Genomic DNA, 143,062 nt, shown 5'->3' with positions numbered 1-143,062 from the left:
TTCTCATCTTTAGCCATTTTTTTTCTTTTCTTTGGCAGAGACGGGGACTCTGTTGCCCAGGCTACATTTTTTTTTTTTTGTTTTGTTTTTTTTGAGATGGAGTCTCGCTCTGTTGCTCAGGCTGGAGTGCGGTAGCGTGATCTCAGCTCAATGCAAGCTCCGCCTCCCGGGTTCACGCCATTCTCCTGCCTCAGCCTTCTGAGTAGATGGGACTACAGGCGCCCGCCACCATGCCCGGCTAATTTTTTGTATTTTTAGTAGAGACGGGGTTTCACCGTGTTAGCCAGGATGGTCTCAATCTTCTGGCCTCGTGATCTGCCCTCCCAAAGTGCTGGGATTACAGGCGTGAGCCACCGCGCCTGGCCCAGGCTGCTCTTAAATCCTAGGCTCAAGTGATACTCCTGCCTCAGCCTCCCAAAGTGCTGGGATTACAGGCAAGAGCCACCACACATGGCCTTCAGCCGATTTTGATACCTGCCCAACCACTCTGGACGAATAGAGTCAACAAGGCGATGCCAGGGCTGATTGCTTTAAGCCCGAGCCCCTGACTGGAACAGGAGATACGATGACATCATAGACTGGCTGATGTGCTTACACTAACTTCACGAAAGGAGCAGACTGTGTGAAGGCGGTGGGTTCTGGGTGCGTGCTCTCTGTGTAGAGCTGCATTGCCTGGTACCGTCCTGACCCATGGGGAAGGAGATGACCTTCTCTATTTTCTCCTCCTTTGCCTTTGCTCTTTTTTTTTTCTTTACCTTATAAATGTTTTTATTAAATGTTTATTTTTTGTATTCCTTAAAAACAAAACAAAAATCACAAGTTTAACACTAATCCTTTGAAATACTGCACATCAAAGAAAGCCACCTCACTCATGCAGCAAGTTGCTCTGTGTTCTCTTTACTTCTGTTTGCGAGATGATCCTCAGCAATTTCTGCAGATTCCTCTTCAACAGATTATATGCAAGAGGTAAATGCTGGCCAGCAACTTTATGAAAATAATGTGAGCCACAGCAAAAGAGCTCCATTCCCAACTCAAGCCCCGAGCCGTAATCACGTTCATCATTAGCAAACTGCACAAAAGTCATCATTTCCTGAATGGGAACAAAAGCTTTGAGTCTCTCCTCCTCCCTTGCAGCCTCAACTATTGTCTTGCAAATTCTCTTGACGTCAGCATGTGTTTCAGGGAGCTCTGTGTACCCAACATGATTTTTATCCACTGGAACAGCCAAGCCTGCACCACGAATGACCTTCGTCACAACTTTCTCATCTCTCTGTTTCATCTTTGTGGTTCTCTGTTCCAGTGAGTACCCCACTTCTCTGGCTGCTTCTCTGAGTTTTTCATCTATGTTTTTCGAGAGATTAGTTTTCTTTTCTTTCTTTTTCTTTCTTTTTTTTTTTGAGGCAAAGTTTTGCTGTTGTTACCCAGGCTGGAGTGCAATGGTACGATCTCGGCTCACCGCAACCTCCGCCTCCTGGGTTCAAGCAATTCTCCTGCCTCAGCCTCCTGAGTAGCTGGGATTACAGGCATGTGCCACCATGCCCGACTAATTTTGTATTTTTAGTAGAGATGGGGTTTCTCCATGTTGGTCAGGCTGGTCTCGAACTCCCTACCTCAGGTGATCTGCTTGCCTCAGCCTCCCAAAGTGCTGGGATTACAGGCGTGAGACACCGCGCCCGGCCCAGTGTTCTTTTTATCCATTACTTCTTTAAGTTTTTTCATCAAAAATAATTCGACTGCAGCAAATACATTATCTCCATTTGGAACAATTGTACACTTTTTCTTTGCTTCATTTATACCAACATATGCAGGAAGTTCATCAGTAGAATCCCTGAAATACCCCATGTGGTACTGAGTTTTATTATCTCCAATAGTAATGGTCTGGAACTCAGGAGGATCACAGTAAAACCTCCAATGAAGGTTAACATTCGGGCCTGTTGAATTTTCCTTCGTTTTTTGTTTTCCAGCAAGGACATCAGAAGGACCAACTAACTGAAGCCCGAGGCTTTGCAGAAAGTGACCAGCGGGCTTTTCAGGATCCAGTTCTTCACAGAACTTCCAGAAGCCATCGACATCTTCAGGTGAAGAGAGCTTATAATCATTTTCTACTTCTTTTTGAAGATCACATCGTCTTCACAGAATTTACTTTTCTTCACATCGACTGTTTTTTCACAGGCCCCTCCCCGCCGGACCCGTGCCTCCTGCCACCGCCGACCATTCTGCAGCTGCAGCGCCTTTTTCTGTTTTTGTTTTTGACGGGGTCTGGCTCTGCTGCCCAGGCTGGAGTGCAGTGGCAGAAACGTAACTCACTGCAGCCTCAGACTCTCAGGCTCAAGCCAACCTCCTGACCCAGTGACCCAGCCTTCTGAGTAGCTAAGGCTACAGCCACGCACCACCGTGCCTGGTGAATTTTCTGTTGTTGTTGAGACAGGGTCTTGCCATGCTGCCCAGGCTGGCCTGGAACTCCTGGCCTCAAGTGATCCTCCCACCTCAGCCTCCCAAAGCGCTCAGGTTACAAGTGTGAGCCGCTGTGCCTGGCCTTCTCTTCCTTTTCTCTCCCATTTCACCCTCTTCCTCCCCTACCACTCTGTTCTTCCATCACCTGTTTACTTTTGCCCTCCCCTGTTTTCTCACTCCACCCCACACAAGTTTCACCAGCTAATTTTAAATAGAGATAAACCTTAGCATTGGCTATACAGGTTGGACAGATGGCTATACCTCTTTAAACCTCAAGTTTTTAATCCTTAAGATGGGAGAATTGGCCAGGTGCGGTGGCTCACGCCTGTCATCCCAGCACTTTGGGAGGCTGAGGTGGTGGGCGGATCACCCAATGTCAGGAGTTTGAGACCAGCCTGGCCAACATGGTGAAACTCTGTCTCTACTAAAAATGCAAAAAAATAATTACCCAGATGTGGTGGCATTCAACTGTAATTCCAGCTACTTGGGAGGCTGAGGCAGCAGAATCCTTTGAACCCGAGAGACAGAGCTTGCAGTGAGCCGAGATGGCACCACTGCACTCCACCCTGAGCAACAGAGCGAGACTCCATCTCAAAAAAAAAAAAAAAAAAAAATTTTAAATAAATAAATAAAATGGGAGAATTAATATTAGTCTTGCATGGTAATTAGGGAGGTTAAATATTATATTTTGGATTCTGAAACTGGCCAAGATGAAGTAAGAGACCACTACAGTTCATCCATGCCACCGACTGGGGACAAAATCAACAAATCACTAGCTAAGGACTCTGCAGTGTTAACAGGAGCAGGCAGACTGGAGAGAAGAGCTGAAACTTGAAGGATGACCCATTCAAGGGCAAGTTTCCCAGTTTCTTTTTCTTTCTTGTCTCCAGGTTTTGAACTGAGGTCAGCCCCAGTACAGAACTGTGCAGCATGTACGGGCAGAAAAGGCACCAAGAGAACCATCTGCGAGTGGAAAAAACACAAACCGTGTTTCCTCTGCTCCCACGCCACAGTAAGCAACACAGAAGGCTTCGGTGACCAAGTGTTGGGGGCTTCTCCCCACACGCCAGCAAGCAAGCAACCAGTTCTGCATCAGGTACCAGCTGGGTGTCCTCCATATTCTAATGCTATCTACCTGGGGATAGCGTCGGAGCCCACAGGGTGGGGCTCAGTCCCCAGACTGCCCCCACTTCTGATGCCACTCCCAAGTCAGGGCCTCAGGAACTTCTGACGGACCGGCTTTAAGTTGGGGTTCCCAAGACACCCTCCTTGCGTTCAATTAATTGGCTAGAGCGGCTCACAGAACTCAGGGACACACTTATATTTGCTGGTTTATTATAAAGGGTATTACAAAGGCTATAGATGAAGAGATGCATAGGCAAGGCATGGGGAAAGGGGCACGAAGTTTCTATGCCCTCCCTGGGCACGCCACCCTCCAGGAACCTCCATGTGTTCAGCTATCCTGGAGGTTATACAGAGGCTTCATTACATGGGCATGGCTGGTTAAATCACTGGCCATGGGTGAACAACTTAACCTTCAGCCCCTCTCCCCTCCCTGGAGGCTGGGGGGTGAGGCTGGAAGTCCCAGGCCTCTAGTCCTGCCTGGGTCTTTCTGGTGACCAGCGCCATCCTGGAGCTACCTGGGGGCTGCCCGCCTTCACCCACCTCTTTAGCACATGAAAGCCACCACTGTGGAGATTCCAAGGATTTTAGGAGTTGTGGGCCAGGAAGCCCAGATGAAAACCAAATGTGTATTTTATAATGACACACCATTTCTCTAGCCAGAGGCCTGGGAAAGGCCCCTCTGCAACATGCAGCGTGCGTGGAAGGAAGGCCCTGGGGTTCATTTATTTTCCCTTTTTTTCTCTCCTGCTTCAACTGAGGGCAGCTGAGGTTCAAAGCTGCACTATGGTGCCAGCAGCACGAGCACACAAAACGCTGAGAGGAATCCCACAGAAGCCACTGAGTGTGAGGTCAACCCCAAGAGGAGAGGGCTGAGGAGGGGTCCCTAATTCCGTGGATGAATGAATGCAAATCCCAGGCTTGCCTGCAAGTTGCACAGAACAGACCCAGAGTAGCATACCAAAGTCTTTTTAAAAGTTTTTCACGGCTGGGTACGGTGGCTCACGCCTGTAATCCCAACAGTTTGGGAGGTCAAGGTGGGCAGATCACCTGAGATCAAGAGTACTAGACTAGCTTGGCCAGCATGGTGAAACCCCATCTCTGCTAAAAATACAAAAGTTAGCTGAGCATGGTGGCTTGAGCCTGTAATCTCAGCTACTCTGGAGGCTGAGGCAGGAGAATCGCTTGAACCTGGGAGGTGGAGGTTGCAGTGAACTGAGATCTCACCACTGTACTCCAGCCTGGGCAACAAGAGCAAAACTCTGTCTCAAAAAAAAAAAAGGTTTTCACATTTGGCTGTTCCTGACCAGCCTGGTCAACATGGTGAAACCCTGTCTCTACTAAAAATATGAAAATTAGCTGAGTGTGGTGTTGTGCACCTGTAATCCCAGCTACGTGGGAGGCTGAGACAGGAGAATTGCTTGAAGGCGGAGATTACAGTGAGCTGAGATCACACCATTGCGTTCCAGCCTGGGCGACAGTGAGACTCCATCTCAAAAAAAAAAAAAAAAAAAAAAAAAAAGGTTTTTCACTTTTAAATAACTATGGATTCATCAGAAGTTGTGAAGATAGTGCTGAAAATCCTGTGTACTCTTCACCCAGCTTCCCCCAAGGGGAATATCTTTTTTCTTTCTTTTTTTTTTGCCATTTTTATCCTCCATTGTCAACCCCAATGGGGATATCTTATATAATTATATAAGACATTGTAGTATGATACTAAAACCAGGAAGTTGACGTTGGCACAATGCTATTAACTAGACTATAGACCTTATTCAGAGTTCACTAGTTTTTACAAGCATGTGTGTGTGTGTGTGTGTGTGTTTGTATAGTGCTATGCAATTTTTGTATAGATTTGTGTAACCACCACAATCAAGACCCTGAACCACTCCTGTCACTACAAACTCCCTGTGCTACCACTGTACAGTTTACTCACTTCCATGCCTTTCCCTGTGCTCTGGCAAGTGCTAATCTGTTCTCTATTCCTGTCGCTTTGTCATTTTGAGAAGTTATGTAAATGGAATCATACAGTATGTTACCTTCTAAGATTAGCTTTTCTCGCAAAGCATAAGGTCTGCAAGATCCATCCAAGTTGCTACATGTATCAATAGCTAGTTCGTTTTTATTTCTGAGTAATATTCCATTGCATGGATGTTTCAGAGTTCTTTTAACTTTCCCCCCCATGAGGGATATTTGGATTGTTCCCAGTTTTGGGCTGTGGTAAACACACTGACTATGAAGATTCATGTACATGTTTCTGTTAAACATGAGTTTTCATGTCTCTGAGACAGATGCCCAATAGTGTCATTGTAGAGTCACATGGTAAGTCATGTTTAGCATCGCAAGAAACTGTCACACTTAACTCCAGGGCAGCTGTGCCACCTTACATTCCACCAAGCAAAGTCTTTGAAAATGAAGGTGGCATTGCATCTACCACACATAGAAGATGAGGCAGCATGTATGATCTGAACCTAGTCAGGATCGATTGCTTGCTAAAGCCACCACAGTAAAATGTCACTGTCCGGAGAATTTTAATAAACACCCAGGGTCTCACGTGTGATATTCAATATGTCCAGGATGCAATCCAAAATTAATTGAAGTTCAAATAACCAACAAAATGTGACCAATTCTCAAGAGAAAAGTTAACCAGCAAGAGATGCTGGTCTCCAGATAACCCAGACATTGTAGCGGCTCTTAGAACTGTGCTCCAAGAGGTAAAGGCAAACATTCCTAGAAAAAAAAATGACAGTCAGGTGTGATGGCTCATACCTGTAGTCTCAGCACTTTGGGAGGCTGAGACGGGTGGATCACCTGAGGTCAGGAGTTCGAGACCAGCCTGGCCAACATGGTGAAACCCCATCTCTACTAAAAACACAAAAATTAGCCGGGTGTGGTACCACGCACCTGTAATCCTAGCTACTTGGGAGGCTGAGGCAGGAGAATCACTTGAATCCAGGAGGTGGAGGTTGCAGTGAGCTGAGATCGCACCACTGCACTCCAGCCTGGGCAACAAGAGTAAAACTCTGACTCAAAGAAAAAAAAAAAAAAAAAAAGAACTGTGCCCCAAGAGGTAAAGGCAAATATTCCTAGAAAAAAAACATGAAAAGGTAAATGCTTTCAGCATACAAATAGAAACAACCAATGGAAATTTTAGAGCTGGAAAATACAATATCTGAAATCAAAAGTCCAGTGGATGAGATATGTAACTGAATGGAGATGACAGAGGAAAGAGTCGACTTGAGGGTAGAACAGTAGAAACAATCCAATTTGAATAATAGAAACAAAGAGTGAAAAAAGAAAAAGAGCCTCAGGGGCCATGGGGCAATATGAGAAGGTTGATGATTTGTGTTATTGGAGTCTCAGAAAGAGAGTACAAGGTGACTGGGCAGAAAACAATACATTGAAAAAATAATGGCTGAAAATTTCCCAAGCTTACTAAACATTTATACAGATTCAAGAAGCTCAGCAAATCTCCAAAAGGATAAACTTACAGAAAACCACACTCAAACACATTTTAATCATGCTGATGTAAACGAAAGATGAAGAATAAATCTCAAAAGAAGCCAGAGAAGAGTGACACATGGCATACAGGAGAATAGCAGACTGTGGATTACTCCCCAGAAATCCCAGAGGCCAGAAGACCAGGGAGCAACATCTTTCAAGTGCTGAAGGGAAATAATTGTTAACCCAGTGTCTTAGTCCATTTAGGCTGTTATGACAGAATGTGATGGCTGAGTGACTTGTAAACAGCAGAGAATTTCACAGTTCTGGAGGCTGGGAAGTCCAAAATCACTGCAGGGGCAGATTCGCCATCTAGTGAGGGCCCCTTTTCTGCATCATAGACAGCTACTTCTCACTGTGTCCTCACATAGTGGGAGGGACAAGGGAGCTCTCTGGGGCCTCTTTTATAAGAATGCTAATCCTGGCTGGGCGTGGTGGCTCACGCCTGTAATCCCAGCACTTTGGGAGGCCAAGGCGGGCAGATCATGAGGTCAGGAGATCGAGACCATCCTGGCTAACATGGTGAAACCCCGTCTCTACTAAAAATACAAAAAATTAGCCAGGTGAGGTGGTGGGCATCTGTAGTCCCAGCTACCTGGGAGGCTGAGGCAGGATAATGGTGTGAACCCGGGAGTTGGAGCTTGCAATGAGCTGAGATTGCGCCACTCCACTGCACTCCAGCCTGGATGACAGAGCAAGACTCCGTCTCAAAAAGAAAAACAAAGACTGTTAATCCCAGTCAGGAGGGCTCTGATTTCATGATCCTAGCACCCCCACAAAGGCCCCACATCTCAATACGATCACAATATGGCTGAGGTTTCAACATATGGATTTTAAGGGGATGCAAACATTGACTTTACAGCACCCAGGATCCTATATATCCCATGAACGTTCCTTCAGGAATGTTCCCAGATCAAGGAAAACTAGGAGATTTGTGGCCAGCAGACCTGCTATAAAAGAAATGTTATTGAGGCAGGAGGATCACTGGAGCCCAAGAGTTCAAGACCACCCTGAGCAACGTGGAAAGACCCCATCTCTACAAAAAATAAAAAAATTAATTGGGTGTGGGGGCGTGTGCCTATAGTTCCAGCTTCCTGGGAGGCTGAGGCAGGAGAATGGCTTGAGTCCAGGAGATCGAGGCTACAGTGAGCCATAATTGTACCACTGCATTCCAGCCTGGGTAACAGTGTGAGATCCTGTTTCAATAAATAAATTAATTAAGTAATAAAAATAAAAACCATTAGCTGGCAGGGTGGTGCACCTCTGTAATCCCCGCTGCCCCAGAGGCTGAGGTGAGAGGATCACTTGAGCCCAGGAGTTTGAGGCAGCAGTGATCCACGATCACGCCACTGCACTCCAGCCTGGCCAACGGAGCAAGACCTCATCTCTAAAAGAAAGAAAGAAAGAAAAAGAATGTTAAGGCCGGGCGCGGTGGCTCAAGCCTGTAATCCCAGCACTTTGGGAGGCTGAGACGGGCGGATTACGAGGTCAGGAGATCGAGACCATCCTGGCTAACACACTGAAACCCCGTCTCTACTAAAAAATACAAAAAAATAGCCAGGCGAGGTGGCGGCGCCTGTAGTCCCAGCTACTCGGGAGGCTGAGGCAGGAGAATGGTGCAAACCCGGGAGGCGGAGCTTGCAGTGAGCTGAGATCCGGCCACTGCACTCCAGCCTGGGCGACAGCGCAAGACTCCGTCTCAAAAAAAAAAAAAAAAAGAATGTTAAAGGAAGTTCTTCAGGCTGAAGGGCAAGGATACCACAGGAAAACTTGGGACTTCAGAAACGAAAGAACAGCAGAAATGCTACATGTCCAGGTAAATATACCAGACTATTTTTCTCCTCTTAAATTCTTTAAAGATACGAATGGCTGCTAAAGGAGAAAATGATAACATTGTTTGATGGAGTCTGCCATATATACAGATATAACACATATGACAACTATTAGTTAAAAGGGAAGGGTAAGGGACGCATAGTGACAAGGCATCGAATTCGAAGTCGAGGGAGACTCTACACGCCCTGCAACGTGGCGTGTCTTCGTCCCCTCTGTGTCAAAGCACTGTGTGGTCTGCAGGTCTTTTTGCCGTTAAGTAAGATCAAAGGTTTTAACACTTAATGAAAGTGGACTGAAAGAAAGAACGATGGGCTTCAGCCAGGCCTGCTATCAGCCACCATTGTCAGAAAGGCCTCTGGGTTTTATTCTCAAACTGCTGCCTCTCCAGGGAAAGAGGTCCTAGGGGTTAGTGCTCTGCCTGCCCTTCCCCCTGCTCCCAGTTCTCTCACCCCCACGTGGCTTAGCCTCAGGCCTGGCCCCAGAAAGTGTGGATCTGAGAATGGGGTGACCCGCTGAGGACTGCAACCTCAGCCTCAGCTGCATCGGGCCTGGGGTCATCTGTGGTTTGCCTGCATGGGACCTTTCCACATCCTGCCTTCTTTGGAGAAAGACCCTGGGTTTTTCTTGTGGACCCCTCTCTCCCATTCTTGGCTCATGTGGTTGGGTGAACCTCACCTCCTTAGGCTCCAGGTGAGCAGATGGCCACAGCCTGGCCAAGCAAGTCATCTTAACCCTGCCCACCGGGCAGTGCTGACTTGTCTACAGGTGCAGTAGGCACAGTGCCTAGGGCCCAGAGTGCTTCTAGGGGCTCACAGAAATGTTTTAAGTTCTCTCCAAATTGGAAGGAGAAAAACAACATTTTAAGATGAAAGAAGGGGCCGGGCGCGGTGGCTCAAGCCTGTAATCCCTGCACTTTGGGAGGCCGAGACGGGCGGATCACGAGGTCAGGACATCGAGACCATCCTGGCTAACATGGTGAAACCCCGTCTCTACTAAAAAATACAAAAAATAGCCGGGCGAAGTGGCGGGCGCCTGTAGTCCCTGCGACTCGGGAGGCTGAGGCAGGAGAATGACGTAAACCCGGGAGGCGGAGCTTGCGGTGAGCTGAGATCCGGCCACTGTACTCCAGCCTGGGCGACAGCGCGAGACTCTGTCTCAAAAAAAAAAAAAAAAAAAAAAAAAAAAAGATGAAAGAAGGCTTTCAGCAGCCTTCCTCTCTAGGTTAATCATTTCTAGCTTTCGATTTAAAGTGACAGATGCATGGCGCTTCCTTTCACTTGGACACCTAGAGGCCATTGTAGGGTTATTAATAGGTCTAATTTCAATATTGTTGTGTTTCAGAGAATAGGGAGGCTGGAGGAGAGGGAGAGAAACAGGAAATGGCTGGTTGGTGGAGCAGTCAGAACGCACCCATATGGATTCAGTTCACTGTCTTACATGGGCACGGTTCCTGGTGCCCAAAACAAATGCAATAGTCACTTGAACCATCACTGATCACAGATCACCATAACAGATATAATAATAAGGAAAAAGCATGAAATATTGGGAGGATTAGCAAAACGTGACAGAGACAGGAAGTGAGCACGTGCTGTTGGAAAAATGGCCCTGATGGACTTGTTCAGTGCAAGGTAGCCACGAACCTTCAACTTGGAAAATTGCAGTATCTAGGAAGAGCAATAAAGCAAAGTGCAGCAAGACGAGGTGACCCCCCTATGCTGTGGCTTCTCTCCCCTGGCTGGATACAGACTAATTCCTGTGTTTTTATTTTTAATTCAAGTCTTATTATTATTATTATTATTATTTTTTGAGATGGAGTCCTGCTCTGTCGCCCAGGCTGGAGTGCCGTGGCATGATCTCGGCTCTCTGCAGCCTTGGCCTCCCGGGTTCAAGCAATTCTCCTGCCCGAGCCTCCCGAGTAGCTCAGATTATAGGTACGTGCCACCATGCCTGGCTAATTTTTGTATTTTTAGTAGCAATGGGGTTTCACCATGTTGGTTAAGCTGGTCTCGAACTCCTGACCTCAGGTGACCTGCCCGCCTTGGCCTCCCAAAGTGCTAGGATTACAGGTGTGAGCCAAATCTTAGTTTTTAAAATAAATAACTGTGTCAGTCAGGGTAAGTTTGGTTGTGCTGTGGTAACAATGCCAAGGTCTCTGTGGCTTCAGCCTCACTCATACTGCGTGTCTGTTCCCGGTTGCTGGCAGCTTTGCTCCGTGTAATTTCCCTTGAGGATCCTGGCCGACAGAGCCTCGACTGCCTGAACATTGCTGATCTCTGGGCAGGAGAAAGAACATTTCATCTGTCACGTCTGCTCACACTTCATTGATTTATGCAAGTCACATGGCTGCTTCTGACTTCCAGCGACGCGGAAATGCAATCTGACCACGAGCCTAGGAGGAAAACCAGCAATTTCAGTGAGCAGCATTCATGACTACCAGATAGCACACGCACATGTGGTAGCTTCAGGTGGGATACATCCACGTGGGCCACGTCCATGCGGAAACATTCGCTTGGGATACACCCACACAGGACGCATGCACGTGGATACAGCCACACGGGCACATGCACATGGATGCTGCCACACGAGACATATTCATACGGGAGGCATGCACGTGGATAATTTCACACGGGATACAGTAACACAGATGTATTCACAGGGGATAACATCCACATGGGATATATCCACGTCGTACATCCACATGGGAGACAACCACGCAGGATTTGTCCACAGGGCAGCATCAACATGGGACACATTCACCAGCATGTGTTCACATGGTTCAGAGAGCAAATCAATCATCCTCACTAGACAGGTAAGTAGTTTCATTGGCTTCTGTGTAAACTTCCATTTTTTATATTTTTCATGCAAATACAAATAAATATCATGTATTCTTATTCCCTCCCCTCTGTTCTAACACAAGTGAGAAGAGAGTATACTATGTAGTCTATCCTGCAGTTCGTTTACTTTTTGAACTTAATGTCATAAGTGAACATCCTTTATTTTTAGCACGCAGTGTTTCCTCCATCATCTGCACAGCTGCATGGCCTCCCGTCAGATAGATGGATCATAGTTAATGTCATCAGCACCCTGTAGATGTGCACTCGGAGTGATACCACCCTTTCCTATCATGAACGATGTGGCAATGAGTCAATTACTACATGCGGAATTTTGAGTGCGTGCCACTGTAATATTTTTCTAGGGCTGTCCTAGCAAATACCACAGACTGGGCGGCTTCAACAACAGAAATGTATTTTCTCACAGTTCTGGAGGCCAGAAGCCCAAGGTCAAGGTGTCAGCAGATTTTTCTCATTCTGAGGCCGTTCTCCCTGGCGCCTTCCCAGTGTCCTCACATGGTCTGCCCTCTGTGTGGATCTCTGTCTCCATCTCTTCTTCTCAGAAGGACACCGGTCAGATTGTTCTGGGCCCACAATAATGACCTGGCTTCAATTTAATTTCCTCTTCAAAGGCCCCATTTCCAAATACAGTACCATCCTGAGGTACGGGGGGCTAGGACGCCAACATGAATTTTGAGGAGATACAACTCAGCCCATAGCAATTGCTGTATCAGTAGGCAGCAGGATGGTCTGGTCAAAGATCAATGCAGTGTAAATTTTGATAGACATAACCCAATGGCCCTTCACAAGAACTGTTATGGACTGAATGTTTGTGTCCCTCCCACATTTATATGCTGAAGCTCTAACCCCCAGGGCAATGGTATTTAGAGACGGGGTTAGGAGTTAATTAAGGTTACATGAAGTAATGAGAGTGGAGCCCCAGTTTAATGGGATTAGTGCTCTTATAAAAAGAGACACCAGAGAGCTTGCTCTCTGTGCACCCATAGGAGCACACAGCAATCTGGCAGCTGTCTGCAAGCCTGGAGGGGCCCTCTCCAGCAACCAAATCAGCTGGCATTTTGATCTTAGACTTTCCAGCCTCAAGAACTGTGAGAAAATAATTTTTTTGTTGTTGAAGCCATCCAGTTTATAGTATTTTGTTATGGCAGCCTGAGCCAACTAATATGGGTGCCTATTTATCCACAAACTTGACAACAGAGTGGGTTGACAATATGATAGATCAAAAATATATGTTGGTGTGATTTTAATTAACAATTCTCTTTTTGTGAGTGGGAATGTGCACTCTTTCATATATTTAAGGACTCCCTAATTTTTTTTTGGATGTGTATGTGAATTGTTTGCTCGTTCTTTGCCCATTTTTCTTCTGAGTCTCGCTTGGTCACCCAGGGCGGAGGGCAGTAGCACAATCTCAGCTCACTGCAACCCCCGCCTCTCCTGGGTTCAAGCAATTCCTCTGCCTCAGCTTCCCCAGTAGCTGGGATTACAGGTGCGCGTCACCACGCCCAGCTACTTTTTGTATTTGTAGTAGAGACAGGGTTTCACCACGTTGGCCAGGCTGGTCTCAAACTCCTGACCTCAAGTGATCCATCTGCCTTGGCCTCCCAAAGTGCTGGGATTACAGGCATGAGCCACCGCGCCCTGCCCTAGCATCTTTTTATATACCTGTTTGCCATTTGCATGTCTTCTTCCGAGAAACATCTGTTCAGATCTTTTGCCCATTTAAAAATCAGATTATCAGATTTTTTTTCCTATTTAATTTTTTGAGCTCCTTGTATATTCTGGTTATTAATCCCTGGTCTGATAGTTTGCAAATATTTTCTTCCATTCTATGGGTTGTCTCTTTCCTTTGTTGATTGTTTCCTTTACTGTGCAGAAGCTTTTCAATCTGATGTAATCCCATTTGACCATTCTTGCTTTGGTTGCCTGCCCTTTTGGAGTATTACTCAAGAAATCTTTGCCCAGACCAACTTCCTGGAGTGTTTTCCCAATGTTTTCTTTTAGTAGTTTTATAATTTGAGAGCTTAGATTTAAGTCTTCAATTCATTTTGATTTTTTTTATATGGTAAGAGATGGGGTCTACTTTCATTCTTCTGTATATGGATATCCAGTTTTCCCAGCACCATTCATTGAAGAGACTGTCCTTTCCCCATTGTGTGCTCTTGGCACCTTTGTAGAAAATGAGGTCTCTGTAGATTTACTTCTGGGTTCTCTATTCTGTTCCATTGGTGTATGTGCCTGTTTTAATACCAGTACCATACTGTTTTGGTTACTATAGTTCTGTAGTATAATTTGAAGTCAGGTGATGTGATTCCTCTAGTTTTGTTCTTTTTGCTTAAGATGGCTTTGGCTATTCTGGCTCTTTTGTGATTTCATACACATTTTAGAATTTTTTTTTCTATTTCTCTGAAGAACGTCCTTGGTGTTTTGAAAAGGATTGCACTGAACTTGTAGGTTGCTTTGGGTAGTATGGACATTTTAACAATATTATTTCATCTAATCCATGAACATGGAATATCTTTCCATTTTTTGTGCTCTTTATTTTCTTGCATCAGTGTCTTACAGTTTTCATTGTAGAGATCTTTCACTTCTTTTATGTTTATCTATAGATATTTTACTTTATTTGTAGCTATTATAAATGAGATTACTTTCTTGATTTCTTTTTCAGATTTTTGAGGCTGGCATATAGAAATGCTATTGATTTTTGTATGTTGATTTTACATTCTGAAACTTTACTGAATTTGTTCATTCATTCTAATAGATTTTGGTGAAGTCTTTAGGTTTTTCCAAATATAATATCATATCATCTGCAAACAAGGATAATTTGACTTCTCCCTTTCCAATTTGGATGCCCTCTCTTCCTTTTGTCTGACTACTCTAGCTAGGGCTCCCAGTACTATGTTGAATAACAGTAGTGAAAGTAGGTATCCTTGTCCTATTCCAGATCTTAGAGGAAAGGCTTTTGGTTTTTCCCTGTTCAGTATGATATTAGCTGTGGATCCATCCTATATGGCTTTTATTATGTTGAGGTATATTCATCCTATACCCAGTTTTTTGAGGGTTTTTAATCAAGAAGGGATGTTGAATTTTATCAGATGCTTTTTCAGCATCAATTGAAAGGATCATATGGCTGTTGTCCTTTATTTGGTTAATAGGATGTATCACATAGATTGATTTGCATATGTTGAACCATCCTTGCATCCCTAGGATGAATCCCACAAGATCATTATGAATTTTTTTTTTTTTTTTTTTTTTTTGAGACAAGGTCTCACTCTGTCACCTATGCTTGAGTGCAGCAGCGTGATTATTGCCCAGCTAATTGAAAACATTTTTGTAGAGACAGAGGTTTTGCCATGTTGCCCAGACTGGTCTCAAACTCCTGGGCTCAAGCAATCCGCCTGCCTCAGCCTCCCAAAGTGCTGGGATTACAGGTGTGAGGCACTGTGCCCGGTCCTTAAATAATCTTTTTAATGTGTTGCTGAATTTGGTTTGCTAGTATTTTGTTGAGGATTTTCGCATCAATGTTCATCAGGGATATTGGCCTGTAGTTTTCTTTTTTTGATGTGTCTTTGTCTGGTTTTAGTATCAGGGTAATACTGGCCTCATGGAACTGAGTTTGGAAGTTTTCCCTCCTCCTCTATTTTTTGGAATAGTTTGAGTAGGATTGGTATTAGTTCTTTAAATGTACGGTACCACCTGCCTTTTTTTTTTTTTTTTTTTTTTTTGAGACAGAGTTTCACTCTGTCGCCCAGGCTGGAGTGCAGTGGCGCGATCTTGGCTCACTGCAAGTTCCACCTCCTGGGTTCATGCCATTCTTCTGCCTCAGCCTCCCAAGTAGCTGGGACTACAGGCGCCCGCCACCACATCCAGCTAATTTTTTTTTTTTTCTGTATTTTTAGTACGGACAGGGTTTCACCGTGTTAGCCAGGATGGTCTTGATCTCCTGACTTTGTGATCCGCCTGCCTTGGCCTCCCAAAGTGCTGGGATTACAGGCGTGAGCCACTGCGCCTGGCCAATAACAATATATTATTAATATGATTAGAGAAAAGTATTTAATTTTGGAGGAGGGAAGGAGAGAGGGAGAAGAGGAGGGAAGAAAAAGGGGAGGGAAGGAAGGGCTCCTCTCTGAGGCTAAGCTCAGAGCAAGGTGAGGGGCACTCAGCCTGAGGATTCTCCTCTTCCTGCAGTGGTCACACAGACACCCTGGCCTCTGGTCCCTGAAATCAAAGATACAGCCTGACATGCTGCCACCCTGGGAGCCGATCAGCAGGCATGCAGCCTGGGGTTCCCCTCCCAAGGCCTGGGCTCGGCAGGAGGCTCCTCATGGCGCAGTGGAGCCACGGAGAGTCCCGGGGCGGGTGGCGGGTGTGTGGTGCAGAGCTCTGCACCAGGTGGGTTGTTTCCTGGGAGGCCCTGGGCTGTCCTTGGGCCTTGGCTCCTGCCTGAGCCTGGTTCCCCACCTTCCTCTTGACCTTGTGAGGTGCCCAGTGTCCTTTCAGGAAATTCCCTTTCTGCTGGAGTCATGCAGAGCTCGCTTCTGTGGCAGGCGGCCTTCCCCTAACAGCCCCTGGGAGAGATGAAGAGACAGGTCAGGCGACTCCCGCTGTGCACCGGCCACCCTGCACCTGCAAAAGCCCTACAGTCCTGCTCTCTTCCTTCTTACCTTCCACTCAGGCCAAGGCGCAGCACAGATGTTACTTCCTTGGCAATCCTCCCTGACACCTGCCCAGGCCAAGAGGTGGAAGACATCTGTTTGCTAAAGGCCTTGAGTTAGCGTCCCCAGGTAGAGCCGGGCTGGATAGAGCAGTCACTGGAAGAAGCGACTCTCAGTGGGGGCCTAGAGGAACTCCCAGGAGCCAAGTCCTTGCTTTCTCTGCTTCCCTCTGCTCCTGTCTGGGTTCTCCAGTGGCCCCCCGTTTCTTCCCTCCCTGCCCAGAGAGCTCCCTCACCCCTCCAGCCACGTGAAGGTGCCTTCTATGAACCGGGCTGGGACCCTCACCAGATACTGACTTAGCTGGCGCCTTGACCTCCCCAGCTTCCAGAAGCGTAAGCAATAAAGCTCTGTCGTTTACGGTATTCAGTTATAGCAGCCTGAACAAATGAAGATAACAACAGGGCACAGCCCGGGTGGGACGCGTGAGTGCATGAGAAGCCCCCAGGGATGGTGTCTCGCTGCTGTTAGGAGGCATGGCCAAAGCCAGCAGATGGTGCTTTTCAAGAGAAGCCAGAAATCCAGACTGTGATATCCCAGCTCCCAATTCGAAATGTTTGCTGGCAATTCACTAAATTGAAGCTACCATGTAGGCTAGGTTAAAGGGGCTCCCGGGGTGGAATCTGGGTCCACCACTTTGTGCCTTTGCTTGATCAGTGGCTTTAACACTGTGCTCTGCAAAGCCTGGGCTGCCATTCTCGCAGTGTGAGGGCTGCGGACCACCTGGGTCAGCATTACCAGGGGACACATGTTACCAAAGTGGCTGCTGGGCCCACTGGATCCCTGAGCCTGAGTCCTAGGGGTGGGGCCTGGACCTTGTCTCTGCCAAAGTGCTGCAGTGACAGCTCCTTCGGCTGCTGGATTTGGGAACTCTGGACAGGCTCCACTAAAGGACCCCGGGGCACCTGGACATCCAGAGCTGATCAGCCGCAACCAGTGTCATATCTGGGACTTCGTGATGCCGCGGTTTCTTTAAAGAATAGCCCCATCTGCTACATAAAGTTTGCTATCCAGCTCTGCTAACATGGGGGTCGGGGGCACGGAGCCCACAGCCTCCAAAGCGATCTTGATCTTTGAAAAGGAACCCAGCCAGGTCACTTGTTTGCTGGCAGCCTCCTCCTGAGGCTGCCCCTACCCTCGCAGTCCAATTCCCTGGTCATGCCATGGCCTCAGGTCCTGTCTATGTGGTCTCTCCTCCTCTCTGCGGTCATTCCCCATCATCCCACTTGCCCTTTGCTCAAATGTCACTTTCTTAGTTAGGCTTTCCCTGGCCCCTTATATAACATGGCCCCACCCACTCCACACTCCCTCCCCTCCCTACTTCACTCTCCTATGTAGTCCTTAGCTGCTGTCAGACACCTACATCATATTCTAGGACATTTTGCTCGCTGCTCCATCCCCAGGGAACAGTGCCTAGCTCCAACTAGGCTTGAAGAAGGATTTGCAGAGTGAATGAATGACTCCAGGAGGTTGTTTCTGCCTCAGGGCCTTTGCATGTGTGGTGCCTTTGCACAGAATGTTCTCCCCCCAGCTTAATCCCCAGCTGACTCCTTCTTATCACTGAGGTCCCATCAAGCGTTTCTACTTCAGAGAGGCTGTCCTGGTCTCCCTAATACCTCACCTCCCTGTGCTGATTTATCACTCTGCTTCCCTTTCTTTATTCTTAAATTAAATTAAATTAAATTAAATTATTTATTTAGAGACAGGGTCTCACTCTGCTACCCATGCCAGAGTGCAGGAGTGCAATCATAGCCACTGCAGCCTTGACCTCCTGGGCTCAAGCAATCTTCCCACCTCAGCCTCCGGAAGTGCTGGGATTACAGGTGTGAGCCACCAGGCCCAGCCCCTTGTTCTTTAAATGGAGGTATCATTCACATAACGTAAAATGTATCATCTTAAAGTGTACAATCAGTGGTTTTGACTATGTTCATGAGGTTGTACAACCATCACCACTACTGAATTCCATTACATGTCCCCGCTCCAGAAAGGAGCCTCATACCATTAGCAGTCACTCATCACCACCCCACTACCCCAATCCCTGGCAACCATTGTCTCTGTGGAGTTCCCTGTTCTAGATATTTCCTATAAACGGAATCATACAGTGTGTAACCTTCTGTGTCTGGCTTTTTTCCCTCAGCACAGCGCTTATAGGTTCATCATGTTGGAGCATGCATCAGAACTTCATTCCTTTTAATACTGAGTAATATTCCATCGTATGAGTATGCTACTGAATGTGGAAGAACTCAACTGTGTTCCCTTGGCTGTCACACAAATCAACACAGGAGGGGGTTTTCCCCACAGGTGCCTGGGATTACAGGCACCTTCTGTGACCAAATGTGTGGGGGTTTGCCCCACACCAGCAAGAAGGCAATCAGGTCCAGCTGGTGGCCTTTAATGCAATTCTGACACTATCTACCTGGGGATAGCGTCGGAGCCCACAGGGTGGGGCTCAGTCCCCAAGACTGCCCCCACTTCTGATGCCACTCCCAAGTCTGGGCCTCAGGAACTTCTGACGGACCAGCTTTAAGTTGGGGTTCCCAAGACACCCTCCTTGCATTCAATTAATTGGCTAGAGCGGCTCACAGAACTCAGGGACACACTTATATTTGCTGGTTTATTATAAAGGGTATTGCAAAGGATATAGATGAAGAGATGCATGGGCAAGGCATGGGGAAAGGGGCACGAAGGTTCTATGCCCTCCCTGGGCACGCCGCCCTCCAGGAACCTCCATGTGTTCAGCTATCCTGGAGGTTATACAGAGGCTTCATTACATGGGCATGGCTGGTTAAGTCACTGGCCATGGGTGAACAACTTAACCTTCAGCCCCTCTCCCCTCCCTGGAGGCTGAGGTGTGAGGCTGGAAGTCCCAGGCCTCTAGTCCTGCCTGGGTGTTTCTGGTGACCAGCCCCATCCTGGAGCTACCTGGGCGCTGCCCGCCTTCACCCCCCTCTTTAGTATATGAAAGCCACCACTGTGGAGATTCCAAGGATTCTAGCAGTTTTAGGCCAGGAAGCCCAGATGAAGATCAAATGTATATTTGATGAGATCGCAGCCACATTTTGTTTAGCCATTCATCCATTGAAGTACATTTTGTTTCTTCCCCTCTCCTTGGCTATTGTGAACAGTGTTGCTAATTACATTTGTGTGCAAGTTTTTGTGCAACTGTGTGTTGTCATTTCTTTTAGAATGGAATACCCAGGAGAGTGGAATTGCTGGGTTACATGGTCGTGTTTAATTCTCTCTAGATCTTATCACCTTCTGAAATTATTACTTTTTTTTTTTTTTTTGAGACAGAGTCTTGCTCTGTCGCCAGGCTGGAGTGCAGGGCCCTATCTCAGCTCACTGCAAACTCCGACAGGTTCAAGTGATTCTCCTGCCTCAGCCTCCCAAGTAGCTGGGATTACAGGCACCTGCCACCACACCCAGCTAATTTTTATATTTTTTGTAGAGATGGGATTTCACCACGTTGGCCAGGCTGGCGTTAAACGCCTGACCTCAAGTGATCCTCCTGCCTCAGCTTCCCAAAGTGCTGGAATTACAGGCATGAGGCACCACACCTGGCTCAATTTTTTTTTTTTTTTTTTTTTTTTTGAGGGGGAGTTTCACTCTTGTTGCCCAGACTGGGGGTGCAATGGCACGATCTCGGCTCACTGCAACCTCCGCCTCCTGGGTTCAGGTGATTTTCCTGCCTCAGCCTCCCAAGTAGCTGAGATTACAGGGTGAGCCACCACGTCCACCTATTACTTGTTTATTGACTTCTCTGCTGGGGCTGGGACTAGCATGAAGGGAGTGCGGTACCTGCCTCAGGTGCAGAATTGGAGAAGGGTCCCCAAAATCTCAGTCATCAGCATAAATAATATTTTCATACATTTTTAAAAGTCAAAGACAGGGTCAGTCAGGGGACTGGAGCCTGAGGCCAAAAGAAAAACCCAAACCGGCCGGGCGTGGTGGCTAAAGATACAAAAAAGTAGCCGGGCGCGGTGGCGGCGCCTGTGGTCCCAGCTACCCGGGAGGCTGAGGCAGGAGAATGGCGGGAACCCGGGGGGCGGAGGTCGCGCTGAGCCGAGATCGCGCCACTGCGCTCCAGCCTGGGCCACAGAGCGAGACTCCGTCAAACAACAACAACAACAACAACAACAACAACAAAATCGAATCCCGTCTTTATTTAAAACGTTGTTATTTTGTTCATGGACGTTTTCATTAACTTTACCTTTCAAAAACATGGCATTAAAATATCACTAACCTCGATGGCTGCGTTTTCTGCTCCTCCGGCTTCCGGCGCGGGAGGTGAGAGGCGCGTCCTCAGCCACGAACCCGCAGGGGCCGCCAGGGCGCTCGGTGCAGCTCGTCACCGGCTCCCGGGAAGCTGGTCCGGCGGCGGGAACCCGCGGCGGGAAGGAAGCGTCGTCAGCTCTGATTTCAGGTCAGGCCTCCACGCTGCGAGGCCCTCAAATCACAACGTGAGGAAAACCTCGGGCGGCGGGAGCAGCGGAGGCCAGACCTGGGGAGGGCTCCGGGAGGGGAGGAGGGAACAGATCCCAGGGCGTCTCGGGGGGAAACGGACACAGGTTGGTGGCAGTGGATGGGGCAGGCGTGGGGAGGGCGGCTGCCGCCAGAGGAGGGTGAGGATCCAGCCTGAGGCCCGGCCATCGCGACGCCCAGCGCGGCTTCAGGGACCCGGTGCCGCGGCCTCATGCTGGGCCGAGTGGGCCGTGCCTGAGCGGGGGCGCCCCCTGGCGGTTCGGCGCGGGCCGGCTGGAGCCTCGGCCTCTTTTTTTTTTTTTTTTTTTTTTTTTTTTTTGAGACGGAGTCTCGCTGTGTCTGGAGGGCAGTGGTGAGATCTCGGCTCACCGCAACCTCCGCCTCCCGGGTTCAAGCCATTCTCCTGCCTCAGTCTCCTGAGTAGCTGGGATTACAGGCGCGCACCACCACGCCCGGCTAATTTTTGTATTTTTAGTAGAAACGGGGTTTCACCGTGTTGGCCAGGCTGGTCTCGAACTCCTGACCGCAAACGATACCCCCCACCTCGGCCTCCCAAAGTGCTGGGATTACAAGTGTGAGCCACCGCCCCCGGACCCTTGTGACCTCTCAAGTAAACAACTTCCCAGGGATGCCAAGGCGCGGGAGGGAATCAGGATAAACAAGGCAGTGTTTTAAAAAATTAAATCAGAAGCTACTGCCCACAGGCTGGCTGCCTGTTTTGGCAAATAAAGTTTTACTGGCCAATTGGCCAAAAAGTCGAGAGCAAAGGCCTCAGGTGCAGGCCACGTGTCAGGGAAAAGCATGAGACTTAACTGGGCTATTTTAATGCGGTCTGTTTCACTTGCAAGGTGATGCCTCTGCTGTCGCTCCTCAGAGGGAGGCTTGGGCGTCCGCACAGTCATCCTGGGGTGGCGGTGGCTTTAGCAGGGCTCTCTTTGGCTGGCCCTTCCCCTCATAATTCTGTTAACTGCCTTTGTTGGTCTCACACCAGCTGTTAGGCGCCACCAATTGCTGGATGATTGTTCTCCTGTTATGACGGTGTCCCGGGACCTACATTTCACCACAGTTTGATTCAATTAAATGCAGGCGCCTGTGCAGGGGCAGTTTTCCAGGCCAGTCTTTGAGGTTCATTCTGACCCTAGGAGGGCTCTTTGTAGCTGCTTTTCTCCATGGTTCTATCTGGTAAATTGGCTGGCTTATGGTTCGGCTGGTTGCTCTGTTGAAGCTGCTAGTTATCTATTAATCGCTTACCAACACGTTCTCTATTGGTTTTGTTTTGTTTTTAGACACTCCAGCTCTGTCGCCCAGGCTGGAGGGCAGTGGCACAATCTTAGCTCACTGCAATCTCCGCCTCCTGGGTTCAAACGATTCTCCTGCCTCAGCCTCCCACGTAGCTGGGATTACAGGCATGTGCCACCATACCAGGCTAATTTTTTATAGTTTTGGTAAAGATGGGGTTTCACCATCTTGGCCAGGCTGGCCTCAAACTTCTGAGCTCAGGTGATCCACCCACTTCGGCCTCCTAAAGTGCTAAGATTACAGGCAAGGGCCTCCGCACCTAGCCTCTCTATTGTTTTTTGAGTGCCCTTAGCCTTGAACTTACCTACACTGTGTTCAAATAAAGGCAATTCCTTTGGGGAGAGCTTAGACGCTGTCTGCCCTGTGCCTTGCCTCTCCTCTCCTGGGCAAAATTCCTCAGTCACTGCTTCACTGTGGGTGGTAGGGACAACGGCCTACTTTCTCAGAGTGACACCCTTGCTTGATGAGTGGATTGGGTGGGGACTGTAGCCTCTGATCTTCCTGGCTTGCCTCTCCCAGCGTGGAATTTCCACCCTGAGTGAGCTGGAGCCAGCCTGACTCGGTGTTCTCAGACCGAAGTGCCCAGAGCAGAGTCTCCACTCTGCGATGGAGGGGCTGGCTGGAGGAAGGCCCTGACCTCTCTGCTGTGCTTGCTCAGGATTTAGCTTTGGACACAGAGCTGGGTGGTGTGGGCACAGACGCTGGCAGCCGCCCGTCCCGTGGAGGTCTGGTGGCCTCGCCTGGGAGCTCTGTGTTGTTGGCTGCTCCCACCCGGCACAGAGCGTTTGTCACTCTGAGCTGAGAGTGATGAGTGAGGAAGTGGTAATAGTTCAAATGTCATAGTGCTCACTGTTCTTACCAAGCTTCAGTAGGTTTTTCTTGAATCAGTTTTTCTTCATTCGGTCTACGCTTTTAAGACAATTTCCGGGCCGGGCATGGTGGCTCACGCCTGTAATCCCAGCATGGGAGGCCAAGGCAGGCAGATTATGAGGTCAGGAGTTCAAGATCAGCCTGACCAACATGGTGAAACCCTGTCTCTACTAAAAATACAAAAAAAATATAGCCGGGCGTGGTGGCGCATGCCTGTAATCCCAGCTACTCAGGAGGCTGAGGCAGGAGAATTATTGCTGGAACCCAGGAGGTGGAGGTTGCAGTGGGCCAAGATAGCGCTACTGCACTCCACCCTGGGCAACAGAGCGAGACTCTGTGTCAAAAAAAAAAAAAGACAATTTCCGGAGACTTAAAAAAATCATTTTTACCCCTTGCACTCGTTTTGCTGGGAAGGGGGTCCATAGGGCTCCCTCATCTCCTCTCCTCTGCCTGCCCTTTGAGATTCCTACTCCTGATGCTGGGCAAATACCCTTCATCCCCACTGCCCTGAGGAGCTCCCTGGCTCTCCCTCCCTGGCCTGGGCCCCAGGGCGTTTCCTCCTCTGGGAGCTGTGTGTGTCTGGGATGCTATTATTTTGGAGGAACATCACATTTGAGAGAGACCCACCTTTCCCTGTCTGTGTCCTCCCCTTGCCCGTTTTCCTGCTCAGTTCTCTGGGTGCAGAGCTCTCTTGCTAGGCTACAGGCCCTCTCATATTTGGGAACTCTACCCTACCCCCTACAGTGATTTACTGCACTTTTTGGTTGTAAAGTGTTTTTCTGGGGGGATGGGAGACAGGGTCTCATTCTGTCACTCAGGCTGGAGCGCAGTGGTTCAATTATAGCTCACTGCAGCCTTGAACTCCTGGGCTCAAGCTATCCCCCCACCTCGGCCTCCCAAGTAGCTGGGACTACAGGTGTGTGCCACTATTCCTGGCTAAGTTTTAAATTGTTTGTAGAGACAAGGTCTCACTATGTTGCCCAGGCTGGTCTTGAACGCCTGACATCAAGTTATCCTCCTGCCTCCCTAAGTGCTGGAATTCCAGGCATAAGCCACCATGCCCAGCTTAAAATCAATTAAAAAAAAAATCAAAGTAGTACTTAAAAATAATTTAGTGTAAAAAGGCTTTTTAACAGAAGCTACCATTCCCACTCCCCTTCCTTTCATATTTTCTGTTTGCCAGAGGCACTCTGTGGTAAGGATCAGGACAGTCACGCCTGCCAGCTCTGTCTCCGTTCGGGCTTCTCCTGGAGCCCTGTCCTCCCACTGGCTCTCATCTGCTGGTGCTGAACAGAGGCTGTCTCCCAGGACTTCCTGTTCGCTCCCTGCGTTGGGTCTTGTGACTGCTGACCCACATCATCTTTCTTGGTTTATTTCCTCATTTTGGTGGCATACATCTCGCTGCAGGAACATAATCCTGACACTAGGTGTTGGCAAGGATTTGTGGGACCACTGAACCACGCTGGTGGGCTGGTCTGTCCATTGTGGGGTGAGGGTGCCTTTCCACGTCCGTACATGAAGCATCCTTATTACAGCTGCGGAGTGTTCCATGGGGAGACACACGGGGATGTATTTTCCCAGCTTCCTATTTATGGACATGGGTTGTTTCCAATCTTTTGCTGTCAAACACTGCTGCGATGAACAGCTGTATGCAGACTTCATTTGCAGGTGTGTAAGGGTGAAGGAAGGTCACTTCGTAGAAGGGACATTGCCATGCCACAGCATCCACATGTTTGTAATTTTGTATTTTTTTGTTTTTATTTTTTTATTTTCTGAGATGGAGTTTAGCTCTTGTTGCCCAGGCTGGAGTGCAATGGCACGATCTCGGCTCACTGTAACCTCTGCCCCCAGGGTTCAAGTGATTCTCCTGCCTCAGCCTCCTGAATAGCTGGGATTACAGGCTCCTGCCACCGCGCCTGGCTAATTTTTTGTATTTTTAGTAGAAATGGGGCTTCACTGTGTTGCCCAGGCTGGTCTTGAGCTCCAAACCTCAGGTGATCCACCCACCTCAGCCTCCCAAAGTGCTGGGATTACAGGCGTGAGCCACCGCGCCTGGCCTATAATTTTGATGGCAACCACCAAATCCACCTCCATGGGAGAGCCTCAATTTACACTCCAAACAGCAATCACAAGTGCTTGTTTCCCCTGCTGTGCTTCAGAACATTACTATTTTTCTGTCAAGCTAAGAGGTAAAAATGGCATATCAATGTGGCCTTCTTTCAGAGAATTTGAACGTTTCTATCACCATGAGCATCTTTTTTTGTTTGTTTGTTTTGTTTTTTTTGAGACGGAGTCTCGCTCTGTTGCCCAGGCTGGAGTGCAGTGCTGCGATCTCGGCTCACTCCAAGCCCCGCCTCCCGGGTTCACGCCATTCTCCTGCCTCAGCCTCCCGAGTAGCTGGGACTACAGGCGCCGCCACCACGCCCGGATTTTTTTTGTATTTTTAGTAGAGACGGGGTTTCACCGTGTTAGCCAGGATGGTCTCGATCTCCTGACCTCGTGATCCGCCTGCCTTTGCCTCCCACAGTGCTGGGATTACGGGAGTAAGCCCCCACGCCTGGCCACTGTGAGCATCTTCGTACATCTTTGAGCCATGTACGTTTCCTCTTCTGCGAACCGTTTCTTATCCATTTTTCCATTGGATAGTTGGTCTTTCCATCTGCTTTGGAATCATCTTCAAGTCGACTTTCATCCCCAACATTTCACTGAAATTCCTTTCGAGGTCACTATTGATGTCCACATTGCCCAACCCACGGGCCAGCTCCTGGTTCTTATTGGACTTTTTAAGCAGCATTTGACGCAGCTGGGTGGCTGCTGCTCCTTGCGTCTTTCTGTGACAGCTTCTGTCTCTTCCGTGGTTTCCTTCTTAACTTTCAGAAACTCTTTTCTCAATGCCCTTAATGGATTTCCTTATTTCTTCAACCTCTAAACATTTGAATTTCCAGGGCTCAGTTACCTTCTTTCTGAGTGTTGCCACATAGACCCTTTATCCAGGTCTTCAGTAGCCTCCTGGCAGGTTCCCTGTGAAGGGTCTCGATGTATAAGATCAAACGATCGACTGTAAAGACATGTTCTAGATGCAGAGGTTGTCTACATGAGTGCTATCGGCCCTTGATTTAAACCAAACTGTGCTCTAAATTGCTGTGTTTCATTTATGTTTCTTTTCTTTCTTTCTTTCTTTTGAGACAGGGTCTTATTCTGCTACACAGGCTGGAATGCAGTGATGCAATCATAGCTTACTGCAGCCTCGACCTCCTGGGCTCAAGCAATCCTCTACCTCAGCTTCCTGAGTGGCTGGGAGCACAGGTATGTACCATTACCACCACGCCTGGCTAATTTTTAAATTTTTTGTAGAGATGGGGTCTCACTATGTTGCCCAGGTTGGTCTCAAACATCTGGGCTCAAGTGATTCACCCTCCTCGGCCTCCCAAAGTGCTGGGATTACAGACGTGAGCTACCATGCCTGGCCTTTGTTTATATTTTAATCCAGAAGGGTAAATCATTATTTAAATAGTGGGGTGCAACTGTCCACAAAACCAATAGCAGCGAGTAATTCATTGAGAAGCTTTCTGCCCCCTATGAGGCACTAGTCTTCCTTCCTGTCTTCCTTCTTTTTTTTTTTTTTTAATGGAGTCTTGCTCTGTCTCCAGGCTGGAGTGCAGTGGCACAATCTTGGCTCACTGCAATCTCCACCTCCTGGGTTCCAGTGATTCTCCCACCTCCGCCTTCTGAGAAGCTGTGATTACAGGCATGCGCCACCACACCCAGCTAAGTTTTTGTGTTTTGTAGGAGAGACGGGTTTTCGCCATGTTTTCACTATGTTGGCCAGGCTGGTCTTGAACTTCTGACCTCAAGTGATCCACCCCCAAAGTGCTGCAATTCCAGGTGTGGGCCGCCGTGCCCGGTCGATGCACTAGTCTTATTGTCCCACCAGCCCTTCAGTGTCAGTCCATCCCGCGTAAGGCCAGGAGCGCACATCTATCTCCCACGGAGGCTGCAAGAAAGGGCTCAGGCTCCTGCTGGTTAGGGGCCTTCAGCTGGGCTTTCCAAGGGCTGGGCTGGGCTGAGGAGCAAATCCACATGCTGGCACAGGAGTAGGACTGTGGAGGCCATTTGTGACGTCTCTGTTATGCAAATAATGTGCTGATCTCAGATTTTTTCGCTTAGTTTAGGTTATAAAAGTGGAAGTGTTGGGTCAAAAGCGATCAGAGATCTTTCTAAAACTGACCATGTTACTGCCACCCCCGAAACTCTTCACTGGCTCCCCTAGAGCCTTTGGGGTAAACTTCAAGCTCGTTGGTCCGTCCTGTGGGGATCTTTACTGCTGGCCTCTGCCGCTGTTTCCTGCCGTTGCTCTCTGCCCTGACGCGTGGGATTTCTGTCTCCTCCTTTGCTGAACTGCTCTCAGCTTGCCCACTGGGTAAAGGTCTGCTGGGCTGTAGTGGGGACAGCTTATGCCCTAGATCCCTTCATTCCACTTAACCTTCCCATCTCTCCCGTCCTACCTGGAGGCGCAGGGTGGGATGCTGAAGACGACAGTGTCAGGCACCCCACCCAGCCACAGGCCAGGGCCCCGCTGTGGTTGAGGGGCCTCTCATCATGCCTTTTGACGTTTCCCTACTGGATCCATCTCCTGGCCTAGGGCCCCAGGACCCCAACCTGAGTCCTGGGGAGTGAAAATGGGGCCCTTTTCACTGAAGACTCTGTGCAGCAGGCCATGAGCCACGCAGCCTGGGTGCCTGGGGATGGAGGCTGGCGTGATAGGGAGTGAGGCCTGCTTTTCTGTATGGCTGGGTATGAGGCATGGTTTTACCCAGCAGGGCCCGCGGAGGGCCAGGGCAGGTGCAGGAGGGGAGCTGGGCAGAGGCAGATTTTGTCTTAAGCATGAATGGGACAGTGCAGGGTCCTCCTGAAACATCAGGGGACACCAGGGGACTCAGGGACCTGCAAAAGAGGAGCAGGCAGGAGCAGAGGAAAGACACATGTCACCGTGTGACTGTGGGAAGCCTAGGTGGCAGCAGAAGCCCCTCTGCTCCACACCATGGTTAGAAGCAGAGCTGTGGAGGCAATGGACCCTGCACGACCCCCTCTCCATGCTGTTGTCCATGAGCAGTTGCTTAGCCTTTCTGAGCCTCTGTTCCCGACTTGCCAAGGGGCATGACGACAGCACCTACCTGGCGGGGTTTGTTAGGCTGCAGGTGAAGCACTGGCCTGAGGCTCGATGTCATGGGGAAGCGTTTGAGTTTCCAGGTATGAAGTATGAGCCTTCAGCTGAGACACATCCCAACTGGCGCTCTTGACTGAGATCCCAGCTGCTCACCTCCTTGACCCATGGGTGGGTGAGTCAGTGATCGGGAGCTGGAAACTGGGGAGGGCATTGCTTGGAGGGTGCTGTGGGTGCACGGGGTACTTCCAAGGGCTGAGGGGGTTGCCCCTCCTGGAGAACCACTCAGGAACCCTGCAGGGTTGGGAGACGCAGAGGCCTGAGGTCTGATGCCTGCCTGAGGGATTTGAAGGATGAGGGTCCATGTCAGCATTTGTTTATCTGTCCCTGAGTTGTTAGGGAAGGGGACCATGACAGTTCCTGGGACAGCCCTACTCACACCTTTGCGATTATCTGGGGTTCTGCTCTGGGGGCTGCATGGGTTTTGCAGAGGGCTGGATGTGGCTGAGTTCCCAGGCTAAGGTGCTGGCCACGATGGAGATGCCTGATGTGGTCTCATGTTGGTAACCTCCCCAGTTCCCATGTTGAAACGGAACCCCCAGTGTGAGGGTATTAAGAGGTGGGGTCTTTTGGGGAGTGGTTAAGTCATGGGAGCGCTGGCCTTGTGAATGGGCTTAGTGCCCTCATAAAAGGGGCTGGAGGCAGCTGCACACCCCTTCCATGTGAGGGCACGCAGATGGCACCACCTGTGAGGGGCCAGACACTGAATCTGCTGGTGCCTTGATCTTGGACTTCCCAACCCCCAGAGTTATAAGCAATGCATTCCTGTTGTTTATGAATTACCCAGCCTCTGGTATTCTGTTCCAGCAGCCAGAACCAAGACACCATTTCCCAAGGAACTGCTTGGGGCGGAGGGCAGTCACCAGTGATGCAGTGATGGGGGGCAGGGGTTTCAGAGAACCCACGGGTCCCCCATGTGAGAATGAATCAATTTGGAACCCCAGCCAGGCCCAGGGCCTCTGAGGCAAGCCCCAGTCAGGGAAGAATCTTCCGGTCTGCAGGCTCCACCCCACCCCAGCTCCCTCCCTGGAGAAGCCTAGGTGGTGAAGGAGAGCCCATGGCCAGGCCCCGCCTCGTGCCTGCGTTCGACTCAGTGGTGTTAGGGGTTCACATCACCTAGTGCCATGCTGCGCTCACAGGCATTAGTCCTGGGCACCACCTGCGCTGCTGACACCTGCCCCACAGGCACAGGCCCTGCCCTGTGGAGCCCCTGGGGGCCGTCCCATCTGGCTGGCCATGACACTGGAGCCAGGACTACAGGAGAACAAAGACGCCTCTGCAGGGAAGGGCCATGAGCCAAGGAGCAGACTGTGTGGCTGTGGGCAAGGCCTCCCTGGGCTCCGAGGCTGCACCTGGAGAAGGAACACCGGGTCTGGGCGGGTCCTCTGAGGGAGCTCATGCCCTCTGGCTGCACCAGGCCCTGGCACCCAGCAGCCGCTCAGAGGGGTGCAGAGCCAGGGTGAAGGCCCCTTGGAGGATCCTGAGGCACACATGTCCTCAGCCTGAGCCCCCAGCCCTGCCTTCTCCACGGCGTTGGCTGTGGGCTGCCTCCTTCCCTCCTGCCCCAGAGCCTCCCCTGCTGGGGTGAGCCTCGGGGCACCCACCTTCACCTGGCCATCCTGATAGCCATCCTGCGCTGGGCCACTGGGGGGCTGCTGTCAGGAATGGCTTCTGGGAGATGGGCCCTGCACCTGAGGCTGCAGCTCTGACTGGATCGACAAGGTGGGGAACGGCATGTCAGGCAGTAGGAACAGCATACGGGTGCAGCCAGGAGGCAGGGACGGTCCCCGCTGACCTCTGCAGTGGGCTTTTCTCATGTTGCCCAAGGGGTGCCAGGGACTGCGGGTGTCAGGTAGGGATGAGGGTGAGAAGGTGGCTCTAACCAGCTCCTGGAACCCCCCAAACTCCTGGGGTTTGGCCTCCAGGGCTCTGCCTGGGCCCTGTGAGCCCTGCCCCCACCTCTCCACGACTTGCCCGCCCTGGGGTCTCAGATGGAAGGGGTGGGCTGGGGGGTGCAGGGCAGATTCTGCTCGGCCCTGATGTGCAGGCCCTGGGCCTCTGCCGGGCCCTTCTGGGCCTTGCTGCGGTCCTGGCTCACCAGGCAGAGTCCCTGAGTTGGCTGAGGCACCGGGGCTGCTGGTGGCCCTGTCTCTGCCTGTTCACCATATTGGAACCAAGTCTAGGACAGCCAAGTCTGATCCTGAGTGGGACCCCACTTCTGAGGGGCCTGACATGGCCTAGAGTGGGCCAGGGTGGGTCAGTCAGTGCACCCCAGTGCTCCCTCCCCAACCCATCCGCACCCCCAGCAGGCCCTGACCAGGAAAGGGGGTGCAAATGTACTCCCTGATTTCCTGACTAAATGACCTTGTCACGCATCAGGTGGGGTCTCAGCTGCTCCCCAGCCCACTGCTTGCTGGCTCAGTTTGTGAGGGGCTGGAAACAGACTGGGTGGGGCTGTGGGAGGGGCCTGCTGGTGGGCTGAGGGGGTTTTACTGGCTTCCTCATGCCCTGCTCTGGACAAGGGGCACCAGGCACAGGCAAGGCTCTGGGTATCCCTCCCCAAAGGTTAGCTGAGCATCCACCATGCACCAGGCTCTGTGAGCACGACACGGGTCCCTGGATGGGAAACGGTGTCCCGGTCCCATGCCTAGAACTGTGGCTACAACATTCCCCGGGCTGAGTTGAAAACCCGCCAGGCATCCTGGCCAAAGGTCATCTCAGGCCGGCGGGTCAGAGACGGATAGGCAGGGTGTACGGGTGTGTTTATAGGGACTAGAGTTTACAAGGGGCTGGGTGGCGGGACTGCCGTGTACACACTGTGACTCCGGGTGTCCAGTTTGTCCTGCTGACCCGTTCCACAGCTGTTATCAGAAAGCTATCTCCTGGGGCCAGCAGCGTCCAGGAAGCAGGTACCTAGGGCTGCAGAGACAAGCTCGTCGGCAAGGCAGGGTGAGGGACCATGGGCGGAATGGCAGTGGCCGCCGGTGGGCTCGGGACTGGCACGGGCATCTCACTTCGCACCATGATGCCTGCTGTGGTTCCAGAAGTTCCCAAGCCACCTGGTGACAGGCTGTGGGTGGTGGCCAAAGTGGCACATGTCACCAAGCAAGGTCTCAAGCTTGCAGTGGCCCCACCCTCTGGGGCAGTGTTGTGTCCTTGCCGAAGATGGACAGACTGACCAGGCCCCACAGTCCTGAAGGCAGGATGTCCCCAAGGCATGTGCCACCCACACGTCTGGAGGCCCTGGGTCCTGCCAGGGCTGAAGTCTCACAAAAGGTCTCCTGTGCCTGTATGGCCACTGTGAGGGGCAGCAGGCCACGGGGTCGGCATTTGCAAAGTAGTGAGGCGCTCCCCCGCCTCTGCCCGCTGGGCCATCCGAGGCAGGGCTGTGGACGGCTTCTGCCGGCTCCATCTCTTCCTCCTCCCTCAGCTCAGCGCTTTCATGTCTTCCCCAAAATAGAAGATCTGCAGATTTAAGCATGTCGGGCAGTGGTGAGAGCCTGGAGCTCCCACCCTGGTTAGACGGCTCTCCAGCACAGCCATCTTCTCAGTGCGCTGAGGAGAGCCGGCCTCCTGCCCCAAGGGATGTTCTGCAAATCCCTGTGGCCAGTCCTCGAAGTCCACTGCTATGGATCATTTCCGACCGCCACTCGGACGTGTTAACACGCTGAGCAAGAAGGAGGTGGGGCGTGTGTCCCACTGTCTGGCATAAAAATATAGACTGGGAGTCCCTGTCCCTGGGACATGCATCTTGACTGCCCACAGAGGCAGCCACCAGCTGTGGAGGGGGGGTCACAGGCTCAGCCTCCTCTCCTCATCCTACGACCATGGCTTGATCCCGCCCCGCCCCACTGTGGGCTGCTCAGGCTCCCAGGAGGCTGATGACCTGGGTATCTCTGAAGCCCCTCGGCCCTGTCCTGGTCCCAAGCAGCCCCCAGGCCCCATCTCGGCACGAAGACTCACCTTAGAGATTTCCATCTCTCTTTTTCTGTTTGGTTCTCTGGGCTCTCACTTTCATAAGAAGCCAAATAAAGACCTAGACAGAAAATGAAGTGAAATTTCACAACTATGGTTGATGGTAACCTGTTCTACACCCAGATGATAATAACCTGTTCTACACCCAGATGATAATCACCTGTTCTACACCTGGTGTATTTGTGTGGGTCTCTTTCTGGGTTCTCTATCCTGTCCCATTGTTGCATGTGTCCATCCCTCCCCTAATACTGTGCTGTCTTAATGACCATAGCTCTATGATATTTGCATAAGGGCTTTTGCTTCTGTGTGAAACTCACTTCAAATGACGTATAAATACATGAGTCTTCATTTCTCTAGAATAACTAACTGCCCAAGAATGCAATGGCTGGGTCATATAATAGTGGCATATTTGGAATAAGAAACTCTTTATCTAGCCCTATATTCTGAGGATTATCTCTTGCTTTTCCCTGCTAAAAGTTGTATGGGTTTACATTTTACATTTTAGTCTGTGATCCATGCTGAGCTAATTATGTGTATAAGGTGTGAGGCTTGGGCTGGGGTTCATGTGTTGGTCTGTGGTCTGTGGATGCCTGGATGCTCCAGCACTGTTTGTTGGAGGGCTAGCTTTCCTCCATTGAGTTTTTTTTTTTTTTTTTTTTTGTCAAAAATCACCTGATATACTTGTGTGGATCTCTTTCTGGGTTCTCTGTTCTGTCCCATTGACCATGTATCTATCCCTCCCCTAATACTGTGCTGTCTTAATGACCGTAGCTCTATAATATCAGCCTTAACATCAAGCAGACTCATTCCTCCCATGAATCCTTTTCAAGATTGTTTTAGCAATTCTAGTTCCTTTGCCTTCCCATACAAATTTTAGGAGAATCTCATCTCTATCTTACAAAGAGTCTTGCTGGGATTTGGGTAGGAATTGCATTAAACCTATACTTAAATTCTGGGAGGAGAATTAATACCTTTGCTACGCAGTCTTCCCGTTCGTGAACATTTTATGTCTCCATTTATCTACATCTTCCTTGATTTCTTTCATCAGCATTAATTTTTAGCATCTACGTCCTGTGCATGTTTTGTTAGATTTCCACCTACATTTTCGTGTGTGAGTGATTGTAAATGGTATTATAGTTTTGGTTTCAGTGTGCGCATATTCATTGCTCATACGTAGAAACACGGTTGACTTCTCCATGTGCATCTTGTATTCTGCAACCTTGCTGAATCCCTTATTAGTTCTAGGAGTTTTTATAGATTCCTTGGGATTTTTTTCCCTCATGATCTGCAAATAGGGACAGCGTTAATTTTTCTTTCTGATTTGTGTGTTATTTCCTGTTCTTGCCTTATTGCACTAACTAGATCTTCCATTACTATGATGACTAAGAGTGGGGAAGAGTGAACATCCTTTCCTTGTTACTGGTCTTAGGAGGAAAGCATTAAATCTTCCACTGTTAAAAATAATGTTTGCAGAAGCATTTCTGTAGATGCAACCTGTCATGCTGATAAATTCCCTTCTATTACTAGTTTCTGAGAGTTTTTACTGTAAATGCGTGTAGAAATTTGTCAAATCCTTTTTCTGCATTGATTAATATAATCATGTGTCTTTGCTTCTTTAGCTGTTTAGTATAGTGAATTACACTGATTGAATTTCAAATATTGAACAGCTTCGCATCCTTGGAATGAACTCACTTAGTCATGACGTATAATTATTTTTATATATTGCTGAACTCTATTTGCTTATTTTGTTAAGGATTCTTGTGTCTATATTCCTGAGGGATATTGGCCTATATTTTCTTTTTTTGGTACTGTTTTTGGTTTTAGTATCAGAGTAGTACTGGTGCCATGGTTTGGATGTTTGTGTCCCTGAAAAATTCATGTTGAAACATAATCCCTAATGCAACAGTGTTAACTAACAGACGGGGTCTGTAGGAGGCAATTAGGCCATGAGGTTCCACCCTCACGGATGGGATTAGTGCCCTTATAAAAGGGCTGGGGGGAGCTAGTCTGGCCCCTTTTTGCCCATCTGCCATATGAGGACACTGCATTTGCCTCTTCTGCCATGTGAGGACACAGCAAGAAGGCTCCACTTTGGAAGCAGAGAGCAGCCCTCACCAGACACAGGATCTGCCTTCATCTTGGACTTCTGGCCTCTGAAACTGTAGAAAAAATATATATATGTTTTTAACTCAGTGGTAAGAAAATGTCTGTTTTTTATGAATTACCCAGTCTAAGGTATTTCGTTATGGCAGCCCAAACTGACTGAGATAACTGGCTTCATAAAATGAATCAGGAGGATTGTGCAGAACTAGTGTTAATTCTTTAAGCGTTTGGTAGAAGTCTCCAGTGTAACCATTTGAGCCTGGAGACTTCATTTTTTGGAGTTTTAAAATTATAAATTCAATTTATTTAATAGTTGTAGGGCTATTCAAATTATCTATTTTATGTCAAGTTGTGGTAATTTGTGTTTTTTGAGGAATTAGTCCATTTCATTTAAATTGTCAAATTCATGTGTATGGAGTTGTTTGTCGTGTTCTCTTATCTTTTCAATGTCTGTAGTCGTTAGTGATATCCTGTTTTACTCCTGGTACAGTAGTCCCCTATTATCTGTGGGGGATACATTCTAAGTCCCCTTGTGGCTGCCTGAAACTGTAGATAGTACGGAATCCTATGCATACTTGCCTTGGATCCCTTTTCCATCTTAACTAAGCACCATCAGTTTGAGATGCAATGGCAAAACTAGCAAGAATTTATTTTTCTTTCTTCAAAGTTTCATGGATGAGTTTGTTCTTACTGTAGATCTTAGTAATCTCAGCATACATTTTTTTTCCCTTAATTTGAGAACTTTCACCTCATCATTTAAAGGGGGTACTTTACAGCTTCTGTTTGCCATATCTGAATTGCCTGCATCACTACTCAGGTACTTTGGGGCCATTAAGAAGTAAAATAGGCTGGGTGCGGTGGTTCACGCCTATAATCCCAGCACTTTGGGAGGCTGAGGCAGGCGGATCACTTGAGGTCAGGAGTTCGAGACCAGCCTGGCCAACATGGTGAAACCCTGTCTCTACTAAAAATGCAAAAATTAGCTGGGCATGGTGGCTCATGCCTGTAATCCCAGCTACTTGGGTGGCTGAGGGAGAAGAATCACTTGAACCAGGAGGCAGAGGCTGCAGTGAGCTGAGATTGTGCCACTGCACTCCAGCCTGGGTGACAGAGCAAGACTCTGTCTCCAAAAAAAAAAAGAGAGAGGTAAAATAAGGGTTACCTGAACACAAGCACAGTGACACTGACAGTTGATCTGATGACTGAGATGGCTACTAAGTGACTAACGGGCAGCATAAATACAGCACAAATGTTGGACAAAGGGATGATTCATGTCCCAGGAGGAAAAGGGTGGGATGACGTGTGATTTCATCACACTACTCAGAATGGTGCACAATTCAAAACTTATGAATTGTTTATTTCTGGAATTTTCCATGTAATATGTTCAGACCATGGTTGACTGAGGGTAACTACAAATAAGGGGGCACTACTGTATTAGTAATTTGTGTCTTTTCCTTTTCTTTGTCAAGAGGTTCTTTGCTAGATGGTGTCAATTTTATTGTTCTTTTCAAAGAACCAGCCCTTTGATTAACTTTATTGTTTTTCTGCTTACGGATTCATTGATTTCTGCCCTTACTTCCTTCCTTCTGCTGGCTTTGAGTTTATTTTGCTCCTCTTTTTCTAGAGTCTTGATGTAGGAACTTACATTATTGATTTGAAACTTTCCCTTTTTTCTAATATATGCATTTGGTGCTATAAAATTTCCTCTCAGTCCTGCTTTAGCTGTCCCACAATTTGATTATATTTTCAGTCAGTTCAATTATTTTTTTAATTTCCCATGAGCCTCTTTGACCCATGGATTATTTATAAGTGTGTCATTTAATTTCTAAATGTTTGAAGAGTTTTCTATTGTCTCAAGCTACTGATGTATAATTTAATCCCACTGTGGCTGAAGAACACAGTGTGTTATGATTTCAATTACTTTAAATTTGTTTCAGCTTGTTTTATGGCTCAGGATATGGTATATATTGGTCTATATTCTGGGGGCAATTTTTAAAAATGTGTGTTCTACTGCACTTGTATGGAGTGTTCTGTAAATGTTGATTAGATCCTGTTGTTTGATGATATTGTTGAGTTCTTTGTCTTTGCTGATTTTCTGTCTAGTTGTTCTATCAATTGTTGAGAGAAGGGTGTTGACATCTTCAATTGTAATTGTAGATTACTTATTTCTCCTTTCAGTTTCATCAGCTTTTGCTTAATGAATTTTGCAGCCCTGATGTTTGGTGGATACATAGTTAGGTTTGCTATATCTTGGGGGACTGACCCTATTATTAATATATAATGTCCTTCTTTGTTTCTGGTAATAATTTTCTTTCTTCTAAGGTATAGTTTATCTGAAATTAATATTGCTACTCTTGCTTTCCTCTAATTAATATTAGCATGCTATATCTTTTCTTCTTCTTCTTCTTTTTATTTTTTTGGGATGGAGTCTCGCTCTGTTGCCCAGTCTGGAGTGCGGTGGCATGATCTCGGCTTACTGCAAGCTCCGCCTCCCGGGTTCATGCCATTCTCCTGCCTCAGCCTCCGGAGTAGCTGGGACTACAGGCACCTGCCACCACGCCCGGCCACTTTTTTGTAATTTTAGTAGAGACTGGGTTTCACCGTGTTAGCCAGGATGGTCTCGATCTCCTGACCTCGTGATCCACCCGCCTCGGCCTCCCAAAGTGCTGGGATTACAGGCGTGAGCCACCGCGCCCGGCCCTTTTCTTCTCTTTACTTCTCAAAATGTCTCTATCATTATATTGAAGTGAGTTTCTTGTAGATAGCATATCGTTGGATCATTTTAAAAAATCAACTTTGTCAATTTCTTTTACTTGGTGTATTTAGACCATTTACATTTAATGTAATTATTAATATGTTAGGACTTAAGTCTGCCTTTTTGTCTATTTTTTTGTTTTCTTTTTGTTCTGTGTTTTGTTCTCTGTTTTATTTTTCTTATTTTCCTGTGGTTTACCTGAACAGCTTTTAGAATTCTATTTTGATTTATTTATAGTTAATTCCTGAAGGATGTTTTCACTGTATATAGGATTCTGGCTTGACAGTTCTTTATTTTTGGCAATTGAAAAATGTGCGCCTGTCTTCTGGCCTCTTGGTTTCTGATGAGAAATTTGACATGATTCAAACTGTTTTTCCCCTATGGGTAAAGTGTCATTTCTCTCTCAGTGCTTTTAATATTTAAAAAATAAATATATTTTTTAAATATTAAGGAAAAAAGGAACCTTGCAGACATGATTAAATGAAGGATCTGGAGATGGGGAGAATATCTTGGATTATATGTGAGGGCCCTAAATGCAGTCACAGGTGTCCTTATAAGAGGATGGCAAAAGGAGATTTGACTATGGTGGAGAGAAGATGATGTGTTGATGGAAGCAGAGATTGGAGTGATGCACTTTGAAGATGAAGGAAGGGGCCACAGCCAAGGAATACAGGTGGCCATGAGAAGTTGAAAAAGGCCAGGAAATAGATGCTACTCTCAGGGCATCCAAAAGAAACCAGCCCTGCTGACACCTTGATTTTAGCCCAAAGAAACTAATTTCAGCCCTCTGATCTCCAGAAGTCTATAAGGATAAATTTGTGTTGCTTTGAGTCACCAAGTTTGTGATTTGTGACAGCACCAACAGGAAACTAATACACTAGTGTGGATTGAGTGTAGTTGTATGGGCTTTGCCTGGGCAACTCAAGGCATTCTCACCATGGCCCTGGGGAGCAGGTTCTCGCATCACCCCCCTTTCCAGATGCTGCAGGGGAGCCTTAGAGACGATGAGGCCTGCTCATGGCACAGCTCACTGGGGTGGGAGCAGCTCAGACTGGTTTATTCATCAGCTGCTGAGCTTCTTAGTGGAAGTTGGGGGAGGTGGCTACAGATATGGGTGAAACCCCCTCCAAAAAGTTCTCAGCTTCAAAATATAAACAGTAAAATGGCAAAGTTGAAAGTATTCAAAAGCAAAATCATTAAAAGATCCTTCTCCCCTATTTTTTTTTTTCAGAAAGTGAAAGTGCTCCCTGAGCCTAAGCGAGGGTCCCTCTGCGCCATGTGTGCGGTGATGAGGAGCCAGGTTTTCTGTGTCCGGAGCAGGCCCTCTCAGGGTGATGTGGCTGGCCACGGGGCCATGCCACCGCAGCTCAAGCACACAGGGCTACTTGCTTCTCTACCACTTCTGCTTCCTGAAAGCAGGGCCCTGGGACCTGCCCCCTTAGCACACTTGCAAGCAAACTTACATCTGACAAATGATCACATGGAAATGCTTATTTAGTGGAGAGGACAGAAATGAATGGCACTCTGGAGCAAAGAGGCCTCATCTCGCGCCTGTGTTTATTACACCAGGACACACGTACACGCCTACACAGTCAGTGCCGTGCTTGGCACTCCCCACGTAAGCTCTGGGAGGGTGATTCTTTTTTTTTTTTTTTTTTTTTTGAGATGAAATCTCACTCTGTCACTCAGGCTGGAGTGCAGTAGTGGCACAATCTTGGCTCACTGCAACTTTTGCCTCCTGGGTTCACGTGATTCTCCTGCCTCAGCCTCCTGAGTAGCTGGGACTATGGGCAGGCGCCACCACTCCCGGCTAATTTTTGTATTTTTAGTAGAGAGGGGGTTTCACCATGTTGGTCAGGCTCGTCTTGAACTCCTGACCTTGTGATCCGCCCACCTTGGCCTCCTAAAGTGCTGGGAATATAGGCGTGAACCACCGCGCCCGGCTGAGGGTGATTCTTATCATCACCCCCACTTTACTGAGAAAAGTGATTCAGACTAGTAGATGGTTCTGATTTAGAATTCCAAAGGTGTCCAAACTGTGTCCGGGGAGAAGCCTGGCCCCAGGGGTCCTTGAGGTCCCAGCCTGGACCTCCTCAGGCCCATCCTGTGCTCCTGGAGTGGCAATGGGCCAGCCAGGGGGATGGAGCCCTCCTTGTTCCCTCCTGGAGCCAGCCCAGGTGGGCAGGGTGCCTCCCTAACCTACCCAGAGCAGGGGTCCTGAATGGCAACTGAGAGGCTACCCCAGGGTCCCGTGGCCCAGCAGACAGGAGGGCTGCAGGGCTCACTTACCATCCTCACTGAAGATGGGGGCGGTGGACAGGTAGTGGGTGATGCTGGGGTCTTGCTCGAAGGGACACTCCACTTGTTTCCAGGTGATGAACTCGCCCACCTGCTTGGCCAGCTCCAGGAATTTCTGCCAGAGTCACAGAGACACAGAATGGAGGCGCTCCAGAGCCTGGAGGTCCCCAGGACGGGGAGGGGCTGGTCTCTGCCAGAGTCACAGAGACACAGAATGGAGGCAACTCCAGAGCCTGGAGGTCCCCAGGACGGGGAGGGGCTGGTCCTGGCAGAGACTCGCTCAACCCTCAGTGACTTTAGGAGTCTGAGGAGGAGCAGGGGGCAATAAATGAGGGCGAGGGCAGCCCGGGCCTGCAGCCTGCATGGAGCAAGAGTAGACACAGTTTTATGTCATCATATTTATTTTTGTTGTTATCCTCTATATATGGCAAGTGATACATGTTTGTTGATTTATGGAATTATGCAAATATATTTAAATAAGTATATTTAAGTAAGACTTAAGTAATTCATTTAAGTATGATTTTATTTAAGTAAAACGTAAACACATGTATTTCATTTTTTAAAAAGCTGCCAACTTTAAACAAACAGCAGTGCCCAGTTGTGAATGGCAGGGACCCCCCGATCTGCCCTGGAAGCCAGGCCAGTCCCTCCCGCTTGCTCCCCAAAGCTGGGATCACACAAGCACCTTGTAGTGTCACCTGTCCCTGGCCTCAGCTCTGAGCATCAATTCAGGAAGGGCAAAGGCAGGGGTTCCCACGCCTGGCTCTGGGCCGGTGTCACCTGCCGAGGAGGATCCCAGTTCCCCGGGGCCCCTGCACTGTCTTGCCTAAGCCCAATCTTGTCTTCATCGCCTCCAGCCTGGGCTAACCTAAGCGGCGAGGTGGCCTCGGACCCGCTAACCAGGCCTGTGGGCAGCAGGTGGCATCTGCTGGGGCGTCTGTGAGGAGGGCAGCTCCAGGCCCAAGGGTCTGGCCATGTGCTGTGGTTCCCACCTGCAGGGGACACTCACAGCCCATGGAGGGCCATGCTGCACCTCTACCCCCAGCCCCTCTGTGGGCTACAGTCGAAGCCCCATCTTACACAGGGAGAGACTGAGGCTCAGACAGAGCAGTGACTGGTAACTGGCCCAGGGCTTACGGCTCCTTGGAGTTGGAGGCTGGGTGGGGCCTCACACTCACTGTGTCACCCACTGCTAAGGCCAACACTAGGGTGGGGCTGGCTCTTAGTGGGAGAAGAGCTCCCTCCTTCCTGCAGACTGGGGGTCCCACTGCTGCCTGGCATGCTCTATCTGACTCAGTGTCTGCCTAGCTCCCCAGCTACTCCGAGACATGTGTGCTGGGTGGCCCCTTTTGGAGCTCAGGATACGGAGCCGGTCAGCCTGGCCTTTCTTCTGGGGAGCTCAGGGACTCGGTGCGGTGACCGAGGATGGATGGAGGGATGCCCAGCCTGCTGTGCTTTGGGAGGCCTGCCAGGTGGGCTTTCTCTGCCTGGGAGGTCCAGGGAGGCTTCCTGGAAGAGGAGACACTTGAGCTGACAGCGGTGAGTGTCTGTAGAGGGAGCAGAATTCTTTCTTTTTTGTTCATCTGGCCTTGGCCTGATAGCTTCCTCCTGCTACTCAGGGCTCTGCCTTTGGGCTGGGCCTGACCTCCAGGGCACAGCCCCTGTCACAGCACCTTGCCGGTTGTCACTGTGGGCCCATGGAGCTGCCTTTCTCACCAGCCTGGTGCCCCTGAAGGGCTTAGATGGACTCTGCTTCACCTGTGCTGGCCGTGAGGCCCAGCCTGAAGGGACATGACCCTGAGCCTCAGCATCCCCACCGCAGTGATGTCAGGGTGGGAGGACCCTGATAACCTCGCCGAGGTCGGCTGTCAATGGCTCATTCTGCCCCAGAGTCCCCCATTAGGGCAGGGGCCAGTGGTCCTGCCCTGGGAACTTTTCCTGGCCTGTCTACCTCAGTGGAGGTCCCCACGGAGGTCCTACCTCAAAGTTGACGTGTCCATTGGGAAGGCGGTTGGCACAGCCCTCATTCAGGAAGTAGATGTCTTTGATGAGCAGGCTGAAGAAGGGAATGACAATCTGGAAGAAAGAGGGGGCAGGTCGGCCCCAGCTCTGTACAGCTGGCTCCAGGACAGGGGGCAGCCTTGCCAGCAGATAGCTGCCCCAGGGACCTCACACCCGACCCCAGGGTGCAGAGGGCAGGGGAGACTTCCTGGGCTAGTCGGGGCCTCGGGGTTTCACGGGTTACAAGGTGAATTCCTGTGCACCATGGAGGGTAATAAGGACCACCAAGAAAGGAGCAGGCCCCCATCACCCTGCCGGGCGCCGTGGCGCTGCTGCCCGTCCAGGCCCCCGTCACCCTGCCGGGCGCCGTGGTGCTGCTGCCTGTCCTGGGGCTGGGTAAGAGATGCACAGTCACGATGACCCTTGAATAGTCCTTCCACTGCTTTCTGGGAGGGGCTGGTAGGTCCCCACTACCCCCCATCCCCATCCAAAGGTCCACAGGCTCATGTGCACCAGCAGGGGCAGTCCGGGCTGCACACACTGTTAAAGACGCATGGAACAGATGTGCATCAACTGTTCTGAAATTTGGTGGCCTCCTTTTTTTTTTTTTTGAGATGGAGTCTCGCTCTGTCGCCCAGGCTGGAGTGCAATGGCGCGATCTTGGCTCACTGCAACCTCTGCCTCCCAGGTTCAAGTGATTCTCCTGCTTCAGCCTCCCCGAGTAGCTGGGATTACAGGCACCTGCCACCACGCCTGGCTAATTTTTGTATTTTTAGTAGAGACGGGGTTTCACCATGTTGTCCAGGCTGGTCTCGAACTCCTGACCTTGTGATCTGCCCATCTCGGCCTCCCAAGGGGGCCTCCTTTTTTTTTTTTTAAAAAAATTAACAACTTGTCCCCCTATGTCTTTCTTGATGCACCTACTGTTAGACCAAAAGCTTTCTTGCTCCACTGCCCGCAGGAAAAGAAAGGCTGGTGGACCCAGCCTGCGAAAGGCGGCGGGCTGTGTGCAGGCCCCCACCACTCTTCATTCCTGACCTCACTGCAGTGGGAGACACAGTCATGGGAGTAACCTACAAAATGAGGAGGCCTCATCTGGCAAATCTTTGCTAATCCCGCTGCCGGCTGGGTTTAGCCTCCATCTGCTCCCAAAGAGCCCGCTCCTTATGCCCTTATCAAGCCTGAGTGCCTCACTGCTGAGCTACACACAGGATTACTTTCCATCTTTGCATGGTCCTATGAAGCAGGGCTCTTATGACCCCGGTTTATACATGAGGAAGCTGAGGCCCAGAGAGGTTAAATACCTTGCATAAGCTCACACAGCAGTGAGAAGCGGAAGCAGGGCTGAGTCCCAGGTGCTCTGCCCTAGTGCTCCATCCTGCCTCTTCCTCACCGTGCCGGGATCAGTGGTAGGGGGGATTGTGGGGGTGGTCTGTGTCTGTGCCCTCCCTCGGTGGTGCTGAGTCCCCAGTCCTGGTGTGCTGGGTTCTGGACAGCTGAACTATGTTGGAATAGGGAGACGCGCCAAGACAGGGAGGGGGTTTAAGGAGGATGGGACTCTGCACACACAGAAAGCTCCCCCGGGGCCTGGTCTGGGCTTCCTGGAGGCAGGGGCATTGAGCTGGTCCTCGAGAGGTGGCGTGTTCCGTACACAAGCACCTCTCACCCTTTCTGCCATGGCCATGCCACTCAAGGCCACTCCCCATGTCTGACCTGGTCTCCTTGCCCTCACAGCAGCCAAAGAGGCCTTTGTATCTGCAAATCCACTGCTCTTGCTTCTGACGTGAGAAGTTTAATTAGGGCCCAGGTCGGCTTGGAGGTCACCCAGATAAGTGGGCCCCGTGACACAGACAGGGAGAGGGGCAGACAGGAGCTGCCCACAGACAGGAAGGAAGCATAAAGTGCTATGACCACCGAGATCTCCCAGCCCATCGACTCAGCTGGGGCGCCAGGAAACTGTGAGCGAATCTCTAAGTGTCCCTTCCTCCTCCTCCTTCCTTCCCTCCCTCTGCCCCTCCACCCCCTCCACCCATAGAGCAGCTTTTGTGGGCCTCGCCCATGACCCATCTCTCTCTGGAAGTGAGAGGAGAATGTGGTTAAAGTAAACACACAGCTCTAGGCTGCCTGCCTACAGCACCAATGCATAGCATCCCAGCACCCAGAGCCGGAAGGGGCTCACAGCACAGGCACCCAAATCCCAGTCTCTCTACCTGCCCCACAGCCCCGTGTCCCAGCAGAGAGGAAGGAAGCAGTACGGAGTGCCCAGGCCATGGCTGATGGCTCCCGGCCCAGCTCGGCACCAAGCTCCTGTACACCGATTCTGCATCCAGCCTAGGCCCGTAGCCAGTGTCCTGCGACTGCCACACACACCCGATGCCTGGGAACGGGAGTCAGCCTGGTGGTGTGCGGACCGCGAGACTCACAGCCAGACAGGCTGCAGTGTGATCCTGGCTCTGCCACCTACCTGCAGTGACTGGACTAGTGAGCTCTCCTGCCTGAGACTCAGTCTGCGGATCTGGGAACTGGCAATGCTGATGCCCCCATAGAGTAGTTGTGGGGTGTGCAGGTCAAGTGGCTGGAATGCAGCAGGTGCTCAGTGACACGAGGTTCCTGCCCCTGCTGTCTGGCTTTCCCGGCTCTGGCTCCTGGCGGGCCACCCACCTGCCCTGGGATTTGAGGTCTCACATCCCCGGGTGCTGCTCCCCTCTGCAGAGTCACTGACACACTCACAGCCTGAACAGGAAAGGCCAGCTGGACAGGACAGAGCCATCCGTGTGGCTGGTGTCTGCCCCTTGGGTGGAGGGCCAGGAAGGCCTGGCAGGTGGCACAAGCATGCACACCTCAGCTTGCTTCCCAAACCTGCCCACTGGCATCCCTCCAGTGCAATTCCAGGGGGACCTGAATTTCAAGCACAGCAATGTGTTCTGTTGTCCCTCACGCTGGAGACAGACATCCTCGAACCACAGCAGGGACGTGATTCCACTAATGTTTCCGCATGGCACGGGCCTTCGAAGGGACAACGAGTCTCGGAGTTTCCTCTCCATAGAGATGAACAACTCTAATCATCAGGATGGTAACAGGTTTCAAGCCAGAGGATCACGGCAATCCCAGAACCGGGGCATGATTCTCTGTACCAGAGGCCATGAGTAGAATTTGGAGGAGAAATAAAATTGATCAGGTCAGCAAACGCCCCACAAATGCAGGTATATAAGAATATAGGCTGTGGCTGGGCACAGTGGCTCACACATGTAATCCCAGCACTTTGGGAGGCCGAGGTGGGCAAATCACCTGAGGTCAGGAGTTCAAGACCATCCTGGCCAATATGGTGAAACCCTGCGTCTACTAAAAACACAAAAATTAGCCGGGTGTGGTGGCAGGCGCCTGTAATCCCAGGTACTTGGGAGGCTGAGGCAGGAAAATTGCTTGAACCCAGGAGGTGGAGGTTGCAGTGAGCCAAGATTGCACCACTGCACTCCAGCCTGGGTGACAGAGAGAGACTCCACCTCCAGGGAAAAAAAAAGAATACAAGCTGTAAACAGGCAGTTTGGGTGAGGAAAAAGCTTGGTTCAGTGATTGCCAAAAATGTAAATGTGATCTGAGGCCACATAATTAAAAGTATTATGTTTAGAATCAGGGAGGTGGAAGATCCTGTGTACCTGGAACCTCAATTTTATCTGAAACAGAAGAAATTTTGAAAAATGGAGGCCGGGCGCGGTGGCTCAAGCCTGTAATCCCAGCACTTTGGGAGGCCGAGACGGGCGGATCGCGAGGTCAGGAGATCGAGACCATCCTGGCTAACACGGTGAAACCCCGTCTCTACTGAAAAATACGAAAAACTAGCCGGGCGAGGTGGCGGGCGCCTGTAGTCCCAGTTACTCGGGAGGCTGAGGCAGGAGAATGGCGTGAACCTGGGAGGCGGAGCTTGCAGTGAGCTGAGATCCGGCCACTGCACTCCAGCCTGGGCAACAGAGCGAGACTCCGTCTCAAAAAAAAAAAAAAAAAGGAAAAATGGAGCTGTTTAGGGACGAAAGGGCCCCAGGTGGGAGGAGCTGGAAACTGTAGTGTGGCAGGGCAGGTCTGGGGCTGCTGACTCAGGAGAGGAGAGGAGGGGCCTGGGGCCTCTGAAGAACTGGTGAGCAGAAGACAAAGTGGCCTCACTCGTGTGGCCCCCAAGAAAGGATGACCCCAGGCAGCCCGGCTTCAGGCCCTCACGAAGCACCTCCTATCAGTTAGTTGTCTGAGGCTGGCTTCCCTCAAGTTTTGGGAGGTGGTGAGCTCCCGACACTGGAGGCATGCAAACAAGGAGACCTGGCTGTCTCCTCGTCTATTACTGATGCTGCAGTGGGGCAGGAGCTGCAGCGGGTGAACTCTGAGCCAGCACCCGGGTTCCCCTGCAGCCCCGCTGGGCCGACCTGGCCTTGACCCACCTTCTCTCGGCTGCTGTGGGCCGTCAGGGAGCGGTGGGCTGCCCCTCGCAGGGCTGTCCTGTAGTTGCAGAAATTCCCTGTTGGGTCCATCTGGTGCTGGAAGGAGATAGGGAGGCATGTGGGTAGCTCTGTCCAGGGGATGGCCGGAGGCACCCGGCAGCCCAGCAGCCTCGTTTACCTCGAGGATGAAAAACTTGGCCGTCTTCACTTTGGCCCAGGTCTTCTTTAGCCTGGAGACAGGGCTCATGTTCATGCCAGCTAGGAGAGGGAGGGAGAGCTGGAGACGGCTGCTTCTGGGACAGGGGGGCCTCTGTTTAGCTGCAGCCCCTCGGGCTGCACCCTGACCAGGGCTGGGGCTGCAGGGCTCAGTCTGTCACACGGTGGGTGGGTGAGGGGGTGCTGGTGGACATCATGGTCAGGTGGGCCTGCTCCCACCATGCCGGTCCCATTTTGTACCGAGCACCTGCACTGGGCCCTCGTTCTCTGCGTCTGGGGACATACCACCAAGCCCTCACCAAACATCCCGAGGGGGCTGGGCTTGCCTCAAAAGGCGCGGCACCCCAGGACCCCTGAGGCGGGGACATGGGACTGCCCAGGCCTTCAGACAGCCCAGCCCATGCCCTCCCGCTGCTCAGAGGCGGGCCCCGGCTTGCACTCTGCCTGCCTGGCTGCACCTGCTCCGACCTCTGGGGGGGCCTGTGCACTGGGGACTCCAGGCCCGAGCCGGCCCACTCACAGATGATGGCCATGAGGGAGTTGAAGTTGCCGATGTTGAAGCACTCGCGGGCCACGTCGATGAAGAACTCAATCACCTGGGCCCTCTGCTTCTTCTTGGCTGGCTGTGGACAGGGCAGCAGAGCCTCAACGGTGACATGTCTCCGCCCTGCCTGACCAGGCTCCCGTCACCCGGCCCTCTTCACCTTCTCTAAACCCACTGCACAGCCGGGGCACTTGAGGCCCAGGGGAAACAGGGTCTCAGAGCGCTTTATGGGCCGAGCCAGCAGAGCCCGATGCCATAGAGGGCTAGGTGGGCCCGGTGGGGCACAGGCACTCCCTGTAGCCCCGGAGCTGCTGAGACGCACCTTCACGAGATCTCCACGGCTCCCCTCCAGCGCCCTCCTCCCTCTGGGCCCGGCTCCCACCCAACTCCTTCACTAAATTAGAGAGCCTCACCCACCTTCCCCAGCCCTGGGCTTTCTCCCCTCACTGGGGTACAAGCTGGCCGAGACCTGTCCCTCGAGCAGCCTCTCCGTTCTCTCCATCTAACAACTGCGTGACTGGTAAACCCTTGTTTGTGGTCGGGCGCTTGGGACTTCAGACCCCTCTGATGTGCAGAACCACACCATGTCCTTCCCTGGCCATTCTGGGCCACAGCTGGCTCCCTGGGAGGCTGAGGCCAAGCAAGCTTCCCCCGGGCTCGGCCCTCTCGCCTGCAGCCTGCGGCGCGAGGGTGGGAAGTGGGCTGGGCCAGCGGGGCCTGCGTTGCGTTCTTTCCACACAGGGAGGTGCTGCCTGTCCACCAAAGATGCAGCCAGGGTCTTTACCGCCACCAAGAACTGGGGTGTTGTGCTCTGAGATGTGTCACCAACCCCCTTCCAGGGGCTGTCTTGGCCACAGAGAGCTGCCCACCCAAAGCCGGCCCTGTCCTTTGAAGGGCAGCCCGCCCTGTGATGGGGGCTGAGCCAGGTGGGGGACAGAGGCCAACCCGTGTCTGTCGTCACATCGTCGTACGGGGCTGCCTCCTCTCCACGCTCGTCCGCAGTGTGGACCCCTCATGAACATGCGCCCCATACTCGGTCTCGGCACCTGCCGCGGAGAGCCCGGCCTGCCGCGGCGCTGCCTCCAGCCTGGCCCTGGGATGAGCGGCCCCCTGGGCTTCATCTTAAGGTGAGAGAGTGGGTTCAGAGGAGGGCCCCTCTGCTGCAAGGAGGAGGACGGGTGGGTGTGGCCAGGCGGGACTGCGACTCAGTGACAAGCACGTCTGGCTCCAGGCTGCTGAGTTTTGGTGCTTTCCAGGAGCAGCTGGAACTATGGGCTTTTACATGTGTCTCCCAGTGCTTAGAGGTCAGATCACGTCCACCTCTAGGTCCCGAGCCAAACAAGGCCAGTTGCAGGCCAGGCTGCCCAAGGCAGGCCGGCACAGATGGAGAGAGCAGAGCCGCTGGGGCTGCGAGTGACTGCCTCTCACTCCTTCAGCAAACCCTCTCCAACACCCTCTGTGCCTGGCCGGCAGATCTGTCCTGGGTTCTACTTGGAGGGAAATGTCACTGCAGGAAAGCTGGTGTCACCTGGAGTCCTGGAGGGGTGCCCAGCCTGGCATTGGACTTGGAAATGAACAGGACTCAAGGTGTCCTTCCGGTTCCTTCCCCAGTAGGCTCCTCCCAACTCCAGCCGCCTTGGGCTATGGCAGGTGATGCCCATCCTGGCTGTCTACTCACCATGCAGATCTCGGTTGCCACCAGGTAGCACAGTCTGTTGAACCATTTCACGTAAGCCTCTAGGTTGCTGGTCTTGTCACTAAAGCAGGGCTAGAAAAAACACACAGGACCACATTCTGAGCCTTTTTGTCAATCATCTTTTAGAACATGAAGTCAGTTCATGATCCCTACGACCCGGGAAATGTCAAAACCCCCAAACCATCCAGAACTACCAAAGATTTGGTGTGTACCCTTTTAGTTTTTTTAAAAACACTTTTTTTTTTTGAGACGGAGTCTCGCTCTGTCGCTCAGGCTGGAGTGCAGTGGCCGGATCTCAGCTCACTGCAAGGTCTGCCTCCCGCGTTTACGCCATTCTCCTGCCTCAGCCTCCTGAGTAGCTGGGACTACAGGTGCCCGCCACCTCGCCTGGCTAGATTTTTCTATTTTTTAGTAGACACAGGGTTTCACCGTGTTTGCCAGGATGGTCTTGATCTCCTGACCTCGTGATCCGCCCGTCCCAGCCTCCCAAAGTGCTGGGATTACAGGCTTGAGCCACCGCGCCCAGCCTAAAAATACATTTTAAAATGTAACTTCACACACACAAACACACACACACACACACATACACACACGAACCTCATTATTCCTGGATTCTGTATTTGCAAATTTGCCTCCTCTCTAAAATGTATTTGTAACCCCAAAAACTTGTGTCACTTTTGTGGTCTTCTGTACACATGCGCGGGGTGGCAAAAATATTGAAGTCACGAGTGTCCGTGCGCATCTCCAGCAGAGGCGAGGCAATGCTCTGTCCTCCTGCATCTCGCTCTCAGACTTGGCCTACTGAGTATCGTGTCCTTTACAGTTTTGTACTTTTTGCTGATAATTTCACTGTTGAGAAGGGCCCCGAAGCATGGTGCCGAAGTCTAGTGTTCCCACGCAGGCAAAGGCTGCTCTGTGCCTCACAGAGAAAGTGTGTGTAACAGCAGCGTTCAGCCATGAGAATAGCACTGTTGGCCATGAGATCAATATTAATCAATAATTTATATTAAATAATGTCTTTAAACATAAACACACATAAAGCAAGGTGATATATGGATCTGTTGACAAAAACGCTGTGATGAGAGGCTCACAGGGAACCTAACCTTGCATTTCCCCTGGGAGCAACGGTTCGGTGCTCACTCATTCAGTGCTTTTGACTTTATAGAATGCAGCTGCTGGGAGTAATGAGTGCCAGCTGTGTGTATGCATGCGTCTATCATAACCATATATATTCCCGTACTTTGCTATGCAAACCTTTCCCTGTGCCATAACATACCCTTTGGAAACAAAATTTTTAAATGGATATAGAACTTTCCACTGTATAATATACCAACATTTAAAAGATGAAACTTAACATAAATGTGTTTGTTAAAACTGCCAGGGTAGGCCAAGCACGGTGGCTCACGCCTGTAATCCCAGCACTTTGGGAGGCCAAGGCGAGTGGATCACCTGAGGTTAGGAGTTCAGGACCAGCCTGGTCAACATGATGAAATCCCGTCTCTACTAAATACACAAAAATTAGCTGGGTGTGGTGGCAGGTGCCTGTAATCCCAGCTACTCAGAAGGCTGAGGCAGGAGAATCGCTTGAACCTGGCGGCAGAGGTTGCAGTGAGCCAAGATCATGCCATTGCACTCCAGCCTGGGCGACAAGAGCAAAACTTCATCTCAAAAAAACAAAAACAAAAAACAAAAAACCCCAAAAAACTGCCACGGTTAACTTTTTTTTTTTTTTTCTTTGAGACGGAGTCTTACTCTGTTGCCCAGGCTGGAGTGCAGTGGCGCGATCTCAGCTCACTGCAAGCTCCACCTCCCGGGTTCCCGCCATTCTCCTGCCTCAGCCTCCCAAGTAGCTGGGACTACAGGTGCCCGCCACCTCGCCCGGCTAGTTTTTTGTATTTTTTAGTAGAGATGGGGTTTCACCGTGTTAGCCAGGATGGTCTCGATCTCCTGACCTCGTGATCCACCCGTCTCGGCCTCCCAAAGTGCTGGGATTACAGGCTTGAGCCACCGCGCCGGCAGTAACTTTCAATAAATAGAGGGGAAGATGGAATGGGAGACCTATTCATTCAAAAGAGCAAAGAAAGGAGGAAAAGTAAACAGATAAGGAAGATAACTACATAGTACAACAGAAGATAGCAAGAACAAATTCTTAAGGATTAGTGATTACAACACTAATTAAAACATGCAGCTGCTTGCCACTTTCAAGAGATACAACTCCAAACACAAGCATATAAGTTAAAAAAAGAAGAATATATATCTGATAGATATTACATAGCTATATTAATATTGAACCAAATAGACTTTAAGGCAACAAAAAAGATCCTAAGGCAAAAAACTTTAGGAGAAATGAGAGAGTAACTGTGTGATGATGAAAGGTTCAGCTCATCAGGGATATGTCACAAGTCTAAACTTGATTGCGGCTAGTAACATAGGTTCAATATATGGAGGCAACAATAATCAGAAATGTCAAGTTCTTTATAAGGAGAAGTTGAGTCCTACAGTCACATGGGAGATTTTAACACACATGACAGTAATTAATAGGTTAGGGAGATTGAAAAAGAACAACCAAACGAAACCCAGGATGAATATGAATCTGAACAACACAATTTGAAGTAATAAACAAATAAGGAAACTTGAACTTAATTCCTTGAGAATATGCATTCTTTTCAAATGTAAAGAAACTTAAAAAATTTTTTTAAATAATCTATGGTTCAAAGATGAAATCATAATGGAATTAGAATGATAATGAAAATGTTAAAAAATAAAACTTGGGGGGGCTGTAAATAAAAATTTATGTAAACAGAAATCATCCTGCATGCTTTTATTAGAAAAGAAGGATAAAAACAAGCTGAACATCCAACATAAGCAACTAGAAAAAGAATAACAATATAAATCCAAAGAAAGTAGATGGAAGGAAATAATAAAGAGTAGAGAAGAAAGAAATGAAATAGTAAAAAAAACTACAATCTACAGAATCAACAAAGTAAAAAGATCTTTATTTGAAAACATTAACAAAATTGATGAACCTTTTATAAGACTGATAAAGAAACAAAGAGAGATGTAAATAATCAAAATACTAGAGATGAATCAATGTGGATGTGAAGAAATTAAAAAGATACCTAGAGAATATTACAAATAACTTTTTGTCTATAAATTTTGAAACTTAGGGGAAATGGCCGAATTCCTAGAAAAATATAAATTACAAAACAGACTAAAGAAGAGACGGAAAACCTAAATAGCTCTATAACCATTAAATCAATAACAAGAATAAACAAAGAAACAAACAAGAATAACCTTGAATCAGTACAAGAAAGTCATCCCTCAAAGAAAATACCAGGCCTAGATGGTTCCATTGGCTAATTCTACAAAATGCTCCAAGAACAAGTAATTCCAGTCTTTCAGGAAGAATAGAGAACAGAGTAAGAAAAACAAAGACTACACAAGAACAGTGTCAGAAAGGGAAATAACCGTTCAGTCTCACATTGTAGAAATCCTAAACAAAACATTAGCAAACCAAATCCAGGGATGTGTGAAAAAGATAACGATTTCATTTACCCCAGTTTTGTTTATCTCAGAAATGCAAAGTTGATGCAACATTGATTAAAAAACAGCCTGGCGCAGTGGCTCATGCCTGTAATCCCAGCACTTTGGGAGGCCGAGGAGGGTGGATCACTTAAGGTCAGGAGTTCGAGAACAGCCTGACCAACATGGTGAAATCCTGTCTCTACTAAAAATACAAAAATAGTTGAGCGTGGTGGTGGGTGCCTGTAATCCTAGCTACTTGGGAGGCTGAGGCAGGAGAATCTCTTGAATTCAGAAAGCAGACATTGTAGTGAGCTGAGATTGTGCTATTGCACTCCAGCCTGGGCAACAAATGTGAAACTCCATCTTAAACTACAACAGCAGCAGCAATGAAAAACTAGGCCAGGTGAGGTGGCTCACACCTGTACTCCTAGCACTTTGGGAGGCCAATGCAAGCAGATTTCTTGAGCTCAGGAGTTCTAGACCAGTCCGGGTAAACATGGTGAAACACCGTCTCCACAAAAAATACAAAAATTAGCCAGGTATGGAGGTGTGTGCCTGTAGTCCCAGCTACTTGGGGGGCTGAGGCAGGAGGATCACTTGAGTCCAGGAGGTTGAGGCCGCAGTGAGCTGTGTTCACATCACTGTACTCTAGCCTGGGCAAAAGAGCAAGACTCTATCTCAAAAACAACAACAACAACAACAAAACCCAGAACAGACAGACAAACAAAAGATTTATATTAGTTTTTATTTTAAAAACTAACATAAATAATCAGCTAGCAGTTTAAAGGAGAAGAGAATATGTGAGTAACAGGTCCAGAAAAAAAAAAAAAGAAAGTTAACAACCATTCATGATGAGAATTCTCAGAAAACTAGGAAGGAACAGGATACTTCCTTAAGCTGATAATAGACTTCTAAAGAAATCCTATAGCAAACATCATACTCTACTGGGACACGTTAAAAACACTCCTTTGAAAATCAGGACAAAACAAGGATGCCAGCTATCAATCCTTCTATTTGACATTGTACCAGAGGTGCAAGTTAGCACAATAAGTTAGTCAGGCTGGGTGCGGTGGCTCATGCCTGTAATCCCAGCACTTTGGGAGGCCAAGGCGGGCGAATCACCTGAGGTCAGGAGTTCGAGACCAGCCTGACCAACATGGAGAAACCTCGTCTCTACTAAAAATACAAAATTAGCTGGGCGTGGTGGCGCATGCCTGTAATCCCAGTCACTCGGGAGGCTGAATCAGGAGAATCGCTTGAACCTGGGAGGTGGAGGTTGCAGTGAACCAGGATCGCGCCATTGGCCTCCAGCCTGGGCAACAAGAGTGAAACTCTGTCTCAAGAAAAAGCAAAACAAAACAAAACCAAAAAAAAAAAAAAAAGTTAGATTGGGCAGTGTTACTCTGCAATAACAAACCATTTCAACACTTCAGAGATTTAAAATGATAGATTAAAGTCTATCCATCACTCTTGCCTACCTATTAGTGAAGGGTTCTATTCTACGACTACCACAGAACTAAAAAGAATAAGGATTGGAAAGGAGGAAACAAAACTGTCATTATTCTCAGATGTACTTGTCTACATGAAAAACCCCAAATAATACAAATTATTAGAATTAATAAGAACATACAATGTTGTCAAATTTAAACTTGATATACAAAAGTAAATTATATTCATTAAACCAGCAATAAGCAGACAGGACATATGATAAATATACACTTGAGGTAATGGAAAACTAAGGAGTCCTGTGCTCATTCTTTTTTTTTGAGACGGAGTCTTGCTCTGGCACCCAGGCTGGAGTGCAGTGGCCGAATCTCAGCTCACTGCAAGCTCTGCCTCCCGGGTTCACACCATTCTCCTGCCTCAGCCTCCCAGGTAGCTGGGATTACAGGCGCCGCCACCACGCCCGGCTAATTTTTTGTATTTTTAGTAGAGACGGGGTTTCACCATGTTAGCCAGGATGGTCTCCATCTCCTGACCTCGTGATCCGCCCACCCCGGCCTCCCAAAGTGCTGGGATTACAGGCGTGAGTCACTGTGCCTGGCCTCTGTGCTCATTTATTTAAGAATGTGCATTCTTTTCAAACATTCAGAAATCTGAAAACACATTTTAAAATAATCTATGCACATAGATCATTTTATACATAATAGTAAAAATATGCAAAGGTACCTAAGGAAATAAACCTAACAAAATCTGTACAAGACTCTCGTATGGAGAAAATTACTAGACATTAGAAAGATACTGTAGAGCAGACCTAAGTGAACGGAGGGACATACCATTTTTATGGATTGGCAGACTCAAATGTAATGAAAAACAAATTCCTTCATGAAAATGCAAATTTTTCCCAAATTGATCCATATTTAATATATTCTAACAAAATCTCTATAGGACTTTCCATAGAAATTGACAAATAACTCTAAAACTTGAATAGAAAATGAAAGGGCCAAGAATAGCCAAGCCACACTCCTAAAGAAGAACTGGGGGATTTGCCTCAGCAACCATCAAGACTTATTATGAAACTGTAGTAATTAAAGCAAAGTGTCTTGACACAGAGATATAGACCAATGGAGCAGAACATCCAGGAACAGACCTACACGTATATGGAAAGCTGACATATGAGAGTGACGTGTCAGAGCACGTTGGAGGGTAAAGGAATATGTAATAGTGTTGCAGAAACAATTGGTTATTTGTCTAGAAAAAAAAAAATGAATCTCAACTTAAGCCATATACACAAAATGAATTTCAGATCAAAGTGTGAAGGACAAAACTTCAAAACTTCCACAGGAAACATAGGAGACTATCTTTATGACCTGAGTGGGGTGTAGGGAAGGATTTCTTAACCCCTCACCCCCATCCAAAAAAAAAAAATAAATAAAGGGAAAGTTTAGTAAATTTTACTAGGTGAAGCTTAAGAACACCTGTTCATCAAAAGACATCATAATGAGGATGAAAAGCAAAGCAAACAACTAGAAGAAAATGTGCAGCACAGTTAACTGACATAGGATCATCATCTAGTACACATTTAAAATCAAACAAAAACGACACATTCTTAAAAACCCTTAGAGGATGACAAACCACCAATTGAAAACTGGGCAAAAGTCAGAGATAGGCATTTTATAGAGAAGGAAACAAGAATATCCAAAAGATGCTCCATTTAACAGTTTGACAGAAATTAAAGCCTGACAACTTCAAGTGTTGATGAGGGTGTGCGATAACTTCCCGCTGGGAGTGGCGACGCCCAGCCTCGCCTGGCGTTACCTGGTGAGGCGGCGCACATCCCGACCCTGCGACCCAGTAATTCCTCTTCCCAGGAGTCCCCAGCCTGTTGTCCCTGGATTCCAGGGGGTCCTTGGGACCCTTTCAGGGGGTCCACAGGCAAGGCTATTTTTGTAATAACACGATGTTACTGCCTTTTCCACTGTGTTGAAATTTGCACTGATGGTGCAAAAGCAATGGTGGGGAAAATTGTCCAGTAGAAGAAAAAAGGGAGTGTGACTTAAGAGTGTCCTAAATGAGGTAAAACTTTTAAACTTTTATTCAGTCTAGATTTTTGAGATTTTCCATACTCTATGTGACATAACGGTTTGTGCACACGAAGCCCCTCTGTTGCATACAGAAGGCGTGCTTGTGGTTGAGGGAAAGCACTTCATTCACATGTGAGCTGAACGGGCCACTGTTCTCTTGGAGTACCGTTTCCGCTCTAAAGAACAACTGCTAGACATACTACGGTAATTCAGACTTTTCACAATTATCACAATTATCTGAAAAGGTGGTAAAATACTCCTCCCTTTTCCAGCTACCTTCAGTGTTTGGCTGATATTTCCTTGAAAATGAACACAATGAACCTGTCGTTTAAAGAACAACAACTGAAATTAGGGAAAACATTTTATTTGGATGGTTTCTATAAACAAGGGACTACAATTCTTGTACATTATTTTTCATCTTTGCTGTTTCCTTGAGCAGGCTCATGCGTCATGCAATTATCTAAGGTATTTGTAAGTATTCTTGTTACCAGAGTAGTTGTACTGTATTTTAAAATGTAAGATGATTTTTAAAAGCCTGAGGACTGACCTCAGATGCGATTGTGTGAACTCTGTCTACTCTGGAGGGTGGGAAGGTTGTCAGTGGAAGTTTGAAGACTTTTTTTTTGTGCCATCAGATATAGGTAAAAATAATTCGGCAATTCTGCTGTTTAAACAGGAACTATTGGCCTCCTTGGCCCTAAATAGAAGGGCTGATAAAAGTTTGTGTTTTTTTTTGAGATGGAGTCTCGCTCTGTCACCCAGGCTGGAGGGTAGTGGTGCGAACTCAGCTCACTGTAAGCTCCGCCTCCTGGGTCCACATCATTCTCTTGCCTCAGCCTCCCGAGTAGCTTGGACTACAGGCACCTGCCATCAGGCCCAGCTAATTTTATTTTGTATTTTTTAGTAGAGATGGGGTTTCACCATGTTAGCCATGTTAGCCAGGATGGTCTCGATCTCCTGACCTCATGATCCGCCCACCTCAGCCTCCCAAAGTGCTGGGATTACAGGCATGAGCCACTGCGCCTGGCTGGGCTGATATTTTAAGTTGATTATTTTATTGCAAATTAATCCAACCTAATTCTTTTAAATTTGGTTGTATGTTTTTCTTGTTAAATGATGTTTAAAAAATAAAAAACGACCGGGCGTGGTGGCTCAAGCCACTGCACTCCAGCCTGGGCGACAGAGAGAGACTCCGTCTCAAAAATAAAATAAAATAAAATAAAAAATGGAAGTTCTTGGCTTAGTCATTAAAAGAGAGGAGAACAACTGACAATATTTGTTGCCAATGATAAAATTAAGGCTTTCAAGAGAAAACTGGGAACTTGTAAGACATGTATCTGCCTCTGTGAGCCTGACAGCTTCCCAATACTTACAGACTGAAAAATGAGACCGAGAGTGATAATGATGCGATTTCTAAAATGTTGTACAGTGAAATGTGCCAGCATTGGAAGATCTGCCTAACATGGTGAACCCGTATTTTCCCGCATGACCAATGTATGATGTCACAAAATTGTGCATCAAGATTCAAGACAGACCAATGGCTTTCAACGTCAGAGTACAGAAAGTTTACTGATATCTTTTCAGATTTCACACTGTAGATAATCTTCAAACACTATCACTTGCTGAGTTTTAGTGTGGTATCAAAGAAGCATATTCACAATTATCTGAAAAGGTGGAAAAATACTCCTCCCTTTTCCAGCTACCTATTGGTGTGAGGTTGGATTTTCTTCAACCAAAAAACTATGTCAAGAGACGGAATGCAGAAGCAGAGAAAAGAATCCAGCTGTCTTCTATTAAGTCAGACAGTAAAGAGATTTGTAAAAAATACTATAAAACAATGCCACTCTTCTCAGTAATTTCCTATTGTGGAAAAACAATTATTTTTCACGAAATATGTTATTTATGTTACCATGTAACATAAATTTTGTTTTTAGAGAGATGGGTTCCTGCTCTCTATGTTGCCCAGGCTGGACTTGAACTCTTGGTCTCAAGCAATCCTCCTATCTGGGCCTCCTGAATAGCTGGGACTACAGGCATGGGCCACTACTTGGCTATTATTGTTATTTTATTTATTTATTTATTTATTTATTTATTTTTTGAGATGGAGTCTTGCTCTGTCCCCAGGCTGGAGTGCAGTGGCCGGATCTCAGCTCACTGCAAGCTCCGCCTCCCGGGTTCCCGCCATTCTCCTGCCTCAGCCTCCCGAGTAGCTGGGACTACAGGTGCCCGCCACCACGCCCAGCTAATTTTTTGTATTTTTTTTTTAGTAGAGACGGGGTTTCACTGTTTTAGCCAGGACGGTCTCGATCTCCTGACCTCATGATCCGCCCGCCTTGGCCTCCCAAAGTGCTGGGATTACAGGCGTGAGCCACCGCGCCCGGCAATTATTGTTATTTTTGAATAAATATTTTAAAAAGTTAACCTTAGGGCCAGGTTCAGTGGCTCACACCTGTAACCCCAGCACTTTGGGAAGCCCAGGTGGGTGGGTCACTTGAGGTCAGGAGTTTGAGACCAGCCTGGTCAACATGGCGAAACCCTGTCTCTAATAAAAATACAGAAATTAGCCATGTGTGGTGACACACACCTGTAGTCCCAGCTACTCAGGGGAGCTGAGGTAGGAGAATCGCTTGAAACGGGGAGGTGGAGGTTGCAGTGAGCCGAGATCGCACCACTGCACTCCAGCCTGGGTGACAAGAGTTAATATTAATTGCTAAAATAAATATTGATAAATATAATCTATATAACCAAAAGTTAATTGGGGTCCTTAACAATTTTTAAGAGTATAAAGGGATCCTGAGCCTTTTGAGGACGGACACCCTAGAGAAAGTGTGCACTCGTGTGTACCAGGACCGGGTCTAAGAATGTCCACTGTGGGAATATTTACAACAGCAAGAAGCTGGACACACACATGTTCATCTACAGTAGGCGGGATAAACAAATGTCATGTGTCATCTTGATGTATTTCACAATAAAACAGTAATATTTGGAAATGGCCCCAAACTAAACAATCTTGTAAGAATCTTGGCCATGCACAGCGGCTCATGCCTGTAATCCCAGCACTTTGGGAGGCCGAGGCGGGCGGATCACAAGGTCAGGAGATCGAGACCATCCTGGCTAACACGGTGAAACCCCGTCTCTACTAAAAATACAAAAAATTAGCTGGGCATGGTGGCGGGTGCCTGTAGTCCCCGCTATTGGGGAGGCTGAGGCAGGAGAATGGCGTGAACCCAGGAGGCAGAGGTTGCAGCGAGCCGAGATCGCACCACTGCACTCCAGCCTCGGGGACAGGGCGAGACTCCGTCTCAAAAAAAAAAAAAAAAAAAAAAAAAAAAAATTCTCCATGCCTCCCAGCACCACAACTGTTCAGAATTCCCAGAGCAGTCAGCATTCCTAGAGAGTGCTTACGGACACAGGCAACGTACATGGTTTTGTGTTACCCTCTTTCTTTGTTACCCAAATGGTCACACACTCTTGCCCCCGTTCTTGCCTCTACGCTTTTCTCTCAGTGCCTGGAGGGACAGGTCTTGGAGATTGTTCTGTCCACCTTACGCCCTTTCGTAGCCGCACAGCATTCTAGTTATAGATGTTTCATAATTTGTAATCCAGTCCCCACGGGCGATAAGGCAATCTGCCCCCAGTGTTTGGCCATAACGGACATTGTCTATCCCAAACACCTTCGTCCGTGCATGTCCGTGTACATGGGTGTGTATCTGTGGGATAAATTCGTAGGTATGGAAAGTTGGGGTCAAGAAAGTCCGTTTAAAGCGTTGACGCTAGTGCCAATCTGCCCTCCAAAGCGGCTGCGCCAGCTTCACCCCAGCAGCCATGAGGAGAGTGCCTTCCACAAGGTGTCTAACCTACTAGGCGGCCTTTGCTTATCTGAGAAGTGAAAGTGCAATCTCCTATTTAGTTTGTACTTTTATTAGGTGTGAGGACAGAAGGCACAATGTTTGCAATTCTGACTTGGATTTAGCCCGTTGGAGGCACCGGCACCCCGCTGGTTGGGCTCCCAGAAGGGCGGGATGGAAATCCCGGTGCGTGGGCTGTGTCCGGAGCACCGGGTCCCAGGGGTTCCCTTACCCAGCCCGGGCAGCGCGCAGCAACCCGCGCTTCCTCGCGCGGCCGCTGGAGGGCACCGGCGCCCACCGAAACGCACCGGGCAGGCGCTGGGGTCCCGGAGCGCGCCAGGGGGCTCCACCCTCCTCCCGGCCCCGGGTCCTGGCCCACCCGGGCAGCGCGGCCCACGGCCCGTTCCTCGCCCACTCCTCCGCCCTCGCTGGGGGGGCGACCCCCACGTCCTGTACATTCAGGCCCCAGGCTTTCCGGGGACTCGGCCGTGGTGGTCCGCCCGCGAGCTGGGGGGTCGTGGCGGAGCGGGCAGGGCCCCTCCGAGCCCACCGGTCCCTCTCCGGGCCACTCCAGCACTCGCCCAGAGAGAGCGGCTAGTCACGGTGCGGGTCACTCTGGGGACAGCCCGTCAGCGCCTCCTACCTTTGTGCTGGCCAGAGGGTCCTTGTTCACAAAGGCCTGGACAAACTCCTCCGGCCCGATGTGCCGCAGCCGCTCCTGCAGGGAAGGGGCAGAGTGGGTACAAGAGGGAAGGTATGGGGAGGGGGTGCCCTGCCGTGGTGCCCCAGCCCCTAGTCCTCCACAGTGGGGCTGGAGACCCTGTTTCAGGTTGTCACAGAGCTCGCGCCTTCCCTGCAGGAGGCAGCCCCTCCTTGCCCGGCTCATGGGGGTGGGGAGCAATGCTACGGGGCGTGAGCCGGGAAACTGGGCTCCACACGAGGTAACCGAAGTGCGGCTTCCTCTGCGGGGCGGGGGCGAGTGCTGGTGGCCAGGAGCTTGGCATCTGGGCCAGAATCAAACCCTGGCTCTGTCCCTTCTGCTGTGTGACGCTGGCAAGTCGCTTCACCTTTCTGGGCCTTAGTTTCCTCTGTGTACAGGGCCTGCCTGGCCAGGTGATGGAGACATGAGCGAGCGCATGGGAGTGCGCTGGAAAAGTGCCTGGAGAGCAGGGAGGGCTCCATCAACCCTCAGTCTCAAAGGGAAGCACCCGCCCCAGCCTCCCTCTCCCTGGGATGGGCCCTTGGCCTCTGCATCTACGAGGAGCCCAGTGCGTGCTCCAGGCTAGGCCAGGGCCCTCCTTCACAAGCTTGTGGGGCTGCTCCGGGAAGCCAGGGGGGCCCAGTGTATCTGTGCGGGTCCTGCTGAATCCGGGGTCAGGAAGGTGGCTTGGGCCGGCTCACCAGTTCCACGTGGGTCAGCTGCTGGGCCAGTGTGTAGGGGTCGCTGCAGACACCAAGGAGCTCCCTGTGGATGGAGGCTGGCGGCTTGGTCCTGTAGGAGATGGGCTTGTCGGCACTCACCAGACCTTCCGGCCCCTGGCGCAGAGCCGCCAGCTTCTGGTGAAGAGCCTGTAGGAGCTGATGCATCCTCTTCCGGTATGCCTGGTGGGTGGAAAGAGGGGCGCTCAGGCCTGAACACCCATCTCTGCATCTCTAACACTGGAGCCAGGCAGCCTCCTGGGCTGCAAACAGAGGGTCTTTGCCTCAGGGTCTCTGGAGAAAAGGCCAGGTACCAGCACAGGGGCCAGGACCTGCCCCTACCCTGAAACAGGACCCAATCCTGGCCAGGGTGGGGCCACCTGGCAAGGGATCTGGGGTGAAGGTTGCAGGGCTTCCCATCTGTGGGTGGGAACCAAGAGGAGCACATGTCAGGGAGGGTGACGGGGGCCGGGGGCAGCTGTCTGGGGCAATGGGGCAGAGTTGGGTGGGCACAGCCAGGAAGCCAGAGAAAGGGAGAGAGGAGGGAGATGTGGCATGGGCCCTGCCCTGGGCAGATGACTGGCATTTGGCCTGGCTTTAATGGGGCCTCTGTTATCTCCCAGGTCCAGCTCGGCCTTCCCCGACCAGCTGTGCTGTCCTGGCCTCTGCTCCCAGCAGTATTCGTCCAGGTCACCCTGTGCGACTTCTTTTATAAGACCACTGTCGAGACAGTTCAGTTCATTTCCTCCCACACTAGAATAACAGCTCCACAGGGCTGCAAGGTCTGTGCTGCCGCCTCTGTGATGTGAGAGACCAGCCCTGCTCTGGGTACACAGTGCGTGCAAAGTAGTGCTCACCCCCACCAGCCAGCCCAGACCCATGGGCTCTCGCTTTGGGCCGCATCATGGGCTGGGTACAGGGATGAAAGGCCATGGCCACCCCTCAAGGGGCACCTCCTCTCCCACCATCAAGGAAAACTGAATTATTTTCCCTCAGAAACCCCTATTTCCAAGGAAGTGCCATCAGACTGGCTGGGTTTGTTAAGGGAGATGTCCTCACATCCTCAAGGGTTTTGGTCTAACTCACAGAGTGAGATGAAATCCCCTATAGCCAGGAGCTGGCCCGGGCACTGGCAGAGGCAGTGGTGGGAGCTGGAGCCTGGTCCCCAGCGATGGCGAGCATTAACTGGACAGGCTGCGTGCTCCCAGAGACCTCGGGAAATAACGAGGGGTGGGCAGTTGGTATCAATAACGAGGGGTGATGGGAAATAAGGAGGGGCGGGCGGTCGGCATCAGTGACGAGGGGCGGGCGGTCGGCATCAGTGACAAGGGGCGGGCGGTCGGTATCATCAGGTCACTTCTGAGATTGCAGGGAGTGTTTCTTCACACAATTTTGAGACACACAGAGCCTGCTGTGAGCGGTGGGCAGGCGTGGTGTCTGCATGCTGGCTGTGAGGGTCTGGGGGCTCCAAATGCTCCGGGGAGCCTCAGACAGGGCGCTGGGGTGCTGCTGCTGTCTGAGGACTGCTGGAGCCCTGTGCTCTGGTGGCAGGGTTGGTAGTCGTCTGGCACTCCTATGGCAGTGCTTCTCTGTGGAGTGGCCACAGGCTGCTGTGGCAGAGCCTCAGATGGGAGGAATGGGACAGGAGGTGGCTTAACCCTAAGCCTAACTCTCAGAGCACAGGGGCCAGGTGCAGACGGCGCCCACTAGTTAGCTGGGCAGTGAGTGGGGAAGCTGAGGTCCGACTCTTCTGTTGCCCATGGAAGGAATGACCCCTCTCAGGAAGGCTGTGTCCAAAACTGGTCAGCACACTGCCTCCCAGGGCTTCATCTGAGTGCTGGGAAGATGAGGAGTGGGGCATAGCCACTGCCAGTCCTGGGGGGCACGGTCAGTCCCCCATGGGCCCTGGCCCTTCCACTGACCACCTGTCTCTCTCCCAGGCACAGCCAGAGTCCCACAGGTGGCTACACCTGTTTCATTGCCTCACCTCCTGCTCACTCCTGGATCACTTCACCTGGCGGCCACTCCCATCAGTCGATTCACTGGGCTCTCCTGTCACCAAAGCCAGTGGCCGTTTCTCAGGCTGCATCTTCCTTGGCCACCTCCGCCTCAGCCTCCTGGTTGCTCCTGCCTCGGGCTGTTGGCAGGCTTGCCTGTGTTCACCATCGTGAGATGCTGGGGTTTGGGGTTCTTCCTGCTCGGTCTAGGCCTCTCTTCTCTTACTTAGCTCCTGGCTATTCTGGTTCACAGCCGCAGTCTCCCTCTGGTCTCCAGAGTCATATGGGCGGCCACGGTCCTCTGTTTGCCCAGCACAGCAAATGGAGGTCAGCTCTCGTTGTCCAAAGCTGGTATTCTCGGTGTTGGTGGACAGCGCGTCAGCCACCACACAGGCTTGGTGCCATCCTCGACCCCGCCCTGTCCCTCATTCCCCTCTAGGCCGTCGCCACCCTTCTCTATTTCATTTTCTTCTATTTCTGTGCATCCCACCACTGTCTCCGGAGGCCAGGTCACTGCCATCTCTCTGGCTGCCCTGGCCTCCTTAGTGCACCCACGCGGGTTTCTCTCCACTCTGCAGGCAGAGTGGTCTGTTCAAAATGCAGATCTGATCGCTGCCTCCCTCTTCCTGAAAATGCCTCCATGGCTTGTGCAAAGATAGGAGCCCTGGCGTGACTCTGAGGCCCTGAGGTCAGCTCTGGCCAGGCTTGGTGGCGTCTATGCGTCCTTGCTCCCCCTCTGTGCTCTGGACACAGGTCACTCTTCGACCCCTTTGACTCCTTCCCACCCTCCCCATGTCCCCAGCAGGATCTGGACAGCTTTCTCCCTTCTGGCATGTTCTCCTCATCCACTGGACCGAAGCTCAAGTGCCGCTTCTCCAGACGGGCCGCTGGCATTCAGTGCCGTGCTCTTCTGCCACACCACTTTAGAGCTGTCAGGGAAATGATTCTGTTCACGTGCACCTCCTCTCCCGGGCCCACAGGCTCCACGCAGCCAACCACCGGCTGCCCTGTGTTCACGAAGGGCCGTAGCTGGCTCACAGGAGGTGTCCACAAGTGTCTGCCGAATGCGTGGATAAACAGTGTTTGCACCTGCTGACAGTCAGACACTCTCTCCAGCAGGGTGTCAGGGCGGACTGTAGGCCCCGTGCCAAAATCAAGGCTGCAGGGTGTCTGTGCCTACCGCTTGATAGGGCCACAAGATTGCCTTATTTTTTAAAAACGCAGATACTTTAGCACGATTTGTTACTGTTGAATGAACCAATATTCATTCCAAATAATCATCCTTTCTTGCCTGCTAATTTATTTCAATTTTTCCAGTGACATTAGGTTCTAGCTTCTGTTTGTTCTTTCCTGACTCTTCCACACCCCCTCTGAATGTGGGGATGCTATCTGCCCTGCTCCTTGGCCTCTTCTCATTTTCTGATTTCTACACACTCGTGGATAGGGGCTCGGAGATCCCCCTGGTAGACATGGCAGGGCCAGAGACCTGAACCACTGAGCATGTCAAGGTGTTCCCTCGTCACTATGGTGGGTCCACGTTGATGGAGCACCAGGCTGTGCTGGGGTGGAACAGCACTTTGCCCCTCCTGCCTCGGGCTGAAGCCCTCCCTCCGCACTGATCCCAGCTGGGAGGCTGCGCGGGAGGCTGGGAGCTCTGGAGCCGCACACGTTTCCTTCTATTTCCACAAGCCATCTGCTGCGTGCATACAGCTGGGTGTGAATGTAGAGTCGTCCAAGGGTGGCCTGGGTGGTGGCCACGGCTCTCCAGGTGCCTCCAAGCTCTCTTGGACTGGGCATTTCACAGCTGGAACCCCTGTCCCTGACCAGATGAGCACTGGCCTCTGTTCTCTGAAATTCTTGGCGACTCCCTCCTGAGCCAGCCTAGGGCCCATGTCCTCCTGCCTACTAAATAACAGGCAGAGGTGGCACAAAGCTGACGCTAGAGCTCATGAGGCTCCTGGGGGTCTGCTCCCTCCATGGGTTTGTTCTCTGTGTCAGTTTTCTGCCACCTCTGCCACAGAGGGAGCCTCAGAGGGTGGTGGTCAGTTCAGCAGACAGTCCGTTTGGGTGAGTTAGAAAGCAAGACCAGGCCGGGCACGGGGTCTCATGCCTGTCATCCCAGCACTTTGGGAGGTCGAGGCAGGCAGATCACGAGGTCAGGAGTTTGAGACAAGCCTGACCAACATAGTGAAACCCCGCCTCTACTAAAAATACAAAAATTAGCTGGGCGTGGTGGTGCACGCCTGTAATCCCAGCTACTGAGAAGGCTGAGGCAGGAGAATCGCTTGAACCTGGGAGGTGGAGCTTGCAATGAGCCGAATCACACCACTGCACTCCAGCCTGGGTGACAGAGTGAGACTCCGTCTCAAAAATAAAATAAAATAAAATACAAAGCAAGACCAGCCTAGGAGAGGGGCTGCCTGTTGAGTCGGCCTTCTCTGTGGCTGGCCCAGTGGGTACGGCCAGAGCACTGGGGTCCTCCCTGGCTCCCCGAGCCTCCTTCAACCTCAGCACTGGCCTCCCTGAGCTCTAACTACTGCATCCAACCTACTGGGAGCCCCACAAAGGCTGGGCTGGCCATGACACTCCTCTGGGTCCCCTGCCCAGCACAGGGTGGCCATGGTCATGGAGAATGGCCTCCTCGGTCCCTCTCCAGTGCTGCTCCAGCTGCCGAGAGCCGGTGTGGAACACGGTGACCACATGGGAGTGGGCTGGGGAAAGAGGAAGTTGCCACCTTTCACAGTCACTCTGATGGGGGAAGCCGCAGCAGAGGAGCCAGAGGGAGCCCACTGCTGTCTCCTCTGCAGCCCTGAGCTCTGCTGTTCTCTCACAGCCCTGTGAGGGAGGAATGATCACCCTCCCTTTTACAGAAAGACACTTACAGCCCAGAGAGATTAAGCAACTTGCCCAAAGACACACAGCTCTGAAAAGACCTGTGCTCACCTCATTATCTTGTGCACATCACTTTCTATCATTTTATTCCACCCTGGTGTGAGAAATCTTTCAAAAAGATAATGCTGAAATATTTTGGAAGCAAAGCCTATGTCTATGGTTTGCTTACAGCTAACTTGTGGGAAAGCAAAATGTGTGAGGGGACAGGACAAACCAGTTCGGCAAAACATTACTGTTGGAGTTGGGTGATGAGGACAGAGGAGTGCATGGTAACCATTCTTCACTTTTGTATGTTTGAAATGTTTCACGATGAAAGTTCTGTAAAACTTAAGAAACAACGCTCCTAAGCCTGATTTGGGAACCATCTGTTCTCCTCACAGCCCTCGTTTACTGAGCGCTGACGCAAGCGTGCACCTGACCTCAGGGACTCCTCGCTGCAAAGCTGCGCGGTGGGGACAGGTGTTCTCCTGTTTTACCAATAAGGACACTGGCTCAGAAAGGAAAGCACGAGGTCATGCAGCTGTGGTTTCCGAGTCTGAACCTGGGTGGGCTCAGGCTGGGTCCCAGACCCTGCCTTATCAGTCTGGTCCAGGGCTCTTCCATCCCGAACCATTCTGTGCCAGGAAGGGAACAACCCACAGTCCACAGCAGCACCCGGTGAGGAGAGGCAGTGCCCAGAGAAGGTCCTCTTCGGGGTGCATGCTTTTTTGTGGAAGGGCAACTCGAGGTCACCAGAGACACGGGGAAGCACCCCTGGCCGGGGCCTGGGTTGGGACTGGGGAACTCCTATTCCAGTCCATGCTACGCAGCCTGGTGACAGACCTGTGGGTGGTCCAGGTGGACAGGAGCCACTGGTTTCCTGAGGGGAACTAGGCCAGGGCTTACCCCCAGCCCCACCACCGAGACATGGCTCCAACATCAGGCAGGTCAAATCTGCCTGGTCATATGACAGACCTCACTGCTGACACTTGGGGGTCAAAGGGAACAAAGCAGGAGACTGGGGTCTCACCCCCTGCATATCATCCACCCAGCACCCACCATCCCCACACTCACCTCTTCTCCAGCCACGTGCTACCACCCACCTCCCCTTCTATACAGTGACCCACCCCAGATCCATCAATTCACTCCTCTCCCCTGCCTTCCTTCTAACATCCGCCCACTCACTCATTTACTGCCCACTCACACATCCACTCGCCTACCCATCCATCCACCATTCACTTTCACTCATCCATCCCCATCCACCTGTCCCCTTCTCTTCACCCAGCTGCTATCACCCACCTCTCTTTTATAGTGACCCCCAACCCCCCAACAGAACCATCAATTCACTCATCTACCCTTGCTCCCTCCTTTCTAACATTCACCCCCTCAACCCCCTACCTTCCCCTCCATCTATTCACCCATCCACCCACCCACCCATCCACCTTCCCCTCCATCTATTCACCCACCCACCCACCCATCCACCTTCCCCTCCATCTATTCACCCATCCACCCACCTATCTACCTTCCTCTCCATCTATTCACCCATCCACCTTCCCCTCCACCTATTCACCCATCCACCCATCCATCCACCTTCCTCTCCATCTATTCACCCATCCACCCACCCACCCATCCACCTTCCTCTCCATCTATTCACCCATCCATCTTCCCCTCCATCTATTCACCCATCCACCCACCCATCCACCTTCCTCTCCATCTATTCACCCATCCATCTTCCCCTCCATCTATTCACCCATCCACCCACCCATCCACCTTCCCCTCCATCTATTCACCCATCCACCCACCTATCTACCTTCCCCTCCATCTATTCACCCATCCACCCACCCATCCACCTTCCCCTCCATCTATTCACCCATCCACCCACCTATCTACCTTCCCCTCCATCTATTCACCCATCCACCCACCCATCCACCTTCCCCTCCATCTATTCACCCATCCACCTTCCCCTCCATCTATTCACCCATCCACCTTCCCCTCCATCTATTCACCCATCCACCCACCCACCCATCCACCTTCCCCTCCATCTATTCACCCATCCACCTTCCCCTCCATCTATTCACCCATCCACCTTCCCCTCCATCTATTCACCCATCCACCCACCTATCCACCTTCCCCTCCATCTATTCACCCATCCACCTTCCCCTCCACCTATTCACCCATCCACCCACCCATCCATCCACCTTCCCCTCCATCTATTCACCCATCCACCCACCTATCTACCTTCCTCTCCATCTATTCACCCATCCACCCACCCATCCACCTTCCCCTCCATCTATTCACCCATCCACCCACCCATCCACCTTCCCCTCCACCTATTCACCCATCCACCCACCCATCTACCTTCCCCTCCATCTATTCACCCATCCACCCACCTATCTACCTTCCTCTCCATCTATTCACCCATCCATCGACCCACCCATCCACCTTCCCCTCCACCTATTCACCCATCCACCCACCCATCCACCTTCCCCTCCATCTATTCACCCATCCACCCACCTATCTACCTTCCTCTCCATCTATTCACCCATCCACCTTCCCCTCCATCTATTCACCCATCCACCCACCTATCTACCTTCCCCTCCATCTATTTACCCATCCACCCACCCACCCATCCACCGTTCCCATTCCTACATTTCTCCCTCTCTTCTTTCCATTAATCTTTACACATCCACTTACCCCATGCATTCACCTGCCTATCCAATTACCCAGTCACTAACTCTCTCCCACATTCATCTATAAAAGTAGCCAAATGTCTTCCCAGCCAGTCAGCCAGCACCCCATTCCATTTCCACTGTCCGCATCCTCCACCCATCCAATCATCAACTGTTCCCTGGCCCTGTTTTGTGCTGCATCCTAAGTCAAATGTCACAATCTCCAGATGGATTAGGGGATGCAGAGGAGGAAGGGGAGGGGGTGAGGAGGAGAACAGAGGAGGGGAGAAGTGCCAGGAGGAGGAAGAGGAAACCACTTTCATCTCACTGAGCCTCAGAACTTGCCTGCTCAGTTCTGAGTCACTTGCCTGCTGCGTGAAGTGACCCCAGGCAGTGCCTCCCTCAGAGCCTGAGTTATGTCTGCCGTGGGCGTTTGGCTTCCTGTTGCCCAGACTGTCTTGTCAGTTTTCCCTTGTCTCACACGCAGCTCTTCTGCCATGTCCAGACCCACTCTGCAGCATGTCACCAACTACCAGCTTGCCATGTTCCATTTCCTTCCAGGACAACCAACATGGGCCCCCGCCCACATTTCGCCCTCCCAGGCAATGCTACAGCAGTGCTGCCCACAGTGGCATTTGGGGATGCTGATAAATTTGCCCCTTCTAAACACACCAGGAGATGTCTAGCTCCATAATCCTGGAAGGTGAAGATTTTTGTCCTCCTTTCGCCCATTAGGGAAGTGAGGCTTGGATACCCTTCAGTGTGCGCCTCAGGGGAACACATCTAGGAGAGCAAAGCGGGTGTTGGCCACAGCAGCACCTCATGCCCAGCACACCCAAGGCCTCCCAAGTCACTGGGGTTCCTGAGGGCAAGGGCTGTGTTTACCTGGTGTGGTTTAACTGCAGGGGTGAGGTCTTGTCCCCTCCTCTGCCCCTGCCCTGAAGGTTTGCAGCTTACCCCTGGGGGCAGAGAGGATCCCAGGAGAATCTGCTTGGACGGGTGTGGTTATTTTCCCTGCTACTGTTTTTTTTGTCCATCCTGTAGACACTCTTCCCTGGCCCTGATTTGCAGGTCCCTGCCTAGCAGCACTGACCACCAGCCCAGCCCTTCTTGCAGGGGAAGTGGGGCAGGGGCAAGGGCAGGAGCGGGGAGGTCTCCATGGCCAAGGCCCAGGACAGGGCTCTGCCAGCCCCCCTAGTAGGTCAGAGGCCAACAGCCTGGCCACCTGGCCCGAAGAGCCCATGAATGGGTCTTCCCTCACCCGCCATCTGATGCCATTGGTGAGAGCAGTCAGGGAGAGGTCCCCAGACTCCGCGTTCCCTCCCAGCTCGGCAGTGCCTGATTCCTTGATGGGCCAGAAAGGGGCTGGATTTAGAGGTGTGCAGGGTGGGGAGATGAGGGCCCTGGGGTGCGGGCCCGGAACAGGCGCAGGCCTGGGACGGGAGGAGCCCAGGGTGACGCGACCCCCGCCCGGCTGCCCACCTCGTCACAGGGGGCGATGCGGCCCACCACGTCCTTAAGGTGCCCGATAGTCGACTCCTCCTGGAAGTCCCTCGGGAAGGTCTCGGTCCACTCGGCCAACAGCTGCAGCAGTTTGGGGCCGAACTTCCGGACCCGGGCCTGCAGGTAAGCGAGGAGCACCGTGCTCGTGAGGGGCGCTGGGCGGGCACGTGAGCCTCACTGCGCGTCCTTGCGGGTGTGGCCGCCCGGGCAGGCAGGGCCTCGGGCCCTCTCTGTGCCGGGGCGGGGAGGGGGGTGGTGCGATCCTGCCCTGCGCCCACAGGGAGCGGACCGGGGACGGACACGTTTCTGGGTGGGGCCATCTCTTGCTGCGGCCTTTCTGCAAAGTCCCCATCCCCCGGGGGAGTCTTCGTGCCGCGGGGAGGGGGCAGTTCTCAGGAGCAGCGGACCCGGCCCCAGGGGTGGGTCCAGGTCTGTGCCGACCAATCAGAGCAGCGCATACTCTGTCATGCGCAGTGATTGGGTCACAGACGGCCACGTGACCTAGGAGAGGCCAATGAGGCGGCTCACTGGACCGGTAGAGAAAAGGGATTGAGGCTTCCACGTGACTGGAAAGGGTGGTAGGTGAGCCTGGTGCGGTGGAGGCGGCCGGGCACTGCACCCGCCAGTCTGAGGGAGGCCAGCCCGGGGAAACGGCGGCACAGGGTGGGAGGGAGACAGGCCACGGTGCAATGCTGTAGTTTGAGGCCCGAGCCAGCGGTCCCTGAGATAGGGCAGGTACAGGAGCCAGCTAAGTCCTTTTGGTTCAGGCGGTCGAAGTTGGGTTTCTCTCACTAGCGGTAGAGCCCTAGCGACGTGTGTGTAGTAGAGGCAGCCCGCAGGCTCTGGCCAGGGCTGGGGAGCGGGCGCGGATGTGCTGGCGGAAGGAAGCTCAGCAGAGGCAGCAGGCGACCCCCGCCCCCGGCACAGATGGGTCCTACTGACCGGACGCCGCATACTCAGGTCTGGGCTTAATGTAAGCTCAAGGGCTCCCGTAGGGCACTGGAAAACGACACGGAGGTTAAAGGGCCTGTTCTGCTCCTTCTAGCTCAGGGCCTCAGACAAGGTGGAAGCACCCTGTAGCCACCTTGTCAGGAAAACGGGGACAATCGTTGCCTCCCCACGAGGCTGATGCCTTGAGGGCATGGAGGGGAGTGCTGGTACACTCTGAGACCTCCTGGCCTGCCCTCCGCCTCACCTTGTCCAGCACCGGCTTGTCCAGCTGCTGCTGCTCGATGCACAGGTGGCAGACCCGGGCCAGGAGCTCCCGGGGCTCGATGAAGAGGCGAGAGCTCAGCAGGAAGGTGAAGATGTAGGCTTTCTGGGGGACAAACGAGAAAGAGGGCACAGGCTAAGGAGGGCACCGGGAGGAGCATGCTTCCCAGCTGGCCCTGTACCCTGGCCCAAGGCCACTCCCAACCCTGTTGCCTCCCGTGCCTGGTGGAGGAGGGCCACTCTCCTGCCCGCTGGGTAGGTCACCCACCTCGGGGTAGTAGTCGGCTGTGGGCACCAGGTGCTGGATCAGTGTTTCCAGGGAGGCCGAGGATGGAGCTCCATCCAGGAGGGGCTGCCCGGCCTGTTCGCCATCGGTGGGCTCGGTGGTGGGTGAGCTGAGGCTGCCTGGGGTGACCATGTTGGAGGCACTCAGCGTCTGTGGCATGCCTGCCTGCAATGGCAAGGAGCAGTGGGGACCTGAGTGGGGCACACCTGGGTTGGGGTGCACCTGAGTCGGGGGGTGCACCTGAGTGGGAGATGCTGGTCCTAGGGCTCCTGGCTGGGGAGGCTCCCCCCACAGCCACTGCGTGCCAACTTGAGTCCAGTGGTCACTTCCTGGGAGCGCTGCCAGGGACCCCCTTCCTAACAGCAGAGCCTCCATTCTCTTTCGTCTCACAGCCTCTCAGCTCTCCTGCAGGACCCATCTCTTCTCTACTTTGGGGTTCCCACTCAGGGGCAGGCCTCTTCTAGATTCTGCCCCGCCCCCCCACCCCTCAACGAAGGTTGTTTTTCACAAGCCTGGATAATCAGCCTAATCCCCCTGCTTCTGGCCACGAAGATTGGTTCAGGGATTGGCCCCATCCAAACTAGGGGGGCTCAGCTGCAATCCCAGAACTTTTGTGGCACTTGGAGGCTTTCTTTCCCCTGTCCTTGAGCTGGTGGAATGTATGCCTGACACTATTGGGGCCATTGTGGCACTATTAGGGGCCAGGAAAGTGGGCACATTCCTGAGCACAGTTTCGGGGACCTTGAATCCTGCTGTGCCTGAAGCCGCTCTGTGGACTTCTCCATCACATGTGCCTCTTTAAGTTGGGGTTCTCTCAGGTACAGTCAAAACTGCTGTCCTCCTTAACCTGGCATTCCAGGCTCTTTGTGATTTGGACCAGCTGACCTGTCCATCCTCACTGCCTATCACAGTGATAGGCATTGCTCTTGGCACCAGCCATGTACTCTCCTCCAAGTGCCTTCTCCAGCTATGAACCACTCCACACACCGTTCCCTCCTACAGGAAGGTTCTCCCACCATCTTCACTCTCCCATCCCTCTAGGTGTGGCTGAAATATCTCCTCCTCGGTGGAGGCTTCCCTGCCTCCCACCAAGGCACCTGACCTCTGGTGGCCATCAGCAGATTCTCCTCGTCAGCCTTGTTGGGTTCCTGGGGTGCTGCTGTCAGCACCTGGCACAGAGAAAGGCCAGCTGCAGCCGTTACAGTGTCTTCTCTACCCAAACCTCCAGGAGAGGCCAGAGCACATCCTCTGTGACCCCGCTCTGAGTGACGGGCCTGGCAGCAGCAGGTGTCCATACACACGCGCAGGTAGCCCATGCTTCCTCTCAGAAGCACTTCCACTTATCCCTCTAGGCCAGTCTTCCTTGAAAGCCCAGGAGCCCTCACAGTGATATGTCTTGGCTAAACCTGTCACTGTTTAACCAGCCCTTATGTTCTTTTTTTTTTTTTTTGAGATGGAGTCTCGCTCTGTCACCCAGGCTGGAGTGCAGTGACGCCATCTCCGCTCACTGCAAGCTCCGCCTCCCAGGTTCACGCCATTCTGCCTCAGCCTCCTGAGTAGCTGGGACTACAGGCGCCCGCCACCACGCCTGGCTAATTTTTTTGTATTTTTAGTAGAGACAGGGTTTCACCGTGTTAGCCAGGATGGTCTCGATCTCCTGACCTCGTGATCCGCCTGCCTTGGTTTCCCAAAGTGCGGAGATTACAGGCGTGAGCTACCGTGCCCGGCCGCCCCTACATTCTTGATCGTGGAGTCCTGCCAGCTCACTGCAGGGTCTTCTACTTCTTAGGACTCTGAGACTCCCCTGCTCACGCTGTCCCTGCTGCCCCGATGGCAACCCTGACCCTGGCCTGTTTCTCCTCTCCAGCACTCTGAGTGACCCTGCCCTGGGAGTAGAGACAGAGGGACGTGGGGGGCCAGAGCTGACACTGGGGGTCAGAGGAGCCCCTCAGAGGGCTGTCCCGTGGGCATGTGGGTGTGGGAGGTGCTGGGACTGGGTTACAGCATGGGAAGGGCTCAGGCATTGGTGTGGACAGCAGCCCAGACAATCCTGGCCATGGTGACAGACACAGCTTATTTTCGCCTCCCTGACAATGCTGTAAGTGTTCAATTTTCAGCCAATAAAACTGTAAAATTTCACAAAATCACCTCCTGTCTGTCCCAGGGGGAGGCGGCTGTGCAGGTGGGCATGCAGGAAGCTGCACCTGCTCAGTGGGAGGGGCCTAGCCACAGGATGGGCCAGCTGCAGGGTGCACACCGCTCTGCCTCCTGCCTAGGGCCTGGCAGCTCAGCCCGATTCCACAAGACAGAAAACCTGTGAGCCTGGGAGGTCTGCTGTCTCCTGCTGGACACCTGGCACCTGTTCACCCTGCAGCGTTGGGCCTGCCCCAGATCCCAGCCCAATTTTCTTGACAAGTCAGTGGCAAGGGTGGAGGTGGCTCCGGAAGCCTCTGCAGGATGGTGGGAGGTGCCACGCAGGGGCCTTTCTGAAGGAGGCCAGGAGGCTGCCACTTTAAAGAGACAGCCAGGAGGCTTCCAGGGAACCTGGGGCCTGGCTGGAACCAGGTACTGGGCACATGGGAAGTGGGAGAAGTGTTCAGATCCAGCTCTGCTCTGGAGCCAGGGGTGGTGGTGGTTGCCAAACTATTGTGACCCCCAGGGATGCCCAGAGAGGGTCTGGGCTGCCAGTGGCCCTCTGAGCTCCAATCACCCATCGTGTCACCAGCTGGGTCCAGGTCTGGGAATCAATGAATGGGCTTATCCTTGGGCCGCAGGCTTCAATTTTTTCCTGCTGTTGCCAAGGGTCATCCATTCATGCGTGTATGCATGGAGTGACTCCTGGGGCTCTGTTCCAGGCAATGGGGACAAAGCCTGAGCTCAGGGAGCTGGCAGGGGAGGCAGAGCTATGCAGAGACTGCCCCACTGGAGGTGTGCTATGAGGGAAACGGGGTGACCACTCTCTATGCTCACTGTGGTGGATGTCCTAGGAGACCCCCTAAAAGAAGGTGAGGTATGGGCAGGGGCGGTGGCTCACACCTGTAATCCCAGCACTTTGGGAGGCCGAGGCGGGTGGATCATGAGGTCAGGAGATCGAGACCATCCTGGCTAACACGGTGAAACCCAGTCTCTACTAAAAATACAAAAAATTAGCCAGGCGGGGTGTTGGGCACCTGTAGTCCCAGCTACTCGGGAGGCTGAGGCAGGGGAATGGCGTGAACCCGGGAGGTGGAGCTTGCAGTGAGCAGAGATGGCACCACTGCACTCCAGCCTGGGCGACAGAGTGAGACTCCATCTCAAAAAAAAAAAAAAAAAAAAAAAAAAGGTGAGGTGAGGTCAGGGCTGCTGCCACTACGGGGGGCCCCCACCCCTCCCACCCCTCCCACCTCTCCCACCTCTCCCACCTCTCCCTGCAGGCATGCTGGTGCAGACAGGCCAGGTGCCCACCTGTAGCCTCTGCATGAGGACAGCTGGGGACACAGAGGACGCTGCTGCTCCTCCATCCCCCGGGGACAGCCAGCTCCTCCTCCCTCCAGCAGGCGCTCCAGCCTGCCTGGAACGGGCTGGGCGAGGGCGGCTGCACTGAGGGATGAGGGCAGGAAGGAGTCTGCAGAGAGACACGCCAGACGGACTGATCGGCGTGTGCAGAGACTCGGCGGAGCTGGGGGCAACGTGCTGTGATCGTGGGAGCATATGCTTAGGTGTCAGGAGCCGGGCAGTGGCTCCTGGAAGGGTCGTGGGGAGTGACTGAGTTGGGGTTGGGGAGTGTGCAGAGTGATCAGAGCATCGCGTCCCTTGTGCACAAAAACAGCCACGTAATGAGGGTCCTTCGCTCTACCCACAAGTGACTGCTTTTATGCGTTTGTCTTTCTATAGGTTCTTTATGCAAAGACAAGGAAATGTAAATACATATCGCCCTTTTCTGTCCGTATTACACAAAAAGGTAGCATGCTGTCCACACTCCCCCACGCTGGGCTTTTTCACTCACAATGCATTTTGAGGACCTTTCCGTGGCAGGGCAGGGCTGCCTCATTCATTTTTATTTTTTTATTTTTTATTTTTATTTTTTGAGACGGAGTCTTGCTCTGTAGCCCGGGCTGGAGTGCAGTGGCCGGATCTCAGCTCACTGCAAGCTCCGCCTCCCGGGTTCACGCCATTCTCCTGCCTCAGCCTCCGGAGTAGCTGGGACTACAGGCGCCCGCCACCTCGCCCGGCTAGTTTTTTGTATTTTTAGTAGAGACGGGGTTTCACCGTGTTAGCCAGGATGGTCTCGATCTCCTGACCTCGTGATCCGCCCGTCTCGGCCTCCCTAAGTGCTGGGATTACAGGCTTGAGCCACCGCGCCCGGCCCATTTTTATAAAAATCGCCTCACAATTTTCCACTGTTTGGATGTCCACAAAAAATTTTTAAAAACCAGTGAGGAAGCAGCCCAAGCGTCCATCAGTGATGAATGGGTGGAGAAAATGTGGCCTCTCCATACAGTGGGACAGGAGTCAGCCTTTGAGAGGAAGGAGATCCTGAGTCTGCGGCAACATGGACGAACCTTGAGGACATCATGCTAAGTGAAATAAGCCTGATACAGAAGGACAAACACTGAGTGACTCCACTTGTGGGGGTACCTAGAGTCATCACATTCGCAGAGGCAGACGGTGGAATGGCGAGTGCCGGGGCTGGGCTGTGGGACACGAGAACAGAGTCTCACTTTGGGAAGATGAGAAGATTTCTGGAGAGGGATGGAGGTGATGGTTCCACCACGATATGAAGGTACTTAATGCCACTGAACTGTACACTTAAAAAAGGTTAAAATGGGCCGGGCACAGTGGCTCACGCCTGTCATCCCAGCACTTTGGGAGGCTGAGGCGGGCAGATCACAAGGTCAGGAGATCGAGACCATCCTGGCTAACATGGTGAAACCCCATCTCTACTAAAAATAGAAAAAATTAGCCAGGCGTGGTGGCAGCACCTGTAGTCCCAGCTACTTGGAAGGTTGAGGCAGGAGAATCCCTTGAACCTGGGAGGTGGAGATTGCAGTGGGCTGAGATCGTACCACTGCACTCCAGCCTGGGAGACGGGGTTAAAATGATACATTTTATGCTATGTGTATTTTATTACTTTTTTTTTTTTTTTTTTGAGACAGAGTCTCGCTCTGTCACCCAGGCTGGAGTGCAGTGGCGCGATCTCAGCTCACTGCAATCTCCACCTCCCAGGTTCAAGGGATTCTCCTGCCTCAGCCTCCCAAGTAGCTGGGATTACAGGTGCCCGCCATCTCACCCAGCTAATTTTTGTATTTTTAGTAGAGACGGGGTTTCACCATGTTGACCAGGATGGTCTTGATCTCCTGACCTCGTATCATATTTTTAAAAACGGCAGTGATGATGGGACAATTGTTTATTGTTACGATATCTCTGAAAAGTCTTGAAATCACTGTTAAAAGTCTCCCATCTGTGTTTTGTGCACATGGCCTGAATGATGCACGTGACAAAGGGGCTGGGAGTCTCGGTGGCTGCATAGATGGGCTCTCAGAATGAGGGGCTTAGCACGGACAGGGAACGCTCTGCCCGTGCCCTGTAGAGAAAGCTGTCCATTTCTCCCTGTGTCTGCCTCATCGGGACGTGGGGCTTGGTGTGCGTCAACTAGACATATGCACGGTGTGGCTCCCGTGGGGTTCTGCTTCCTCCCCATGAAATGAATGAGACTGAATTAAATGCCCGGTGCTGGCAGGTGTGCAGGGGCAGCTCCTTACACACCACTGAGGGGAGGGGCGGTCTGTGTTGTCATGGTCTCTTTAATTGTACCAAGATTTGGCTCAGTGTGCCAAGAGCCTTGTGTTCTATAGTGTCCTTTCATCCTAATCAAAGCCTTGGAAATGTATCCTGAGAAAATAAAGGGGACGAGCTGTGGAAAGAAAGGCCCTTACTTCAGCATTAAATCCCAGCAGCGAACACTCGCAAGCAGCGCTGATGGCGAACAAAGGGAGCATGGACGAGGAGGTGATCACAGACCCGCTGGCGGAGTGGCTGTGGCCGCCGCAGTGATGGTTCTGAACACGCAGTCATAACACAGAAAACGGTGTGGCACAAGGAAGGGAAAAGAGCAGGAGAGAAAGGTGTGGATGGTGGAAATGACATTTATATGGATGAAGACTGCAGTGGGGCCCTGAGAAATGAGTCGCCGCAGTGCCTTCCCCGCACCCCGTTGTTTTACAGTCATTCATCCAAATTGAAGTTCACTCATCAGAAGGCGGCTCTGGGAACACCTGAACTGATTCCAGGCCCAGAATGGTGAGGTTGGGGGCACCTGCCCCTGCTGTGGCAAGGGCACTGACAGGACACTGAGAGGAAATGCCTGGCTCTGGCACACAGCCCCAAGTGGCCGAGGCATGAGCTTCTGCCTCGGTTTCCCTCTCCATGGCTCCTGTCACGCTGCCCGGCCCCCAGCCCCTCAGGCATGTCTCCTTGTGTGTGTCTCCAGGCCCTGCACCTGGAGGTCCTGGGGCTCCTGCAGCAGTTCAAGAGACAGCAGGCGAGGACTGTGTGGGGTCAGGTCTGCCGAGAGACAGGCAGCCATGGGACAGGACCCCACGTGTCACCCTGCAGGGGGGCACTCTGATGCCCGCCAATGCCCAGTTGGGCATCCTTCTGTCTGGAGGCCTTGCTGGCAGGCTCAGGGCCCACCCTGCTCTAGGCCGCTGGCACTGGCAAAGTTTCTGGGACAGCATGGCCCCAGCCCAACCCCTCTCTGGGAGACGGGAAATGTGTGCGGGGACAGGGGCACGATGTGGTGCGTTGAGAAGGAAGGCCAGCCCTGGAGATGGATGTGCATTCCCCTGCTATTCCAGTGGGTGCTAGAAGAAGGTAACAGTCACCTGCCCCCAGCCAGGTGAAAATGTGCCCAAGGGCCCTGCTGTTCCTCCTCCGTGTGGGGCTGGCAGAAGGTGGGCCGGCTGTGCCAATGAAAAACCACAAGCTCTGCTGTGCTTCGGGAGCTGACGTGCTCAGACCTTCCCAGTGTAAAAGCCATCCAGGACTCCTGACGTATGTTTCGTATTATGATTGTAAGGGTGGCAATTAATTCTATGTTTTAAAAAAGCCACTGTTGGGGCCACACAGTGAGTTAAAGCACAGTTAGAAATGGCATCTGTAGTGCCAAGGTGGCCAATTTACACACCCTGTCCCTGCTCGGGTCCCCTCATCCCTCAGCGTGGGTGGCTGGCAGTACAAATCTGCAAAACGGAAATCCATCGGACTTGCAGAAGAAAAGCAGGTGGCTGGTCAGAGCGTGTCTTGGGGGCTGGAGAGATGTTCTGCCCGGGCCAGGTGTGGCAGAAGGGACAGAGGTAAAGCAGGCTCCCGAAGGCCCCTGTGAGGACCATGCGCGTGCCTCAGGAGGACACCTGTGAGCCCTGAGAAGCGGGAGCAGCCCAGTGCGCGAAGCACCTCACACAGTGCCTGCTGCTGTGGAGAAAGGACCGCCAAGGCCAGCACTCCCCACCGGGAGCTCGGCACCTGCCAGCGCCGGACCACAACACAGGCAGCAACTTAGCCAAGGCTCTGTGCCAGAAAGACTTGCCAACTGCACTGCCACGGTTCCCCACGGCTTCCGTGCTGGCTGCAGCGGGGGCAACCCTCTACCTGCCCATCCAGCCCTGCAGCTGAAACCATGTCCCAACAGCTGCTGGAAATGACCCCACTGCTTTAGCCTCAAAGGCTGTGGTGGGCCCACGGCCCCAGATCAGAGCCCTTTCTGCCCTTTGCTTTAATATGGTGCAGAATTGTACACATTTACACATTCTCAAGAGTTTGAGACCAGCCTGGGCAACACAGGAGACCCTCATCTCTAGAAAATTTTTTAAAAATTAGGTTGCCGTAATGTTGCACACCTGTAGTCTGAGCTACTTGGGAGGCTGAGATGGGAGGATTGCTTGAGCCCAGGAATTCGAGGCTGCAGTGAGCCGTGATGGCGCCACTGCACCCCAGCCTGGGTGACAGAGCGAGACCCTGTCTCTACCAGAAAAAAAAAAAAAAAAAAGGAAGAAAGTTAAAAAAAATACTTAACATAAATTTACCATGTAAAGTTCAGTGGCATTAAGTACATTCACACTGTTGCCCAAGCATCGCCACCATCCATCCACAGAAGTTTTTCATCATCCCAACTGAAACCCTGTACCCATTAAACACAAACTCCCCAATCTCTCGTCCTCTCCTCCCCCAGCCCCTGGTGACCACAGTTGTACATTCTAGGTATTTTTTACTATTCTGGGTACCTTATATGAGTGGAATCATAAACTATTTGTCCTTCAGTGACTGGCGTATTTCATTCATCTTTGTCAAGATGCACCTCTGTTGTAGCAAGTGTCAGTTTTCTTCCTCTTTCAGGCTGAATACTGTTCCGTTGCATGCATATACCATATTTTGTTCATCTACGCATCTGTCAGTGGGCAGTGGGCTGTTTCCCCCTTTACCATACGGTTTTCCACAGCAGCTGCACCGTTTCATTTATTTATTTATTTTTATTTAATTTTTGTTTCGAGACAGGGTCGCACTCTGTCACCCAGGCTGGAGTGCAGCGGCGCAATCTCGGCTCACTGCAACCTCCGCCTCCCAGTTTCAATCGATTCTCCTGCCTCAGCCTCTCGAGAAGCTGGGATTACAGGCATGTGCCACTGCTGCACCCGGCTAATTTTTGTTTTAGTAGAGACGGGGTTTCACCATGTTGGCCAGGCTGGTCTTAAACTCCTGACCTTAGGTGATCTGCCCGCCTTGGCCTCCCAAAGTGCTGGAATTGCATGTGTGAGCCACTGTGCCCAGCCTGCTGCACCATTTAAAATCACCACCAGCAATGTAAAGGGTTCCAGTTTCTCCACATCCTTGACAACGCTTGTTGTTTTCTGCTGTTTTGATAATGGCCATCCTAATGGGTGGGAAGTGGTATCTCATTGTGGTTTGGATTTGCATTTCTCTAAGTATCAGTGATCTTGAGCATCTTTTCATTTGCCGTTTGTATATATTCTTTAGAAAAATGCCCGTTCAAGACTTTTCCCCACTTTTTTCAAGCGAAGAAAATTTAATTCATAGGATTGGTTCCGTGACAGGATGTCATTACCCCACCTCTGAGATTTAAGGAATGAAAGAGAAACCGAGGCGTTTCAAGACCCAGAAGATCAGAGGAGAAGCTCGGCAGAACTGGAGCTCATGCTTCGAGCATGGCTGCTGCTGGGACCTCTGCAGAGGTGTGAGGCAGCTAGCCCCGAGACTCCTCTTTCACCCATTTTTGAATTGAGTTGTTTGGGATTTGTTTGCTTTTGAGTTTTAGGAGTTTGTTAGATATTATGGATATCAATCCCTCATTAGCTATATGATTTGTAAATATCTTCTCTCCAATTTGGTAGGTTATCTTTTTACTCTGTTGACCCTGTCCTTTGAGGCACAAATGTTTTCCATTTTGATGAAGTCCAATTTGTTTTTGTCTTTTGTTGCCTGTGTCTTTGGTGTCATATCCAAAAAGTCACTGCCCAATTCAATATCATGAAGCTTTCCCCCAATGTTTTCTTGAGATGGAGTCTGGCTCTGTCGCCCAGGCTGGAGTGCAGTGGCACAATCTCGACTCACTGCAACCTCTGTCTCCCAGGTTCAAGTGATTCTCCTGTCTCAGCCTCCCGAATAGCTGGGACTACAGGTGCATGCCACGACACCTGGCGCATTTTGTTATTTTGTATTTTTGTATTTTTAACACAGTTTCACCACATTTCCCAGGCTGGTTTCCAACTCCTGAGTTCAAGTGATCCATCCACCTTGGCCTCCCAAAGTGTTGGGATTACAGGCATAAGCCACTGAGTTTGGCCAGCTATGTGTTTTTCATATGTGACTTTTATTATGTTGAGGTAGTTTCCTTCTATTCCAGTTTTTGGAGTTTTTTTTTTTTTTTTTTTTTTTTTTGTAATCATGAAAGGGCATTGAATTTTGTTTAATGCTTTTTCTTCATCAGTTGAAATGATCATGTGTTTTTTCCTTCATTCTGTTAATCTATTGTATTACATTGATTGATTTTCCTATGTTGAACCATCTTTGCATTCCAGGAATAAACTTCCTTTGGTTGTGGTGTATAATTTTTTTAATATGCTGCCAAACTTGGTTTGCTAATATTTTGTTGAGGAGTTTTGCATCATAAGGGATATTGGTCTGTAGTTTACTTTTCTTGTAGTGCTTCTGTCTGGCTTTGGTATCAAGGTAATGTTGTCCTCATAATATGAGTTAGGAAGTGTTTCTGCCTCTTTAATTTTTAGGAAAAGTTTGAGAAGGATTGGTGATGGTTCTTTTTTAAATGTTAGGTAGAATTCACCAGTGAAACCACCAGGTCCAGGACTATTTTGTTGTTGGAAGGCTTTTAATTACTAATTAAACCGCATTATTAGTTATAGATCTATTTAGGGTTTTTTTTTTTTTTTTCATGATTTCAGTTTCTAGGAATTTCATCTAGAAATTCCAATTTGTTGGCATATAATTTTTCATAGTACTCTTATAATTCCTTTAATTTCTGTAGAATTGGTAATAGTATCCCTACTCTCATTTCTGATTTTAATAACTTGAGTCATGTCTTTTTTTTCAGTCAGTCTAGCTAAAGGTTTGTCAATTTTATTAATCTTTTTGAAGAACCAACTTTAGGCTTTTTAATTTTTTTCTATTCTCTACTTTATTTATCTCTGCTGTAATCTTTATAATTTCCCTCCTTCTGCTAGCTTTGAGTTTAGTTTGTTCCTCTTTTTCTAGCTCTTTACAATGTACAATTAGGTTGTTATTTTGCGACCTTTCTTCTTTTTTAAGGTGTTTACAGCTATACATTTTCCATTAAGGAGTGTTTTTGCTGTATCCCATGTTTTAGTATGTTGTGTTTTCATTTTCATTCATCTCTAAGTATTTTCGAATTTCTGTTGGGACTTGTTCTTCAATGCATAGGTTAAGAATGTGTTGTTTACTTTCCACAAATTTGTGAATTTTCCAGTTCTCCTTCTATTATTGATTTCTAATTTCATCCTCTCATAGTTGGAGAGGATACTTTGTATGATATCTCTCTTTTAAAATTTATTGCATCTTCATCTGTGGCCTAACATATGGTTTATCCTGGAGAATATCACATGTGCACTTTCAAAGATTGTGTATTGTGTTGTTGTTGAGTAGAGTTCTGTATATGTCTGTTAGACCCAGTTGGTTTATTGTGTTAAGTCCTTTATTTCCTTACTTATCTTCTGTCTGGTCATTCTACCCAGTATTGAGAATGAGGTAGCAGCTGCTGAAATAGCTCAGTTGGGAAAGCATTAGACTGGAGAGTGAGGTATTGCAGTCTCTAGCTATTACTATAGAGCTGTCTATTTCTTCTTTCAATTCTGCCCATTTTTGCTTCATATATTTTAATGGTCTGTTATTGGGTCATAAATGTTTATAATTGTTAAATCTTCTTGCTGAATTAAATTTTCATTGATACGTGATACCCTTCCTTGTCTCTGGTAATCCTTTAAAATTTAAAGTAGTTTTTCTGCTAGTAGTATGGCTGTTCCCGCTGTCTTTTGGTTACTGTTTATGTGGAATATCTTTTTCAGTCCCTTCATGTTTAACCTATTTATGACTTTGGATCTAAAACGAATCTCTTGTGGACAATATATAGTTGGCTCTTTTTAAAAAATCCATTCTGCCAATCTTTGTCTTTTGACTAGAGAATGTAATCCATTTCCTTTTTAGATAATAACCGTTAAGACAGGACTTACTCCTGCCATTTTGCTGGTTTTTTTTTTTCTATTGCTTTGTATCTTTTTGTTCCTTATTTCCTGCAGTGCTGTATTCTTTTTTTGTAGTGAAACATTAATTCCTTTCTTGTTTCCTTTTGTGTATATCCTATAGCTACTTTCTTTGTGGCTACCATGGGGATTACATTTAACATCCTAAAGTTATAACACTCTAATTTGAATTTAGACCAGTTTAACTTTAATAGAATTCAAAAACTCTGCTCCTATACAGTTCTGTCCCCATGCTGTTAGTTATTGATGTCACACAATTACATTTTTATTAAGTTCAAAAGCACAGACTAATAATTATTTTCTTAATGTATTAGTCTCTTAAATCATGTTAAAAAAAAGGTAGAGTTACAAATCAGTTATCATAATACCAGCTTTTATAATTGCCCATGGATAAATCTTTACCAGATATTTTTGTTACTACAGCTTTGAATAACTCTTTAGTGTCTTTCATTTCAACCTGAAGCACTTCATTTAGCATTTCTTCTAGGTAGGCCTTGTGGTAGTGACTTTCTTCAATTCTTGTTTATCTAGGAATGTCTTAACTTTCTAATCATTTTTGAAGGACAGTTTTGCCATACATAGGATTCTTGGCTGACAGGATTTTTACTTTCAGCATTTTGAATATATCAACTGACTGTCTTCTGGCCTCTAAGCTTTCTTTTCTTTTTTTTTCTTTTTTTTTTTTTTGAGACAGAGTCTCACTCTGTCACCAGGCTGGAGTGCAGTGGCATCATCTTGGCTCACTGCAACCTCTGCCTCTTGGGTTCAAGTGATTTTCCTGCCTCAGCCTCCCAAGTAGTTGGGACTACAGGCACACCCAGGTAATTTTTGTATTTTTAGTAGAGGCTGGGTTTCACCATGTTGCCCAGGATAGTCTTGATCTCCTGACCTCATGATCTGCCCACCTCAGCCTCCCAAAGTGCTGGGATTACAGGTGTGAGTCCCTGTGCCTGCCAAGGCCTCTAAGGTTTCTGATGGGAAATTCCTTGATAATCTTGTTGAGGATCCCCTTTTCTTTTTCTTTTTCTTTTCTTGAGACAGGGTCTAGCTCTGTCACTAGGCGGGAGTGCAATGGAGTGATCTCGGTTCACTGCAACCTCCAGCTCCCTGGTTCAAGTGATTCTTCTGCCTCAGCCTCCTGAGTAGCTGGGACTACAGGCATGCGACACCATGCCCAGCTAAGTTTTGTATTTTTAGTAGAGATGGGGTTTCACCATGTTGGCCAGTATAGTCTCCATCTCTTGACCTTGTGATCCACCTGCCTCAGCCTCCCAAAGTGCTGGGATTACAGGCGTGAGCCACTGAGCCTGGCTGAGGACCCCTTTTATGTGATGACTCACTTCTTTCTTGCTGTTCTCAAGATTCTCTATTTGTTTTTGTATTTTCCAGTTTGATTATAATGTGTCTCACTGTGGGTCTCTTTGAGTTTATCCTACTTGGTTCACTGAGTTTCCTGGATGTTTATATTTATGTTTTTCATCAAATTTGGGAAGTTTTCGGCCATTAATTATTCAGATAATCTCTCTCTGCCTTTCTCCCCCTTCATTTCCTGGGACTCTCACAACGTATATGTTGGTCTGCTTTATGGTATTGCTTAGGTCCTGTAGGTTCTGTTCACTTTTTTCAATCTTTTTTATTTTCCTGTTCCTCAGACTCAATAATTTCAATGGCCCTATCTTCAAGTTTGCTGATTCTTTCTTTGGCCTGCTCAAATCTGCTTTTGAATACCTCTAGTGAATTTTTCATTTCAGTTATTGTGCTTTATAGCTCCAAAAGTTATTTTTGGTTCCTTTGTATGTTTTTCTGTCTCTTTATTGATAGTTCCATTTTGCTCATACATCTTTTCTCGACTGCTACCTCTTTACTTCTTGGAGCATCTTCAGGACAGTTGTTTCAAAGCCTTTGTCTAAGAAGTCTGTCATGAAGTCTTTCTCAGGGACAGTTTTTGTTTATTTACTTATTTTTCCTTCAAATGAACCATGTTTTCCTCTTTCGTTGTATGCCTTGTGGTATTTCTTTTGTAGAAAACTGGACATTTGACTCTTACAATGTGGCAACTCTTGAAATCAGATTCTCCTCCTTCCCCAGGGTCTGCTGTTTTGGTTTAAAAAAAAAAAAAAAATGTTGGCTGGGCAAGGTGGCTCACGCCTGTAATCCTAGCACTTTGGGAGGCTGAAGTAGGCAGATCACCTGAGGTCAGGAGTTCAAGACCAGCCTGCCCAACATGGTGAAACCCTGTCTCTACTAAAATACAAAAAATTAGCTGGGTGTGGTGACGGCGCCTATAATCCCAGCTACTCAGGAGGCCAAGGCAGTGAGCCGAGATTGTGCCGCTGCACTCCAGCCTGGGCAACGAGAGCAAAACCCCATCTCAAGAAAAATAAAAATAAAAAAAGGTTATAGGTTGCCCTGTACTGGGATCAGCGTAAGGGTATAAGTGTAAAGTCTTCTTGGCTGTTTTCTGAGGCTGCACTTTTCCCAGGGTAATTCCAGTACCCCATACATGTTATTGCTTTTGAATGTTCTAGTCCTTAAATGTCTGGCTCCCAAATGGGGAAAAAGGGAACAATTAAAGGGGAGGTAGTGGGGAATTTAATGGTTCTGGCTCTTTAAATCCCACAGAAGCCTTTTCATCAAGTGGAGATTATAGCAAAGGTGGCCCACCTCTGTGTCTGCACATCCATGATCAGAGGCAGCAGAACACAGATCCCCGATACCGATATTTGGAGTGCAAGGTCTTTATCACCCACCCTGGCTCCCACAGGCGCGTGTCAGCCTCTCCACGAACACATGCACAGCCTCCCATGGGATTTGGGGGTGGGGGATAGGTAGCTGCTACCCTGTTAAGAGCTGGAATTGACCAGAATTAACCAAGATTTACTATCCAAGCCCTCCTCTGCAGCTGCAAGCTTTCGAATAGACTCCAGAATTTCAAAATTGTTCTATCAAACAGATTCTGTCAGTTCATTTGTCATCTACATGGAGAGATGGAATCCTGATGCCTCCTACTCCACCATCTTCCCTGATTTCTCTTCATTACATCTTTAACTGGCTATTGCTAATGTGTTTTGTATATGGCTCTGTATAGCATCTTATTCGTTCTAATAGCCTTGGGGTTTGCAGAAGTCAATCATGTCTACAATTAATGGTAATTTCATATTTTCCCTTCTGGTGGTTAAACTTTTCTCCCTTTTCTTGTCATAATGCATTGGACAGAACTTGCTAGCAGAAACAATACCGGTAAGAATAAGTATCTTATATTGCTCTATCTCTCCATCAGGGTGAGGTGTGCTCTGGAAACAGCTGAAGACCCCTCTAGGATGATGTTCCCAGTCCCCCTCCTCCAAACCCAAAAGTTGGTGTGTTGGGAGGGGCTGGGGCCATGTGGCCCCTGGTCAGCATGTATCCTGGAAGCCCCAGGACGTTTATGTCTTATTCCTTCTTCTGCCATGAGAAAGAATTGACCAGCCCGGGGCCTTCTCAGAGCCCATGATTCAGTTTCTGTTCAGTTTTACTTCCCTCTGTGAAGGGCCCCCAGAAGCTCTGAGAAGAGGCCTGAATTCTAAGTTTTCTTACAGGGCTCAGGACAGGTCTGCCTCCTGGCCAGGTGTCTGGAGCCTGAGCTGACCCCAGGCACTGCTGCAAGGGCAAAATGGGCCTCTTTGTTGGGACAAACCCTGCTGACTTCATCAGGAACAGAGACAGTCCCTGTCCTCTTAAGGGATAGGGAGCTGAACTCAGCACCGTTTCCAAGGCTCCTGGGTGAAGCACCTGCTCCACCTTACCCGGACAGGTTCTGAACTCCAGGGACTTAAGTTCAAAGAAGAAATAGACTCTGTCATTCTTCAGTGTCTTTTGTTCTCATATGTCAGTGTCACTTAAGCCTTAAAATGACCACAGGGGAATGACCACCCACTTTGCAGAGGAATAAACCCGGACTCTCAAGGTAAACTGGGGTGGACAAGGTTACCAGCTGCTGACTGGTGGGCTAGGCTGGACTCTTTCTCTTTTTTTTTTTTTTGGAGATGGAGTCTCACTCTGTCACCCAGGCGGGAGTGCAGTGGCACAATCTCGGCTCACTGCAAGCTACGCCTCCCGGGCTCACGCCATTCTCCTGCCTCAGCCTCCCGAGTAGCTGGGAGTACAGGCGCCCGCCACTACGCCTGCCAATTTTTTTTTTTTTTTTGGATTTTTAGTAGAGACAGGGTTTCACCGTGTTAGCCAAGAGGGTCTCGATCTCCTGACCTTGTGATCTGCCCACCTCGGCCTCCCAAAGTGCTGGGATTACAGGCGTGAGCCAGCGCGCCCAGCCCACCCTGGACTCTTGACTCCAGGTCCAGCTCCTGGCCCTGGCCCTTTGAGGGGGAATTGGTACAGCCTGAGTGGAAGACAGACTTGGCCCGGAGGTTCAGCAGGGAAGCCGGGTACTGGCGCTGGTGCTAGGAGCTGAGGGACAACCTGAGTACTAGAAGCCACGGTGTCCCCCGGCCTCCAGGAGGCAGGGAGCTTCTGGGCAGCCCTGATGGACTCAGCTGAAGGAGAGGCCTCAGACCACAGCCCAGCCCTTCCCCACCTTGCACAGAAACCTCAAGGGAGGAAAGCCCCCGACCCTGAGTATGGGTCTGGACTATGGCAGCGCATGTCTGGCTGCCCCGAGCGGTGGTAGCATCGTGTCTAGACTCCAACAGCCTCTGTGGTCCTCCTTTTCTCTCTCCCTGGAAGAGCCTGGAGCTTGGACACATTTCATTTCCATTTGGGTCCCATGCAGGGCTCCTGCCTGCTCCCTGATGTCTGAAGGGTGCTGTGAGGGAACTGCCGCCTCCCTAGGCCGAGCCCAGCTCTGCTTGCGGTGCTGAGAATGCACCTGGCTTTGCCTTCAGGAGGGCCACGCGCTTGGCTGTGAGGGGAGGATTGGCCTGAGTTATTTTGGGGCTCCATATGGCCTTCACCTCCTGCCGACAGATCCCGCTGTTTCCCTCAGGAAGCTCTTGTTTCTGAAGGCTCGGGGCCCGGCTTGCAGGCAATCTGTTGGATGCAAGGCAACAGCACCAAGACCCACGGCAGATTGGTCACTAAATATAGAGCTCTCCCAAGAGGGCAAGTCAGCCTCTCACCCGCTGCATCTTCCATCCTGTCCCTTACTCTTGGCCCACGGTCTCAATTACGCCCTGAGGACATACTTCTAGAAGGAGAGGCACAGCCCAGTCACTCCCCAAACCACAGGGAAGGGGTTTGTTTCACCTCCCAACCCGCATGCTGCCTTCAGGAAATTCTCCCCACTGGCGCTGGCGGGAGCCTGAGTCAGGGTGGGAACCTGAGTCCTGGCCAAGAGTGCGCTGTCCCTCCTCTCACTGCTGAGCAAGTGACCAGGTCATCTAATTAGAACAAAGCCTGGGCTTTGCTTTGAGACAATTATTATTATTATCATCATTATTATTACAACATGAACATCTGTTCCCAGGACCCAGCTGATAAAAAGAGCACTACCAGTACCTTAAGATTCCTAATGCACCTTCCTCAACCAGTCCCACTCCTCATCTCCCAACCTCCAGACAAGGCCATCCTGACTTTTGTGCTAATTGTTCCCTTGCTTTTCTTTATAGTTCCACCTGTGTATTTATCCCTGAATACCCTGCCTAGTTTGACAGCGGAGGGCAGGTGCATGCTGGCAGTGCAAGGAGAGGGCGGCACTGCCCCTGCTGGACAGAGGCTCCCGGAGGTGAGCGGATCAGTCTCCAGGCTGTGGTCTGATTCCTGCTTCTCTGGGAGCTGACAAGGCCCCTCCAGGGGAAGTCGTGAGCAGGGTTGAAAGGGAGTCTTGGGAAACATGGGGCTCAGCACAGTCGGGTGCCTGGTGGGGACCAGGCGCTGGACCTCTGTGATAAAGAACTGTTATCTAAAATATATAAAGGGCCAGGCATGGTGGCTCACACCTGTAATCCCAGCACTTTGGGAGGCTGAGTAGGCAGACCGTTTGAGTCCAGCAGTTCGAGACCAGCCTAGGCAACATGGTGAGATCCCATCTCTACTAAAAATTACTAAAAAATTAGCTGGGTGTGGTGGCATGCACCTGTCGTCCCAGCTATTTGGGAGGCTGAGGTGGGAGGATCACCTGAACCCAGGAAATTGAGGTTGCAGTAAGCCGAGATCGTACCACTGCACTCCAGCCTGGGCAACCAGAGTGAGACCCTGTCTCACAAAACAGTAAATAAAATAAAATAAAACATACAAAGAACTCTTACAACTTAATAATAATAAAACAACCTGATTAATAAATGAGACAAAAACCTTAACAGACACCTGACCAAAGAAGATATAAGATGGAAAATAAGCATTTACAGAGATGCTTCACACATGTCGTCAGTGAAATGCAAATTAGAACAAGATACCACTACACACCTACTAGAGTGGCCAAAATTCAGGTCACTGTCACCATCAAATGCTGGCGCAGAAGGGGAGCAGCAGGAATTCTCATCATTGCTGGTGAGAGGGCAATACGGCACAGGCGCTTCGCAAGGCAGCTTGGCAGTTTCTTACAAAACTAAACATACTCTTACCATAGAATCTAGCAATCTTATTTCTTGGTATTTACCCAAAAGAGTTGAAAATTTATGTCCACATAAAAACCTACACACATGTGTTTCTAGCAGCATTATCATAATTGCCCAAACTTGGAAGCAACCAAGATGTCCTTCTATAGGTGAGTGGGTAAATAAACTGTGGTACATCCATCCAAGTGCTAAAAAGAAATGAAGTATCAGGGCCAGGTGCGGTGGTCCATGCCTGTAATCCCAGGACTTTGGGAGGCCAAGGTGGGTGGATCACCTGAGGTCAGGAGTTCGAGACCAGCCTGACCAACATGGAGAAACCCCACCTCTACTAAAAAAATATAGAAAATTAGCTGGGCATGGTGGCACATGCTTGTAATCCCAGCTACTCAGGAGGCTGAGGCAGGAGAATTGCTTGAACCCAGGAGACAGAGGTTGTGGTGAGCTGAAATTGCGCCATTGCACTCCAGTCTGGGCAACAAGAGTGAAACTCCATCTCAAAAAAAAAAATAAAATAAAATAAAAGAGAACTGAAGTATCAGGCCATGAAAAGACATGGAGGAAATGTAAATGCATATTACTAAACCAAAGAAGCCAATCCGAAAAGACTATATGATTCCAGCTAGATCACATTCTGGAACATGGAGACAGTAGAAAGACCAATGGTTTCCAGGGTTAGTGGGGAGGAAGGAATAAATAGGTGGAACACACAGGATTTCTAGGGCAGTGAAACTATTCTGCGTGATACTATAATGGTGGATATGTGACATTATTCATTTGTCAAAACCCATAGAATGTACAACACTAAGCATGACCCCCTAAGATGAACTATGCACTCTGGGTAATAATGATGTAGCAATGTAGGTTTATCAGCTGTAACAAATGTACCATTCTGGTGGGTGATGTCGATAATGGGGGAGCCTCTGTATGTGTGGGGGCAAGGGGATGTGGGAAATCTCTACTTTCTGCTCAGTTTTGCTGTGAACCTAAAACTAGTCTATTTTTTAAACAGATGGCTTGGAGGGAATGGGGGTCTTGGTGATCGTCTACTTCCGGCTCACGCTGCAGCAGTGGGGCTCAGTTGCCCTCTGGATGTGGTGCAAAGCTGTTACACTGAGATCACCTTTCACCATGCTCCAAGAGATTCCTTCTCCTTTGTGTGTTGGGCTCCTGTCTCCTGTATTTAAAGTCTTCTTTCTTGCATTGGTCTTTCATTTTAATGGAGCACATCCTCTAGTAGCCTTTTGAGAAGAGGTGCTTAGGAAGTAAAAGTTTAAGATCTCACACGCCTGTAAACGTTCTCATTTTACCATCACACTTGCTAGTATACTTTATAGTTCAGCAGGGCATAGAATTCTACGTCAGTGCTCATTTGTCTTCACACTTTTGAAGGCATTGTTTTCTGGCTTCTCTCTGAACTTTGCAGAATTTTCTTCATTCCAAGGTGACCCATCATGCCGGTTTGCCTGGGACTGTCCTAGTTTTAGTACTAAAAATCCCGTATCCCAAGAAAAATCCCTCAGCCCCAGGTAAACAAAGCCAGTTGGTCACCCTAGTCCCAAGCATTTTGAAATTTCACAAGGACGCACCTTGACACGGGCCTTTCTATGTCCCTCGTGTGGAGCACTTTCCAGTCTCACAGGCTGGAAGTTCATGCCCTTCAGTGCTGGAAAACTTTCTTAAATCATTTCATGGATGGTTTCCTCTCCTTCGTTTTCTTCGTTTTCTCCTTCGTTTTCTCTGTCTAGAATTCTTAGCACTCATTGTTGGACCCCCTGGACTTGTCCTCCAATTTAAAAAATATTTTCTCTCCTACTTTCCATTACAGAATATTTGTGCTCTACTTTCTGAAAGCTTTTCAATTTTATCTTTCAAATTTTCTTCTGTTTATTTCTGCTGACGTATTATTAATTTCTATGAGGTCTTCTTTTTTGTCCTTTGAATGCTACTTTGTGTTCTTTTTTTCAGAGATGTAATATCTTCTCTTACCTCTCTGAGAATATTAGTAACAAGTTTTTAAAAAAATTTTTTTAATTAATTAATTTTTTTGAGACAGAATCTCACTCTTTTGCCCAGGCTGGAGTGCAACGGTGCGATCTCAGCTCACTGCAACCTTTGCCTCCCAGGTTCAAGCGATTCTCCTGCCTCAGCCTCCTGAGTAGCTGGGACTACAGGTGTGCACCACCACGCCCGGCTAAGTTTTTGTATTTGAGTGGAGACAGGGTTTCACTATGTTGCCCAGGGTGGTCTCAAACTCCTGAGCTCGGCAATCCACCTGTCTCAGCCTCCCAAAGTGCTCAGATGACAGGCGTGAGCCACCGCGCCCGGCCGTAGCAAGTTTTATTTGAAGTTTTCTTCTTCCTGCATTGCCTTTGTTTCCTCCAATTTGCCTTTTTCCTCCTTTGCCCTGGTCTCCGTCTGCCATGCCGGAAGCATTCACTCAGATGTCTGGGACTCCTTGGCCACCACATAGACACTGAGAGGGACTGGATGCTTCAGGGGAGACGGCGGGGCTGTGGACAAGCGCGCAGTGGGGAGCTCCAGGTAGGCCATTCGGGGGAACTCTGATCCTGAAGTTGGGAGCACCCCCTTAGTTGATCCACAGGCTGGGGATTTGGCTTTCTGAGGCCTGTTCTATCATGGGTTACTGACCCACTTGCTTTCATGTTGTTTGTTTATTTTGACAGAAGTCCCATTGGTGTACTTCAGTGAGGTTTCAGGAGGGACCAAGTGTTCGGCCAGCCGTCCTGATGCCCTCTTGCCAGCGGGACTGGAGGTTGAGCAGATGAATGGGAGCTGCTGTGGCTGCCCAGCCAACGAGTGGGGGCAGGAAGCCAAGCTTTGACACACTGTTTGGATCCTGAATCTAACTGCACTCACTCAAAGTGAGCCCTGCTTGTAGAATCTTGGTACCACAAATGTGCCCCAGGGGATACTCCTGCCTTCAGGGCTCACGGCTGCTCACTTACAGCCTTGTTTATCCCACGGAAGGTGCACCAGTGGAAAGGTCTCTCTGGACGCCACTTCTTTGCTAACTTGGAGGTGTTTCCTGCAAAGCTGTGTTCCTGGTGACTCAGTAGAGCGCCCCTCCGAAGCCCCTCCTACAAGAAGCCATTTGGCTCTTTCTGGACCTGAGGAGTAGCCGGGGGTCACTGAGGCCTCCAGGGTCTGAGTCAAGGCACCCACTCACCTTCCACGTACAGTTGACCTCTGGGGCCTCCAGACTGGACACCCTCTGCTCTGGGTGCCTGGGCATGTCGCCCTGTGAGCCTGGAGACCTTTCTCCAGGTTGTGCACAAGGGGTGGGCTCCACGCTGCGGAGGGTGTCCCCTCTGCTGGTGACATACACTGACCATCACTCCACCACTTGGGGCATTCCACCTGGCTCCCCGAGGCAAAGGCCCCCAAGCTGCACGCACCATTTCTATCCTAATGGCCAGCATCATTCTATCACACGGTCAGCTTTGCCTCTGGGAAGGAAAACTGGCTCCTAATTTCAGTAGGCCACACACAATGTGCCTGTCATCAGTGTTATGAAAACTTTGAAAGCTAAAAACTACAAAATTAACCTCTAGATGGGCGCACAGTGGAGAAAACTGCAAGCAGAAGAGTGTCCTCCACTAAGGGTCTCCCATCAGCAAGATGCCATGCACAGCTTGAGAATGCCCCTGTACAACCAGGCAGATCCCTGGTATAAATTTATAAATGCATCCTACAAGTGCTTGAAGGCACTTTCCTCCGAATGCTGATTTTTGCACGTGCCTTTAGAGCATCTGTATTTACAGTAGAACACAATGTAGCCGTATTAGGGAAACGTGTCAGCAAGACAGATGACAGAAAGCTGAGGAAGGGGCGCATGCCTGCATTTGGCACAGCCCTGGAAGCTTGTGGGTGCAAAGAGAGGCGGGGAAGGGGCCCATCACTAAACACAGGGGCCCATTTCCCCACTCACACCGGCCAGCCTGTGCTCAGGGCCTGGGGGAGGACGTGGTGGCAGAGAGCAGAGAAAAACGGGACTCTTCTTCTGGACCCTGGAGACTGACATGCCTGGGATAAATGCAAAGTTCCTCCACAGCCCCCAGACTGGAAAAACATTTCCCAGACTTGGAGGAGAGGAAGGAGGTGCAGGGAGGCTCTGGGCACGTGGGTTGCCGTCGGCAGGAGAGGGACTCCCCCCGCCCTGCTTCCGGAGTTTTTTTGGGAGTTGAGTGGGCTCGGAGACAAGGAGACTGAGGTGGTTTCCTCCCTGGAAAGTGGAGGTGGCAAGAACTGGCCCTGGCCCCGCGCAGCCCTGCGGAAGCCCCGGCGACACGAGGAGCCACAGCAGCCAGGTGGGAACTGCCCGGAACGTGGCTCACCTGTGGACCTGATGGGGCCCGGGCCATCGTCCTGGCATCTTGCGGATGTGACCTGAGCTCTGTGGTCCTGGACGCCAGCCCGGGGAGGGCAGATGTCTACACTGACTGGGATCCGGGGCTGTGAGGGCAGCGCTGCAGGACGCCAGGCTGAGCCCAAGACGGGAAGCAGGTGCAGCCCGGCCTCCCCCGCCACGCGGCTCCTGGACACGCCGGGGCTGCACATCCCCCGCAGTCTCTGCTGGGAGTCCCCCACTCCTGCACGTGGCTGACGCCGCCCGTCCCGCTTCAGCTCGCCGGACAGTCTCGGACCAGGTCACACAGGCAGTCTCGGGCCAGGTCACACAGACAGTCTCAGCCCAGGTCACACAGACCTGCCTGCGGGGGGGGCGTCCCTTCACATTACATCGCTGGGGCTACTTTCTCACAGCCCCTGCCACCGACTTCGGTTCTCCTGTCCCTCTCTTCTCTGCCTCCCCACAAGACCAGGAACTTTGGGATAGGGTCTCTCAGATCCACGGCAGTGCCCCCAGGGCCTGGGATGTGCTGGGCACCTGGTGGGTTTCCAAAAGCAAGTCTGAGACAAATTCGTCAGTGAGTGGATGGATGACCATAGATGAGGTCCTGTCTGATCACTGACCTGCAGGGTGGCCTCATGTCCCCCACGGAGCTAGCAAGCCTGGGACAGGAAGGTCCTGGGTTGTCCAGCACTGGCCTGCAGAGGCGTGTGGGCACTGTTCAAAGCCACCAGCTCTCTGGCTTCCTACTCACAGGCCCTGCCTCCCTCTCTGAAAATCAGGACATTGTCTGCTTGTCTCTAGCCACTTTGCAACCCCCATCTTCCTGGGTCATGATGTGGCATTGGCCCCTGAGTTCTCAAAGCAGCAGGATAAAAATCCAGCTGGGCTGAGCAGTGGAGAAACTGAGTCCCAGAGAAGGACATTTGCACCCAGTGCACTGGCACTCCAGGTCCCAGCTCTGACGTCACCCCTAGGACCCACAGCCTGGGTATGTAACTGGAGGGGCCACAGGCCAAGAGCCAGGTGGCCTTTCACAGGCAACCCAGGTGGAAGCCTCAGCTTCTCAGAGCTGAAAATGGAACTGCCCTCTCTGTGTCACCCCAGGCAACTCAAAGCCAGACCACCCTTCCACATTTGATCAACAAGCTCCCCTCACTGCATTAAGGAACTTTTCACAGGTGTGAATTGTCATAAATAGATTTATGTTTATTATTACTCACATTTTGGTGTCTTCAGCTATTCTAGTTCCTCTGCCTTTCTATATACATTTTAGAATTACTTTATATATCTCCACAAAAAAAATCCTGCTGGGATTTTTATGGGAACTGCCTTATGTATGTAGATTAATTTTGGGAGAATATCTTTACTACATTGAGTCTTCCAATCCATGAATACCGTGTGTCTCTATGATTCCTTGGGTCTCCTTTGATTTCTTTCATCAGAATTTCATTTCATAGTTTTCAGCATACAGATCCTGCACACAGATTGCTAGATTCATACCTAAGTATCTTTGGGGGGCTGGGGGTAGCTACAGCAAACAGCATTGTATTATAGATGTTGGCTACCAATTGTTCATAGCTAGCACAGAGAAATACAATTGATTGTTGACTTTGTATCCTGCGGTCTTTAGAAACCTATGCATTAATTCTAGGTTTTCTTCCCCTTTGGATTTTCAATGAAGAAGTTATCATGTTGTCTGTAAACAGACAGTTTTAGTTCTTGCTTTCCAATCTGTACGCTTCCTTTCCTCCCACCATCCCCTCACTTTTTTTTTTTTTTCTTTTTTTAGCCTATTGCGCTGGCTGGGACTTTCAGTAGGATATTGATAGGAGGGGTGAGAGTGGACAATCAACTTGTTCCTGATCTCAGGGAGAAAATATTCAGTCTTTTACGATTAAATACAATATTAGTGGTAGGTTTGTGAAAATGCCCTTCACCAGATTGGGGAAGTTCCCTTCTGTACCTAGTTTGTGGAGTTTTATCACGAATGGATGTTACATTTCCCTGGAAACTTCCTTTCTTACCTATTGTTCAATGCTTTTTCTGCATCAATTGCTGTGATGTTTTTCTTCTTTACACTGTTAGTGTGATAGATCATATTGATTAATTTATAAATAGTAAACCAGTCTTACATCCCCAGGATAAACCCCACTTGATCGTGGCATATCTCTCTATACCTATATCTATCATCTATCACTTATATATACTGCTGAATTTTTTTTTTTTTTTTTGAGATGGAGTCTCGCTCTGTTGCCCAGGCTGGAGTGCAGTGGTGCGATCTCGCCTCACTGCAAGCTCCGCCTCCTGGGTTCCCACCATTCTCCTGCCTCAGCCTCCCGAGTAGCTGGGACTACAGGTGCCTGCCACCACACCCGGCTATTTTTTTTATTTTTATTTTTTATTTTTTAGTAGAGACAGGGTTTCACCGTGTTAGCCAGAATGGTCTCGATCTCCTGACCTTATGATCCGCCTGCCTTGGCCTCTCGAAGTGCTGAGATTATAGGCGTGAGCCACCATGCCCAGCCTATATTGCTGAATTTTATTTGCTATATTTTGCTGAAGATTTTTGTTCATATGGCACATTGGTCTGTTTGTCTTTGTCTGGTTTTGATTTCAAAAAACCAAACCTCTATTTTCTGAAAGTGACAGTATAGAATTGTGTTATTTCTTCATTAAATAATTGGTAGAATTTACCAGTAAACCGTCTCTTCCTGGAGATTTCTTTTTCTAAGATTTGAAATTATAAATTCAAGGCCTTTAATGGTTATAGGACTATTTAGGTTACCTATTTCACCTAAGATGAGTTTTGGAAGTTAGTTGCTTTCGAGGAATTGGTCCCTTTCATCTCCGTTGTCAAATCTGTGTGTGTAGTGTTGCTATAGCATTGCCTCATCACCTGTTTAATGTCTGCAGATCTCTAGTGATATCCCCACTTTCATTCTTGACCTTTGTGTCTTCTTCTTTTCTTTGTCAGTATCACTAGAGATTTGTCAATTGTATCGATCTTTCTAAAGAACCAGCTTTTGGTTTCATTGATATTCTCCATCATTTTCTGTTTTCAACGTCATCGATTTCTACACTTATTTTTTATCACTTCCTTCTTTATGTTTGCTTTGGGTCTACTTTGCTCTTCTTTCTCTAGTTTCTTAATGTGAAATTTCAATGATTGATTTGAGATCTTCCTTTCTAATGTAAGAATACTGCAAGTTTCTTTTTAAAAATAAAGGGTTTTTCTCATTGACAATAGATAATTGTATCTATTTATGGGGTACAATGTGATGTTTTGATATAAATTACTCATTTAAGCATTGTTTTAGGTATATCCAACAGATTTTAATACACTGTATTTTCATTCAGTTAAAAATGTTTTTGAATTTCCCTTGAGACATCCATTCTTACCTAGGAATTATTTAGATATGTGCTTAATTTCGAAGTGTTTGTTCTAAGCTATCTCTGTTGTGGTTCTATCTTTGATTTCTAATCAAATTCCATTTTGGTCAGAGAACATATTTTATATGAGTTCAATCTTTCATAGTTGTTAAGGTGTGTTTTATGTTCCAAGATATGGTTTTGGTGAATATTCCATTTGTACTTGAAAAGAATGTATATTCTGCTGTGGCTGGGTAAAGATTCTACAAACGTCAATTAACTCCAGTTGGTTAATGATATTGTTCAGTTCTTCTACATCCTTGCTGATTTCTGTCTCCTACTAAGAAAGGAGTGTTGAAGTCTCTATATTTGCAGATTTGTCTATTTTGCCTTTCAGTTCTGCCCGTTTTGCTCCACGTATTCTGAAGCTCTGTTGTTAGGTGCACGCACATTTAGGATTGTTTTGTTCTCTTTGTAAATGACCCTTTTATTATTATGTAATGTCCTTCCTTATCTGTGGTAATTCTCTTTGCTTTAAATTGTGCTTTCTCTCTTATTAATATAGCCACTCTGGGTTTCTTTTGATTACTACTTTCCTGGTATATCCTTTTCCCATTCTTTCTTTTTGAACCTATCTATTCCATTATATTTGAAATATATATTTTTGGTAGCATAAAATTGAATCATTTAAAAAAATCCACTCTGGCAATTTCTGTCCTTTCATGGGTAGTCTTAAGACTTTATAATTACCATATTTATTGATATATTTGAATGAAGGCTATTGTTTTATTATATTAAATAAACTTTTTGGCCAGGCGTGGTGGCTCACACCTGTAATCCCAGCACCTTGGGAGGCCGAGGCAGGCAGATCATGAGGTCAGGAGATCGAGACCATCCTGGTTAACATGGTGAAACCCTGTCTCTACTGAAAATACAAAAAATTAGCCGGACGTGGCAGCGTACACTTTTAGTCCCAGCTGCTGGGGAGGCTGAGGCAGGAGAATGGCGTGAACCCGGGAGGTGGAGCTTGCAGTGAGCCGAAATTGCGCCACTGCACTCCAGCCTGGACGACAGAGCGAGACTCCATCTCAAAAAATAAATAAATAAAACTTTTTAGAGCAGGTTTAGGTTCATGGCAATGATTTTCTTTTTTCTTTTTAAATTTTTGTTTTAAATTCTAGGCCGGGGGTAATGGCTCATGCCTATAATCCCAGCACTTGGGGAGGCTGAGGCAGGTGGATCACCTGAGGTCAGGAGTTTGAGACTAGCCTGGCCAACATGGTGAAACCCCATCCCTACTACAAATACAAAAAAGTAGCCAGACATTGTGCCGTGGGCCTGTACTCCCAGCCTCTCAGGAGGCTGAGGCAGGAGAATCGCTTGAACCCGGGAAGTGGAGGCTACAGTGAGACAAGATCACGCCACTGCACTCCAGCCTGGGCGACAGAGCGAGACTGTCTCAAAAAAAAAAAAAAAAAAAATTCTTGTTCCCCTTTATGCCTTCTTTTGAATACATGAACATTTTTAGTATTCCATTTAATTTTTCCTTTTTTTTTTCTGAGACGGAGTCTCACTCTGTCATCCAGGCTGGAGTGCAGTGGTGTGATCTCCTCCGCCTCCCGGATTCACACCATTCTCCTGTCTCAGCCTCCGGAGTAGCTGGGACTACAGGCGCTGCCACCACGCCTGGCTAATTTTTGTATTTTTAGTAGAGACGGGGTTTCACTGTGTTAGCCAGGATGGTCTCCATCTCCTGACCTCATGATCTGCCCGCCTCGGCCTCCCAAAGTGCTGGGATTACAGGCGTGAGCCACTGCGCCTGGCTTAATTTTTCCTTTTTTTTTTTTTGTATAGTTTTTTTCATGGTTTGCAGTAGAGATTACAACATATATATATTTAACTTTTCAAAGTTTATTTAGAATAAATATTCCATCACTTCAAGTGGAATCTAGAAACTTACCACCCTGTAGGTATTAAGTTTTATCCTCCCTTGTTTATACAGTAGGTCTGCATACATTGAAAATGCCATCTGACACTGTTATTTTCATTTCCAACCATCAAACATACTTTAAAAATTCAAGAGGGACAGAGGAGTCTATTATATTGACACAGACAGTTACTGTCTCTGTTGCTCTTCCTTCATTCCCCATGTATGTGTCCTTCTAGTATCACTTCCCTTTGGCCGGAAGAACGTCGGTGAGCAATGCTTGCAGAGCCGCTCTGTTGGCAAGACGCCCTCTTAGCTTCCCTTTACCCGACTGTGTCTTATATCACCTTCATTCCCAAAGAATTCCTTTTTTTTGAGACAGAGTTTCACTGTTGTCACCCAGGCTAGAAGTGCAGTGGCACGATCTCAGCTCACTGCAACCTCTGCCTCCTGGATTAAAGTGATTCTCCTGCCTCAGCCTCCTGAGTAGCTGGGGTTACAGGCACCCACCACCATGCCCAGCTAATTTTTGTATTTTTAGTAGAGACAGGGTTTCACCATTGTTGACCAGGCTGGTCTAGAACTCCTGACCTCAGGTAATCCACCCACCTCGGCCTCCCACAGTGCTGGGATTATAGGTGTGAACCACTGCGCCCGGCCCCGAAGAATATTTTTAATAGATGTAGAATTATGAGTTGATAGTTCTTTTCTTTTAGAACTCTTGTTCCACTTACTTCTGGCCTCTGTGGTTTCTGACAGGCATTTGAACCATTCTTCCCTTATAAGTAAAATATCATTTTTCTCTGGCTGCTTACAATATTTTTTCTTTGACTTAATTTTAGTTTGATTATGGTGTATCTGGGCATGGAGCGTCTTTGTGTTTTCTCATCCTATCTTGCGGGTTCTTGAACTGTAAGTTTATGTCTTTGACTAAATTGGACAGTTTCCAGCTACTATTTTTTCCAGTGCCTTTTTTCTGTCCTGAACTTTTCTCCTGTCCTTCTGAGACGCCAGTGACATAAATGTTAGAGCTTTTGCTGTTGTTTCCCCAGAGGCCTGAGGCTCTTAATTTTTCTTTCAATTGCTCTCTGTTGTCAGATTGGATAATTTCTGTGGAACTATCATCAATATCCCTGATCCTTTCCTCTGTCATCTCCATTCTGCTATTTTTTTTTTTTTTTTGAGATGGAGTCTCGCTCTGTTGCCCAGCAGGCTGGAGTGCAGTGGCGTGATCTTGGCTCACTGCAAGCTCTGCCTCCCTGGTTCATGCCCTTCTCCTGCCTCCGCCTCCCGAGTAGCTGGGACTACAGGCGCCCACCACCACGCCCGGCTCATTTTTTGTATTTTTAGTAGAGACGGGGTTTCACCATGTTAGCCAGGATGGTCTCCATCTCTTGACCTCGTGATCCGCCTGCCTCAGCCTCCCAAAGTGCTGGGATTACAGGCCTGAGCCACTACGCCCGGCCTCCATTGTGCTATGAAGGCCATCCAGTGAGTTTTAAAATTTTCTGGGAGGGTGAGCCAGGAGAATCATTTGAACCCGGGAGGCAGAGGCGTCGTGAGCGCCGAGATTGCGCCACTGCACTCCAGCCTGGGTGACAGAGTGAGACCCTGTCTCAAAATAAACAAATAAATAAATAATAAAATAAATTAATTAAATTAAATAAAATTTTGGTTATTGTAATTTTCAGTTCTAAGATGTCCATTTGCTTCTTTATATCTCTTATTTCTTATCTGTGACTTTCTAGCTTTCCGTGTGTTTCAAGAACATTTGCCCTTACCTGATGCAGCATTTTAATAACAGCTGCTTTCAAGTCTCTGTCTGATAATCTCAATGTCTGCTTCATCTTAGTGTTATCTATCTGCTCATTATCTTTCCTGTGCGGGTTGACATTTTCCGACTTCTTCACAGGTCAAGTAATTTTGACTGGTCTGCACATTTTGAACAGCATGCTATGGAATTCTGGGTCTTGTTTCAATCCTATGGAGAATATTTATACTTTTGTTTTAGCAGATAATTGACCCAGAAGGGCTTGGGACAAAAGTTTAGGCTTCTGTGGGTTGTGGTGCAGTGTAAGTTCTGTTTTCAAAGTCACTGAATTTGTATTTAAATTCATGTGCTACCTAGAGGCCAGTCTGAGACCTGGGCGGTGGTTTATTCTGTACTATAGTTGTCAAAGCTATGATGTGTGTTAGTGCCATGCTCCTGCAGCTTAAGGATAAGCCCAGTAATTAATAAACAACTCTCAAAAACAAAACAACAAAACCAACAAAAGGCCAGATGTAGTGGCTCACGCCTGTAATCCCAGCACTTTGGGAGGCAGAGGCAGGCGGATCACCTCAGGTCGGGAGTTTGAGACCAGTGTGACCAACAGTGAGAGACCCCGTCTCTACTTAAAAAAATACAAAATTAGCCCGGCGTGATGGTGCATGCCTGTAATCACAGCTACTCGGGAGGCTGAGGCAGGAGAATTGCTTGAACCTGGGAGGTGGAGGTTGCCACGAGCCGAGATTGTGCCATTGCACTCCAGCCTGGGCAACAAGAGCCAAACTCCATCTCAAAATAAATAAATAAATACACAAAACAACAACAACAACAAAACTCTGTGGGACTGCTTTCCTGAGCAATCTTTATGGTATTTGCCAGTTTCCTGGGGCTCCCCATTTCGGTCGTCGAGCCAGGAAGCTAGGGCTTTCCCTCCTGGGTTTTGCTGTGTGTGTTCCACGGCCATGCCTGATTCCAGGGCCAAGGGGTGGGGGCCAGAGAGTGAAAGAGAAGCCGGGAGTGCATCTTCTTTGAGGCAACAGCTCCTCCCCTCAGAGAGGAAGGCCTCTTCTCTCTTGGAATTCTGGGCTCCTGTGGGGCCTGTGCAATGCTCCCATGGGATTACTGTGGGCTGGGGTATGAGAGAGCAAAGATTTTTAAAATGGATTTTCTCCATGCTCTGTGAATAATAAGAGACCCTCCTCCCGTTCCTCAAACCAGAAGCAGAGGGTTTCTCCTGGAGTTCACTGTTAGTGCTGATGTCTGTCCAGGTTCCATGCTGCCCTGAGTGCAGGCTTGGCTAGACCAGGGGAAAAATGGCAAACCTACTTCCAGCCGCATAGAACTCCAAATTCCGGTTTTCAAAGCCCTCAAGTAGCTGCTCTATACATTCTGTTGGTTTCAAGCTGCATTCAGTGGGAGAGCGGAGTATGCTCAGACTATCCCAGAACCAGAAAGCTGTTGTTTACGTTACAATTTCATTCATTTTAAAAATAAATAATGTTTGCTTTCATTACATTAATGTTTATGGTCACTTTCTATTTATGGGAAGTGACACTGCTGATTTAGGTGGGAATATAATATTTCATCACCAAATATATCTATTTTAACAAATGAGCTGATTTTATGAAACAAAGAAAGCAAGACTGGAACAGATCTAACTCCCTGCTGCCGGCGCCCCGAACAGGCCATCCACACTCCCACCTCGCCTCGGAGTAAGGGCCTTCATGGCTCCCTCCGCTTGGAACACATTCCCTGGCCCCTCTGAAGGGGGCTCCAGTGTCTGCTCCCGGAAGAAGTGTCAACAATGCAGCGGTTGGGGGCAGGGGCCCATGTATTTTGGAGGAAGTGAGTGAAGTGAAGGAAAGGTCCTCTGAGCAACAGGGTCAGAGGGGAAGGAGTGGAGAGGGCTGGTCAGCTGGGAGAGGGGGCTGGGGGATGTGACAGTGGGGGCGGGCTCCTCACTGAGCCTCAGTTTCCCCTGTACACAACGAGGATCATGAGCATGGAGAGGCTGTGAGCCTGTGTGCCCAGCACGGCATGGCAACTTGGTCTGCACCCTCACTGGCTACATCACACAACCTGCTCTGTCCCTTCTCCTAGCCCCATGTGCACCCCCCAGCACTGCCCCCCGACCCCATGGGGCTCCAAGCCCGCCTCTCTGGCCCAGCCCCAGTTCTCCCCTCACCCTCCCCCTGTGCAGGCTGCCTTCCTGCCCTAGGGCTCCAGCTTGCTGTCCTGCCCCTGGGCGTCCTGCTCCAGGCCTCCACACGGCTTCCACCTGCCCCTGCCTCGGAGACCTTCCGTGACCACTGCTCCACCCGGCACTCGCTGCCCAGCCCCTCTCCACCCTGGACCCCGTTTCACTTTCCTCGTGGCTTTTCTCCAAATCTCCATGTGTCTCCCCAGGGACTGGGAGCTCCTCTGGGGCACCGCCTTGCCTATTCCTGCTCACGTCTGCAACCCAGCACTAGAGCAGGTTTCAGCAAAAGCCTCCTGGCCGAATGGGTGAGTGAGTGAGTGAATGATGGCCCCTGCGATGCGGGAGGGGACCAAGCCAGGCAGCAGGAGAGGGGCCGAGAGCTCAGGAGGCCCTGGCCAGGGCTGAGGCTGACAGCAGTGACCCGGCTGCTCCTGTAGGGCCGCCAGCCAGGAGACAGCTGCAAGGAGGGGAGCGGGCCTGTTCTGTGAGGGAGAAAACAAGCGTCCTATTTACCACGAGAATGAATATCGGGCTCTGTGTGAAAATCCCACTCGCCACTGAGATGTGTGAAGCCAGCAGGGCCGGGGACGCAAGTTGTAGCATCTCATTCAACTCCCCATGCCCCAGCCGAGGGGGACCATCCTTCCAGCCCCTGCACTACGCAGCTGCTGCCTGGTCCTCGCCTGTCCCCACAGAGCCACCGCCCTGGCCAGGCTCACTGCCCTCCTGAGACCTGCCAAACTCACTATCTGGTTTCCTCTTTCATTGAACTTTCCGGAGGTCCCTGTGGCAGTCACGAGCCACACCTGGCCCCCCAGCAGTGCTCCCCCTTTACCCCGGTCCCGCATGGGGCCATCAGACCTTTCCGTCCGGGGCCTGCCTGCCTGGCCACCTGCCTCGGAACCCCGACAGCCAAAAGGGCTTCAGAGGTGCACTGTGGCACACACCCCAGTCCTGCTCCGCTTGTCTTCAGGGCCAAAGTTGGAACGTGGTGGCAGCTGTGGGTCTGCCCGAAGGCAGAGCTCCCTGCTCCTGTCCCCACCTTGCCTGGGGGCCTCTCCCTGCCTGGAGAGTGGCGAGGAGGGGCTGTCAGTGCTGCTGCTCCAAACTGGGGGTCCTGAATCCCAGACAGCCTGCAGACGGCCCAGGTCAGAAGACGCGGCCGGAGTTGTAGGACTCAGGGACCCCAGTGTGAGCCGCAGCCAGGCACCGCCATCCAGCCCTCCTGTGGCCTTCCCCAGCCCAGGAGTGGGACCCCCGCGGGCTTCACATCTTCAGGGAGTTAGGAGCCAGGGGAGCACGGGGAGGAAACCATTCTCAGGAGCTTCGGGTCTGAGGCTTCTGAGTTGAGGAGCCCGGGACTTTCTGCCTGGGAGGACCTGGAAGAAGTGTGGTGTGACCTGCTTTTGGGGAGGGGAGGGCAGGTCCTAAACTGCTGACCCCAGAGGCCTCAGCAACAGCCTCGTGTTCAGACCTGAAGACTGGTGGGAAAGGGACATTAACAAGGACCTCCTCCTACAGCCTGGAGAATCCAACATGCCCACGAGAAGACGGGACCCCCCGCAGTGACAAGCACCCCAGCACCCTCAGGGCCGCCTCCTGGGCCGAGGAACGTGTAAAATAACTGTCACAGGTGTGGACTGTCTGTTCCAGGGGTTCCAGGGCAGGCCTCCACAGCACTCGCACTCAGCCCCTGGGCCCCAGGCCCTGTGCCCACGCAGGTCAGCCTCAGCTGCCAGAGCACCTGCGCCACTGCAACGGGCACCCTGCGGGGATGCCAGAGTCCAGGGCAAAAATAGCCAATTCTGTCACCAAGTGATGGCACGCGTCACCCACACCTCCTGACGAACACCCCTTCGGCACTCTGGAGAACAGCAAACGTGTAGCAAAAATAAGTGCTTTGTCTTCTCCCTGCAGCTTCTGGGAGTCAATTCAGAGTGGTCTCGGGAGGTAAGCCTGCGAGGGCCGGGACCTGCTCGGTGGCCGGGGTGTGGGCTCACTGGGGTCTTCTCTGCTGCCTGGCTGTGGGGCGGGCCCCTCAGCTTTTGGAGCCTCAGCTTCCACATCTATAAAGTGGGCTCGTGAGACCCATGCCTACTGGGTTGCGATGGGGTCAGTGGGTGCACTAAAGGCCCATACACACGAAAGAAATCTGCACTTCTACCCTTAAATTCATAGACATAAAAATAGTGTTTAAAAAGTCTCAATAGCTATACATAGATCTGTGTGTCCTGCCCTGGCCACCCACCCTGTCCGAGTCACCTAACAGTAGGCAGGCCGGGCAGGGCCACCTTCCCTGTGATGACAGCACAGCGGGCAACAGCAGCCACTGGGTGTCCCAAGCCTGCCTGAGCACTCAGGGCCCCGGCATGCCCAGATGCTGGTGGTCCCTCCCACCTGCTCCCCCAGCCCTTAGACGCCACCTCCAGGAAGGCTCCCATGCCTCCTCCTAGGCAGGAAAGGCCGCCCGGCCTGGGATGCCCAGCTCTCTACTGCTGCGTATGTTCCACTGACCTCTCTCCTGCGTGTAACCAGGGCCCAGGGGTCATGAGGCAGGCAAGGAAACGAGGGCTGAGGGGTAGAGGGACAGGGGGCCCAGCAGCCTGACACTGAATTTGTGGCACACGCCACTCCAGATGCTGCCTGCCACTTCTCTCAGACCCTCCCATAAATCCTAGCCCTGGGTGTCTGCCAGGGCCTTCCAGCCCCAGCTGGCAAAGAGCCAGGTCTGCACTGCCCTTTCTCCAGAGAATCTCTGCCTGAGGCTCCACCCCAGAGCTTCAGGCTCCCAGCCCTTCTCCCATGCCCAGCTCCCCAAGAGGGGAGGCCAGGCCACCTCTGCCACCTGCTCCCCACCTCCCTGCGCTCCTCTGTGCTCCTCATCTCTGTGCCCCCGCCTCCTGTACTCCCTGCCACCCTGCACTTCTCACCTGCCTTGTCCTCTGCCTCCCTGTGCTCCTCCCTGTGTTCCCCACCTCCCTGTGCTCCCCACCTCCCCTGTGCTCCCCCCTGTGCTCCCCACCTCCCTGTGCCCCTCCCTGTGCTCCCCACCTCCCTGTGCTCCTCCCTGTGCTCCCCACCTCCCCGTGCTCCCCACCTCCCTGTGCTCCTCCCTGTGATCCCCACCTCTCCGTGCTCCCCACCTCCCTGTGCTCCTCCCTGTGCTCCCCACCTCCCTGTACCCTTCCCTGTGCTCTTCCCTGTGCTCCCCACCTCCCAGTGCCCCTCCCTGTGCTCCCCACCTCCCTGTGCTCCCCACCTCCCTGTGCCCCTCCTTGTGCTCCCCACCTCCCTGTGTTCCCCACCTCCCTGTGCTCCCCACCTCCCCTGTGCTCCTCCCTGTGGTCTCCACCTCCCTGTGCTCCCCACCTCCCTGTGCTCCCCACCTCCTCTGTGCTCCTCCCTGTGGTCCCCACCTCCCTGTGCTCCCCACCTCCCCTGTGCCCCTCCCTGTGCTCCCCACCTCCCTGTGCTCCCCACCTCCCTGTGCTCCCCACCTCCCCGTGCTCCCCACCTCCATGCCTTTGCCCATGCTCCACCCTCTTCTGGGTTGCCCTTTCCTGCCAGTCTGCCAGCCGGGCCCTGAGGGTCAATGCGTCTTCCTCTCCTCTGCCCCGCCCTGACCCTGGCAGTGAGCACAGCCCTCGGGGCCCTCCTGTCCCCTGGCAGGACCTGCAGCACCTGCCTGGCTCTCCTGCCTGCTCTAGTTAAGTCACCTGCAGTTGGCAAGCTGCCTGGCTGTCCTGCGTGGGTTGCATAATGCCCTGTTAGCCTGCGAATTTGCTGGCCTTGTTTACACACTGTAGGCTTTCAGGAGAACCAACGCATCTGCTTTCCTGCAAAAACTCAGAAGAGCCGGCTCCACAGGGCCTGCGTTCCTGCCTGGTACTGTTTGTTGGCCAGAGCCTAGGGCTGCCCCTCGACCTGGGGATGCCACCACCTCACTGTCTCCATCACCTGCTCCCCTGCCCCACTTAAGCCTGCCACCCGGTCTCCAGACCAAAGCCTCTGCGGTTGCCCGGGGCGTAGGGCATGAAGGGGACCCTGAGGCGGGGCAGGCACATCCCACACTGACTACAGCTGTCTAGGTGGAAGCATCTGCGTGGACATCACTCCCTGGGGCCATTTCTTTCTAACTGGAGATGTGTCTGTCAAGGTCTGGAAAATCTTAAATGACAGAGAAATAAGAATTGAAAGAGAAAAGAATTTCATTTCTCCCCTAAATTTCAAATTTGGGGGAATGAGTTAAAACCAGTGCAGTGGGCTGGGCGCGGTGGCTCACGCCTGTAGTCCCAGCACGCTGGGAGGCCAAGGTGGGTGGATCATGAGGTCAGGAGTTTGAGACCAGCCTGGCCAACACGGTGAAACCCCATCTCTACTAAAAATACAAAAATTAGCTGGGCGTGGTGGCGCACATCTGTAATCCCAGCTGCTAGGGAGGCTGAGGCAGGAGAATCACTTGAGCCCAGGAAGGGAGCTTGCAGTGAGCTGAGATCACGTCACTGCACTCCAGCCTGGGCGATAGAGCGAGACTGTCCCAAAACAACAACAACAACAATAACCAAAAACAGACAGATAAACAAATAAAAAACCTGTGCAGTTTGTCATTAATTGTGATCCATGGCATGGAGGCTCAGGGGTGGGGGGCCCAGACATGGGGGTGGTCTCAGAAAGTCGGGGAGGTGTGGTCCTCCTCGCTGCTGCTGTCGGGGCTCCTTCCCCCTGGAGACGGTGGGCACCAGAGAATCACTCAGGCCCAGCATGGAGCCTGGCCGTGGTGGGGGCTTGGTGAATGCTGAGTGACTTCAGGCAGACTGTTTATCTGAAAATAACTCCAAAAAGCAAGGAGCCATCTAAATACTTCTCATTCTTGCTATAAGAGGAGGCTCTCACAGCTAAACTTTAACAAATTCGTCATCGTCTTTTCTGGGAAGAACGAGGGAAGATGAAGTCATCAGTTTATGATAAAACAAAGAAACACACTGTTTTCTCTGGCTTCCTTCAGAAACTTTGAGCAGGCAGAGAAAAAGCTCTTTTCAGAAAAGCTGGGGAGATGCATGCACGTGTGTGCACGCATGTGCGTGTGTCTGTGTGTGTGCACGCGCATGCGTGTGTGTGTGGGGGTGCATCTGAACCCCCAGCCCAGTGGATCCACATGGAATCCTGGGTGCAGTCGCCTCCCCGGGCTGTGGTCCACAGCCAGCACCCGGACAGCACGTGCACAGATCACGCACACACGATCATGACGGGTCCCCGCTTGACTTCGCTGCGCAACAGTTCTCTGATCTGTGCTTCCCAGAAAGGGAAACCGAGGCTCAGAGAGAGGGACCGACCTGTGCTATGTCACTCAGCTAGAACATGAGGTCACAAGACTGCCCCACCCCTCTTGTCGACTTGAACTGATAGTGGGTTTACCATCTTCTGAGAGTGGGCTTAGGGTTGCCAGGCACAGGGACTCTGCTTCAGACCTGAGAGAGTCTCCACACACAGGGACCTTGGCAGCTCAGGTGGAGAAAGGCCCCAGCGGCCAGCACCTGCTGCCCAGGGCAGCACACCAGGAAGCCAGCCGCCATCCGGAAAGACATTCCAGACCAGGAGCAGACGGTGCGAGAACCCAAGTCCTGTGTAAGAGGTCACTTGGCTATGGCAACTTTGCAGAAGCCAGCCTGGCCTAGCCTCTGGGGTTGGAGCCCCCCAGCACTGGGGAAAGGCCTTTCTGCGCAGTGGCAGGCACTGGACACCTGTGCCCACCCTCAGGATGCTCAGAGGCCCCCAGACGCCAGAGGAGCTTCTGGAAAATGCAGATGCCCAGGCCTCGCCCCAGCTCCTGAGCGTCCTGCTGGTCCCCAGACTCATCCTTCAAGCAGAGAAGGAGTCTCAGATTTGGGGCTTCTTGGGCACACCTGCCACGTGCAGCCCTCTGAGTCCTGCTAAGAGCCTGGCCTTGGGCTCAGGACCTTCAGACCATGAACCTCCATTTTGGTGCTTGTTGAAGGAGCCACTCCAGGGCCACACTCAGGACATGTCCCAGGCCTGAGCAGTCCCTGTGCTGTTCACATGCTCATGTCCCCTGTATCAATCCACAGTTTAAAATGACCACTTCTCCCCGCCTAGAGTATCTATCAACTCTAATGCACTAGTGATATGCCTTTAAAAATGTATTAAGGCCGGGCGCGGTGGCTCAAGCCTGTAATCCCAGCACTTTGGGAGGCCGAGACGGGCGGATCACGAGGTCAGGAGATCGAGACCATTCTGGCGAACACGGTGAAACCCCGTCTCTACTAAAAATACAAAAAACTAGCCGGGCGAGGTGGCGGGCGCCTGTAGTCCCAGCTACTCGGGAGGCTGAGGCAGGAGAATGACGGGAACCCGGGAGGCGGAGCTTGCAGTGAGCTGAGATCCGGCCACTGCACTCCAGCCTGGGCGACAGAGCCAGACTCCGTCTCAAAAAAAAAAAAAAAAAAAAAAAAAAAAATGTATTAAAAGGGCTGGGCGTGGTGGCTCGTACCTGTAATCCCAGCACTTTGGGAGGCCGAGGTGGGCAGATCATGAGGTCAGGAGATTGAGACCATCCTGGCTAACACGGTGAAACCCCATCTCTACTAAAAATACAAAAAATCAGCTGGGTATGGTGGCGGGCACCTGTAGTCCCAGGTATTCAGGAGGCTGAGGCAGGAGAATGGTGTGAACCCGGGAAGCGGAGCTTGCAGTGAGCCGAGATCGCGCCACTGTACTCCAGCCTGGGCGACAGAGCCAGACTCCATCTCAAAAAAAAAAAAAAATAAGAAAAATAAAGGTATTAAAAGAAACATGTAATAATGGCCGGAGACAGTGACAACGTTGCACTACTGTGCTCAATCATCAACCCAACCCAAAGAGGCCACATCGCTGGCCACAAGGAGACAAGGACACGTGGCTGTTGGGTAGGGTGGACTTCAGGACCTCCTGGTTTGGGGTCTCTTAGACAAAAGTCCCTTGACCCGGGCCCTGGTGGCCATGCCTCCCAGACAGCAGGTGGGCCCTGGAGGCAGAGGCCCCAGCCCCAGGCCTCCCTGCTCCTGGAGGCTTCTGGCAGGCAGAGCAGCCCCGGGAGGGCACTCGACCCAGCCACGCTGAGTGCCTGTTTTAATCTTGCAAAGACTCAGCCTCACCTGAGTCCAACAATTCAGCCATCAGAATAATGACTTCTGGCCAAGTCTCTGCCGCTCTGGGCTCTGCCTGAGGCAGACCCAGCGCCATCCATCACACCCTCCTTCCCCTGCCAGGACTAAGCGGGGGGAAAGGTGGGGAAAGGCTGCCCGTGTGGGCCCAGCCCTGCCACTCAGGTAACACAGGGCCTCGGCTTTGGCTTTCCAGGGCTAGTACTTTTTTTTTTTTTGAGACATAGTCTCACTCTGTCGCCCAGGCTGGAGTGCAGTGGCGCAATCTTGGCTCTCTGCAAGCTCCGCCTCCCGGGTTCAAGTGATTCTCCTGCCTCAGCCTCCCGAGTAGCTGGGACTACAGGCGCCGCCACCACGTCCGGCTAATTTTTTGTATTTTTAGTAGAGACGGGGTTTCACCGTGTTAGCCAGGATGGTCTCCATCTCCTGACCTCGTGATCCACCCGCCTCGGCCTCCCAAAGTGCTGGGATTACAGGCGTGAGCCACCGCGCCCAGCCCCAGGGCTAATACTTTTTTCCAGAAAAGATTCAGCCACAGCGGAGGCTGTGAAAGCATGACTGCTCTGTGGTGCCAGCTGTCAGGGCTGGGCAGTGGTCAGTCCTGTCCATGTCTTCCCCTGGCTTCTGCACAGCCCAAGACAGGGCCCCTGGGCCTGGCCTCCAACCCCTGCCCCACCTTGGTCAACCTCCCAGAGGAGAGGGCTGCAGACAAGAGGGGTTTCCAAGGGACGGCAACTTTTGCCAGCCATGGAGGAGGACCAGGGTGAGAGGTGAGACTCTCAGAGCTGACGGAGGGGCTGGATGGGGGGCAGTGGGATGGGGGCTGGCTGGGCTACTTCCAGAACTGTCCAGCCCAGTAGAGGATGCATTCGAACCATCCGCACATCCGCCCCTCAGTCCCGCGGCCAGGGGCTGCTTTCCCTTTCCGGCCCCACCTCCCCATCCAGGGAAGGGACTGGCCTGCCTGGCTCACCCAGCAGCTTCCCCAAAGATGCAGGCTGTTCATCGGCTCCATTTTTAACCTTCCTTAGTCCCAGCAGCCCCAGCAAAGGCTCTTAGGTGAGTGCCTGAGCGATCTGCCAGTGGGGCTGCAGCAGTTCACAGGCAGCACAGAGCCCTGGCTTCCCTCCGGACTCCTGCCAAGGCTCAGCCCCCTGCAGCTGTCCAAGGCCATGGCCTCTGTGGCTTCTGCCTGGCCAGCATCTGTTCTTCTCTCTGACAACAGAAGCCATTTGTCCTTCCTCTCTTGCCCGTGGTAGGAGGACATGGCCCTGGTGCCACTTGGGGAAGGAGTGGTGTTGGTCTGTGACAGCTGGGATGGCATGTGATCCAGGCCCTGTCACTCAGTGCCTCTCATCTCCCTGGCCTCTGGGAGAAATCCATGGGCAGCCATGACACCTGGGTGGGCCACCAGACTCAGTTCGTGGGACATTTATTTGAACTGTCTGAGCAGAGCCTGTCTCTCTGCTCAGGGCAAGGTAAGGACAGGAGGTAAGTGTGGAGCTGGGGGGGCCTTTCTTGTGAAAGGAGCCCACATGGAGGAAACAGAGCCAAGAGTCACAGAGACCGAGACCATGTCCCACATCCTGCCATGCCTGAAGCCCACCTTGGGCTTTTTTTTTTTTTTTTTTTTTTGAGACGGAGTCTCGCTCTGTTGCGCAGGCTGGAGTGCAGCGGCATGATCTCGGCTCACTGCAAGCTCTGCCTCCTGGGTTCAAGTGATTCTCCTGCCTTAGCCTCCTGAGTAGCTGGGAGTACAGGTGCCGCCACCACACCTAGCTATTTTTTTTTTTTTTTTTTTTTTTTTGTATTTTTAGTAGAGACGGGGTTTTGCCGTGTTAGCCAGGATGGTCTCGATCTGACCTCGTGATCCACCCCTCTCAGCCTCCCAAAGTGCTGGGATTACACGTGTGAGCCACTGTACCCGGCCAGTATTTTTTTTTTTTTTGGAGACGAGTCTTACTCTGTCACCTAGGCTGGAGTACAGCGGCGTGATCTCAGCTCACTGCAGCCTTCACCTCCTGGATTCAAGCAATTCTCCCGCCTCAGTCTCCCAAGTAGCGGGGACTACAGGCATGTGCCACCACACCCAGCTAATTTTTGTATTTTTAGTGGAGACAGGGTTTCACCATGTTGGCCAGGCTGGTCTCGAACTCCTGACTTCAAGTGATCTGCCCGCTTCAACCTCCCAAAGTGCTGGGATTACAGGCATAAGCCACCATGCTTGGCTATCCCAGGGCTTTTTATTTACAGAAGCAAATGCATTTTCTGAGTCTTTAAGTCTGAGTTGGGTTTCCGCGCTTGCAATAGAAAGAACCTAACACCCCAGGCTCTGAAGTGCAGCATCACCAGCTGGTGCTGGCTTGGTTTTCATCACTGGCTTTCCACGCAGGCTGACCAGAGGGCAGATGTGGGCAGGGTCCTTACTGGCCGCGAGATGCTGGGGCATCACTTTCCTGACAGCTTCATCTGTAAAATGGGCCTAATGCGCCCCAGGCTGGCATGTGGAGGGGACAGCTGGTCTAAAACTCAACAGCAGGAGGGACTGGAGAACGTTCTGACATGGGGCGCAGGTGCCAAGGCCCGGAGGAAGGAGCAAGGCAGGGAGAGCAAGGTCTGGGGGCTGAAGCAGGATGAGGGAGGCCCCGGGCCATGGGCCTGGGGCAGGGAGGAGGTGGGTTTAGGACCGGGTTTAGAGCATCTCTGCCTGCTGAGTGAAGAAGGGGCTGGGGCTAGAGGGAGAGTCATGGGTCTGGATTGAGCTGGAATCAGGGGCTTGCAGTCCAGTGGTTGCGTTCTGCGCGATTGGGAGGGTGGCATGCATGGGCCATGCTGATGTTTGGATGGAGGGGAGGACTGCTGACATAAAGGGAGCACTCAGCCCCTGGGGTTTGTGCGTGACCCACGTGGGTGACTTGCCTGAGATGAGAGAGGCTACAGGGAGAAGGAAGTAGAGGGTGGTGGGAGGTAAGAGCAGTAGGAAGCCCAGGGACAGGAGGGGGCTTAGAAGCCCAGAGGACAGCATTTCAGGAGACAAGGGTCAACGACTGGGCTGGGGTGCACAGGGAGGGGAGGAGCCCAGGGAACCCATGGTGTGCTGAGCCGACAAACCCAGGACAGGGGTGTGAAGGCAGAAGCCAGCCTGCACCAACACCTTTGACCTCAGACCCAGCAATTACCCTAAGTAGCTAACCCAGCAATAAAGCAGTGATCAATACAGCACCTGCCAGGGCGAGGACGCTCCCACACTGCCGAGAGGCTGGGAAGGAGACACGTCCCGCCACAGGGCGCTGCGTAGGCAAACTGTGGTCTCTCCATTTGAGGAATACTGAAAAGGACCCTGAGGAAGAAGCTCTGAGCTGCTGAAGGAGAGAAGCCAAACAATGCACACTATGCTTCGGATGAATGGGTCTTTGCAAAAGAAAAATGTACATCTCCAGGTACACAGAGATAAGTCGTGTACATTAAATGATAGCGGACTGGTGATCTGGAACCGGGGGAGTGAGAGGTGTCAGTTTCCTCCTTTACCCTCTCTACATTTCTGGCTTTGCATCCATCAAGTTTTTATTACTTTTACCAACAGAAAGAAAAGTACAAAGGAAAGGAAAGGCCAGGCGAGTGGGCGGAGAGGAGGTGGAGTGCAGTGATGGAGCTGCTGGCTAGGCGGGGGCACAGGGAGGGGAGGTGGCACGTCCACCAGCAGCTCTGGGGGAAAGCCAGCAGCCAATTACACAAAAAGGCAGTGGGCACAGCTGCCTCTCTCTCCAGCCACTCAGTCTGCAGAGGTAATAACAAGTTGAAGCATTTAGGGCACGCTTGAGTTCGACAAAGAGCAGGTCTGATTGACTCCAAGTCAGCTGCCCACACGCAGGCTGGCGGAAAGGGTGGCCTGGCCGCTGCTTTCAGATTTACAACAGCCACAAAGTCGCCTCTTTCCTAAAGCCAGTGCCACCACTGCTGCTGTTTGGGATGAGCTCCACAACCCAAAGCAGTCAGAAGACAAACTGGCCTGTGCACCATGCTTTAGTTTGCAGTCAGACTGACATGTGCACAGTACTTTACAGTTTGCAGTCTGATGTGTACCTCACCTCACAGTTCGCAGAGTCCTTTCAGAGATGTCATTGCTCCTAAGTCCCAGGTCCCTGCCCAGAGATGCCGGGAGCAAAGCCACTGCCCCGGACTGGACATCGGTGGCAGGACCCCAGGGCCTGGCTCCTGTCCAAGGAACGGCAAACCCATTGCCACAAGCAGGGGCCCCGGTGCCTCCAGCTTCTCTTTTCAGCCATCATTGGTGTGGTTGTGTTGTTTTACCTTTTTTACTGGAGTATAACGGACATCCCGAAAAGCACGCATACTTGAAGCGTGCAGCTAGATGACATCTCCCAAGTGAGCCAGGCCACCAACACCCAGATTCAGAAGCCGAACATTTCCAGACCCTGAAAAGTCCACCTGTGCCCCTCTTCACTCACTAACCCCTTGATTTCAATTGCAAAGAAACACCAAGAGGGATCACCACGCAGGGCACTATCAATCACCGTTCACATGAAACTCGAAATGTGTCATGCCCAGGTGGGTACCTGTCCTAAACGCAGGAGCAAGATGAACCGGAACCCCACGTGGTTGCGGACAACTAGCCTGGGGCTCTGCCCCTCCCACCACGGCGGCCAGGCAGTGCCTCCCCAGGATGTGCCAGTCCTGCTGGGCTGCAATCCCACCCGGATCAGGGACACAGGAAACGGTGGCTACCAGGTACACATAAAGACTTAAAAAATTCTCATAGAAATGCCTCTAAAACATACTTGAGGGTTTAAAGCAAACATAATATTGTAGTGTGGGGTTTATAAACATGTGGAAAAGAGATGTATGACAACAATAGCATTGTTGTGGGTTGGACTGAGTCCCTCCTAAACAGATGACTGAAATCCTCATCTCCAATATCTCCAAAACGAGGCCTTATTTGGAAATAGGGTCACTGAAAACGTAATGAGTTAAGAGGAGGCCACAATGGAGCAGAGTGGAGTGGATCCTAATCCACCATGACTAGCGTTCTTCGAAGACGCGGGCGCACAGAAGAGCACCATGTGACAAGGAGGGCAGAGGCTGGAGTGATGCGACTTCAAGCCAAGGAATGCAAAAGATTTCTTTCTTTTTTTTTTTTTTTCTGAGACGGAGTCTCGCTCTGTCACCCAGGCTGGAGTGCAGTGGAGCGATCTCCACTCACTGCAAGCTCCGCCTCCCGGGTTCCCGCCATTCTCCTGCCTCAGCCTCCCGAGTAGCTGGGACTACAGGCGCCGCCACCGCGCCCGGCTAATTTTTGTATTTTTAGTAGAGACGGGGTTTCACCATGTTAGGATGGTTTTGATCTCCTGATCTTGTGATCCGCCCGCCTCAGCCTCCCAAAGTGCTGGGATGACAGGCTTGAGCCACCGCGCCCGGCAAAGTTTTGCAAGTTTAAGTAAAGCCTGAGGCCGGGCGGCGGTGGCGATTGGTGGCAATTACAGAGTGCCCATTGGTCCATTGTACAGAGTGCTGATTGGTCCATTTTACAGAGTGCCGATTGGTCCATTTTACAGAGTGCCGATTGGTCCATTGTATAGAGTGCTGATTGGTCCATTTTACAGAGTGCCGATTGGTCCATTGTACAGACTGCTGATTGGTCCATTGTACAGAGTGCCGATTGGTCCACTTTACAGAGTGCCAATTGGTCCATTTTACAGAGTGCTGATTGATCCATTTTGAATCAGCACTCTACAATTTTGAATCATCCAATTCAAAATAAGACAGAAAAAAAAGATACAAGGAAGAACGTATGAAACAATTAAAAAATAAAGGCCAGGCACGGTGGCTCACGCCTGTAATCCCAGCACTTTGGGAGGCCGAGGCACCTGAGGTCGGGAGTTCAAGACCAGCCTGACCAACACGGAGAAATTCTCTCTCTACTAAAAATACAAAATTAGCTGGGCATGGTGCTGTGTGCCTGTAATCCAGCTACCAGGAGGCTGAGGCAGGAGAATTGCTTGAACCCAGGAGGCAGAGGTGGTGGTGAGCCAAGATGGCACCATTGCACTCCAGCCTGGGCAAGAAGAGCAAAACTCCATCTCAAAAAATAAATAAATAGATTTCAGAATATATTTCAGATCAAATAAATAAATAAATAGCAGGCCGGGCATGGTGGCTCATGCCTGTAATCCCAGCACTTTGGGAGGCCAAGGCTGGCAGATCTTTTGAGGTCAGGGGTTTGAGACCAGCCTGGTCAACATGGTAAAACCCCATCTTTACTAAAAATACAAAAATTAGCCGGGCATGGTGGCGTATGCCTGTAATCCCAGCTACTTAGGAGGCTGAGGTGCAAGAATCACTTCAACCTGGAAGATGAAGGTTGCAGTGAGCAGAGATTGTACCACTGCACTCCAGCCTGGGCAACAGAGTGAGACTCCACCTTGAAATAAATAAATAAAAATAAATAGAAGGTGGTGAATTTAAATCAACAATATCTATAATCACATTAAATATAAATGTTCTAAACAATCCAATTAAAAGGCAGAGATTTGGGCTGGGTTCAGTGGCTCACATCTGTAATCCCAGCACTTTGAGAGGCCGAGGTGGGTGGATCACCTGAGGTCAAGAGTTCGAGACCAGCCTGACCAACATGGTGAAACCTTGTCTCTACTAAAAAAATACAAATATTAGCCAGGCATGGTGACAGGCACCTGTAATCCCAGCTGCTCAGGAGGCTGAGGCAGGAGAATCGCTTGAACACAGGAAGTGGAGGTTGCAGTAAGCCGAGATCGTGCCATTGCACTCCAGCCTGAGTGACAGAGCAAGACTCCATCTCAATAAATAAATAAATAAATAAATAAATAAATAAATAAAAAGGCACAGATTTTCAGATTGGATATGAAAGCAAGAACCACATAAACGCTGTCTACAAGAACCCAAGAGCACTGGTACATCTATATTATTTTATCTATATTATTATCAGAATAGATTTCAGATCAAAGAATAGGATAGCAAAGAAGGCCATTCCATAATGACAAAGGGATCATCCATAAAGATAATATAACCATTTTAAGCATGTATTCACCTAATAAAAGAGCTTCAAAATACATGAAGCAAGAACTGACAGAACTGCGAGAATAAACAAATTCTGTAGTTGAGATTTTTGTCATCTGTTTCTCAATAATGGATAAAACAAGCAGACAGAAAATCAGGAAGGATACAGAACACTTAAACAATATTACCAAACAACATAACCTGATTGCTATTTATAAAACCCTTCACACAACAACAGTGGAACTCACATGCATGTCAAATGCATATTTAATAAGATAGATCACATTCGGGACCACAAAAACATGCCTCAGAAAATTTTTAAAAAATGGATTCAAGTCATAGAAAATATGTTCTTTGGCCGGGCGCGGTGGCTCAAGCCTGTAATCCCGGCACTTTGGGAGGCCGAGACGGGCGGATCACGAGGTCAGGAGATCGAGACCATCCTGGCTAACATGGTGAAACCCCGTCTCTACTAAAAAATACAAAAAAAAAACTAGCCGGGCGCGGTGGTGGGCGCCTGTAGTCCCAGCTACTCGGGAGGCTGAGGCAGGAGAATGGCGTAAACCCGGGAGGCGGAGCTTGCAGTGAGCTGAGATCCGGCCACTGCACTCCAGCCTGGGCGACAGAGCAAGACTCCGTCTCAAAAAAAAAAACAAAAACAAAAACAAAAGAAAAGAAAATATGTTCTTTAACCACAAAGGAATTAAATTAGATATCATTAACAAGAAAAGTCCCCAAATATTTGGAAAGTAAATAATAATACACTATCAAAAATAATGTATAGGTGAAAGAAAAAATAATATAGGGAGCTAAAAAGTATTTTGATCTGAATAAAAATGAAAACACAACCTATCAAAGTATGTGAGATACAGCTAAAGCAGTACTTACAGGAAAATTTATAGTAGTAAAATGCCTATATTCAAAAAAAGATAGATCTCAAATCCTATGACCTTAGCTTCCACTTTAAGAAACTAAAACAAGAAAAGCAAATGGAACCTAAAGTAAGCAGAAGAAAGGAAATTACAGTATTCAGAGCAGCAGTCAGTGGGGTACGGAAGAAAACCGATAGAGCAAAACAATAAAACTAAAAGCTGGTTCTCTGAGAAGATAAAAAAATTTAATAAACCTCTAGTCAGACTAATCAGGAAAAAAGAGAATATACAAATTACCAATATCACAAATGAGACAGGTGATATTACTAAAGTTCTTAAGATATTTATTAAAAGGAGGCCAGGTACAGTGACTCACACCTATAATCCCAGAACTTTGGGAGGCTGAGGTGGGCGGATCATGAGGTCAGGAGTTTGAGACTAGCCTGGCCAACATGGTAAAACCCCATCTCTACTAAAAATTCAAAAATTAGCAGGGCATGGTGGTGTGTGCCTGTAATCCCAGCTACTCGGGAGGCTGAGGCAGGAGAATCACCTTTACCCAGGAGGTGGAGGTTTCTATGAGCCAAGATTGTGCCATTGCACTCCAGCATGGGTGACAAAAGCGAAGCCCCATCTAAAAAAATTAATTAATTAAAAGGACAATAAGAAAATGTCATGGTCAAGTTTATGCCAATCCGTTGAAAATTTAGATGACAAATTATTCAAATGATACAAACTACCAAATGTCACAAAAAATAGATAACCTGAATTAGTATATCAAAGAAATTTAAACTGGAGTTAAAAACCTTCTCATAAGGAACAAGACAAGGCCAAACGTGGTGGTTCATACCTGTAAACCCAGCATTTTGGGAGGCTGAGGCGGGCAGATAACTTGAGTCCAGTAGTTCAAGACCAGCCTGGGCAACATGGCACGACCCTGTCTCTCCAAAAAATACAAAAGTTAGCCAGGCATGTGGTGCACACCTGTGGTCTCAGCTACCTGGGAGGTTAGGTGGACAGACTGATTGAGCCTGGGAGGTCGAGGTTGCAGTGAGCTAAGATCACACCACTGCATTCCAGTCTGGGTGACAGAGCCAGGCCCTATCTCCACAAAAAGTTAAGAAAACAAAACAAAGCAAGACAAGAATACTCGCTTTTACCACTGCTATTCAACATTGTACTAGATGCTCTAACTAGAGCAGTTAGGCAAGAAAAAGAAATAAATGGCGTGCACATTAAAAAGAAGCAGTAAAACGATCTCTATTCACAGGTGGCATGATCCCATGTGTACAAAATCCTAAAGAATTCACAAAGAAACTATTAGAGCTAAAAAACAAATTCAGCAAAGTTGCAGAATACAAGATCAACACACAAATATTAGCTGTATTTCTACACATCATCTATTAATGCTCTGAAAAATGAATTAAGAAAACAATTACATTTATAGTAGCATCCAAAAGAATAACATACCTAGGAATAAATTTAACCAAGAGGAGAAAGATCTGTAGACTGAAAACTATAAAATATTATTTAAGATAAAGAAAGTCTAAATAAACGGAAATACATTTGTGTTCATGGGTTCTAAGATTCAATATGGTAAAGATGGCAGTACTAACCAAAGTGATTTATAGATTCAATGCAATCTCTAGCAAAATTCCAACATCCTTTTTTTTTTTTTTCCAGAAATCAAAATACCCATCCTGGCCAGGCGTGGTGGCTCATGTCTGTAATCCCAGCACTTTGGGAGGCTGAGGCAGGCTGGATCAGTTGAGGTCAGGAGTTCAAGACCAGCCTGGCCAACATAGTGAAACCTCGTCTCTACTAAATATACAAAAATTAGCTGGGTGCGGTGGCACATGCCTGTAATCCCAGCTACTCGGGAGGCTGAGGCAGAAGGTGTAGGCTGCAGTGAGCCAAGATCATGCCACTGAACTCCAGCCTGGGTGACAGAGCAAGACTCAGTCTAAAAAAAAAAAAAAAAAAAAAAAAAAAACCCATCCTAAAATACATATGGAATAGCAAGGGTCACTAAATAGCCAAAACAATCTTGAAAAAGAACAAAGTTGAAGGACTCACACTTCCCGATTGCAAAACTTACTACAAAGCTACAGTAATCAAAACAATGTGGTACTGGCCAGTTGATTTTTGAAAAGGGAGCCAACATCTTTGGACCCCTACCCTATCTCTTACCATATATAATTATCAATTCAAAATGGATCAGAGACCTATACATATGAGCTAAAACTATAAAACTCTCAGGAGAAAACCTGGGGGGGAAACATAGATTTGGCAATGGATTATTAGATACAACCCCGAAAGTGTAAGAAACAAAAGAAAAAATGAATAGACTTCATCAAAATTGAAAACCTGTGTGCATCAAAGGACATTATAAAGACAGTGAAAAGACAAACTACAAAATGGAAGAAAAATTTAACCCAAAGGGGCTGGGCGCGGTGGCTCACACCTGTAATCCCAGCACTTTGGGAGGCCGAGGCGGGCAGATCACAAGGTCAGGAGATCAAGACCATCCTGGCCAACACGGTGAAACCATGTCTCTATTAAAAATACAAAAATAAAAAAAAAAAATTAGCCAGGCATGGTGGTGGGCACCTGTAGTCCCAGCTACTCAGGAGGCTGAGGCAGGAGAATGGCGTGAACCCGGGAGGTGGAGGTTGCAGTGAGCCAAGATCACGCCACTGCACTCCACCCTGAGCGACACAGCAAGACTCTGTCTCAAAAAAAAAAACCGAAAAATTTAATCAAAGGAAGAAAGACTTGCACACTGAAAACTATAAAATATTATTTAAGAGAAATTAAAGAAAATGTGAATAAATGGAAAGATATTCACAAATTTACATATCTGTAAGAGTCTAGTATTCTGAACATATAAATAACTCCTATAACTTAACAAAGAAAATACAAATAACCCAATTTTTTAAGAAGCAGGCAAAAGACTTGAATAGACATTTTTCCAAAAGAGACACACAAATGGCCAAGAAGAATATAAAAAGATATTCCACAATATTAGTCATTAGGAAAATGCAAATCACAAGACAATGAAATACCACTTTACACCCATTAGGATGGCCATAATCAACAAAACAGAAAGCAGTAAGTGTTGGCAAGGATGTGGAGAAACTGGAAACCTTGTGTGTTGCTGGTGGGAATGTGAAAGGACAGTTTGACGGTTCCTCAAACAGTGAACTATGGCATTACCAAATGACCCAGCAATTCCACTCCCAGTTACGTGCCCCACATAACTGAAAACAGATCCTCAAACAAATATTTGCACATGAGTGTTCATAGCAGGACTATCTTCAACAGCCAAAAGGGAGAAACAACCCACATGTTCATCAACAGATGCATGGATGAATAGCTGTGATACAGACATACAATGGAATATATTCAGCCATAAAAAGGAGTCAAGCACAGATACATGTCACCACATAAATGAACCTCAGACACACTATGTTATGTGAAAGCCGCTTGACACAAAAGGCCACATGCCACAGGATTCCATTTATATGAAATATCCAGAATAGGTACATCCATAGAGAAAGAACACAGGCTGCTGGTTGTCATGGCAGGAGAGGGTAGTAGTGAATAACTGCTTAATGAGTATGAAATGTTCTTTGGGGGTGATGAAAATGTTTTAGAACTAGACAGAAGTGGCAGTTACAGAACCTCTGCAATTTATCATATTAATAGACTAAACGAAAAACCACATAATCATCTCATAGATGCGAGAAAGCATTGACGAAATCCAAAATCCATTCCCAATACAAACTCTTAGCCAACTAATAATAGAAGAGAAGTTCCCCAACTGGATAAAAGGCATCTGTGAGAAACTTGCAGCTTACATCATACTTAACAGCGAAAACTGGAATACTTTCTCCTAAGATCAGGAAAAGGCAAGATGATCCACTTTCTTTCTTTTATAATTTCAGCGTTTATTATAGATTCAGAGGGTACATGTGCAGGTTTGTCACATGGGTATACGGCATGATGCTGAGGCTTGGGGTACGAATGATCCTGTCCCCCAGGTACTGAGCATAGTACCCAATAGTTAGTTTTTCAACCCTTGTCTTCCTCCTTCCCTCCCCCCAGTAGTCCCCAGTGTCTACTGTTGCCATCTTTATGTCCATGAATACCCAGCGATCCACTTTCAATACTTCTCTTCAACATCATATGAGAGGTTCAGTCTAGTATAATAAGACAAAAAAAAAAAAAAAAAAGGCATCCAGATTGAAAAAGAAGGAATAAAACTGTTTTTATCTGCAAGCGGCGTGATAATCTATGTAGGAAATTCTACAGAATCTGTACCAAGAGCACTGTAATGAATAAGTGATTCCAGCAAGATTCCAAGATATGAGATCAATATGTAACCATCAATTGTATTTCTACCTATCAGCAACAAAATGTTGGAAATGGAAATTTAAAAATACTATTTACACTACATACAAAATGAAATACTCAAGGCTAAATCTGAGCAAAGATGTACAAGAGCTGTAGATGAAAAACTGCAAAATACTGCTGAGAGAAATTAAAATCGTAGACAAGCGTCTGTGTGTTAGAAAACTCAGTATTATTAAGATGTTCATTTTCCCAGGTCGATCTAGAGACTTTAGAAATTGATAAGATGATTCTAAAATTTATTTCAAAATGCCAAGAACTGGAAGAGCCAAAACTATTTTGAAAAAGTAGAACAAAGTTGAAGTGCTTATGCTAACTGTCTTCAAGACTTATTTAAAGCTACAAAATCAAGAGAATGGGGTAATGGCATCAAGACTGGCAAAGATCAACTGAATAGAGTCTAGAAATAGAGTCACAAATATATATGGTCAAAGGAATTTTTTTTTTTTTTTTTTTTTGAGATGGAGTCTTGCTCTGTCGCCCAGGCTGGAGTGCAGTGGTGCGATCTTGGCTCACTGCAACCTCTGCCTCCCGGGTTCAAGAGATTCTCCTGCCTCAGCTTCCTGAGTAGCTGGGACTACAGGCACCCGCCACCGCGCCTGGCTATTTTGTTTTGTATTTTTATTAGAGATGGGGTTTCACTATGTTAGGCAGGATGGTCTCAATCTCCTGACCTCGTGATCTGCCTGCCTCGGCCTCCCAAAGTGCTGGGATTACAAGTGTGAGCCACCGCGCCCGGCCAGTCAAGGGAATTTTAAAGAAGATGCAAATGCAATTCAGTGGAGAAAGATGGTTATTTCGGCCCGGCCTGGTGGCTCACATCTGGTGGCTCTCGCCTGTAATCCCAGCACTTTGGGAGGCTGAGGCGGGTGGATCACCTGAGGTCAGGAGTTCGAGACCAGCCTGGCCAAAATGGTGAAACCCCATCTCTACTAAAAATACAAAAAGTTAGTTGGGCATGGTGGCAGGCACCTGTAATCCCAGCTACTTGGGAAGCTGAGGCAGGAGAATCTCTTGAACCCGGGAGGCAGAGGTTGCAGTGAGCCGAGATTGCGCCACTGCACTCCAGCCTGGGCAACAAGAGCAAAACTCCATCTCAAAATAAATAAATAAAATAAAAAAATAGTTATTTCAAGGAAATGGTGCTGAAACAGTTACTTCATGCAAAAAAGAAACCTGATGTTGATCCATTCTTCCCACCAAAGGCAAAAATCAACTAAAAACTGATCACAGGGCCAGGCGCAGTGGCTCCTGTCTGTAATTCCAACACTTTGGGAGGCCGAGGTATTAACAGGAGGATCGTTTGAGGCCAGGAGTTGGAGACCAGCCTGGGCAACACAGTGAGACTCTGTCTCTACAAAAATAATAATAATGATTAGCCAGGCACGGTGGTACGTGCCTGTGGTCCCAACTGCTTGGGGGGCTGTAGTAGGAGAATTGCCCGAGCAAGGCTGTGGTGAGCTGTGATCACACCACTGCCCTCCAGCCTAGGTGACAGAGCGAGACCCTGTCTTAAAAATAATAATAATAATAATAATAATAATAATTATTATTATTATTATTTAAAAAATCACAGAAACAACAGTAAAACCTACAACTATCAAGTTTCTAGAAGAAAATGTAAGAGAAAATCTACAAATTGGAGTTAGGTAAAAACTCCTGAAACACCAAAACATGGTTTTAAAAATTGATGAAGTTGGCCGGGAGCGGTGGCTCAAGCCTGTAATCCCAGCACTTTGGGAGGCCGAGACGGGCGGATCACGAAGTCAGGAGATCGAGACCATCCTGGCTAACACGGTGAAACCCCGTCTCTACTAAAAATACAAAAAATTAGCCGGGCGTAGTGGCGGCACCTGTAGTCCCAGCTACTCAGGAGGCTGAGGCAGGAGAATGGCGTAAACCTGGGAGGCGGAGCTTGCAGTGAGCTGAGATCTGGCCACTGCACTCCACCCTGGGCGACAGAGCAAGACTCTGTCTCAAAAAAAAAAAAAAAAAAAATTGATGAAGTGGACTGAATTGAAATGAAAAACTTGTGCTCTTCAAAGGACACCCCTGAGAATAAAATGGCAGCCAGGTATTGGGTGGAAAATTTATAGATTACCTATTTGATGAAAAGAACTCTTAGAAAACAATAAGAAAATGAACCCGATTAAAAATGTGCAAAATATCTAAACTGACAGTTCATCAAAGATTTACAGATGGCAAAAAGGCATAAGAAATGATGCCTCATATCATTAGTCATCTGGGAAATGAAAATTGAAATCACAATGAGATACTCCTGTATGCCTGTTAGAATGGCTAAAATTTAAAGACTGACAATACCAGATGCAGCATGGATGGAAAGCAACTGGAATTGCCATACATTGCTAGAGAAAACGTATTGGTTCAACCACATTAGAATAGAATTTGGCAGTTTCTTAAAACATTAAATGTGAACCTACCATTTAATCTGGCCATTCCACTCGTCGGTATTTATCCAAGAAAAGTGAGACGCATGTCCACAAAAAGACTTGCTTATAAATGTTCACAGTGGCTTTATTATTGTTATTATTATTATTATTATTTTTGAGACAGAGTCTCGCTCTGTCGCCCAGCCTGGAGTGCAGTGGCGTGATCTCAGCTCTCTGCAAGCTCTACCTCCCAGGTTCACGCCATTCTCCTGCCTCAGCCTCCTGAGTAGCCAGGACTACAGGCACCCGCCACCACGCCTGGCTAATTTTTTGTATTTTGAGTAGAGACGGGGTTTCACTGTGTTAGCCAGGATGGTCTCTATCTTCTGACCTCATGATCCACCCGCCTCAGCCTCCCAAAGTGCTGGGATTACAGGCGTGAGCCCCCCTGCCTGGCCACAGTGGCTTTCTTTATAAGAGTCTCAAATAGTGAGCCACCGGAACGTCCATCAGCAGATGCAATGGATCTGTGGATTCGTTTCTTATTGCCGTGTAACAAGTTAGCACAATGTAATGATGTAAAGCAACATAAATGTACCATCTCCTAGTTCCTAAGGGTCAGGATTCTGGAACGTGCTTGTTGGGCCTCTGCTCAGGGGCTCACAGGCTGAGATCATGGTGTCAGTCAGGACTGCTCTCTCATCCCAGCCTGGGCATCCTCTTCCATGCTCACTGGCTGTTGGCAGCATGCGTTTTCTTGTGGCCGTGAGTCTCAGGACCTCAGCTGTGAGAGGCCACCCACTTTCTCCCCAACACAGCAGTTCACTTCCTCAAGGCCAAAAAGTCTCTCGCTAGCTTCATGTCTGTCTGACATCGGGAAGGACCCTGCGCTTTGAAAGGTTTGCCTGATTTAGTCAGGTCCACCCGGGACATCTCCCTTTTGGTTAACTGAAAGTCAACTGACTAGTGACCTTAATCACACGGGAAAAAATCCTTTCTGCCATATAAGATGCCTAATAACCTAACATCCCCCTGCATCCAGAGGTTCCTGCCCCACCCAAGGGAAGGGCATACATACCACAGGGCAGGAATCCTGGGGCCACCTTGGAACCCACACAATGGAAAGACAGCTCAGCAATGGACAGGAAGAAGCTGCTGACACCCACAAAACGGACACATTCCAAACGAATCACGCCGGGTGACAGCGGAGGGATGGATGAGCTCAGTGTCCTCACTGGGGCGAGGCTCTCACGAGTGTCCACATAGGCCGACACACATTGTGTTTACTGTACACCAATTACACAGCCGTTCGAAAAAGGCCTATAAAACCTGGTGTTTGATACAGTTACTGGAAAACGTTTAAATGTGTTTTTCAACTGTAATTTTCATGAAATCTATATATATAGATCAATCATTTCTCATGAAAACAACACCGGAACTGATGAGCTATAAGCACAAACTACACGCCAATTTCAAAGACAGCATGAAAAGAGAATGTAAAATAAATCGTTAGCAACTTATAGTGACTATATGTAGAAATGACAATAGGTTGGATATACTGGGTTAAATAAAATATCTTCTTAATGTTAATTTCACCTTTTTAACGTGGCTACTAGAAAATTTCAAATTAGGTTAGGGGCCCTCACAGTATTTTGACAGGACAGAGCCTGCTACAGATCTGACTACCCTGGGAGGAAAGTCGGGGAGGGACAAGCAAGGTAAGTGACATCCTAAGGATAGGAACAGCCCAGCCAGGACAGGGGGACTCAACAGGGGAGGTGTTCCCACCCCCTAACACACCAACAGAGTGAAGACCAAAAAGCAAATAAAAACCAACCAACCAAACAAAAAGAACTGTTATAGAAGAAAAGAGACTTAAGAGATATAAAAATCAAATGCAACATGCGGGATGTGGATCTTTCCAGATTTGAACAAACCAACTGTAAAAAGATATTTTTGAAGTAATGGGGGCATCTGATTACAGACTGGCCACCAGATGACACTAAGAAATTATTATGAATTTTATGAGATGTGTCAACTGGCAGGAAGGTTAGGCAGACAAAGTCCCCATCAGTCCAGCAGGAATCCGCACTGTGTCTCGGATTTGCTGTAAGCACCTAATAGGGCTGGGGTGGCAATCGAGGAGGATGGGCTGGGCACTGAAGCCCTGGGAGCCAGGAGATGGGCGTGCGGTGATTCACATTCTTCCTATTCTGTATGGTGCTCTTTGTTTGTTTGTTTTCTGTATGAAAAGGTTGAAAAAAAGAGATTCTTTCTCCCTGAAAGTCCACTGGGCCTGGATGCGGTATGACCCTGGGTGTCCTCCTTGCTTGCAGAGAGCAGGGCCCCTGGGCCTTCCTCCCTGTGTGAGCCGGACGGGGAGGGCAGCCGAACGCACCAGGCTTGGCGCTCCTCTCTCTCCTCATTAAGGTGAGTGGCAACACCACAGATCGCGTTCATTATCTGAAATGTGCATCTGTCAACGGCACTGCTCATGAAATTGGTTACAGCGCAATAACCTAATTTGTTCCTCTTTCTTATACTCGTTGTTTGCAAAATAGAAGTACATTTTCCCCGGCAAACGTTCAAGAACGGTGACATGCAGACACTTAAGGTCCTTTTCATCATCCAAAGTACTAATACACTTTGGCTGCACCCAAGCGGAAGCATCTGCACAAATCACAGGCCATGGGGGCTACGCTCCAGTCCTGGGAGCAGCTGTCACTCTCGCCTCACCCTTTTCAAATCCCTTCCACAATCCGCCTTGCGCACGTTCACAAAAACCACCAAGCGTACCGTTTTTTATTCTCAAGCGGCTTGTCAGCCCGCTGGTCAGAAGTGCTAAGCTGGAGAAAACCCCCTGTGGTCCGGACACTGCCACTTCCCAGGTGACTGATGGGCCCTACGGTCAGACGCTGCAGTCCTGGAAAGTGAGGCCGTTTTATGGGAGTTTGTCACAAGAGATGCCATCTCCCTACAGGGCTCCGGAGCCCGCCTGACCTTCTCCGAGGATTCCAAGCCAGCCTTCTCTCCCCAGCCCACGTGCCAGGGCGGTGGCGTGTGCCGAGTGACCTGCTGCAGCTCAGAGCTGTGGCTTCTCCTGGTTCCTCCGCCTGCCTCTCTTGTGCTTCAGGTCTGCCGAAGGTTGACAGGGAAACCTGGAAATGGCTGGTGAGGAAGGCCCAGTGCCCTCCTGTACCGAGGCCATGCTTCCCCTCTGCCTGCAGGATGGCGACCAGCGTGGGGCCCAGTGCCTGCTGCAGAGAACAGCCTGGAATCGCAGGGCCTCTCAAGCTAGGGGCCTTGGCCTTGGGTTCTCCCTCCTCTCCTTCTCCAAACACACCTTCTCCAAGCACACACGTGGTCTGACTCCTGTTTGACCTTGGAGAGCAGCTGGGGTATCGCGCCCTCCTGCCAGCGTCCCTGGAGCTGACTCCCACTGCAGCCCTCACACAGACTTGAGCTTAGGGACACCTTGAGGGACCCTGCAGGGAGGTGCCCTGAGGCCCAGGGGCCTAACTTAGTGGTCCCCAAGCTGAGAAGGGCGTCTGCAGAGTAGAGACCAACAGGAGGTGCATGAGAAGCAGACATGGGAACTCCTTATAACATGACTGTGAAAATGACTGTGCTATGTAACATTGGCTACATGAAAAGCTTACCTGTAGTGTACACATGTATCAAAAAGCACGACAGACAGACACCTGCAGGCCTGCCACCCAGTGAGGCAGTGCCACGTCAGCAATCACCCATGCATCCTCCCTGCCCACAGATCCTCCCCTTCCAGGTCCCCACTATCTGGAATATTATTAAAAACACTTATTTATTTATTATTAAGGTAGGACTGACAAATAAAAATTGTATTTATGGTGTACAATGTGATGTTTTGATGTATGCAGACATTGTGCAATGACTAAGTCAAGCTAATTGACCTATCACTTTGCATACTTACCATGTTTTTGTCATGTAGAACTTTTAAAAATTCATTTCAAAACATTTCTTTCTTAACTATTCAAAAGAACTCACTAGAGATGCTTCCTGGGCCTGATATGTTCTGTTTGGGAAGCCTATTAATGATACATTCAACTTATTTAACAGAAATAGTATTGTTCAGGGCCGGGCACGGTGGCTCACACCTGTAATCCCAGCACTTTGGGAGACCAAGGCAGGTGGATCACTTGAGGTCAGGAGTTCAAGACCAGCCTGGCCAACATGGTGAAACCCCGTCTCTACCAAAAATACAAAAAATTAGCCAGGTGTGGTGGCAGGTGACTATAATACCAGCTACTCAGGAGGCTGAGGCAGGAGAATTGCTTGAACCCGGGAGGAGGAGGTTGCAGTGAGCCGAGATCGCGCCACTGCACTCCAGCCTGGGCAACAGTGAGACTTTGTCTCAAAAAAAAAAAAGAAATAGTATTGTTCAGGTTTTCTATTTTTTCTTATGTCAGTCTTGGTAAGTTATGTCTTTTGGGGTGTTTGTACATTTTCTCTGAAGTACATCAAATGTATTGGTATGAGGTTCTTCATAAAAACCCCTTGCTATCCTCGCCACACGGGGAGAACCGGCAGCAATGGCCTTTCTCCCTCCTGATATCGATCCTTCGTGCTTTCTCTTTCTTGGTCTTGGCTGGTCATGCTGGCAGGCAATCAACTTTATTCATCTTTTGAAACAGGTATTTCTCTGTTTATCAATCCCCATTCTCACAAGATAAAGTTGAAGGAGAACTTGGCACACCCTGCTTGATAGGGAGCACTCAATAAAAATTCTATATTTCAAAGCAATACTTAACTGCAGGATTTCTGAGTAACACCAGGGCAACGATATCCTAAGAGCCTGAGGGTTCCCAGGACCTGACTCCACCCCAAAATGTGGAGCTGGGTGTGCTGCCCCAGGCTGGTGTCGGTGAGGCTCCCCTCAGACCTCGCCATGGGGCAGGGCTGCTCTCACTGACGTGCGCCTGTGGCCAGCCTGCTCTGATGAGCCGCCTCGGTCGGTCCCTCTGCAGCACGATCCCATTCCTGGAGAGTCCCATCTGGGGACTGCGATTCAGGGTCAGGAAGCAGGGGTGCCTCAGGCACATGGGAGCTCTCTGCCTCGCCTCCCTCAGCCAGCAGCCACACACCTGTGAATCACTCAACAATGGCTGGGACAGAGGGGAGCCTGAACCCCGGGACAGCAGAGGGAAGCAATGGCGGGATCCAGGGTGCTGCTCAGGGCAGTGGTGGCCTCTGACAGTGGACCCAGGCTGGACAGAGAAGGCCTGGGGTTAACAGAGAGGCGCTCCTGGCTGAGCCCAGCTCAGGCCTGAAACCCACGGCTGCTTAGCACGTGTCTGTTGGGTGGTCCACGTGATGGACAGATGGGAGGCTGTGAGCAGAGAGAGGCCCACAAAGACAGACAGTGAGAGCAGTCCACGCTCAAAAATAGCCCAGACTGTCAACAGCACAAACCCCAGACAGCAGGCTGAGCTCAAGGCCCACACTGGCTGCATGGCCCTGGGATGCCCCCTTGTGTCCCTGAGCCTCAGTTTCCCCATCTGTAAATCGATGGCAGCTGCTGTGGGAATTACCTGAGGCCACAGGCACTCAGCCAGCGGCACTGTGTGGGTGTTTAAACCGTCACAGACAGCAGTGGTCATTTTACTACGTATTATTTAGCCAGATTGGCACTTTTGAATACTGTCTGGATTTTAAAACAAACAACTAAACAATTTCCTGACCAAATGACCCGGGTAGAGATTTCCTCTGCTGGGGCATTAATTAGCTGATTCCAAGAGTCTGCACTCCGTCCCACCCTTAGCGACATCCACTGCACGTAAAGCAGAAATTCACCAATTAGGATGCTGCTGTGGGACTGGAAGGCCTTGAACTGGCAACAGTGGTGCCAGTTAGCTTATTCAAAATTAATAAACCAAGGTGACCCCTCCCTTCCCTCCCTCTCTTCCTCCCCTCCCCTCCCCTCCTTCCTTCCTTCTTTCCCAGATGGGATCTTGTTCTGTAGCCTTGAACCCCTGACCTCAAGCGATTCTCCTACCACAGCCTCCCAAAGTGCTGGGACTACAGGTATCAGTGACCTCACCTGGCTCATACTAAATTTCTGGAACATGCATTGAAATTGTGGTTTTGTAGGAAAATTTCCGTGTTCTTTTTTTTTTTTTTTTTTTTGAGATGGAGTCTCGCTTTGTCGCCCAGGCTGGAGTGCAGTGGCGCAATCTCCACTCACTGCAAGCTCCGCCTCCCGAGTTCACGCCAGTGCAGTGGCGCAATCTCCACTCACTGCAAGCTCCGCCTCCCGAGTTCACGCCATTCTCCTGCCTCAGCCTCCAGAGTAGCTGGGACTACAGGTGCCCGCCACCATGCCCGGCTAATTTTTATATTTTTAGTAGAGACGGGGTTTCACCGTGTTAGCCAGGATGGTCTTGATCTCCTGACCTTGTGATTCACCCATCTCAGCCTCCCAAAGCTGGGATTACAGGTGTGAGCCACCGCGCCGGGCCAGAATTTCCGTGTTCTAAGGTGATGCTGATGTCTTGATTCCCGTAGCTTACTCTTAAATGGCTTAGTAAAAATAATGAGCAAATGTTCCAAAGTGTTAAAAACTGGGCCGGGCATGGTGGCTCATGTCTGTAATCTCAGCACTTCAGGAAGTCAAGGCAGGCGGATCACAAGATAAAGAGTTCAAGACCAGCCTGGCCAACATGGTGAAACCCTCTCTCTACTAAAAATACAAAAATTATCTGGGCGTGGTGGCACATGCCTGTAATCCCAGCTACTTGGGAGGCTGAGGCAGAATTGCTTGAACCGGGTCCTGGGAGACAGTGGTTGCAGTGAGCCGAGATTGCACCACTGCACTCCAGCCTGAGCTACAGAGCAAGATTCCATCCAAAAAAAAAAAAAAAAAATTGATGTATTTAATAGATGAAGAGTACACCATTCTTTATGGAGCTTTCCAAGTAGAAAGGCTGCAAACATCTCTAGGTCCCAGAGATCATGGCAGCCCCTCGATCCAATCCTCTCCTTGCTAAAAGCCAACCTGGACTAAGCAGGAGATTGAATAACACCACCCATGCCCAGGCCCACGCCCCCAGCACCCACGCCCACGCCCCCAGCACCCACGCCCACGCCTCCAGCACCCATGCCCACGCCTCCAGCACCCATGCCCACGCCCCCAGCACCCATGCCCACACCTCCAGCACCCACGCCCACGCCCCTAGCACCCACGCCCACGCCTCCAGCACCCACGCCCACACCTCCAGCACCCACGCCCACGCCCCCAGCACCCACGCCCATACCTCCAGCACCCACGCCCACGCCCCCAGCACCCACGCCCACACCTCCAGCACCCACGCCCACGCCCCCAGCACCCACGCCCATACCTCCAGCACCCACGCCCACGCCCCCAGCACCCACGCCCACACCTCCAGCACCCACGCCCACGCCCCCAGCACCCACGCCCATACCTCCAGCACCCACGCCCACGCCTCCAGCACCCACGCCCACGCCCCCAGCACCCACGCCCATACCTCCAGCACCCATGCCCATGCCCCCAGCACCCACGCCCACACCTCCAGCACCCATGCCCACGCCCCCAGCACCCACGCCCATACCTCCAGCACCCACGCCCACGCCTCCAGCACCCACGCCCACGCCCCCAGCACCCACGCCCATACCTCCAGCACCCATGCCCACGCCCCCAGCACCCACGCCCACACCTCCAGCACCCACGCCCACGCCCCCAGCACCCACGCCCATACCTCCAGCACCCACGCCCACGCCTCCAGCACCCACGCCCACGCCCCCAGCACCCACGCCCATACCTCCAGCACCCATGCCCATGCCCCCAGCACCCACGCCCACACCTCCAGCACCCATGCCCACGCCCCCAGCACCCACGCCCATACCTCCAGCACCCACGCCCACGCCTCCAGCACCCACGCCCACACCTCCAGCACCCACGCCCACGCCTCCACCACCCATGCCCATGCCTCCACCACCCATGCCCATGCCTCCAGCACCCATGCCCATGCCTCCACCACCCATGCCTCCAGCACCCACGCCCATGCCTCCAGCACCCACGCCCATGCCTCCAGCATGAGAGGGGAGCAAATAATACCACCCAGGCCCTGGCATGAGTAGGAGACAGGGTGCGCCCTCCTCTAACTGGTGCGGGTGAGGAAAGAACACCCCAACCTTCAGAACCCGCTCCAGGGCCCACACTGGCATTGATGGGGTGCGGGCTCAGGGAGAAGCACTGTGGGAATGAGGAGAGGGGAGCTGGGGCCAAGAACTAAGGAAAAAAGAAAGTCCTTTAGCCAAGTGTGGTGGCAGGTGCTTGTGGTCTCAGCTACGGAGGCTGAGGTGGGAGGATCGCTTGAGCCCAGAAGTTGGAGGCAGCAGTGAGCTGTGATCGCACCAGTGCACTACAGCTGGGTGACAGAGTGAGCCCCTGTCTCTAAATAAAAACAAGAAGAAGAAAGTCCCACCCGACATGGGGAAACAGAGCACGCCTAGGGGTGGGTGTTGGAGCACTGGCGGCTGGGGAACTGAAAGGAGACAGCAGTGGAGCCCGGAGGTGGCTGTCTCAGGAAGGCCCTGCTTCTAGGGGCCAGGCATGTGGCCTGGAAGTAGAGGCAGCCTTTGGAGGCTTGCTAGTAACAGACAGGAAGTAGCAAGCCTGGATGTTCAAGGACCTACGGAAGCAAAGGTGAACTGTAAACTCAGAAAACACAAGTCCACTCCCGCCTCCCAAAGGACAAGGAAAATGGTGCACTTCACTCCGCCAACAGGAGAGGGGACTCTTACACTAAGAAACCTACTATGGTTCCCAAGCCCCCAGCTCCTGCCTACAGCCATCTGTTATTACCAGTCCAGGCAAATTAAGACATTGCTAAGTTAACAGATAATATCCATACAAAGCCAGTATACAGCGCCGACACTAATCCTTCCCACAAACCCCCAATTTACAAAGCGGAAAATCTACACAAGACACCTCAACTTGAATTACCTAACGCCGTGGTCTGGAAGTTTATTACCTAACGCCATGGTCTGGAAGTTTTGTCCCCCAGAATTTATACATTGAAACGCAGTCCCCGGTGTGATGGCATCTGGGGGGAGCCTTTGGGAGGTAATTAGGTCTGGAGGGCAGAGCCCTCATCAATGAGATGAGTGCCCTTAGGAAAGGGGCTCCTGAGAACTCCCTTGCACCTTCCTCCATGTGAGGGTGTGAGGAGAGGAGCCATCTGCGAACCAGGATGCAGCCCTCACCACGTACCTTGATCTCGTACCTCCAGCCTCCAGAACTGTGAGAAATCGTTCTGATAGTTTGTTAGCGCAGCCTGAACAGATGAAGACACACTAAAAATTCAGACACATGAAGAAAATCCCTAAATTATACATTTAAAAAACTCAACAGAAATGAAACCAAAAAAAGGTAAATGTGAAATTAGAGTTGCCTGAACTCATGAAAGAAAATGAGGAAAAGACCATCATCTCAGAAATGAAGACTGAATTAGAAAATCTCTTAGGGAGAACGGATTTGACTAAAAGCTTAATAGTGTTCATTAAGGAAATGAATGAAAACAACCATAAAACAAAAATAAAATTCATAGAGAAAGCAATCTAGAAGATAGATGGAAAAAAGATCTAACACAAACATATTATTGGCATCCCTGAAGATAAAAGGTAAAATAATGGTACATAATTAACATTTAACACTATAATCTAAGAAAATGTTTTAGAAATAAAAGAAGACTTAAATCTGCATATTCAAAGAGTCCACCACATACCTGAAATCAGTTCCAAGACAATGCCTAGTAAAATGATTAGACTTTAAAAATAAAGAAAAAAAATTCTTTGGAGCTCCGGAAAAACAATCAAGTCACTTACAAAGGAAAGAAAAGCATGTTTATATCAGACATCTTGTTGACAATGTACAAGCAAGGCAACCCATAACAACATTTTAAAAAATTTAAGGAAGGACAGAAAGTAAGAGGCAAGGATTTTATAACCAGCCAATCTGTCCTTCAAGTAGCAAGAGTATAGAAAGCAAGCAGGAAATACAGTACGCACGAGTCTTTCTTAAGGAACCACCAGAAGCTAAGCTTTGTCCAGTCAAAGGGTAACTGGGAAAACTTTGGCAAAAATAAATATTAGTAATCAGAATCCAACACCATTGTGGCAGGCAGTGTCTATGGCGCTCACCCACATGATAATCTCTACCTCTTGGTGTTCATACATTTGGGACTGAGTGGGGCTTTTGACTTTCCTCCAACCAATAGACTATGGCAAAGATGAGAGGATATCACTACTGGGATTATGTTACGTTGTTCTATCATGTATGTCACGTCATACTATGTTATGTTTTGTTATGTGATGACTCTCTAGAGACTCTGCTGGCTTGACAGAGTAAGCAGTCATGCTGGGGAAGCCCACATGACAGAGAACTGTGGGTGGTCCCTAGGAACTGGGGGTGACCTTTAGAAGTTGAGGTTGGCCTCCGGCCAACATCTAGTCAAAAATTTAAGCTCTAAATATAACTACAAAGAACTAAATACTGCCAACAACCACATGAGTGGATGAGCAAATCCTTCCCTAGCTGTCTCTACATGAGAACCTAGTCCTGGCTACCACCAGCAGTACTCAGCTAAGCCATGCCCTGGCTTCTGATCCACAGAAATGATGAGCTAATAAACATGTGTTGCTTTAAGCCATTAGGTCAATGATAAATTATTACACAGCAACAGATAACTAATACAATGATATCAAAACATACTACAGGCTGGGCGCAGTGGCTCACGCCTGTAATCCCAGCACTTTGGGAAGCCAAGGGGGGAGGATCACTTAAGGCCAGGAGTTTGAGACCAGCCTGGCCAACATGGTGAAACCCCGTCTCTACCAAAAATATAACTCAACCGGGCATGGTGGTGCATGCCTGTAATCCCAGCCACTTGGGAGGGTGAGGCAGAAGAATCGCTTGAACCTGGGAGGCAGAGGTTGGAGTGAGCCGAGATCATGCCACTGCACTCCAGCCTGGGCGACAGAGTGAGACTCTGCCTCCAAAAACAAACAAACAAACAACAACAACAACAAAGAAGTGAAATTTGGGGGAAGGCAAAAGTTCTATGCAGCTTTTTGACTGTGTGGGGGTCAGCATCCCTAACCTTCTCATTGTTCGAGGGCCAACTGTAATTGCTAAGCTGTATTCCATTGTATGGACATATATCTTGTTTATTTATTCACCAGTTGATGAACAACTATGTTGTCTCTACTTTTCTGGCCATTATAAGCAATGCTGTTATGAGCGTTTGCGTACAAGTCTTTGCGTGGACATTTCATTGTTTTCATTTCTCTTAGATTCCTGGGGGTGGGGCCGTTGGTTCATATGGTATTTTTATGTTTAAATTTTAAAGAAACTGCCAAACTATTTTCTACGTCATGTCCAAGTGGGACTTATTTCAGAAATGCGAAGATGGCCTAGTGTTAATATTCATACGTTTTGTGTCTTACTGTTTACCTCACCCTAGTCCCAGACCTGATATCAGGAAATCCATCACTGACTTATTATGTTAATAGCGCTAAGGAGAAACATCAGATCATTGTCTCCATACATGGCTCCAACAAAGGTCAACACCAATCCTGATTTTTAAAGCCACCAACAAAATATGAGTCAATGGATATCCCCTTATCTATCTATCTATCTATCTATCTATCTATCTATCTATCTAATCCATCTATCTCTCTTCCCATCCTGAAGTCAGCATCTTTCTTAATAGGGGAAGTATTAGAGGCCTTTTTACTAAAGTCAGGAACAAGGTAAGGAGGCCCACTACATCCAATATTTAATACTGAATTGGAGTTATTCAGCCAATTTAATAAGATAAAAGAAAGCATAAAAATCAATAGAGAAGCAGTAAAGCTATTTGAATTTGTAGATGACAGAATGACTAAGAGAATCAAAGATAAGACTAACAACAGGCCGGACATGGTAGCCCATGCCTGTAATCCCAGCACTTTGGGAGGCCGAGGCGGTGGATCATCTGAGGTCAAGAGTTCAAGACCAGCCTGGACAAGATGGCGAAACCCCGTCTCTACTAAAAATACAAAAATTAGCTGGACGCGGTGGCAGGTGCCTGTAATCTTAGCTACTTGGGAAGCTGAGGCACGAGAATCACTTGAACGTGTGAGGTAGAGGTTGTGGTGAGCGGAGATCACGCTACTGCATTCCAGCCTGGGTGACACAGCGAGACTCTGTCTCAAAAAAATAAAATAAATAAATAAATAAAAGACTAACAATAAAACTAACAATAAAAATTCAGGTAAGACAGAAAGATATAAAATAACATACACAAAACAGTAATCAATTCAAAGATATAATTGAAAAAACCATTTATAGTAGCAACACACAAGGTAGAAACATTCATGAATAAACTTCCTAAGAAATATGAAAAACATACATGAGGAAAACTTCAAAACACTCCTAGAAGTAGCCTTGAACAAACAGAAAGATCTCTCTCGGTTTTGGATAAGATAACTCAACTTCATAAAGATGCCAGTTATCCTAAAGTTAATATATAAGCCTAATATAAACTTAATATGATCTCCTTCCTGACCCAAATACCAGCAACACGCTGCAATAGCCAGGAAATCCTTGCAGTAAAAAGCAGTGGAAGGAACTTGCCCACCAGATAGTAAAACACAACAAGGAGAGTCGAGCCCAATCTCCTCTATTGCAATGGGCTTGAATAAAATCTTCTTTGCCATTATTTATTATTATTATTATTATTATTATTATTTTGAGACAGAGTCTCGCTCTGTCGCCCAGGGTGGAGTGCAGGGGTATGATCTCAGCTCAGTTCACCAACCTCTGCCTCCCAGGTTCAAGCAATTCTCGTGCCTTAACCTCCCAAGTAGCTGGGATTACAGGCATGTGCCACCACACCCGGCTAATTTTTTATATTTTTTGGTAGAGACAGGGTTTTACCATGTTGGCCAGGCTGGTTTCAAACTCCTGACCTCAAGTGATCCACCCATCTCAGCCTTGCAAAGTGCTGGGATTACAGGCGTGAGCCACTGTTCCAGGCCCTCCTTGCCTTTAAATACATGTATTTTTTCTCTCTCTCTTTCACCAGTATGTGAACAGATGGAATAGACAGACCTGTGAGACAAACTAGTAAGCCCAGAAACAGGCCCAGGGCTTGGCTGTTTAGTGTATGATGAAGGTGCATTTCAGATCACCGGAGGAAAGATGACCTTTTAAATAAATGGCATTGGGATAGAGTGCTAGACATTTAGAAAAAGATTAAATTAGATCTACAGACTATGTACAAAACTAAACAAATATTAGAAAACACAGATGATTGCTTTATAATTGGGCTTTTCATAGTTAGAAAAGTCTATGATTCCAAATCTATGTGAAAAGATGTCCAATTTCATTTATAATAATAGAAATATAAATTTAAAATACACTGAAATACTATTTCTCAGCTCTCAAACCAGTGAGGCTGTGAGGAAACAGAAGACGCTGTGATACACTGGTGGTGGGAATGCAAAATGGTGCTACCTCTTGACAGGGAATTTGGGACTAGCTAACAAAATAAATCCATATTCACTCCTACTTCTAGAAGTGTGTTCTAAATAGACACCTTTGCAAATATTAACAATATAGGTGCAAGGTTATCCCTTACTCCATTATTTTAAATGTAAAAAGGCTCGAAAAAAACAGAATGTTCACCCACAGGACATAATTTGAATAAACAATAATAGTACAGCCACAGAACGGAATGCTATGTGAGGGTAAAAAAGAATGAGGCAGGTCTCCACGAACTGGTAAGAAGTTATTTTCAGGACATACTTCTAATTGAAGAAAAACAAGGAGCTGCATGGCCAACTTTTGTGATAATGCTTAAATGACTTGGTTTGCAGAAAGACACACAGGAAGGATAAACCAGAAAATATTTTAAATGGCTACCAATGGTGTGGGAACAAGGAGGACGACGCAGGGGTAGGATTGAGACCTCTAAGGATAGCTTTTTAATAGCTTTGACCTTTAAACCACGTGTTTTACATACTCAAAAAAATAAAATTACATCCTGAAGTCCAAAGGAAAAAAACCTCCACATTCAATGCAAGTAGAAACACACGAAGCTATCAGTGTGTCCTGTTGATAACATAATCACACAGCACTCTGCCTGCACACCCGTGGAAATCCCGATGCTGACCTAGTAGGTTTTGGCTGGCTTTGGTGTGGATGCAGTAATTCTCAAACTATTTCGGGGTGCATTGTAGGGCTAAGTAAATGATTAAACATATTCATGTTTGGGGCAACAAGGTTCTCACTGCAGGAGAAAGGGAATGGAAATATTAATTTTTAGTAAAAAACAAAGGTGTCTTGGCTTGATCCACTGACAAGGCCTAGAGGCAGCGAGTGCACGCCCCACACTAAGCCCGGGTCCCACGCGAGGAGCCAAGGCCCCTTGAAGAAATGGCTCTGGGTCTAGGTCCAGGTACCAGTGAGAGCCGGAACCACCCCAGAGACTGGCGTGGACATGGCAGGAGGGTGCAGACCCCGGCCTGAAAAGGGCCAGGTCCCGGGCAGGGCCCACACCTGGCGGCCTGCGGGCTCCTCCTCGCCAGTCCCGCCCCGGGCTCCGCAGCCCGCCGGTCTCCCGCCCGCCTTCCCTCTCCGGCCCCGCAGTGCGCCCACCCGCCGCCAGGGGCAGCCTTTCAACTCCCAACCTCCAACCCCGGGGCTGCCCAGGACATCCCGACCCCGCACGGACTCGGCTCCAGCTCCGCCCCTCCTGCCCTCAGGGGTCTCACCCACGCTGCTCCCCCGGCTACGTGTCCGTCACAGCACAGGCAGGGCTCCCCGCTCGCTGGGGACAGCCTCCCTGACCAGACGAGGCTCCGCCGCGCCCTGTCACCGTTCCCTCTGCCCCAGTCACCCCACTGCATGTTCTTCCCAGCACGCATTCTTGGCCATGTCCTTGCTTTTCCCTTTGATTCCTTGTTTGCTGCCCCCTCCCACACCAGCTAGGGAGCATGTACGGTGGCAGGCAGCAGGCGGCACACAGTACGCGCTCAATGAATGCGCTGGGCCAGTGAGTGGACAACCCCAGTCCCCCTCCACCAGTCGCCGAGCACAGTGGCTGCACTACGGCTATTGGAGCCAGTCCTACCAGAGGTGGGACCCCAGGGTTGCCACTCCATGGTCCCGCCCCTCTCTAAGCCTCAGTTACTCCACCTACCTGGCAGGCAGAGCTTCCCAGGACTCTTCTCAGGCTCCCGGAGCTCGGTGGAACTTCTGTCTCCCCCACAGCTCCAGGAGGCAGGAGGTAGGCGCCGGGATGAGCTCCTCCATCACCCCAACTTCCCAGCTCTTTCTCAGTTTCCCACGCCCACGCAGAGCATGGGTCGGCGTCCGCAGCACCCTTCCCCAAGCCCCTCCAAGCATTGCCTTCCCAATCTAAATACAAAGAGTGGACCAGGTGGTCCCTTATACCGTCCGCTGTCACTGCGTGAGAGCCACACCCAGGACGCCCAGCAGACCCCACTGTTCTCGCAGGCCCTCTGTTCTCGCAGGCCCTCTGAGAGCAGTAGCACTGGTCCTTTCCTCAAACCCGATCCCATCCTCAAGGGCGACAGCACCCTCTTCCCCCAGGCGCAAGGTCCTTTCCCTTCTGTACCTGCACTGGCAGGTCTGCCTTGCCGTCCCCATTTCATAGAGAGGGAAACTGAGGTCCGGTGCGGGCGGAGGCTTTGGTCCAGGCTGGCTCTTCCTGACACTCGAGCGGGTGAAAGAAGCTTGCTCTTGGCGCCCAGCAGGGGCTGGGGGCGCGCGGCAGAGCCGGGTCTCCCGCCAGGTGGCCGGGGGTGTGCCCTTAGGGTCCCCTCCCCGCCACCCCTGCGCCTCCAGTCCCAGCAGCCGCGCGGACCCCGCCCCTGCTGACCCCGGCGCACGCTCCCGAGCCGCGCGCAGCCTCCCGCCACCTGCCGACCCCGCCACGCGGACCGCACACTCACGTGCGCCGCCGCCCCCGGCCCCGCCGGCCGGCCACGCGCACTGTCACCACGCGCGAACCTGTGCTCCGGGTCAGGCCCGGGCGTGTCCGCCAACGACCCGGACACCGGCCGTCCCCGCCGGGCTCGCTGCCCCGCACCCACGCCGCGACCTCGCCCGCGCCCCGCGCCCGCCGGCAGCCCTCCCAGCCCCCGCGAGCCCGCGCCCCGGCCCGCTCTGCCAGCTGTCCCCGGCCGCGCACCACTCACCGACTCCCGGCGCGCCCGAACTCCGGGCCCGGCCCATGGGCAGCGGCCGCTGCGAGCCTCGGCGCCGCGGACCCAGGGCGCCGCGGGCCCGCCGCCGCCGCCGCCGCTGCCGCCGCCCGCTCCCAGCGCAGCCCGCACGAGCGATTGGCGGCGGCCCCAGAGTGCAGCGGCGCGGCGCCCCCTCGTGGCAATCCGGGAGCGCGGAGCGGGCGGGGCGCGGGGTGGAGCTGCGGGAGCACCACGGGCGGCGCTGCACACTGGGGCCTTCCGCGCCCAGGCCGCGGGGTCTCGGCCAAACGTCCCCCTGCGTTCAGGCCTCTGCGGCGGCTAGCCCACCGCGCCAGGACCGCCAGCTCAGACCGTCAGACGCTGCCCTCCGGAGCGCGGACCCTGGCGGACTCCGCCCGAGCTGCCCCAGCCTACCCCTCACCCGGTGGGCCTCTGGCGCCCCAAAACCCAGTTCATCCTGTCTTCTCAAGACTGGGCCCGGCCTGGTTCTCTGGGCTGGCCTCCTACCATGGCCACCTAGGTTGCCTGTGTCCCCGAGTGGGACATCCCTGGATAGGCATCCATCAGGGGATGAGGAAAGGGCACCGCCTCCCCCGCACCCCGCCACCTTCTCGGTGCTCTCCTGTGGCTCCCAGGGAGGGTGGATGCCACTTTGAAGACACCAGGGTGCTGGGAGGATGGCGATGCGTGATTTCACTTATAGAAAGGGAGAGGGGCTCTACCAGGATCCAGTGGCCTCCTTGAACTGGGTCCACCTTCAGTGAAAGTTCCCTGGTTGGTTCCAGCATAGAGGTCAGGACACCTGTCCTCTTGTGTCCAGAGTTTATCCCTTCCGCTGGGTTTGTGGTCTCGCTGACTTCAAGAATGAAGCTGTGGACCTTGGCACTGAGTGTTACAGCTCTTAAAGGTGGTGCGGACCCAAAGAGTGAGTATCCGCAAGATTTATCGTGAAGAGCAGAACAAAGCTTCTACAGCACTGAAGAAGACCTGAACAGGTACCTGCTGCTAGCTGGCCAGGGCTGGGCGCACAGCTTTTATTCCCTCATTTGTCCCCGCCCATGTCCTGCTGATTGGTCCATTTTATAGAGTGCTGATTGGTGCATTTACAGTCCTCCAGCTAGCCAGGAAAGTTCTCGCAGTCCTCACCCAACCCAGAAGTCCAGCTGGCTTCACCTCTCGCTCTGCTTTAGTCAGGACCTGCCTGATGAGATGTGGCCCAAAACTCAACCCAACCAGCTTGAGCAAAAAGAACTTACTGGCTTGTGGATCATAAAAAGCCAAGGTTTGCTGCTTAGAGGAATAGCTAGATCCAGGTGCTTAACCTGTCTGCATAGAAACCAGCCTTCCCTATCTCCCAGTCTTTCTGTGGCAGAATGGCCCTGGGTTGACACCTCAGAGAGGGCACATCTGCCTGATAGTTACAAGGACGGCCTGCAGCTGCCACACACAGGCTCCGAGGAGCCGAGCTCAGGCCATTTCCGCAGACCTAGGGAGCAAGAATAACAGGCCCGGGTGTTGTCTCGGTAGAGCTGGGGCAGAGTTAGCCCTGTGTCAGCTTTGAGCATGGAGCAAGGTGCTGTTCCAAGCTTCCCTGAAGGCTGTTTCTGGAAGAATGGACAGGTTAAAAACCACAGAGTCCAGCCCATTTCTTGAACAGTTAGGGAAACTGAGTCCTGGAGAGAGTGGGCATCTGCCTAGGGCTTACAGATGTATTAGA

The 143,062-nt window shown here is 50.1% G+C and overlaps 1 protein-coding gene and 1 pseudogene across 1 annotated transcript; both read right to left on the bottom strand.

The window, feature by feature from the left end:
- Nucleotides 1–597: 597 nt before the first annotated feature.
- On the bottom strand, nt 598–2,215 carry LOC103245117 (histone PARylation factor 1-like; annotated as a pseudogene).
- Nucleotides 2,216–31,088: 28,873 nt separating this feature from the next.
- RASGEF1C (RasGEF domain family member 1C) lies at nt 31,089–141,498 on the bottom strand. The gene is made up of 14 exons (XM_008015540.3): nt 141,337–141,498; nt 71,195–71,377; nt 70,910–71,032; nt 69,694–69,831; nt 60,657–60,857; nt 59,899–59,973; nt 48,341–48,430; nt 46,639–46,741; nt 46,081–46,160; nt 45,903–45,998; nt 41,455–41,550; nt 39,466–39,589; nt 32,307–32,379; nt 31,089–31,808 (listed from the first exon to the last, which is right to left on the bottom strand). The coding sequence occupies exons 2-14, from the start codon at nt 71,369–71,371 to the stop codon at nt 31,784–31,786; spliced, it is 1,401 nt and encodes a 466-aa protein (XP_008013731.3). The 5' UTR covers nt 71,372–71,377; nt 141,337–141,498; the 3' UTR covers nt 31,089–31,783.
- Between the last annotated feature and the right edge of the window lie 1,564 nt (nt 141,499–143,062).

Source organism: Chlorocebus sabaeus, chromosome 23 (genome assembly GCF_047675955.1).
Source record: "Chlorocebus sabaeus isolate Y175 chromosome 23, mChlSab1.0.hap1, whole genome shotgun sequence".
Classification (NCBI taxonomy): Eukaryota; Metazoa; Chordata; class Mammalia; order Primates; family Cercopithecidae; genus Chlorocebus; species Chlorocebus sabaeus.
The sequence above is the reverse complement of the archived record's forward strand: the minus strand, read 5'-3'. Positions and strand labels throughout refer to the sequence as shown.

Bases quoted from the DNA above. Each gene is read 5' to 3' on its own strand.
- RASGEF1C (XM_008015540.3), bottom strand. From the start codon at position 71,371: ATGCCACAGACGCTGAGTGCCTCCAACATGGTCACCCCAGGCAGCCTC. The intron at 48,431-59,898 runs GTAGGAGGCGCT...TGTTTTTTCTAG, and splicing joins ACCCTCTGGCCAGCACAAAG to CCCTGCTTTAGTGACAAGAC. The intron at 46,742-48,340 runs GTGAGTAGACAG...CCCTGTCCACAG, and splicing joins TGGCAACCGAGATCTGCATG to CCAGCCAAGAAGAAGCAGAG.